General features: G+C 42.3%; 1 long non-coding RNA gene across 1 annotated transcript; it reads left to right on the forward strand.

The window, feature by feature from the left end:
* The first annotated feature begins 20,225 nt into the window (after positions 1–20,225).
* Positions 20,226–69,565, forward strand: LOC116988240. Its single transcript, XR_004415890.1, has 2 exons — positions 20,226–20,332; positions 69,201–69,565. It is a non-coding gene; the product is annotated as an uncharacterized LOC116988240 (long non-coding RNA).
* The last annotated feature ends 74,614 nt before the right edge of the window (positions 69,566–144,179 follow it).

Raw genomic sequence — 144,179 nt, forward strand, 5'->3', positions numbered from 1 at the left:
ACAGAGAATGCTTCTTTATTGGGACAAATTTGCTAATACAACACTTCCTCGGCTTCTGCACTCCTCCCCGCCAACCTGAGCCGCCATCCTCCAGATTCAGTCTCAAATGGTAGGAGAAGAAATGTACATAGATCAGTTCACAGATAGAAAATAACAAGCTCCAAACCTCAGGAGCTGGGTGATGGTAGCTAATGACAAGACGTGGCCCTTGAACTATATCTTGGCCACTTCAGTTCAATTTTGCTTGCATTTTAACTTCAGCAACTTCAAAACCTTACACCATAAAAGATGGGCTCTCTCAATTTTGCCCATTAGAGTGTCTTTAGATGGTCTATTCAGAAGGGATTACAGGTCTGTTGGTGTGAGAAAGCTTTGTTTAACAGACACATTACAAGATTGCACAAGGAATTTCAGTTCTGAACCATTTGTCTCACCTCCCCCTCTAACTCAAGTCAGTCTTTACAATGTCAGCAAATGCACACACTGTTAAAATATGGAAACAAGAGGTATCTGATTAGCTCCTCCTGAATTTACAGGGAATGATAATTCCCATCCATTGGTTTATCTGGTTTCTGATGCAGAAACTTATTTTTACACAGGTTGGATGGATCAGTCAGGATTTTATTGTTGGCCATTTTCCTTCATCCTTTGCTACCACAGTTTCTGATTCATGGACATTTCTCACTGGCTTTTATCCTCTTCCTACACTTTTATTTAATTACAACTACTTTAAAAAAAAATAAGTCAGATATCAAGCTCATTGTTGGGTTTAATATAAAGTTGGAACATTTGTTGGTGTGTTGTTCGGTGTCTATTGGAACCCAAGCTGAAGTCATAGAGTGTCATTGAATCATGCAGGCCACAAACAGGCCCTTCAGCCCACTGACCATCCAGTACCCATTTACACAATCCCATTTTATCCTCCTGACATCCCTATCAACTCCGCTCAGATTCAGCCATCTTTACACTGGGAGTAATTTGCTGGGGCTAATTATCCAACTAACCCACATCTCTTTGCTATATTGGAGGATTAATGTTAACATTATTAGGGTATTTACCATAACCAGGTGGAGTGGAAGAAAGTAGCACAGATGCTTTTTAGATAAACACATGTGGGAAAAGGGAATCATAGGTTAAGACAGCAGGTTGATAAGAAGAAATGAAGGAGGAGAATTGTGTGGACCACAATTACTGGCAGGCACTGACTGGGCTGAATGGCCTGTAACCATGTGGCAAATTCTCAATAATTCTGTGTGGGATGTCTCGGGTTCGACATGCTTTCCTTGATACATGGAGCGGTCTGGTGTTCCTTAAACCAGCCGAGTAATTGGATTGCTTTCAGATCTTCCTGACAAAATTAAATAATTTCAATAAAATAATCCAAATTGAATGTGACTTTCCAACTGTTTGGCACGTTGTTAATGGAAATGTCGACATCTGTATATGAATTTAATGATTCTTTAATTCCTTTGGGTTAAAGAGTCAACCCACAGAGAGTGCCAGAAGCCAGCTAATGAGGGATGGGTGATTTTAGATTTAAAATTCCTGATCCTTGAGGCTGAGGAGCAAGAGACCTTGGGTGGCAGCTGTAAGCCGACCTCTCGGTGCTATCGACTCCCAGAATTGCAAAGAATTCTGCTGAAAAATTTATTGGACTCAATTTGTTCTGAAGTTCTGCAGTCGTGAGACAGTTTACAGATTGCATACAGGAGCAAGTGTCCAAACCTAAATGTAGCTAATTGTTCTCCTGGAGGCCCTTTTGTTGAAACCTGACAGAGTTAAAAGTTTTCATTTGTTAATGTGTAGTGAAATTGTTAAATGGCAAAGTTCCTGATGTCTTTGTAAATCGGCTTCCGCTGAATGTGACAGGCGTGAAGTCGATGAGTGATTTTATCCCTCGATGCGCCTGAGAGTCAGGGAAGGTCTGTGTTAAATTTCAATTTCCTGTTTGATTTCAGCCCATTTGTAAAGTGCGAGACACAGGGTGTGAGTGCCTCTGACACTCTGCTAACTTCATCAGGAGCTCGGCACTGCTGAGAGATGGATGGGCAGCTAAGGCCACTGTCATAGTTAGATTAATGTCATAATCTAATAGCTTTGTTTGTGTTTGGTGTGATCTGTGGGACTCGGGGAGCTGGAAGAGCTGAGCGGCCAGTTATTGGAAAGCAAGAGTCAAGCCCTGAGGGGTGCAAGGACAATCACCGACTGCTGGACAATTCATGCCATGTGAAATGAACTAAAAGCCATCAGGAAATGCGAGCAGCCATTTCAGGTTACCATGCGGATAATATTTTGGACTGACAGATGAAGTCCAAACAGCTTTGACTTTGAATCTGAATGTCATGGGTTTGCGGTGTCAAATGATGTCACTAAATACTGGAACACAGTACATCTAGTGGGAAGCCATTAAATATAAAATCTATTGAATTCACGTTAACCGATGCGGGGCTGATTACAAGCAAGCTCCAGGTTTGATCGCTATTCTGGGCCGAGTTTGCTGATTTCAACTGATGCAGCAGTGGGAGCAATTTAGTTTGTTAAACGGCTTCATAGGCTAAAGAACCAGTTCCTGATCCTTCCTGGACACGTGCATGTGTGGATGACGGTGGGGACAAGAAAGTACAAGAAGACCAAAACACTCACCTCTCTAGGTGTTTGTCTGTGAAGCCGTACGTAAACTGTGGAGAGGTCACAGTGGTTTCTATGCTGGACTAGGGTAAGAATGGGAATTTGACCACAGTCACAAGATTAGAGCTCTTTCTGCAAATATAAACACAGGACGTGGATGTCTTATGTTACAGATCATATGTTTCTGGACACAGCAAATTCAAGTTACTACTCTTGGATTGTACAAACTAGGACATCCCAATTTCACACCGAATCTGTCGGGTGGTCCAAGTTAAAACGAATTGGTGGTTTGCCTTAATTCTATACATGGGCTTGTACCTCAAAGTTAGAGGGAGAAAATATTTTTAAAAAACACGACAAGGTCCGAAAATCTCCAAGTTTGTGGATGGCACAAAGCTGACTGGCAGTGTGAGCTGCGATGAGGATGCTATGAGGCTACAGGGTGACTTGGATAGGTTGGGTGAGTGGGCAGATGCATGGCAGATACAGTATAATGTGGATAAATGTGAGGGTATTCGCTTTGGTGGCGAGAACAGTAAAGCAGATAATTATCTGAAGGGTGTCAGATTAGGAAAGGGAGAGGTGCAACGAGACCTGGGTGTGCTTGTACATCAGTCACTGAAAGTAAGCATGCAGGTAGAGCAGGCAGTGAAGAAATCTAATGGCATGTTGGCCTTCATTGCGAGAGGATTTGAGTTTAGGAGCAAGGAGGTCCTACTGCAGGTTTACGGAACCCTGGTGAGACCAAACCTGGAGTATTGTGTGCAATGCTCTTCATTTGAGGAAGGACATTCTTGTTATTGGGGGAGTGCAGCGTAGGTTTCCCAGGTTAATTCCCTGGAAGGTGGGATTGACATACGATGAAAGAATGGGTCGACTGGGCTTGTATTCACTGGAATTTAGAAAGATGAGAGGTAATCTTATAGAAACATATACAATTCTTAAAGGATTGGACAGGCTAGATGCAGGAAAAATGTTTCTGATGTTGGGGGAGTCTAGAACCAGGGGTCACAGTTTAAGAATAAGGAATAGGCCATTTAGGACTGAGATGAGGAAACATTTTTTCACTGTTGTGAATCTATGGAATTCCCTGCCACGGAAGGCAGTGGAGACCAATTCACTGGATGTTTTCAAGAGAGAGTTAGGTTTAGCTCTTAGGGCTAAAGGAATCAAGGGATATGGGTAGAAAACAGGAACGGGGTACTGATGCTCAGCCATGATCATATTGAATGGAGGTGCTGGCTCGATGGGCGGAATGGCCTACTCCTGCACTTATTTTTCTATGTTTCTATCTTTTGTAAGTTTCTAATGCAGACTGTTAATGAATATGAGTTATGGTGGGTAATAACTGTGGAACAGGCTGTGGTGATTAATAACTGCAGGCAGGCTGTAGCAATTAATGATGAGGAGATTGACCATGGTACCTCATAAGCAGCAGGGTGGTTCTGGTTAAGGACCAGGTGACTAGTTGTGGTACGGAGTTGGTAAAGTATTTTAAGATGATGTGAAATGGTTTTGTGCGAGACATATTTGAAAGAATCTATTACTTGCAGTTTGATTATCTGTGGTGAGTCTGCTGAATGTGGTTGGGCAACTTTTGGCAATCGTTCATTTACCAGTGGATCTGGATCCGGGGCTCAGAACCCTGAACTCATTCTTTGAGCTTGAGAGATTGTTATTTCTCCTGAGCAGTGAGGCGAGCATTCTCTGCAATAATAATAATAATAATTAAATTACAACACAAAATGCTGGAGTAACTCAATGTATCAGGAAGCATTGCCTATCCATGTCACCTATACTGCAACCTATCCATGTTCTCCGGACATGCTGTCTGACCCGCTGAGTTGCTCCAGAGGTTTGTGCCTTTCCTTGGTAAACCTGCACCTACAGTTCCTTATTTCTACTCTATAATTATTAAATTGCCAGCACAACCTCTGCCACAGATTGAAATGACATTCATAGATATATACAGTAACTGACAGTAAACCTGTGTGGATAGAAATGGTATGGAGGGGGCAGACTGTCGCAGTATGGAACCATTAGATTGGGATAGGCTGTCCCAGTGTGGAATGAGTGGAGCGGAACAAGAGACAAACAATGGCTCAGTGTAAGCTTTAGTTGCTCTTCATATTGGCAGGTTTTGGTACTACTGTTGTGGATGTGGGTGTGGTATTTTTTTGACACCCTACGCTATAACACAGGCTTTCTGTTGCTAGGAATTGAATTCTAGATCTTCTACTCCAAGGTCTCCACACAGGCTGCCTGTTGTCCCTTGGGTCAGGGTACTGTGGAAGATGTGAGGTTCAAATAGAGGCCCAATGGAATTATACAACTTTCTTAAGCAGGGTTGTGTAGAGTTGCTGCCTTACAGCGCCAGAGACCCGGGTTCGATCCAGACTACGGGTGCTGTCTGTACAGAGTTTTTTCGTTCTCTCCGTGACCTCTATGGGTTTTCTACAGGATCTCCGATTTCCTCCCACACTCCAAAGACGTGCAGGTTTGTAGGTTAATTGGCTTGGTAAATTTGTAAATTGTCCCTAGTGTGTCTAGGATAGTGATGGTGTTCGGGGTTTGCTGGTCAGCGTGAACTCTGTTGTTTCTGCACTGTATCTTTAAACTAAAGGTGCTCGTTCAGCTTCTCAGCCTTTCAATGTCTCTGTCATCAGTTAAGAACCCCACAAAGATACCAGCTGTGAACTGTAGCCTATTATCTGTGATCAATACTTCACCGATGGCATATCTGGTAAATGGTCCTTCAAGGTTGAGATAAATGGATATTTTTTTAAGAAGTCTCTCTCCTAGAAGTTTGACAATCAATTGTTGTCACCAAATATGTTTATCCATCTTGCTGACAGAAAGCTGACCTGACTGTTGTTTCAGCCAATGTAATACACAGTGTGAATACTTCCTTCCACTTTCTCCATTCTTTAGGTGGGTAACTTGACTGGTTTAGTGGTTCAGTTGGCTTTATTTGTCCTATTGTGTCTGGTCCCTGCAAATTATCTGACACCACACAGTCACATGTTATCTCATATTTCCCTGTGTCACTGGGCCCATTCAGCCAATGCCAGTCACTAGAGAAAAATCCCATTAATCCCATTTCCCCCACTAATTTCCCTCTGACATCTCACACAAATGCATTAACACTCCCTGTTTCTCCCACAACCCCTCTACATTACTGGCAGCTTACAGTGCCAAGTATCTAACACCCAGCATATCTTTGGACTATAGGAGAAAACCTGAAAACCAAGTCAAAGTGAGAAATCCCACCCAGGCAGGTGGAGGTAGTAATCAAACCCAGGGTCAGTGGAGCTGTGAGGCAGGTGCACTATGTGCAGTGCCACTGTGCTGCCCACACAGAGTGCCAGCTTTTGGTTTGTTGATTTATGCATAGCTTAACATTTGATCGTTTCATCAATCGGAACTTCTAACTACTTGTCTGTATCTCTTCTAATCATTTTCTAAAGTACTGGAAATAGTTGGGGTAATTAATGCATCATCAAAGGTACTTTACCCAGAGCTGACAGGCATCCTTCCAGTTTCTTCCCCACAGCTCTCTTGTGGAACTGCCTGACTCAAACACTGTTGAAACACTAGAGGAATTGACACAAAAGAACCCTTAAAAGGGAGTCAGCATTAAAGGAACAATTATTGTCTATGGACCATTATTACAAATGACAAGAAGTCAGACATTATTAACTTCCCCTACTTGCAGCCAATGTATGACATTTCAAGAAGAAGACTTGGACTTTAACCCATCTCCCATACGAAGACTATAAAACTCTACTTTATGGTTATGAAGAAGATTATTGGAGCGACTCATTGTTATTTCGTTTCATAATGAGGAGAAGGGAATATCTGATCCAATAGATTATTAGAAGAGTTTTGAACTTTGGAAGGTGTGTTGCTGTGGAGGTTAGTTTGTGGACTGCCTTCTGCAATAACATTAGAGTCATAGAGTCATACAGTGTGAAAACAGGTCCTTCAGCCCAACTTGCCCACACTGACCAACATGTCCCATCTACACTAGCCCCATCTGCCTGTGTTTGGCCCATATCTCTCTAAACCTTACCTATCCATATACCTGTCTAATCGTTTCTTAAATGTTGCAATAGTCCCTGCCTCAACTACCTCATCTGGCAGCTCGTTCCATACACCCACCACCGTTAGCGTGAAAAATTTACCCCTCAGGTTCCTATTAAATCTTTCCTAAAGGCAAAGTAAAGGCAAAAATACTTGAATTGAGTAGGAGGCTATTCCATAGCTTAAAATTCAATCAAGGTGGGAATAATATTCCCCTGCCACTTCACCGCCAGTAGCAGTGTCCTATATGTTTATGGCAGTGATAACTTGTACCAAATTTAAACAGGCCTGAGAAGGAAAGAATAAAACTGAAGAAGGGTTTCGGCCCGAAAGGTTGCCTATTTCCTTCGCTTCATAGATGGGGCTGCACCCGCTGAGTTTCTCCAGCATTTTTGTCTACTTAAGAATAAAACTCCACAGGCTCATAATTTGGAGAACAACATTCGTTTTTCTCATGCCCAGTAATTGCAGCTGATTAGGCCTTTGGCCTTGAGTACACTTCCCTCAAGCCCCAAACTTCAGAGAGTAGGACATTCACAAAATGTAAGTTTGCTAGTGTCTAGTGGGCATTCACAGACCCCATAATGTAACTGGACAAATGCTTACCTGCATGCCCACAATCTCACTTTCCTTCTGCTGATTATTAAGCAGACCATTGCTCCTGTTCAGCTCCTTCCCCCATTCTCAGCCTTGCACTGTGTAACAGAGAGAGGCACTTTGCACTAGACTATTACAAATTGTCGTGCCAGCCATATATTATTCCAGATTTCCATATTTTCCAATGGCCCATTGAGTCTATGCTGACTCACAGAACAATCTCATTCATGTGCTAATTTTCCTGTAAACTATTCTCCTCACATTCCTATTGGCTTCCCCCAGATTCTACCACTCACCTACAAACCAGGGACAAGTTACAGTGGCCAATGAATCTACCAAAACTGACGAGGAAACCCACGTGGTCACAGGAAGAACATGCAAATCCACACAGAGGAGGTCAGCATTGAACCCTGGTCACTGGAGCTGTGAGGCTACAACCCTGCTAGATGTGACACTGTGACACCCACGCCAGCCATTCTTGTAGCTTCCTGGAGTGATTTTGTCAGTCGAGTTGAAGGTTGAGTTTCTAATATGCTAAAATTCTCACCAGCAGCCATCATTTACAGAAATGTATTTCCTACCAGACATATACTGGGAAGGAGTTGCAAAAACCACAGACAGAAGAAGGGCTGGGCAGAGAGAACACTTCACTATTGTCCAGGATGAGATTCAGTTCTATTAAGGGAGACGTTTTAATTTACTGGTTAGTGAAGACTAATTCCTGACACTTTGTGAATTGGCTCTAGTTTGACCTGGTCACAGTGAATCTTTTTCAGAGGAAAATCAAACAGAGGGAAAGCACCATAATGTAGGTTTGGATACATCAATCCAGAAGCTTAAAGGGTAAAAACATTGACTAAAACCTGAGAGACTTTCAGGCTATTCCTCCTCACATGCAGAAGGATTGGGAATACATTTGATTTTATCCAGAGCAGGGTGAAGTACACGGACAATTAGCAAGCAGATAAGTTGCTCTAATATGTTCACTTTTTAACCTTTGCCCAAGTGTGAACTCTCAATTTGCTCTGCAGCTTTGTGGCATGGATACATTTTCGATTTGAAAAATAGTTTAATATGAACTACTGGTTGGATAGTTACACTTAACACACATGAACCTTGCATAAATTCAGGGAAACGGAAGATTTTTCATTAGTACTTTCCGTTTAGCCTGATCCTGGTGAAGGGTCCCAACCTGAAACATCATCTGTTTATGTTCTCCAGAGATGCTGCCTGATCCGTTGAGTTACTCCAGCACTTTGTGTCCTTTTGTGTAAACCAGCATCAGCAGTTCCATGTTTCTATATTTTGTTCATATTTTGGAAATAGATACCAGCCTCAAAGTACTGATTCTGATTATTAAATTATTCCTTTTGAACAACGTATTATTTAATAATTATGTGTAGATAAATAAGATGTTCAATAAAATGTTCAATTTGTATTAAAATACAAACCAGTTGGCATTTATTTCCATGCATTGTGATTGTTACCCACTAGATGGGGGTATTGGAGCATAAATACACTGATGTACAGAGAGGTCAAAGCCTTGGGCTATGCCATGTGACGAATAGCCAACAGATCAGGTAAAATTAGAAAGCAGCTGAAGCTATTGGAAGAACAATAAACCTTGTGAAGTGTGACATAAAGTGGTGCAAAAAAGTCTAAATGCTAAACATTGCATCCTATTCATGTTTTCATAATGAAAGATAACTTTATAAACTTTCTCTATTGAAAGAATTGGTTCCCTTCAAAGGCTGGGGCAGAAAACAATCAGAGACTCTAATAGGCATTGCTCAGGGTGCGACATTTGTGATATGTTCCCAGGTATAGTAAATATCGGCTTTGCTTTATTTGTCTACATAGACTTCAGGTTGGTCAGAAGGTTACAATCTACTCAATAAGAGAGAATTGATAGTGATTAAAGATTTCCCCAAAGAGTATAGGAGTATAGGGCTGGGCATAGGGCTATGAATTGGCAATCTTCCATGTTTAATGGAGTGGAAACCAATATTTGAGGGAAGTCAAAGGTGCATTTGGAACTTGCTATCCTCCTTTTATCTCTTCATTGGGTGTAGAAAGTGCTCAAGTATATCTAGTTGTTGTATCTGTATATATTCCTTTTTAGCTCATGCATGTTGCTGGCAAGGACAACAATAATTGTCCCAACTACAATGACTAGAGAGGATAATGAGACTCTGGAATCTTTCACCATGGCGAAGGTTTTATTATTGGACGTATTTAAAGTGGAGGTGGATACATTTTTGAAAGACCAGGGAATCGAGGACTATGGGAAAACTGGCGGATTTAAAAAAAATCCCAAGGCTTTATATTTGTACATTAAAAATAAGAGGATAACCAGTGAAAAGGTAGGACAGCTCAAGGAGAAGGAAGGGAATTTATGCTTGGAGTCAGCGGGTGTAGACAAGGTACTGAATGCATACTTTGCATCTGCATTCACCATGGAGAACGATATGGAGGAAAGTGAAATTAATGTGAGGTATACTAACATGTTAGGGCAGTTTGCGTTTGAATGAAGTAGCCTTGGGTTTTCTTGCAAACCATTAAGGTGGATAAATCCCAAGAGCCTGATGGGACTTATCGCAGGTTATTGAGAGTGCTGCGGCTCTGAAGGGGATCTTTGCATCCTTCCTCACCACAGGCGAGATCCAGGAGACTGGAGATAGCCAATGTTGTTCTTTTGTTTAGGAAATTATAAGCCGATGAGTCTTACGGCAATTGTAGAGAAGCTATTGTAGAGGATTCTTCTGGATAGGATTTGGAAGGGAATGGGATACGTTGGAACAGTTAACATGGATTTATCTGTGGCAGGTCATATCTTACTTACATTGAGTACAATGGCAAGACCCTTAACAGGAGGAGGTGCCAACGATAATTCATGACGGTAGGGCAATGGATGTTGTTAACATAGAAATTATTAAAGCAATTGATAGAGTCCTTCACAGTAGGCTGATCCAGAGATACAGGGAAATAATAATAGACTTCAGAAAGAATAAAACGGACATGGTACCATTAACTATCAGAGGGGACTGTGTGGAGAGGGTGGCGGATTTCCGCTTCCTGGGAATCCATATTGAGGAGGGCCTGACGTGGAGCGTGAACACCTCTGCGCTGCTGAAAAAGGTCCAGCAGAGACTGCACTTCCTGAGGGTGCTCAGGAAGAATAACATCACTCAGAGACTGCTGCTGTCCTTTTATCGGTGCTCCATTGAGAGCATCCTAACATACTGTGTATGCGTATGGTACACCAGCTGCACAGCGGCTCAGAGGAAAGCGCTCCAGAGGGCCATTGACAACGCCCAGAGGATTGTCGGCTGCCCTCTCCTTACCTTGGAGGACTTACACAGTTCCCGCTGCATCAAAAAATCCCAGAGTATTATAAAGGACATTTCCCACCCCGGACACTCCCTGTTTGAACTGTTACCGTCAGGCAGACGGTACAGATCTACAAGGACAAGGACAAACAGACTTAAAAACAGTTTTTACCCCACTGCTATAAAGGCACTAAATGTAGCCGCCAAGGAACGCAGGGGCGATACATAATAAGAGACTGTGAAATCGACAGAAGGATGTAGGGCTGGGTGTTTATGCGTGCTATTTTCATGATATTTATTTTAGTTGTTTATCTTTTTAAAAATATTTTACCTTGTATGTATCGTTAGCTTTTAGAAATGTTTGAATGGTGCACTGACTGGCTGACATTTTACAATTTCGTTGTACATGGTTCATGTTACAATGACAATAAAGAAACTATTCTATTCTATTCTACATGGGATCCATGGTAACTTAGTAGTTTGGATTTAGAACTAGCTTACCCATAGAATACAGACGGTAGTGGTGGAAGGGTGTTATTCTGGCAGGAGGCCTGTGACCAGTGGTGTTCCACAGTGCTGGGACCTCTATAATTTGCGATTATATATAGATATCTTGGATGTAAAAGTAAATGAGCTCGTTATTAAAGCCCCTTTTGCACTTTCCCGAGTTACTCACAAATTCTCCCGAGTTTTCCCCTTGATTCAAACTTGGAGAATGTCCGTAGCGAGTCCGTAGGAGTCCGTAGATATTTTGTAGCAGCTCGTAATCCCAGCCGTAGGTACTCAGGCATCAGGTAAGTCGGGACGTTTTTTCAGCATGTTGAAAAATGTCCACAAGTAAAAAATACCACCGAGTACCTACGGCTGGCATCTCCGAGTTTGAATCAAGGGGAAAACTCAGGAGAATTTGTGAGTAACTTGGGAAAGTGGGACAGGGGCTTAAGTTTGCAGATGGCACCAAAATCGTTGGGGTTGCAGACAGTGAGGAACGCTGTCAAAGTTTACAGTTGGATATAGATCAGTTATATGAGCTCATATATCAGTTATATGTCTGTAGAAATGGCAGATGGAGTTTAATCCGAGCAGGTATTAGGTACTTTGGGAGATCAAATGTAAGGGGAAAGTGTACAGTTAATGGCAAGACCCTTAACAGCACTTGTGTGAGCACTTACAATAGTGATGTTTCAGATGCTTTTAGATAGGTTTATGGATATGCAGAAAATGGAAGGGTATGGACCACGTGCAGGCAGTAGATATTAGCTTCACATCATCATGTTCGGCACAGACATTGTGGACCAGAGGCCTGTTCTTGTACTGTACTGTTCTATGTTCCAAGGGGAGTTGAAGCCAGCAACAAATCAGCCACAATCATTACAAAGGTAGGGCGGGTCTTGGGGGGGAAAGACTCCAGCTGATCTTTTCTTGTATTCTTGGCTTCTTAAAAGGGTGGTGGTGAACTTCAGCTTTTGTGGTGAAGATACTCATTTCATTCTCTCAGATACGTTTCAGTGGGGAGTTTCAGAATTCGGATGCCTTGAAGATTTGTGGTTCAATGGTTCTTTATTTGTCACATGCGCAGCTGCACAATGACATCATTTTTCAAGAAGCAAGGCACTCGTCTGCATAGTGACCACCGAGTTACATGGATTTAAACATGTGTGAACAAACATTTCCCGATCAGAAATTGCAGGAAAAGCTTTAACTTGGACAGCGCAATACCCAAATGATGCAGAATCCTCTGCTCATTATATGAACCAGCCAATTTTCCATTGTCACAATATTAGTGAGAATAAAGGGAAGATGATCTAACAAGCTTACAGAAATTGTATCTAGGCCTGATGCTGGATGTTTTTGCCCATGAGTTGTAATGCTCAGCAAAAGAGAACTAAAGAAGTAAGGGTATCTCCAAACATGGAATGCTTTATCACAAGTAGCTCCAGAAGTGAAGACTAGAACATCCTTTAAAAGAGAAATCAAGCAAATATTTAAATAAGGCCATTGAAGAGTTTGAACGAAGGGCAGAGAAAAGGGATTACAACCAGATTACAACCAGCCAAAATGACACAGTACCACTGCTGAATGTCAATGGCCTTCAGTACAGCAGTCTCTGTGGATCAACTAAAAGAGAGCTGAAATTATAATAATAATAATATATTTTATTGTCATTGCACATAAGTGCAACGAGATTTGGTATGCAGCTTCCATCCGATGTCATAACATAAATAACTAATAAAATTTAGATTTAGATATCCCGAGAACATGGATTGTAAAAAGAACAGTAAAATAGTCAAAACAGTTCAACAGACTAAAGTGCAGATGTGTCTGTGCGACGTGACCATCCGAGGGAGACAGTCCAGGGGGGATGGGGGGCACTCAGCAGGATGGGAGAGAAGAAAGTATATATTCCCTGAGTTACCTGTTGTCCAATTCCAATCTGCCCTCCTGACATTAATAAACAGGATTGATGACATTGCTGTGCTCCAAAAACAGAAAAGCTTCTCTCATAATATGACGTCTAACTTTTTCCACAATTTAGCAAGGATCGTTCAAACCGATGTGTCGACCAACAGTGACAGCCTCCATTCAGTGTCAGAAATGGGTTTCTGTGAAATGGCATCAGAATAAGTTGATCTCTTTCTTCGTTCCAGTCACAGTGAAACAAATGACATGTGACAACGTGACTCTGCAGCTGGGAAATGAAGTGGTCATCTTTTCAGTGCATATTTCCGCATTTTAAGTACCAAATGTGTTCAAAAGTAATGGGGGTTATTATGGTAAGAGGTAAATTCTCTTATTGAACATTATACTGGTGAGGATCTCTGGACAGAAGTCTAAACTTGGGATGGACATTATTTGTGACAGCAGAACTAATCTCAATGTTGTTGCAGCTCTCTATGTAGACCGTGTTGGGCTGCATCTTCATTGTCCCGTTAACCAAGGTACAGTGAAAAGTTTTAACCAGTTAGCGGAAAGACTGTACATGATTACAATCAAACAGTCTACACTGTACTGATACAGGATAGAGGGAATAATGTTTTGTCTGCTGTTGGAGTATAGGTTTGACAAGTTGGACCGATTGTAATGAAATATTGCAGATCCATTTCTGGGACCAGCACGCAGAGGGTCACCTGTCCTGGGTCCAATCATGGGCTTGTGTGTGGGGTGTTTCTCCACATCTTAGTCTCATTTCCCTCCCTCAACTCCTCGATATAGCTGATTATTGGAAGTAATAAGGAGATTTCATTTATAAGTAACGCAAAACAGCACTTCTTACAGATAACAGCCAACTTGAGGGATCTTCTACTCAGGCAGCAGAGTCTCTGCAGGCTTCTATACTGAAACAGTGACGAATGACATCTGGGGAGCAGCAGCAGTGTGTCGCTGTTCAAGGTGGCATCTAAGTGAGAGGCTGCTGCAAATGAACTGCACCATCAGCTAGGACCCTCCACCCATCTACAGAGGATAAGGGGTGGGGGCATCTGCGCTACTGATACCAGTAACACAAAGGGGTTTTTCAGAGAGAAACTCGCTGGTGTGGCTGAGGCTACAGACTGCGCAGCTGACATTCGAAAGGGCGAGAGCATGGTGGGAGAGAGCCGAGGAACAGAAAGGGAAAGGAAGGGGGAAGGGTTTAAGAGGAATGGAGCAAGTGCTGGTGCTGAGATGGAGGGGTCTCATTAGCCCAGCAGCCCAGATCAGTGCCTCTGCAGATTGCAAGAGAAAATGAGGGGGATTTCAGAGATGGAGGGGCGTTATTTGTAGGGGCGAGAGAAGATTAAGGTGGTGAAGAAAAAATACAGTGATTTGGGGAAAGATGGTTGGAAAGGAGTTGAGCGAAGGTGGCAGGGATTACAAGAAGGAGAACATGGGTAAGGGCATCTGTTGTATATGTGTGCGTGCGTGCATATGTGTATGTCCAGCAATTGAGAGCATCTGTGAAGATCCTGCCTGAAATTTGGCTCTATATTATGTTTACTACATGAAGGCATGCAAGCCACGATCTTAAGGATCAGATCCACATCAAATCCAATCTCAACTCAGACCATTGTCAAACAAGGCCGTGTCACTGCCTAATTCATTTTCCGAACGATCTTCCACCATGTTACCTCCAACATGCTTTCTGCTGGATGGAGCTAACTGGACAAATCGGAAATAATTCAACCTTTAACCCCTCCATTAATAAGAAACAAGACACCAAACTTTGGTAATTGAGTTACAAGATGCAGATGATATTTGCATATACACCTAACAGCATTCATCCTCAGAAGCCCCTCCACCAATCTGCCCCAGCTATATACCTCTCATTGTAGTGATGTTTAGCATAGTCGACCCATTCTCTCAGTCAGGCATACACGGAGCAAGGGATTTGCTTTCATAAGAATTTTGTTTCATCTCTAAAAACTGTCTCAGAGGCCTTGTGTATGAGTAAATATGATGGAAGCCGTTCAAAGGATGTAGCTGCCAAATTTAATTTCACATTGTGCAACTGGTCTTGCCATGAACAGGAAACAGATTTAAAGTACATACTTCTTGACAAATTACAGTTTGACATAGCAAGGCCCATGTTGATACTGCATTATACTGCATGGAAACAAGGCCTTCGGCCCAACTTGCCCATGCCAACCAACACGCCCCATCTACATTAGTCCCACCTGCCTGCTTTTGGCCCATTTCCCTCTTAATCTATCCTATCCATATCCCTGTTTAAATGTTTCTTAACATAGCAATAGTACCTGCCTCAACTACCTCCTCCGGCAGCTCGTTCCATACACCCACCACCATTTGTGTAAAAAAGTTACCCCTCGGGTATTAAATCTTTCCCCCCCTCACCGTAAACCTATATCTCCTCTGGTTCTCGATTCCCTTACTCTGACCAAAAGACTGTGCATTTACCCGATCTATTCCTCTCATAATTTTGTACATCTCCATATGATCACCTCTCATCCTCCTGCACTCCAAGGAAAAAAGCCCTAGCCTGCTCAGCCTCTCACTATTGCTCAGTCCCTCAAGCCCTGGCAATATCTTGGTAAATCTTCTCTGAAGCCTTTCAAGCTTGACAACATCTTTCCTATAAATAATTCACCACTCCAGCCAAATCAATTTACTCCGTATTATTTCACGAGTTGATTGAATGCATTGGATGTAGCAAAAGCTATGGTTCCAGGTAAGGTCGTGACTGAAGTTTTGAACTCCAGACTCCAGCAAATTGTTCCAGTCACAATGCTGGCATTTACCGTTCAAAGTGGAAAAATGCTTCGAAGTCCAGTCCACAAAACTGAGAACAAATACAGTCTCTGTGGTTACTGGCTCATCAATCTACAGTCAATCATCAGTGTAGTGCTGGAAGATGCTGCTCACAGTCTAATCAAATAGTACTTATCAATATCCTGGACATCAGTGTACAGTTTGGATTTTGACAGCATCCCTTAGCTCCGGACATAGTGGTAGCATGTCGGACTGAATGCAGAGTTACGAGCAGAGTGACTGGCTTTGACAAAGCAACACTTGACTAATTAAGGCATCAATAAATCGCAGTGGAATTGAGGCCAGTGGGAATCAGAAAGAAAACTTTCCACTGGTTGGAGCCATATGTAACAGAAGGGAATGTGTTTGTGGTTGATGCAGGTCAGACATCTCAGCTATGCCTCTGTTACAGTTCCTCAGGGCAGCACACAGAGCCAAACCAACATCAGCTGATCACTAATGACGCTCCTTCCATCCCAAGTTCAAAAATGGGATGTTTGCTGATAATAATGCAGTCCATTCTCAACGTCACTGGCATCTTTGTGATATGTGGCCTCGCACAGTAGGACTAATACAGTATCCTTAATCGCAAGCAATAAATGGCACACAACATTTTGTAGGGCAATGACCATCTCCAAGAAGCCGATGTCTCACCACTTTTCCAGCTGCTGAGGGAAATAAGTGAGGCAAGTACAACAACAACATTTAAAAGACATTTGGACAGGAATATGGATGGGAAAGGTTTAGAGCAATATGAGCAAAAAATGGGAAAATGGATCGGGTTAGGATGGGGCATCTTGGTTGGCATGGACAAGATGGGCCAAAGGGCCTGTTTCCATGTGTAAGAAAGAACTGCAGATGCTGGTTTAAATCACAGGTAGACATAAAATGCTGGAGTAACTCAGCAGGTGAGGGCCTGTTCCCATGCTGTGATGCTTTAACATTCGATGGCATTATCATGTTTACCATCGTCAATATTGTGGAGAACACAGTTTAGCAGAAACTTTGCTCAGTGCTGATGTGTTGATTGAGAAGGCAATTACGAACAATTATTCAGTGCAGTATTATTTACCCACAAACTATTGGTTGTCCTGAAACTTTTTGAACTATCCTTCACCTCCAACTCTTCCATTGTTATCCTGGCTCCATTGGAAGCATCAACTCATCTCATATCATTACAGCAACTAACCACGCCGCTTATCAGCTGCAACTGGGAAACCTCATTAATGTTTCACAATTTCCACAGAGTCAGTGCAGGATCTAGAGACCGGAGGTGAATTATTTGAGGCACACACTAGGAAGCCTGTGGCAAGATTATAGAATGAGAATGAGAGCTGAATTAGAACAATGAGCTGGGGAAGCCACCTTCTCCTCTTGGAACTGAACCATCATTCTGACCCAGAAGAAGAGATTTTGTTAGAAAATACACTGTAGTCCCTCGATTATTGAAAGAAAACTATTTCAAAACAAATGTATTTTCCCAATGTGGAAAACCACAGATCAAATTGGAATTAGTGCTAGCATGAATTATATCCCGACTTATTCCACAATATTCCAACTGGAGACTGGAGTCACAATAAAATCCAAAGGTTGGATCCATGTGGCACAAGAGGAGAGTAGCCATGAAGTCACACTGGTTCCTGTGGACCACTCATATTGGCTATGTGGGGAACATGTTGACTTTGAATATGTGAGCATGGAGAGCCATGGTTCATAGAACACTAATCATGGTCCTGGTGCCATTGGTATGTATAAATATGTATAAATGTATTTGCCGAATTAACGACTCTGAAAATGAAATAATCTTGGTCTTATCAAACATAAGGTTTAGCACTACATGCTACCAATCTCTGCTGTGGAGACATTAGTACAGTTGTCTCGTTGTAGGACACTGATCTTTATTTTATTCTGGATCTTAAACCATGTATTGTGTTTTTGTATATCATTTATGGTGCTCATAAGTAATTTACTAAGCTTTTATATGTAATTTATTGTATTTTTATATGCAATGTATTCTATGTAATGTCATCTTTTATCTGGACCTTGAGTCTGTAATAAAGTTTTTTTTAAATTAGTATCGGGCGTAGGGACACAGGGCGGCACTGTGGCGCAGTTGGCGGTGCTGCTGCCTTACAGCGCCAGAAAACCAGGTCCGATCCTGACTTTAGACTTTAGATATACAGTGAGAAAACAGGCTCTTCGGCCCACCAAGTCCAAGCTGGCCAGCGACACTCTGTACACTAACTCTATCCTGCGCACTAGGGCCACTTTACGATTTACAGAAGCCAATTAACCTACAAACCTGTACGTCTTTGCACCCAGAGAACATGCATACGTTCACAGGGAGAACGTACGAACTCTGTACAGTCAGCACCCATAGTCAGGATCGAACCCGGTTCTCTGGCACTGTAATGCAGCAACTCTACCACTGCGTTAGTGTGCCGCCTTGTGACCTTTAGGTGCCGTCTGTGCGGCTTGCACATTCTCCCTGCAATTCCGTCAGTTTCCACCGGGTGCTCTGGTATCCTCCCACATTCCAAAATCGTGCAAGTTTTTTGGTTAATTGGCCTCTGTAAATTGTCCCCAGTGCATAGGGAATGGATGTGAATGTGGGATAACGGGGAAGTAGTGTAGGTTGGGTGATTGATGGTTAGGGTGGGCTTGGCGGGCTGAAGGGCCTGTTTCTACGTGTTGAGTGGTATTGCACAGATGTGACCATGAGGCATGGTGAACACTGATGTTGACCATGGAGGATCATCACACTGATAATGGACGCAGGGATCACTAATGTTGTCTTGTGGAACTCCAGTATTCTCTGTAAGGAGCACTTGTATTAACCGTTGTGTTGCATTAATGTTTTTCTTCAAGACAACGTAAACTTTGACCTCGGGGAGCATTGATATAGGCCATGGGATTGACAACAACTTTGGCGAAAGGGGAGTACCCATGATGTTGGCATGGAGTCACATTAAAGCTGGTCATGAGGACACACTAATGTTGGAGCAGGCTCACAATGATTTTTGCCAATGGGAAGTTCACCAGTTCATGTTCTCAGAGCGGAATTAGGCCATTCGGCCCATCAAGTCTACTCCGCCATTCAATCATGGATGATCTATCTTTTCCTCTCAACCCCATACTCATACCTTTTCCCCATAACCTCTGACACCAGTACTAATCAAGAACTCTCAATCTCCGTCTTAAATATATCCATTGCCGGTCTCCACAGCCTTCTGTGGCAATGAATTCCACGGATTCGCCACACTCTGGCTAAATACATTTCTCCTCATCTCCTTTCTAAAGGTACATCCTTTTATTCTGAGGCTATGGCCTCTGATCTTAGACGCTCCCACGAGTGGAAACATCCTCTCCACATCCATGCGATCCAGGCCTTTCGCTAGAGTCTTGGAGTCATAGAGCGTGGAAACAGGCCCATCGGCCCAACTTGCCAACATGTCACAGCAACACCAGTCCCACCTGCCTACGTTTGATAAGTTTCAATGAGGTCTCCCCTCATCCTTCTAAACTCCAGCGAGATCAGGCATTCTGTGTGGACAAATGTTCATCGTATGATACATGGATGTAGGCATTTGAGTAACGCTGACATTGTTTGTGGGGGCACAGTGGTACGGGGGGTGGGGGGGGGGGGGGGGATGCACTGATGTTGGAGTCGTACGGGCATCACATAAGGAAACAAATATCCCTGCTGTGTGGATAATGGTCACCGAAATACCCTGCAATGCTACCTGGAATTAAATGTGTGTCAGTATCGACTCATGAGGGGATAGAATGGAGATGGTAAAGAGGAATAAAATGGCAGCCCATGCCACATAACAAGCAGTGTGGACAAAGCCATAGCAATATTTTTGAATTTTTCATTGCCTATGCACAGTAATTGTTTCAATTTCATCTTCATACCCCCCACCCTATCTGAATACTCTTGCATCATGAGCGAGAGGCAGGATATTGCTACTGTGTCACAAACCACGGTTTTCCAGTTACTGGTCGGCGTGCATTAAACTGCTGTCGCTGCCCGCGGCCAGTCATTTCGTGAAAGCAGAGAAGTTATTCAACTGTAACTAAATAAGATTGTCAGAGCCCCAGTCCATCTCCGAGCGGTCTCAGCCATCAGTCAGGCAGAGAAAGAAACTGCTTTTAAATTGGAAAACCCCCCCCAAAAAAACTCTAATGATTATTTCCTAAAGATTACTTTAACGTTGCTTTTGGTGGTGGGAGTCCTTCTCGGGAATGGGCTGGGCTGGGCTGGGCTGGGGGAAGGGGGGGATTCTCTCTTACGCTGTGTGGAGAAGTAGTTCAAGGGAATCTGGCTCCTTTCCATATCCGGACCGGAATGAGATGGTGCTGTTAGCATGAAATGCTGTATGTAAGTGACTGTGTTTAATTAAACAAGATCACAGGCGCTCCGAAAGAGAGCTACGCATCAAAAACATCTGGTAGGTCCACGGGGCAGTACGGCCGAGTGTGGCTTTCCTCTAACATGCCCCGATTTGTAATATCCTGCACTAATTGTTCCCTCCTGCCGCCGCTCTGTGTTTATCCCGCTGATGGGAAGCAGTCAGGGCTTAGGAATATTTGCTGCAGGTTGCCTTCCGCGGTCACTGTAAACCTCGGGGATCCTGACGTTGTGCAACATGTCCCACTCTGACACCTTTCCTACACGCAAGGCAGGGGACGCGATCAGCGCTACAAGTTCTAGTGCCTGGTGCCCCCTGGAAATCCTCAGTATCCTTGGTACCAGCGCCTGGGCCAGAAGGCGTAGACCGCGCCTCTGGCTCATCTGATACTCTCACCTTAAACACAGGTCTCCCCTGAACTTTCTGAAAATCAACGTTACTGCAGATGCTGAAAATCTGGGATAAAAACAGAGCATGTGAGAAAGGAATAACAGAGTTAAGGTTTCAGACGTTAACTCTGCTTCTCTCTCCATAGATGCTGTCTGGCCTGTCGAGTATTTCAACCAGGAACTGCTTCCACTCAACAACCATCAGGGTATTGAACACCAACTAAACTATCTAACTAAACCATCTAACTTTTCTGTTGCCTTCAGTGGATTTTTTTTTAAGCCAGCATATAGCCTGTAGCAAATATTTGACTAAAGTGCCAGTGGTGTCAAGAGCCACGACTGTTTAAAAGTCGTATATAAAAAAAGTGAACAGTGCAATTCTTAAGCGGCCTTTTCATGGGGCGAGTTGACGCAAGATGTCACCAGAGTGAAGAGGTCGTGGTCCAGCACGAGTCTCGCACGATATAACGGCAGTAGATAAAGAGTTCCCACGGTACTCGGCATTTCTGCTATTTGTGCGAGTGAACTTGTCCGTTTCCCGAGCTTTCCCGTTAAATCTTGAATGAACATCGTGAACTACACGTGACACAAATGATGTAACTTTTTTTTTCACACACTATATATATCCTCCCTTGGTTGAATTGGCTCATTTGGAGACATATTTTACTGTGTATGTGGGAGACACAGATGGACTGAGCACAGTACCTCGGTCTTACTGTGTGTGGGAGAGGGGGAGAAAGAGACGTACACTCACAGAGGCAGAGTCTCTCAGCCTGTGTAAGAGGGAGGGAGAGAGAGAGAGAGGCACACACAAGGTGGATGTGAAACCTCACCTGCCTGTTTCAGTGACAGACACCCGCCGTCAGTAAATGAAGACACCCCCATCTGTCTCCCCCTCCTCTCCCTTGACTCCCCCACCTTTCTCTCCCAACTCCAGTCCCGTCCCGACCCCCTGGGAAACTGAATAGAGCAACAGTCAACTGCTGCCTGTGCGCTGATATGACAATAAAGGCTACTTTACTTTACTGAGTTAAAGAGTTCCCACGGTAGACTGTAAAACTGGGACCCTGGTTCTGGACTCCCCCAACACCGGAACCATTCTTCAGACAGCCTAATCGGAATTGAGTCTGAAGATGTGTCTCGTCCCGAAACATCAGCTTTTTTTCTCCAGAGATGCTGCTTGACTCGCTGAGTTACTCCAGCTTTTTGTGTCTGTCTTCGGTTTAAACCAGCATGTGCAGTTCACTCCTTACACGGGTCTCTGTACAACATTGATTGGTAGCGTTCCGGACCCCTGGACCCGAGGACTCCGACCTGTATCTCTCAAAGAAGTACATGTGAAAAATTTCTCACGGACCATAAAAATGCGTAACCTTTCAGTAAAGTCCCTTTTAAAGTCCCTTTTAAAGATTATAGTTATTTTCTTGAATCTCATTAACATAACTCATGAATAAGTTGATGTCCATATGCGGATGCAAATCTTTATTTTTATTTATATTTTAAATTCAATCCCACATAAGATATTTTTACCCACCGTTCCCTCTGTCCAGCTTCCGGGTTCACCGTTCGCAGGAGTTCCCACGGTACCCGCAAGAGTTATTACGGATATCGCACTGGCCACTACGTTCATATAATGTTGCAATACTCAACCACAAGTGTACAAGTCACTCTTGGAGAAATTCAAACTTTCTTGAATTTTCTCCCGAGTGACCAAGTTACACGATGACCTGCCGTTAGCGCTACGGTGGTCCACGGTGGTCCACGAATGCCGTACTGTTATCGCACGAGGTTCCCACGATGTTAAACTCCGGTTAACTCTTGCGTCAAGTCGCCCCGTGAAAAGGCCGCTTTACTTGCAGTAGCATAACATGGTATTTAAACACAGTACTCAATAGATGACTTAATTTAAAAAAACGGAATTCAATGTTAACCCCCCCCCCCAATATTAGTGCAAAACAAAACAAAAGCCCAAAGTCCCTAGTGCAACCAAGACAGTTTGTAGTTCGAAGTTTAGTTGGTGTTCAATACCCTGATGGTTGTTGGGTGGAAGCAGTTCCTGAACCTGTAGGACATGGTTTTCAGATTCCTGCACCTTCCTCTAAATGGCAGGAGTGAAGTGAGAACATGGCCAGGGTGGTGTGGGTCCTTGATGATGCTGGCTGCCATTTTGAGACAGGGCCTCCTATAGACCTGTTTGATGGTGGGGAGGTCAGTACCCATGATGGGCCACTTATACCACTTTTTGTAATCTGCTTCATTCCTGGGCTTTCGAGTTGCCAATCTAGGCTGTGATACAACCAGTCAATATGCTCTCTACCGTACACCTGTAGAAGTTCAAGAGAGTATTAGTTAACATACCCAATCACCTCAATCTTCTAAAGAAATAGAGGCATTGATGGGTTTTCCATACAATTGCATTAGTGCGCTGGGTCCAGGACTCATTTTCAAAGATGTACATACACAGCCAGGAACTTGAAGTTGTTGACTCTATCCACCACTGACACATAGGAATAAAAGCAGGTTTGACCTTTATATATGAGGCCCAGCGATAAACAGCAGTATCCATGGAAACGAAGAAGGGTCCTGGACCTGTCATGTTAACTCTGTTTCTCTTACTGTAGATGCTACCTGGCCTGTTGAATGTTTCCGCAATTTTATCTTTTTGTTTCAGTTGTCCAGCATCTGCAGTTTTTGTTTAATAGTTCTGGCTTCCAAAAACAGGCAACCTTCACTAGTGAAGCAAAAAAATCATCTGCAAACCACTTGAAGTAAAATGGATTACTTTACCAAGGAGAGTGAAGTAACTAAATTCAGCCAAATGCCACTGAATTATTGATTTCAATGTTACAAATAAGACTTCAAAGAACAGGAATTAACTGCATTGGCTTTGTCATTGTGTTCTATATCCACACTAGCTCCATTTTGTTTCTACTTGCTGAGTTTGGGAAAATTCAGGCCTGTGTTTACTAGTAGCTGGGAGGAGGCAACAGGTTAAATATTTGGCAATTGTTTTTAGATTACGTTGGCACCTCCTGTTTATCTTGCCTTGGTGCACTTCTCCTTTGCCTGAGACGAACGGGTAATGTTCCTCTTGTTCACAAAACAAAAGGTTGCAGATGCTGGAAATGAGAAATAAAATCAGAAACTGCTAGAAATGCCAGTTGGCATCTGAGGAAAAGGAAACAGTATCAATATTGCAAGTCAGTGTCCTTTCATTTGAACTGAAAATTGTTTGAGGTTGCAGACAAGGTGAAAGGGTGGAGAGAGCAATGCGAATGCATGTGCTATAGGGAGATCGCAAAGGATTGAAGAAGATAAGAAATGGGAAATGGTTGGAGCCCTTTGACACTTCAAGCTGCTCCACCATTCATCAAGAACATGGCTGATCTACCTCAGTACCATTCTCCTGCACGTTCCCCATGTTCACGGATTTCCTTGATGTCCAGAACTCTATCAATCACCGATATGAATTATCTCAATGACCGTGCCACCACAATCTATCAGGGAAGGAATTATGAAGATTTGTCATCCTCTGATTGATGAAATAACTCCCTCTCAATCCTCAACAGCCTCTTCCTTACTCTGTGACTAGCTGGGAGCCCTGGTTCTAGACTCTTCAGACTCTATGCACTCAACCATTCATGCACTGAGAGAGGGGGCAACATTCTGAGATGGCCTCCTCATCCTCTCACACCCAGCACCACCACTATTTGTGCCTTTTAAGTCTCTACAGATCTCTCAACTATCACAGAAATTTCCCCACGATCCATCCACCCTACCCATTCTCTGCAACTAAAAATGTGTCTCTTTTCTAAATTTTCTTAGTATTGATGAAAGTTCTTGGAGCACTAACGTTCACTCTATTTCTCTCTCCACAGATGCTCCCTCTCTTGCTGATTTTTTTAATTCCCAGCATTGTCTGTTTTTATTTGAGACATTCCTTCTATTACTTGTGTAAGAAGGAACTGCAGATGCTGGTTTAAACCAAGGATATACACAAAGAGCTGGAGTATCTCAGCGGGACAGGCAGCATCTCTGGAGAGAAGGAATGGGTGATGTTTTGGGTCGAGACCTTTCTTCAGACTGAAAGATAGAGTCTGTTAATCTGAAGAAGGGTCTCGGCTCGAAACGTCACCCATTCCTTCTCTCCAGAGATGCTGCCTATCCTGCTGAGTTATTCCAGCTTTTTGTGTCTACAGTATCTTCCTTCTATTACATGCTTGGAGTTGTATATATTTAATAAGGATCGCAGCTCCAAGAAGTCCATTGAAAATGGTGTAGGCGACATTTCGGGACAGAGCCCTTCTTCAGACTGAAAGATAGAGAAGGCCAGAACAAAACAAGGCTGGCAACAGATGACTTAAAGAATGGTGGAGTCCATAATGGCCCATTGTTGGCTGGGGAAGATATGTCGTTAGCAGAGTTTTCCTGAGTTTTTCCCTCCACATTGGCCTGATTGGGAAGCTTTTATTTCCCACTTTCCAGAGATTAGGGGTGGTCAAACTTGGGAAGGGTGGGTTGAAGAATCTAGAGGGTGGGTGACGTGGTGCATTTAACACCATGACACAGGAGACTGCAGATGCCGGAATCTGCAGCAAAAAAAAACAATGCGCTGGAGGATTTTAACCCAGAATATCGATAATGACTTTCCTCTCCACAGACGCTGCTCGGCCCACTGAGTTCCTCCAACAGATTGTTTGTTACTCCTGTAACATGAATCGAGGTTGCATGTGGTGGGTAGGTTTGATGTTGTTGCTTTTTTATGTACATTGATGAGCTAATGTCAGAGTCCCATCACTGATACTGATCCCTTGAGTATCAGTCCAGGTGACAAAAAGAAAGAACTTGCATTGAGCTGCTGCCTTATGCCGCTGTCCCACTTAGGAAACCTGAACGGAAACCTCTGAAGACTTTGCGCCCCACCCAAGGTTTCCGTGCGGTTCCCGGAGGTTGCAGGTGGTTGCCGGAGGTTGCAGGTAGTGGAAGCAGGTAGGGAGACTGACAAAAACCTCCGGGAACCGCACGGAAACCTTGGGTGGGGCGCAAAGTCTCCAGAGGTTTCCGTTCAGGTTTCCTAAGTGGGACAGGGGCATTACAGAGCCAGAGACCTGGATTTGATCCTGACTACGGGTGCTGCCAGTATGGAGTTTGTATGTTCTCCCTGTGACCACGTGTGTTTTCTTCGGGTGTTCGGGTTTCCTCCCACACTCCAAAGACATACAGGCTTGTAGGTTAATTCAGTAAAATGTAAATTGTCCCTAGTGTGTGTAGGTTAGCGTACAGGGCGATCGCTGGCCGGCGCAGACTCGGTGAGACTGTATCTCTAAAGTCTAAAGAGTTAGCATTGCATGACCTCAGGGCGTCCCGAAGTACTTTGAAGTTTTTTGGAGCAGCAGTCTTTCCAATAATATAGCAAACACATTCTTCTGAGAAACAAATACCACAGAGTCAGAGAGCAGGTGATATATTTAGAATGTTGGTGTCCCCAGGCCATTCTCCAATGAGTGGACTAAGACTCCGTTTGTTTCTGGTATTGCAGCTCACCCTGAAACTTCTCTTTGATTTAAAGCACCAGGGCTGAGCGAGTGAGCGAGTGCTGGCTGCAGCTGCCCAGGGCAGGGCACTGTTTGTCTTGGTTTGCTCCAGTGACACTTCAGCTGGCAGATCAGCGAACATGGCAGACAAGAGTGATGGACAATCTATATCCAAGGCTATCTTTCCTTCCATCTCTAAAGGACGTTGCAGAGAACTGAATAATGCGATTAGAGAAACGATCTTGAAAACACAAGCCTATTTAGGCTTGCAGCTTCAGTACATAAGGAAGCAAAATGGAGAAAGATGTAACGTGCTGCACATTTTTTGACATTTATGAATCATAATTTCCTTGTTAGGCAAAAATAGCAGTAGAATGTTTATGTTTCCCCTTATTTAACATCCTGCATTCAAAATTGCATTCTGAGAAGTCATATTTCAAATCTGCAATTTCATTAGCACATTGTTAATTACAAGGGAAACAGGCATTTTCTTCTTGTTTCCGAAGAGAAGAATATCATTCTTTCACAACTTCAACACAATCTACATTTGCAAATCTTAAAATTATAAACTCTAGCAGCTCGGCAGTAATGATTGACATGACAGAGGCGCAGCACTTGATCCAAGTGTTTACACATGCGCACATTTATGAAATGAGCAAGGCAGGAAAATGTTCTGATCAATGCATTAGTACATATGCTCCTAATGCCCATTGGAAGTGTGTGGAATAGACAGCATATGATCTGCAATGCTGATCTTCCATCGGCATAGTCTAGTGGGAGCCCTGCGCATCAGCTGACAGCCTCTCTTAACCTTGGGTCAGTCAACACAGGTTACACAGCTGGAAGGCTCTGCCAGCTGAGCTATTGAAAATAATCATCAACTGACAGTAAATTAATTGTTGTTCGATATCTGTCGGGTGTCACTGTGATTCTAGAAGAGTGTGTTGCTATCGTAATTTCTTGAAAGTTTCTAAAGTCCACAAGGCTATGGAGCGCTGTGCCTGCTGTTGAGGCTCTTTGACGTTGTCAAGCCTCTCCAAGGCACTGTTATTCCCAAGCGCCTGGACAGCAGTGGAGGTACAACGAACTGCAGATGTTGATCTATAAAAAAAGATACAAAGTACTGGAGTAAGTCAGCGGGTCAGGCAGCATCTGTAGATCATGGAGAGGTGAACATAGATAACTTACAACCCAATGACATGAAAAGTGAATTTTCCAATTTCAGGTAACTCACCAGTTAACAACCCACCTCCCTTCACCCCCGCTCTTCCCTGGCCCCACCTGGATTCACGCTCATTTCCCTCCCATCCTCCTCCCCCTGCCCCCTTCCACCTATATTCTTCCCTCTAGCTTCACAATTCACAACCGTTTTACCTTTATCGCAATTTTTTTGTCTCTCCATCTCTGGCCTTTGCTCAAATATCTACCTATCAAAAAGACCCATTCACTTGTATCCAGCCTCTCTTGTCAGGCTTTTTGTTGCCCCCACCTCTCTTCCAGCTCTCCCCCCTCCCCCCACCACCACAATCAATGTGAAGAAGGATCCTGGCATGAAACGGCACCTATCCATGTTCTCCAGAGATGCTGCCTGACCATAGTTCTTTAATAGCTCTTCTTGCTACCACTGTTGGGCAGGAGGTACAGAAGCCTAAAGCACCGCACCTCCAGGTTGAGGAACAGCTACTTTCCTACAACCATCAGGTTCTTGCACCAACCTAACAACCCTAATCCTACCTTAGCAATGGAACACTCTGGACCACTTCTTGCACTATCATGGACTTATTTTCGAATTGAGTTTGCACGAATGTCTTGTTCTTGGTTTTGCGCAGTCTTTTTCTATTCATTGCCTTGTATTATTTATGTTTTTGTGTCTTGTCTGAGTCTATGTGCGGATAATGCTGCTCCAAGCAAGATATTAATTATACCTGTACCTCACTGTACATGTGCATTTGACAATAAACTTGACATGACGACCAACTCTTCAGCATGCACAAAGCGTAAGCACAATGCCAGTCCTCCATTCACCATCAATCTCATATTGGACCTTGCATCTGTAGCTGACAATTATGGGCCGTGGATGTAGGATGAAAGCCAACAGAAAATAAACATTCCAAACCTAATTTTGAAATCAAAACATGGCAGATAGTTCTATCAACAACTAGAGAGCAGTCCTGAGCTACTATCCACTTCATTGGTGACCCTCGGACTATCTTTAATTGGATTTTACTGGACTTTATCTTGCACTAAACATTATTCCCTTTATCATGTACCTGTAGACTGTGGATGGCTCGATTGTAATCATGTATAGTCTTTCCGCTGACTGGTCAGCTTGCATCAAAAGCTTTTCACTGTACTTTGGTAGACATGACAATCAACTAAACTAAACGAATCTAAACTAAACTAAACTTTGTGAAGGTAGACAAAAATGCTGGAGAAACTCAGCGGGTGAGGCAGCATCTATGGAGTGAAGGAAATCAGTGATGTTTCAGGTCGAGACCCTTCTTTAGACATGGGGGTGGGGGGGGGGGGCGGGAAGAAGAAAGGAAGAAGCAGAGACAGTGGGCTGTGGGAAAGCTGGGAAGGGGAGGGGAAAGAAGGAGAAAGCAGGTACTAGCTGAAATTGGAGAAGTCAATGTTCATACTGCTGGGGTGTAAACTACCCAAGCGAAATATGAGGTGCTGCTCCTCCAATTTGCGGTGGGCCTCACTCTGGCCATGGAGGAGGCCCAGGACAGAAAGGTCGGATTCGGAATGGGAGGGGGAGTTGAAGTGCTGAATGGCATCTGACTGTCCTTTCGCGATCCATGCCTCCTCTTTGCTTTCAGTTACATTTGTGCATTCCTGATGGAAGGCTGCTGATATTCAGTGGGGTGACTACAAGTAGTCTTGGGGCAGACCTCTCAGACGGTAGCTTCATGCTAGTGTAATGATGTCCCAGATTGTATGGTTAACATGCACCAGTAATGACATAATGAGAAGACATCATAGGTGTGATGTGTTTTCATCCTGAGTGAAGGATCACAAATGATGAGAGATCTAATACTGTGCTTTCCCTCCATTGGTTCTCAATTACAGGGTGTATTCCTCTCTCAGCCCATTGCTGGCTTATTCAGGGTTGGTTGGCAAATGAAATTAAAATGTTTTCCCGTCTTCCCTGAGCCAAACAGGAAGGCCAATCTTTGTTGAGAAATTATCTCGATGGATGGTGGCACAAATTTCTCAGTAATCATGATTTCTGAGAAATCCAAATTCCCATTGGCCTCGGGTGGTGAGTTAGTGATCGATTTCGTTGCGCTATGTTTCCCTCCATGGTTGAACAGCAGTTCACTGTTAGGAGTCATGTTTGAAGCTTTTGCTGAGGTGCCAGTGGATGCCCTGTGAAAACAGCCAAGTTAGAGGGAATTCCCCACAAAGCAGAGGGAAGAAATAAAGGAGAGGATAAAGAGTCTACCGATAATTTATTTAAAATAATAAGGGAAGGGCTTAGAGCTTCCAATCAGAGAAACTGATCCTGAGCCAATAACAGATCAAGTCCTTGATGGATGGCATGCAAGTTCCTGTGTGGCTTAGAACAGCCAACGCAGGGGCTAACAATAATAACAAATAATAATAACTCCAGTATGCATATCCAGTGTCTTTTCTGAATGAGAACTGTTGTACATATCAACTTTGGCTCACCTCAATTTGGTGCCTATTTTTAATTCTGTAAATGACCTCCAGATTAATTGTGTTTTTATTGTTTATTGTTGAATATGATAATCCTACAGAGTTTCATTTAAAAACTTATTTTCATTAGGAGAAGGTTGGAATGTTTTGTATGACACCCAGTACTTGAAGCCATTGTTGCACTTGTGCACTCTCTCCCCATCTCTTTTATGGCACACAGATGTAATAAGGCCACATTGTCTTGGAGCCAATTCCAACAAGACTATCGAATGGCTGGCTCTGTTTTAAAGGTTGAGGGTGAGTGACACATGGAATGTCTTGGTTCATGTATGTTGGAGTTATGTTGGCGTAGCTTGAGGCAATGTCCGAAACTCCCACTGTTCTATTGTGTTACAGAGTCACTGATCCATTCACAAGGTGTCTATTTCCCCATATAGAGCACAGTTTCACACAGCACCACAGCAATCACTAACTGCTGATTTACTGTCATCATGCAGACTAGTTCTGTGGGGCTGCAGGGTCATAATCTTTAGCTGGCTGCTATCACTATACAATACCACAACTCTGAATTTCCAAAATGTCCATGGTGACATAATTATGGACATTATTTTTGGCTCATTTGAAATAAAACATATGTGTAACCGTGCAAAGGAGCAGAAATAACATTATATCATTTGTTTAATTCTGCTACAACTGACTGATGCGCTGCGTATGGGACTGATGTACTACAATGCTGATGACTATATTCTGCTCTCTGTATCTCCCCCTTTGCTCTGTCTATTGGACTTGAGACTGAACTGATTGTGCCTATGTATGGTAAATCTGATCTGTTTGGATAGCAATGCAAACAAAGCTTTTAACTGTATTTCGGTAAATGTGACAATGATAAAGCTAAACCGAAACCTATTATAATGGGAGCCAGGATTAAAGGGACGGAGCTCAGTGAACATGAAACGTACAAGCCAATTATTTCCCCATCCAGAATGAATAAGCGAGTTCGGTATTCCGACTGAGCATGCCCAGGTCATAGATCACTCACGATACACATTCTTGGCAGCTGTGCTGTTGCGTGTGTGCAGGCCTGTGTTTCTTCTGTGGTCGGGGTCGGGTCTACGGCGCTGCGGGCACTGTTGCGTTGCTGCTGGGCCGTCCCCATCCCCTCCCAGGTGTTCCGTCCCTGTCTGGGGGTGGCCGGAGGTGTCCGGGGTGGCGCTAGGCTGGCGGGGCGCCGGCCCGGGGTGGTGGCGGCCCCGGGGCTTGCAGCCGGAGCGGGGGCGCTGACCCGTTCCCCGGCGGGCACCGTTGGCTGCGCCTCTCACCTTGTCCAGTGGCTGTTGACTGACCCCCTCGGTGCCGGCAGGGGCCAAGCGTCGGTCATTGGCGGGGATGCACAAGGGATGCTGCAGTGGCTCGGCGGGTCAGGCAACATCTCTGGTGATGGGTCTTGACCCAAAACGTCACCCATTCCTTTTCTCCGTGGATTCTGCCTGTCCCGCTGAGTTACTGCAGCGTTTTGTGTGTGTCCCTGTTGATGGCTGGTGCTCGGCTCTTGCCGGGGGGGGGGGGGGGGGGTTGGCCAGCGGCCGCTGGGTGGGGCGGGGGGGTGCGGCTGGCGGTCCCAGGCCTGTCAGGGAGTGGGTTCTGCGGGAGTTGTAGCGGGGCTGGGCTGGAGTTGGCGCTTCTTCTCCACCCTGGCTGTGGGCCTGGGGCTGCCGCTGCTCCGGGCTGGTGTCCCATCGGTCCGGGGCAGTCGGTTAGTCCGGCGGGCAGGCGGAGTTGAGCTGCGGTTGACGTTTCTTCTCCATGCTGGCTGTGGGCCTGGGGTCACCGCTGCTCCGGGCCGGTGTCCCGTCAGTCCGGGTTCGCCCCGGATGTCTCCGGACGGCCTCCGGGCGGGGATGGGACAATTGGGGGGGGGGGGGGGGGGGGGATGAGGAGAGTCCAGTGATGGTTCAGCAGCGCTTGCGGTGCCGGGGGCCCGGGTTCGATCCTGGCTGCAGATGAGGTGCGGGTCTATGTCCACGCAGCAGCACAGCTGCTGAGAACGTCTCTCCCGCCGGTCCAGTCTCTCCCTCTGTCTCCCACTCGCATCTGCCCCCTCTCTCTCACAGTTACACTATGCTCTCCTGCTACCTGGCACCCATGTTCCTCAGAATAAATATATTTTTACACCTAAATTATGAATAAAGATAAGAATTTATACATAGTTTATACAGCCAGCGCTTCATTCACTTTTTCTTTGGCGCAAATGATCTTTGACAAATCCCATGACTCCTTGCGTTTTTCGGAATACCGAACTTGCTTATTGCAGGGGTGGTGGTGGAGGCCGATATGATAGTGGCATTTAAGAAGCTTTTAGATAAGCTCATGGATCTGCATGGAATGAAAGATTATGCTTGAAAGGCATGAGGAGGAGATTAGTTTAATTTGGCATCATGTTCGGCACGGACATTGTGGACTGCAGGCTCTGTTCCTGTGCTGTACTGTTCCATGTTATATCCATGTTCTATGAATGGCCAAAGGGGGGGGGGGAAAGGTGACAGGTATGGGCAGACAACAGTCTCCTCTTTCTGATAAGGTTAGAATCCAAATGAATGATTTATTTGAGCGATCACAGAACTGTTACTTCCACTTATAGTATTGTATTGGGGAAGGTGGTCTAGAATATGTTCAGTATGCATTGAACAACCATTGTCAAATGGCTGACGCAGTGCACAGGATTGTCAGACCTTTTCTTTTCGGGATCAAAATTGGCCAGGGATGTACCTGACATTAAGTTAATGAGTCTTGGCACTGTCAGACTCTCAGGATACATGTTATTGTGCAATATTTATGGCAAGAGACAGGAAATCAGGTCTGTTATACATGAACTACAACCTGTAAATCACAGGGAAGCTATGGTCTCGAAAACAGATGAGGGTGACAACAAATTTAAGTGACAGACATCTAAAACTTGGGGTCATGTTTGCGGGTTTAGTGGAGGCGTGCCAGAAAGTGGCACCCAGTCTGTATGTAGCCTCCTCAGTATAGAATAGGGGAGGCTATCTATTAAACATATGTTTTTGAAGATAGAAAGAGTTTGTTGATGTTTTCAGAGGTAGACATGTTAGTTGTGCAATATTTTATGCACATTAGTTGCAGAATGCACAAAGTGTCCCATAAGGTCTAAGGAATAGGAGTAGAATTAGGCCATTCGGCCCATCAAGTCTACGCCATTCAATCATGGCTGATCTATCTCTCCCTCTTAACCCCATTTTCCTGCCTTCTCCCCATAACCTGTACTAATCAAGAATCTATCAATCTGCCTTAAAAATATCCACAGCCTTCTGCAGCAATGAATTCCACAGATTCACCACCCTCTGACTAAAGAATTTTCTCCTCATCTTCTTCCTAAGCGATCAAGTAGGTTATGTAAGTGGGCAAAAAGATGACAGATGGAGTAGCGTGCAGGGAATGCATGGGATGAAGTGAAACGTAGAGTATTCACTACATGGTGTGAGGCTATTAAATGCTGGTGTTACATGAGATCTGGGTATTCTGATACAAGAAATACTGAACTATAACATGCAGTAATTAAAAAAGCAAATAAATACTGACCTTATTGCAAGGGGAGATAGAATACAGGGTATGGAGGTCTTGCTGGAACTATGAAGGGCTTTAGATGGACCACATATGGAGTTTTGTTCATCTTGTGTAAGGATGGATGTACAGGTCAAAAGCCAGTGCAGTTATATTTAATGGATTGAGTCTTGGGATGCATGAGGTTTACAATGAGGTAAGAATGAATAAATTGGGCCTGTGTTCTGGGTTTTAAAAGAATGAGAGCTGATTGAAACAAGTGAGACCTTGGCAGAGAAGATATGGTCAGGATGTTTCCCCTTGTTGATGAATCGTGCACTAAAGGGCAAAGGGTCAGGCTAAGGATTTGACCACTTAAGATCTATATGAGGAAGAAATTCTGCCATCAGAGGGTTGCGAATCTTTGGAAACCTCCATCCAGATAGCTATAGAAGGTTGTAAGAATAAGGGGTAAACCATTTAGGACTGTGATGAGGAAAAACTTTTTCAACCAGAGAGTTGTGAATCTGTGGAATTCTCTTCCACAGAAGGCAGTGGAGGCCAATTCACTGGAGATGTTCAATAGAGAGTTAGATTTAGCTCTTAGGGCTCAGGGAATCAAGGGATAATTGCAAAAAGCCGGAACGGGTACTGATTTTGGATGATCAGCCATGATCATATTGAATGGCTCGAAAGGCTGAATGGCCAACTCCTACGCCTAGTTTCTATGTTTCTATATGTCAATAATCACACTCCAGCCAGAGATAGGTAGACTTTTGGACAACTGGGGAATTTGGAGATACAATGATTGGATAGAACAACAGAGTTTTGGGCCTGTCCCACTTACGCACCTTTTTAGGCGAAGACTATGTAGTCGCCACATGGTCGCCACATGTTTGTGGGTGGTTGCCGGGGAGACGGGTGGTTGCCGGGGAGACGGGTGGTTGCCGGGGAGACGGGTGGTTGCCAGAGAGACGGGTGGTTGCCAGGGAGACGGGTGGTTGCCAGGGAGACGGGTGGTTGCCAGAGAGACGGGTGGTTGCCGGGGAGACGGGTGGTTGCCAGAGAGACGGGTGGTTGCCAGGGAGACGGGTGGTTGCCAGGGAGACGGGTGGTTGCCAGAGAGATGGGTGGTTGCCAGGGAGAGTTCCTGCATTCTGGGAACTAGTCGCGGCCTCATTATGGTCACCGCAAATTTTTCAATGTTGAAAAATTACCGGGGACCAGAATGAAGCGGCCATGGAGAGTAGCGAGAATTCTCATGCCATAGGTGGGTCGCCATGAGGTCCTTGTGGGTTGCCAGGAGGTCGAAGGTTCTCGTAGGTTGTAGCCGGTGCTGACCGGTGAATTGGCTCATTGGGAAAAAAAAGGTAAGAAGTAGTTTTCAGAACCAAGGATAACCGACCGGTCATGTTAAATGTCCACCGAGCTTCACACCCGTTACCTCTGGCTTCTTAAAAGTTGTCTCCATTCCTTCTCCCCCCTCTCCCCCCCTCTCCCTCCCCTCTCCCCCCCTCTCACCCCCCCCCCCCTCCCCCCCCCTTACCCCCCCCCCTTCCCCCCCCCTTCCCCCCCCTCCCCCCCCCCTTCTCCCCCCTCTCCCCCCCCTCTCCCCCCCCCTCCCTCCCCTCTCCCCCCCTCTCACCCCCCCCTTCCCCCCCCCCTTCCCCCCCCCTTCCCCCCCTCCCCCCCCTTCCCCCCCCTTCCCCCCCTTCCCCCTCCCTTCCCCCCCCCCCCTTCTCCCCCCCCCTTCCCCCCCCCTCTCTTTTAAAGGACTTACCGTACACTGTGCTTTATTACCGTTTTAATTACAGCGCCAACCTTCCTGTTCATCGCGGTGTGTGTATGTATCACCTTGGCTTTGCACCGTGTGAATTTCACTCAGACAGCGCTCCCCCTGCTTACCTTGTCCCGGCAGTCGCCTGAAAAATCGCCTAAGTGGAACAGGCCCATTAAGGTCAAAAATCAGATTATTGAATGGTAAAGCAGGCTTGAGAGATTATTTAGCTAATTGCTGCTCTTGTTTCTCATCGAGTCATACAGCATGGAAACAGACCCTATGGTCCAACTTGCCCACACTGGCCAATATGTCCAATCCACACTAGTCCCACCTGCCTGCATTTGGCCCATATCCCACTAAACCTGTCCTATCCATATGTTTCCTTTTGTTTTTAAATCATGGTTTTACCTGGAAAGAGTGATCAAGTTGGGACGACAGATGGCACAATGGGCTAAGTGTTCGGCTGGCAACCGGAAGGTAGCCGGTTCGAATCCCGCTTGGAGTGCATACTGTCGTTGTGTCCTTGGGCAAGACACTTCACCCACCTTTGCCTGTGTGTGAATGTGTGTGAATGTGTGTGAGTGATTGGTGGTGGTCGGAGGGGCCGTAGGCGCAGATTGGCAGCCACGCTTCCGTCAGTCTGCCCCAGGGCAGCTGTGGCTACAGAAGTAGCTTAACACCACCGAGTGTGACTGAGGAGTGAATGAATAATGCGATGTAAAGCGCCTTGAGTATTAGAAAGGCGCTATATAAATCCCATCCATTATTATTAAGTCACATAGTGGGAAAGGAGAGGTGGAGAGAGGTATTGAGTGATTAGTGAGCTGTGCAAAGTTCCTCCACTAAGTTTGTGAACTCAGCAGGTTTAAGTCTCCTGTCACTTTAAACCTCTGCCCTCTGCACTCTGACCTCCTACAACACTCCAACAATTGGTTGAGGATCAGCATGGTATTTTTGATTATGCATATTGCAGCATCTGGAAGTAACACTGGGATGTCAGGACTTTCATATGAAGAAAGACTGGATAGACTCGGCTTGTACTCGCTAGCATTTAGAAGATTGAGGGGGGATCTTATAGAAACTTACAAAATTCTTAAGGGGTTGGATAGGCTAGATGCAGGAAGATTGTTCCCGATGTTAGGGAAGTCCAGAACAAGGGGTCACAGTTTAAGGATAAGGGGGAAATCCTTTAGGACCGAGATGAGAAAAACATTTTTCACACAGAGAGTGGTCAATCTCTGGAATTCTCTGCCACAGAAGGTAGTTGAGGCCAATTCATTGGCTATATTTAAGAGGGAATTAGATGTGGTCCTTGTGGCTGAAGGGATCAGGGGGTATGGAGAGACGGCAGGTACAGGATACTGAGTTGGATGATCAGCCATGATCATATTGAATGGCGGTGCAGGCTCGAAGGGCCGGATGGCCTACTCCTGCACCTATTTTCTATGTTTCTATGTAACACTGAGTTAAACACTTTCAGGAAATGATTCTCCTTTTGCCTCTTACACATTTACTGGAGCTATCATGCTTGTGTTGTTTATCTCGTTATCTCCCTCTAACATTGAGCTGTTTCATTTGAAGTCTCCTACATTTCACGCCATGACAAAATCCATCTCATTCCCATTCCCCTTCCTTGACAATGAAAAACCTTATGCCTTACTTTTCCCAGTTTTGAAAAAATGTCATCAACCGCAAACATTATCCCTTTCTCTCTCTGCAAAAAATGTCTGACATCCTGTATCTTTCCTGCACTTTCTAAGTTTACCTTAAATTTTCAGTATCTGTTGTATTTTAATTTTCTAATTTGGTTTTGTTTTGTTTCCCTAGTTATGCATATCTTGTGCATAATCTCACGATTTACTTATAGTCCAACCCCTGCATTCATGTCTATCTATTAAGTTATATTTGGATTCTGCGTTGCCGATTAACAGTGATGCTTTCACTCATATATTTCAATGTGCTTGGAAATCTGGGAATTCCCTTTCCCAAATACATTCCATGCAACCCCAATAACGCCAAGGCATGCATATTAATCAGTGTAGCTTCTTTCCTTTTGATGGTGTGATACCAGCTGGTAACTTCACTAATCCCATGTTGAATGCCTGCGAGGAATTCACATTCAAAATCCAGCAACTAATTTCAAAGTTTGCTGGCCCTCTGAATGAAGAAGTGCCTTTAGCATTTAACTTACTTCTCTGCTTAGCCAACTTATAATAATAATAATAATAAATTTTATATTTAATGGGGGCCTTTCATACAAAATCTCAAGGACACCTTACATAGTAATCGGAATAAAAACATATAATCGGAGTAAAACAAGCAATTAAAGACATCACAATGACACAAATTAAAAACAGAATTCAATCCAAAAACAGAAAATCAAAAACACAGTGTGAAGATACACAATAATAGACACAAAAATGCTGAAGCAACTCAGCAGGACAGGCAGCATCTCTGGAGAGAAGGAATGGGTGATGTTTCAGGTCGAGACCCTTCTTCAGACAAATTATACTTTTGTTGTGGGTATGGTAATACAGTGACTGTTGCTGGATGGTATCCAGTGGGTGCTGGGCCATCGATCTGGAGGCATGAATCAAAATCCATTAAAACAGCTGGGGAATATAAATCCAAATCATTAAAGAAATCTGGAATAAATAACTAGCAATAGTAAGGACCAAGCTACTGGTCTGTCAGGAAATCTGCCCTCCTGACCTATTCTGGCCTTTGTGTGACTCCTCTTTCACAGAAATTATTTCCTCTTAACTGGCCCCTCAGTTTGGGATTGGTTAGGGATGGACAATAAATATCAGCCTTGTCAACAATTCCACATCCTATTAATGAATAAATACTTTCCTTTAAGCTGCTTGTGCCTTCTGCTTCTCTCTGACCTAGCTAACCTAAATAGTCTACGTACATGGATCAGATCCCAGTTCATTGTTTCCAAACTTTAATAAGATCACTCGGACTGTCTCAGAATTTTTGTTGTTTCCAAGGACCTACAAATTGCACATCGTCTGGTGACCTTCTCTGAACCTCTCAAGGCCCTTTACCTCACCCACCATGTGAGGGGACGAAACTTAGGCTCTATCATCACAATGAAACATAACCAAGTCTTTTTACAAGGACATTTTACTGCATTTTTTAAATGTATTGCACCATTTCAACAATACTTCCTATTGTATTTGTTCTTCCTATAGCCTCATGGTATTGGTCATGAACCTTTGGAATTATCTAGTCTAGGTGTCTAAGTATTTGTCATTATCAATAGTATACAGTTCAGATCCTTGCCTAGTATGCCAAGATTTACTTATGCACAATACTACATTTATTCATAATAAATGTCATTTGCCAGTTTTAGATCCATTGCATCATTTTGTCTGCACCTGATTTTAAACTTTTTATGCTTAAGGTTACAGCGGCATCAACAATTTCTTTCACAAAACCATTCATTCAGAATATCTTTATTCAAAATATAAATGTATAATAGTTGTGAAGAGCAACAACTCCAATACCATTTTCCGAAGGATTATGGCCATTGATAACATGAAGAATGCAACTTTTGCCTATGAACACCACAGGATGTCATCTTATTTAATAGCCTCTGGTATGTTACCCTGTCAAAAACATTACCATCCACAGAGCGAGTTATATCCAAAAGCCTAGTAATATTTCCCCAAAATCTGACTACTTTGAATATTGACCTAGGTCTCCCTCCAGACCTAAGGGGCAATTCCAGATCCTAGGGAAGTGTTCAGACTGAACAAGAGTTTGTTGACCAAGAATCCTGTCTCTCTGGTTATCCTCTGATAAATATATTCTATGTTGAGATCTCATGTTCTCATCAAGTCACCATAGATATTTATTTTACAAGTTACTAATTTGGAGCCAAATTTATATTACATTATTGCTATCTCATCAAACGTCTGTCATATCTTGGAAGTTCATATCAATCTAACGAGGAATCCTTCAACAGCTTTCAATTGTGGTCTTTGTTCCTAGTTTCCCTGCAATTATCAAACATCTACTTCTCCAATGACCTTCCGAGTATTAAAATATAAATGTGGTTGTGTTTGGATCTGGTTAATTCATGACAGAATGAGTATTATAAATGGTTCTGTCACGTTTTTAATATGCCAGCCAAGTTCCTGACAGCATGATGGGGTTTACTGTACTATTTATATTGGGACTCTGTTGAGATTCAATCCACCAGTGGCTTTTATAACTCAAACAAGCTTAGAAAACCAACTGCAGATCCGGATTTAAAATATTTTTGGAGCGCTTTTGGGGTGGCACAGTGGCACAGCCACTGCTACACAGCACCGGAGACCCAGGATCGATCCTGACCTCGAGTGCTGTCTGTGTGGAGTTTGCATGTTCTCTCTGTGACCTGCATGGGTTTCCTTCGGATGCTCCGATTTCCTCCCACATTCCAAAGACGTGCAGGTTTGTAGGTTAATTTCCATCGTTTAAACCATCAATTATAGACAAATCATTTATACAATGGGAAAGAATGGGAATCAAAACGCTTGGAGATCTGTATGAATTGGGAACATTACTATCATTTCAACAACTACAACTGAAATATAATTTGAAAAATAATCAATATTTTAAATATCTTCAAATTCGTGATTATCTGAAAAAATACACAAAAGACTATCATAATATGCCTACAGACTTACTGGATGAAGCAATGAAGACAAAGGCGGAATCAGAGAATCTAATATCGTACTTATATAACATCATCTTAAACATAGAAATACCCACAACTGATGGAATTAGAAGAGACTGGGAACAAGAATTAGCTATAAAAATTTCAAAAGAGAGCTGGGATAATCACTTACTACAGGTGCATAAATGTTCGATCAACGTACGACATACTCTCATACAATTCAAAACATTACATAGACTATATTATTCAAAAACTAAAATAAATAAACTCTTCCCTAATGTCTCGCCCATCTGTGATAAATGTCTGTGTCAAGAAGCTACCATAGCGCATTCTTTTGTTTTTTGTACAAAAATACAAAAATTCTGGAATGAAATATTTAACATCTTTACAAAATTAATTAAAATAAAACTGGTACCAAAACCAGAATGGATTATTTTTGGAATATCGTGTTTCAGAAGAATTTACTCAATTACGGGCTAATAATGGGGAAAAAGCTAATACTTAAATTCTGGAAAAATGCGCCTACACCAACAATAAAAATGTGGATATCAAATATGTTTGAAACACTACATCTGGAAGAGATGAGATTCCTCTTAGCAGGCAAAGCAGACCACTTCCAAAAGACGTGGTCTACGTTTTTGGAACTATTACAAGCATAAGGTGCAATAGTAATTTTAAAAACAAATAAATAAATAAATAAATAAAAGGTGCCAGGATCTGGCAACGGGGGGTAAAAAAAACCAAAAACAACAAAAACAGACTTGGTTGGTAGTCCCCTTTCTGCGGAGTTTAATGTTATAATAGAGCGATTGTTTCTCCTTTCTTTTTCCTTCTTTTCTAGGGTCTACTTTCTTTCTTTACTTCCTTCTCTAACTTCTTTACTAAGGGGCTTTCTTTTCTCAACACTCTCCTGCACCTTCACGACTCTTGCGCACTTTCTTTACTTCTATCTTTTTCTTAAAGCTCAAAAAATGAAGCGGTACAAAAAATGTATTAAGACATATGTGTTGTGTAGTATTGTAACTTACCGTACTTCTAATTTAAAAAAAAAAAAAAAAAAGGTTTGTAGGTTAATTGGCCTTTGTAAATTGCCCCTAGAGTGTAAGTGTATAATAGATGTGAAGTTGGGATAACATTAAATTAATGTGAATGGGTGATTGATGGTCTATGTGGAGTCCGTGGGCTGTAGGGCCTGTTTCCATGCTGTATCTCTAAAACTAAAAAAAAATGCTCAGAATAGTAATCCATGGAATTTTCTCAAAGAATATTGATTGGAATATAGAAATAGATAATATATAGGTCTGTGAAAAGTGGGAGGGGTTGGAGATGGGGATCGTAGGAATATGGATTTGGGTTGGGGTAGTTGAATGGTGACCTGGTCAACAACATTAGTTCTGGACTGGCATAACAAAGTAAATGCAGCCGTGATGATGGATTTGCCTCCTTTGCCCTTTGTACCAGTGATTCTCAAATTAAACAAATGTTTAGATTTCACACAATGGTTTGGAAGAACAATTCTCTCTGCAAAGCAGTGACCTTTACTTTTCATCGTCACTTGTTTGGAGGTGTGGGGTCGACTGGAAGAACCAAAACAAAATAGGTTTATCAAAAAAGATGATTTCATTTATTGGGTAGCCAAAACCTTTGTTCTCCTTGCCAATATATAGAGGAAGTGGCCACTGCCTACATTTAAAATGTCTAATCATGGGTTGAACCAACACTGAGTGATTCTAAAAATAAAACACAGTTATGACAAGACTACCAGGAGCTGTTGGTTCAGTTGAGATGAAAATGTTTCATGAGGCAGCACCTGGGAGAAAAGTAGCGACAGTGACAAATTTCCTGCCCTGAACAATCGATAATCCAGGCTGGTTATCCTCCATAAACTGCTCTGTACACCGGGCTGGGCACGTTTTCTATAATTACCTTGTCAAAAGGCTGCAGCACCATTGTTGACTGCTGTATCAGTCAGCCTAGGGATGACTGACACTTGGTTTACATGGGGGCTGCTCTGACTGACAACTGTTTTAGGTGCTGCCATGGGCTGTTTCCAACTCCCACAGCCATCTCAGTCAGTCCCGCACAGAGCTTGTCACTGCAGGTAAACCGCACAGCCATCAACGTGCGGAGTGATAGTTTGCCCGCAGTCACTGGCTTCAGAAATGGACACGTTTGGTCAACAAACTTTTTAATGTTAGAAAAGTGGCAAAGTCAAACTATACTGGATTGCATTTCATTTACAGAACAATCACATGGATAACAAATAAAAAAACATAGCCTGCAGTATCCTTGGCCTTAATAAGTGTAGAGTTAACTTTCTCTTTATCAGTTATCCCAATGCAGTTGTAAGCACTTGAAAACCTACAGTAGGAATGTGATCTTCCTCCTCCAATTTTGTATTGCTGGAAGAAACTAAAGACTCCCCCACCCCCCCTCCCCCCGCCCCAAATCCATTTGACATATCAATGATGTGCCTGCATTTCAATTGATTCCAAATACTTGAAAACTGATGGTACACAAATAAGCTGGAGAAACTCAGCGGGTGCAGCAGCATCTATGGAGCGAAGGAAATAGGCAACGTTTCGGGCCGAAACCCTTGGTTTCGGCCCGAAACGTTGCCTATTTCCTTCGCTCCATAGATGCTGCTGCACCCGCTGAGTTTCTCCAGCTTTTTTGTGTACCTTTGATTTTCCAGCATCTGCAGTTCTTCTTAAACACTTGCAAACTGATTATAGCTTCCCTGCCACTAGATGTCAAGAGCGCATTAATATATTGGAGAGTCTTTCTAAAACAGGGACATCTAATGGTGGCACAGGGGCACTAGCCTGAACTCAGCTGACTCATTTCTGATTCACTTTCATATTTTCATTGATTTTAACTACCTTTGGCAGGATATTAGTCCCTTGAGATGGTTCATATCCCCGGATGTATGCCTTTGAATCTATATATTATATATCTACATAAAGAAACTAGGTGACTGTAGTGATTTACAACCTGCTACATATTTTTGTGTTAACAGTGCAGTAAAGTGGGAAGCACAAGTCATGTTCAAACTCCAGTTTACACAGCTGTGCAAGGTTATTTTTGCTTGCTGCAGAGGCTCCTCCTGCAGAGTAAGCAGTAAAGAGAGAAGCTTTAAGGAACATTTCCGGCCCTTCTCACGTGAGGTCACATTCTGCAGCTTTCCACACCTGCAAGGACAAACAGGTGACCTCTGCTCACTGCCTCTGCTGAAACAGCCCTCCAACCTTCTGCAGGAATGTGTGAGGAGTCTTAGTCCTTATTTTAACTTGTGCTAACGGGATCTTTCTTGCACTCTTGTTTATTGGAGTACTGTATGATGCCCCTTATTCAGTTATCTAAAATAATTATCTGTTTTTCCATCAGTAAACGTAAGTAGGACTGTCGATGCGATTTGTAAATGTTTCAGATTTAATGATGAGTAACAAGTAATTTTCTACTAACCTTCAGGATAAAATATATTGTTTCTTTTGATGTAAAAATGCACCTGTGGACAGTGCGTTATATTGTCAGTAGTATTTTATTCCAGGAACATATCCCAAGGCTCACTCACGCCTGTTGATAATGTTGGATTTTACATGTTCTAATTCACAAAACCAACAGCATTTGGCGGAGTTTAACAATTTCAAAATATTTAATTTTAATTGAAATTAAACACTTTTAACTGGATGAATAAAATGCCATTTCCGAAGAGAACATTGATGCAGCCCTGTAACCATTGTCAGTTTTATACACAGAGTTATTTCTAAAATATCGTGCGGTGAAATATTTGACTGATTTAACAACTAAGGATCTTAGTTGGAACCTTTTTTTAACCAGAATATATGGGCGATGAGTTCATCTCACAGATTTGTTGATTGGGTGTTGCTATTATGGGAAGTTGAATATTGTACTGCGTAAAACTGGCAAGAATACACAGATATGCTGTCCATGACTAAGCTGACTACTGGGGCAACAAACTGCTCTGATTGCTTACATCACAGTAAGACAATTGCATTTAGTTAGTGTGGGGCATTGCCAATGTATGTTATAAATTACTCCCGTTCTCATGTGCATGCCTTCTACTTAAAATGGCAAAATAATCACAGTAGCCTGAGATAGAAACAAAGTGCAGGAGTAACTCAGCAGGTTAGGCAGCATCTCTGGAGAAAAGGGATCGGTGACGTTTCGGGTCAGGATCCATCTTCAGACTGGCACCCATCCTTTTTCTCCAGGGATGCTGCCTAACCCGCTGAGTTACTTCAGCACTTTGTGTCTAAGTTCGGTCTAAACCAGGATCGGCAGTTCATTTGTATACAATCACAGGAGCATGATGGATATTGGCAGCATGTTTATCTCTTCATTATTCATGTTCCACAGGAAAATCCGGTAAGATGATCAAAGTTTCCTGCAGATGGTGATTGCATTGTGTTGCTATATTGGTGTTAGGAAATTTTACTGTTCATTCAGCCTCACATGACAAGTCAGGGGTATGACTTTTATATAGAGTCAGAGAGCACAGGTCAGAGAGGTCCTTCGGCCCAATTCGTCCATGCCATATAAAATGCCCCATCTAAGCTAGTTCCATTTGACCACATTTGGCCCATATCCCTCAAAATCTTCCCTATCATGGTGCCCGTCCAACCTCCACTGGCAGTTCATTCTGTATACTCACCGACCTATGAATGAAAAAGTAGCCCCCATATTCCTATTGAATCTTTCCCCTCTCATTATACATCTCCCATTACGCTGAAAGTATATTCGTGACTAGAACGACATCAATCTATTAGAAAGTGATTCAGACCTTCCACAAAGTGCTTGAAAGAAGTTGGTTATAATGTGTTTAGTTTAATTTAGTTCTGTCGTGGGATTCAGTAGATCCTACAGACTAGGATCACACAGACTAGGGACAATTCCACAAACTAGGGCCACTTTATATTTATATAGCCAATTAACCTACAAACCTGTACGACTTTGGAGTGTGGGAGGAAACAGAAGATCTCGGAGAAAGCCCACGTGATCAAGGGGAGAATGTACAAACTCCGTACAGACAGCACCCCAGGTCAAGATCGAACCTGGGTCTCTGGCGCTGTAAGCACTTTAAGGCAGTAACTCTACCACTGCACCACCGTGCCGCCCTACGTGTTCTATGTGTTCAATTTGTTGAATTTGACGTATACTTCAAGAAGCTTGCACACATAGACAGAAATTTCCAGTGAGAACATTAATTGAGGCCGCAGTAAACAGGTTTAGAAAGACTTTATGCTTCTAAAGAATCAGCAGCAAGATGGTCACCTTTTCCTGTCCATTCCACGATTCCTCCTAAACCAATATCACCAAAAGCAACTTGTTTAATTGTTGTTCATTACAGCATCTCCCCGTGTGGACAGAGCTGTTGTGTTACCAAACATTTGTAGTAATCAAAAAATATGGCGTTTGTGAAACATATTTCTGAGAAAAGTGGTAAAACACGACATAAAGATGTTATTTTGTTCCTCAAAAGGAAATGAATCTTATTAAGTTCTCCCAGACTTACTACTGTTAGTTACCCAACAATCGTTCAAAGTTCCGTCAGGTGCAATGACGAAACAATCTAATTTCCTTTTAAATACACAGAAGCATGTTGGATTTTAAAACATGAACTGACTCAATCAAAATTGGTCTCGAGGGGATTTAACCTTCCCTCCGTCAGTATTTAATTCAGAAATTGGTCCGTTGGGTAAATTACCATGCTGAGAAAATGTCAGTGAAACAACTGGCTCATAAGGGGAGTAATCTTTAACTGCTAATCACGATGCTTCAGAATAAAGCTAATCTAAAGTGTCAGACTACTGTTGTTCTGGGACGTGGAAGCCAGTGACCCAAGGTCAAATGTTTCTGCTGGATTCATTTAAGTCATCCTTAATTCTTTCGGCACTAAAACATCTTTATGCTGCTTTACAAAAAAAAATCAAGTAACATAATTTATCTTTCAGTTTATATGTCACTGGAAAAGATGTTGTACGAAGGATCAGCGAAGAGGGGAGCATCAACGACTGAGTATTACAGACTTACTTAGTAAGACTTATTATTACTTAGTAATAATTACTGAGTAATACTTAGTATTACAATATAAAAGAAACAGATTGCTAATTTATTTTTCATTTTAATGTCCAAAGAGTTTTGCAGTGGACAAATTAGTTCTTAAAATGTTATTACAATTAAATAACAACACATTGGCAGTATGGGTACAGTATTAAGAATAACTGTTGTGGCTGGACACAACTACTCTGCTTTTACTCTGTAGTCCTTCGTTTCCTGTATTTCCTAACATGACCCGTATCTCTCTTGCTGCTTCATTGTAACCAGCAGCTGCTGCAACACATGGTCTTTTCTTTCAGCGAGCAGACTACAGTGGTCTGACGACTAATATCACGATTTGTCAAAGATCACCCTCTATTCTCTGATATATGCACAAAATAGCACGGCCAAGTGTCACTTCTGTTCATTTCAGTCAGTAGTTTCCAGTCAATCTTTGTCACTTGAGTTCTCCATCATTTGTATTCTATTGTTTCGTAGCCCTTGCTGCGAGCACTGGCAGATAAGAATGCACAATGGAGGTCAGCGGCGTTCGAGAATACTGCAAATGAGATGGCCCCCACTCCTCACAGGTTACTGTCTTACTGACTTCGATGCTGGCGACCCCTGCTCTCTGTAACAAACTGACTGACACCCTCCTCTTTGCAAAGGCTCAGGTGCAGAATGATCTGTGTGTACTCCAAAGGTTAATCACAGCCAAGACTGACAGCTGCAGTCTCTCACTTGGGGCTCCGTCTGCGTAAGATTATTCTTAATAATGGATATGAATGAGTCTATACAGCCCTCCAGGGCCGCGGAAAGGCTCCCACTGTACGGAATGCAAGCGACTTGCCATTTCTCAAATTTGCACACTTCACCTCAATTTGTTTATTCCCACATTTATATAGCTCTTCGGAACATATAACTGTCCATTTAGCATGTAACTATTGCCAGATGAAAAGTTTCTAAACAGATTCTGTTGTGAATATTTTGTGTTTGTGTTGTCTACTACAAAGTACAGCAGTTTGTCCTTAAGGAAATAGGTTTGTACAGGGTGTCGACCCGAAACGTCACCTATTCCTTTTCTTCAGAAGGTCTGAAGAAGGGTCTCAACCGGAAATGTCACCTATTCCTTTTTTTCCAGAGATGATGCCTGTCCCGCTGAGTTACTCCAGTATTATGTGTCTATCTATGGTGTAAGCGGTGCATCTGAAGTTCCTTCCTACACATATACAGAAATAAGTTGGTTTGCTGTTTGTGCCAGTATCTATTCCCTGTTATTTTGTTGTACATTTGTGCTATAGGAAGTGCGGCATTTAGCCAAAGAGTCAAGTCAAGTCAAGAGAGTTTATTGTCATGTGTCCAAGATTGGACAATGACATTCTTTCTTGGCTGCAGCACAACAGAATATTGTTTAGAATACAGAACAGTTCAGTGTGTCTATATAGCATAGACCATATATATATATACACATAAATAAACAGATAAAGTGCAATAGGCTGTTATAGTTCAGAGTTTGTTTAGATAGATAGATATGCCATTTATTGTCACTATACATGTACAATGAGATTAAAAGCAGCTCGTACTCAGTGCATACATATAATTTAGTACAAAAAACAGAAAACAAAACAAGGGGGGGGGGTTAGGTGCACAATTCTGCGGCGCTATATGCATATCTATAAAGGCAAAAAGGTGAAGGATGAATAGGTAGTATTCTTAGGCAGATGTTTAAAAGTTATATTAAATTATTAAAAATTATTAAAAAATATTAAAAATTACAGTTACAATACACATTACACTTCCAAATTTCAGTACGTGGATAGAATAGATGGAAGTCCGGGTGTTGGGCTGTGAAGTCAGTGCATGTGTGAGTTAAGAGTAGTTATGACTTTCGGAAAACAACTGTTCCTGAGTCTATTTGTCCTAGTTTTGATGCACCTATAGCGCTTTCCAGAGGGCAGCAGGTCGAACAGTCCAAACGCAGGATGGGAGCTGTCCTTGATGATATTCTTTGCCCTGCTAAGGCAGCGGGAGGTGTAAATATCCATCAGGGAGGGGAGAGGGCAACCAATGAATCTTCTGTGCTGTCCTAGTTACCCTCTGAAGCCTCTCCCTGTCTGCCATGGTGCAGCTGCCGTACCATGCTGTAATGCAGTATGTCAGCAGGCTCTCGATGGACGAGCGGTAGAAGGTCAGCAGCAGGTTAGAGTCCAGGTTGTGCTTCCTGAGAACCCTCAGGAAGTGCAGCCGCTGCTGAGCCTTCTTGATGACCGCTGTCGTGTTGTCTGTCCAGGAGATGTCAGCAGAGATAAGGACGCCGAGAAACCGGAAGGTGTTGACCCTCTCCACACACTCGCCGTTGATATGTAGGGGGACTAAGTCGGTGCTGTGCCTCCTGAAGTCGACAATGAGCTCTTTTGTTTTCCTGGTGTTCAGAGCCAGATTGTTTTCTGAGCACCAGGTTGTCAACTTCAGGACTTCCTCTCTGTAGGCTGCCTCGTCTCCCTTTGAAATAAGTCCGACTACAGTAGTGTCGTCAGCAAATTTGACGATGCGGTTGTTGTTGTGGGCTGGACTACAGTCGTAGGTGTAGAGACAGTATAGGAGGGGGCTTAGCACACAGCCCTGTGGGGAGCCGGTACTCAACCTGCGAGTGGAGGAGAGGTGGGGGCCGAGTCTCACAGTCTGGGGCCGGTTGGTGAGGAAATCTTTTCCTCACCATCGTTTGATGGCGAGTTTAATAGTCTGATGGCAGTGGGGAAGAAATTGTTCCTGAACCTGGATGTACCAGATTTCAGGCTCCTGTACCTTCTACCTGATGGCAGTGGAGAGATGAGTGTGTGGCCAGGATGGTGTGTGTCCTCGATGATGTTGGCAGCCTTTTTTGAGGCAGCGACTGCAATAGATCCATTCGATGGTGGGGAGGTCAGAGTCGATGATAGACTGGGCAGTGGTCACAATTTTCTGCATTCTTTGCCGAACCAAGCCACAATGCAACAGTCAGCATGCTCCCTACTGTGCACCTGTAGAAGTTAGAGAGAGTCCTCTTTGACATATCGACTCTCCGTAATCTTCTCAGGAAGTAGAGGCTCTGATGTCTGATGTCTGATCTATGGGATACTGAGTTGGATGATCAGCCATGATCATATTGAATGGCGGTGCAGGCTTGAAGGGCCGAATGGCCTACTCCTGCACCTAATTTCTATGTTTCTAAAATTTCTATGTGCTTTCTTTATAATTGCATCAGTTTGCTGGGACCAGAAAAGATCTTTGGAAATATGCACGCCCAGGAATTTGAAGTTCTTGACCCTTTCCACCATGATATAAACGGGATTGTGGGTCCCTATCCTACCCCTTTCAAAGTCCACAATCAGTTCCTTGGTTTTACTGGTGTTGAGAGCCAGTGCTGGCACCATTTGGTCAATCGGTCGATCTCACTTCTATCTTCTGACTCGTCGCCATCAGTGATTTGTCCCACAACAGTGGTGTAGTCGGCGAACTTGATGATGGAGTTCGCACTATGTCTGGCTACACAGTCATGAGTATAGAGTGAGTATAGCAGGGGGCTGAGCACGCACCCATGAGGTGCTCCCATGCTGATTGTTATCGAGGATGACACATTTCCACCAACACAGACAGACTGTGATCTGCGGAAGAGGAAGTCGAGGATCCAATTTCAGAGGGTGATTTTTAAGGTATTAATACTAATGGGCAATACAGTGGCACATCTAGTAGAGCTTTTGTCTCACAGCTCCAGCGACCTGGGTTTAATCATGACCTCTAATGTTGCTAGTGAGAAGTTTGCACATTCTCCCTGTGACTGAAGGAAACACAAGGTGCTGGAGTAACTTAGCAGGTCAGGCAGCATCTCTGGAGAACAACGATATGTGGCATTTCGGGTCCGTACCCTCCTTCAGTCTGAAGAAATGCCTCGACCCAACAGATCCTTGTTCTCCAGAGATGCTGCCTGAGCTGCTGAGTTACTCCAGCATTTGGAGTCTTCTTTTGTAAACCAGCATCTGCAGTTCCTCGTTTGGACTTTACCCTGTGACTGTGTGGATTTCCTTCAGGTGTTAGGTTTCCTGTCGCTCCCAAAAACATGCAATTGTCCCACTGTGAATTACTCCTGGTGTGCTGATGAATGGTAGACTCTGGGAGCGAGTCGGTGGGAATGTGGGGAGAATGAAATGGTTTAAGATAAGTTTATTGTGAAAATGGAAAACAGACTGCATATGCCAGAATCTGAATTAAAAGCAGAAATTCTGCAAGGATTCAGCCAGTCAAGAAACATCTCTGGAAAGAGAAATCTATCAGAGGAAAAGTTGCTGACAGGAAACATTGACTGGTTTCTCCTTTCACTGATCCCGCATTACTGGCTGAGTTCTTACACCATTGCTGTTTGTGTTGTTATTTGGTGGACAGTGGGCCAAAGCGCTATTTTTGTGCTCATTCCCTCTGCGACATTTTCCCTATTTTTACGGAACTGAGATAAAATAGCGTTTTGCTGGGTCTAAAGACTACTAAGTATGACATTAAACTCACTTCAGTGTATAAAGGAAGTCATATTGCCCTTTAACTGACTGGTTTATATGGTGAACAGTTTAATGCCAACGGTACTTACAGTAAAGGTTGGAAATTGTTCATCATTTTCTCAACCGTTTGAGTTGCTCCAGTCTAATGAAACAGATGTGCAGTAGAACCTGCAACTTTATGTCTTTATCTCAAGTACATCAAAATGTCAGAATATTTCTCAATTCTTTCGCTGATTCACATGCGGTTTGACTTCCGATTATGCAGCTTTACATCGGCAGACTAAAAATAAAGCCAAGTGTGACAAAATAGCTTTTTAATTTCTTGTGCAGTTGAATCCACAAACTAAAATGTTGCAGATTAATGTTTCATTGACATATTTCAGCAGGGCAGCCTAAAGAAACGTGGCAGTTTCGCACAAAAAACAATCTACAGGAGCTGGCAACTGGTGTCTTGTGTATCCTTTTTAAAATGAGACTTGATTGCCTTCTTAAATCTGCTCCTCAGTTCCCGAAACTCCACCAGGGATACACTTGATCCCACCTGTCTCCGGCCTCCATCTTTTTCCTGACCAGAGCCTCAATTTCTCTCATCATCTTATGCCCCTGTCCCACTTAGGAAACCTGAAAGGAAACCTCCCGGAGGTCTTTGTCAGTCTCCCTACCTGCTTCCACTACCTGCAACCTCCGGGAACCACACGGTAACCTTGGGTGGGGCGCAAAGTCTCCAGAGGTTTCCGTTCAGGTTTCCTAAGTGGGACAGGGGCATAAGTGGGACAGGGGCATAAGCTTCCTTTCTCCCATTAACTTCATTCTTTCTCTCCATAATCTTTAATGTTCAAGAAACAATCTGATATCCTTTCAAACAAAAGTACAACGTTGTCATACGCTTCCTTTGCAGATCTTATTTAGTTCCGTGCAACTATTTTAAATATATGCCCTCTTGTTACAGTCTTGTTAACCAACGAAGCCATTTACAATTGTTATTATTTTAAGTTCTCTCAAAAACTAACATTATCTTGTAGAATTCAAATGGATCATCCTGTAACCTTTCAGCAAAAAACTCTCTACCTGTTTAATAATATTGATTCTTCATCCCTGATAAGATATTTTGCATTGATTTAGTTATTCTTCTTAAATAACACACAATATTCTAACAGTAAAGGCAAAACACTGCTGATGCTGGAAATACAATAGAAAATGCAGGCAATAGACATCAGGTCAGACATCATCTGAGTAGAAAGAAGGAAAGTTAACATTTCAGGTCAAACTTTTCACCAGTTCACATGATATAGGAGTAGAATTAGGCCATTCGGCCCATCGAGTCTATTTTGTCATTCAATCATGCCTGATCTCTTCCTCCGAATCCCATTTTCCTGCCTTATCCCCATAACCCTGACACCCATTCTAATCAAGAATGTGTCCATCGCTCCTTAAAAACGGCCACAGATTTGGCCTCCACAGTCCTCTGTGGCAATGGGTTCCACAGATTAACTACCCTGACTAAAGAAGGTAGATGATCAGAACTTGCCATGTGTTGGCCAGTGAGTGAAATCTTTCCATTGTCCTCTTGGTCCTGATGCAAGATCTCAACCCAAAATGCAGATGTACACCATTTGCTTCAGCAGATGCTGCTTGACCCACCAAGTTCTTCCAATCTTCCCTTTTGCGTTCCTTGTTCCCGCATCTGAGGTCTCTTTTGGTCTTCTTGCCATTTACTGCTCTGCCATGAGGCGGCATTTTAGATTTTAGAAATTAACCTCCAGGATCCCAGACTGGTCTCCCTTCTAAGGATTGGTGAGGTTTCCTAAATAGTAGGAATAGTTGAAGAAGGGCCTCGACCTGAAACGTCGCCTACTCCTTCTCTCCATAGATGCTGCCTCACCCGCTGAGTTCCTCCAGCATCTTTGTCTACCTTTCCTAAATAGTAGTTCTTTTTAACAACTAGATTAACTGATCTATAATTGCTGAATTCATCCTTGTCTCCCTTTATATTACATTTAGCTTATGGTGCTGATGAAAGGTCATTGACTTGAAACATTAACACTGTTTCACTCTCCACAATGTCCAACTACAGTTTCACATCTTATTCAACAGCAACATTACTTTCTTGCTTTAGTAACTTTGACTCTAGATTTAAAACCAGGAATTACATTTGCCTTTTTTAACGTTGTTTTGCACAGTCATCATAAGTGATTTTTACTCCTCGAATGCAACATTTCACAGGTCTCTGCATCGAACCCAGGTCTCCGGCGCTGCAAGCGCTGTAAGGCAGCAACTTGCGGTGGTCAAGGTGGCGCAGTGGTAGAGTTGCTGCCTTACAATGAATGCAGTGCCAGAGACTCGGGTTCGATCCCGACTACGGGTGCTGTCTGTATGGAGTTTGTACGTTCTCCCCGTGACCTTCGTGGGTATTCTCCGAGATCTTCGGTTTCCTCCCACATTCCAAAGACCTACGGGTTTGTAGGTAAATTGGCTTGGTAAATGTAAAAATTGTCCCTAGTGGGTATAGGATAGTATTAATGTGCGGGGATCGCTGGTTGACATGGAGCCGGTGGGCCGAAAGGGCCTGTTTCCGTGCTGTATAACTAAACCAAACTAAACTAAATCTAATTCCAATGTAATTTAATGACAAATTTTTCCAGTACTACTGGTTGTGTACCTTTTCCAAAACAGAAAACTAGTGTCCCGCAAATTTCCCGGTATATCTATTGAAAGGGTAAGGAAAGAGATGATCATGTCTGTGTTACTGTGGAACGGTGTCTCATGTTTGTTGCTCCAGATTTTACAGGTTAAAGCCTCCCTCAGTAGGTGTTCCCTGACTCTAACAATTGTCAGATGTTAACCATCAGCCGACAAAGGGTTTAGTCCTACAGCCGATGTTACACCAAAACTATGCCAATAAACAAGCACCCATCTACATTAATCCACACTAATTCCACTTTATTCTCCACACGTTTCTGTCGGCTTCCCATATTCCATCACTCCCCTACACACTAGGCACGATTTACAGTGACCCAATGACTTGTCACACAACTGCATCTTGAGATATGGGAGGAAACCCATGCAATCACAGAGGAACATGTATAATTCTACACAAATAGAACCAGCCAGGATTGAACCTTGATCACTAGGGTTCTGTGACAGTAGCTCTTCTAGCTGTGCTACTCTGCCTCGATGTATCTTCATTGCCACCACCAAGGTGGTGAATCTGTGGAATTCTTTGCCACAGAAGGCAGTGGAGACAACGTCAGTGGATATATTTAAGGCAGAGATCGATAGATTCTTGATTAGTACGGGTGTCAGAGGTTATGGGGAGAAGGCAGGAGAATGGGGCTAGGAGAGGGAGATAGATGGTGGAGTAGATGATGGGTCAAATGGCCTAATTCTACTCCTATCACTTATGACCTTATGATGATTGTATTTTGGTCCTTTTTTGGGGCCGTGTCTTTAAGTAGCAATCATTAAAGTTCCAAAATTCACCTAATTTAGTGAAAACCAGAGGCAAAATTCTTACTCACCACTACAAGTTGACCTTCTTCATACTTAACAGTTCTCTCCTACCACTGATATGTACCACTGATATATAATCTGTGGTTATATAATGGTTGGGGCACCAGAATCATAATCCAACGATTGTGTATTAAATCCATTGTGAGAATGATGAAATTAAGATCTGCAAATACGTTCACTTCTGAGCTGTAGTGAGAAATGCAGCTGGAACTATTAGATTGTTGTGAAAGCTGAACTAGTTCAATGCCTCTCCTGTGTGTGCAAATGCAGTCATTCCTTGAAGGACTAATTTCCCAGGACTACCAGGTCTGGACTATAAATGCAGCCTCACCTACACCCTCAAATAACAGAGCAATAATGTGGTCAGGAAACTGAGCCGTCTTTATATTCTGACTGTTGAAGAAATCTCATATATATCTCATTTAATACTGAATGTAATGTCACATGCACTCATGTGATGAGATGCATTGTGCAAACATAACACAGTATTGCAGGTCTCGACTGCAATTAGTTTGTAATTCCAGCTCATACCAAATTGCAGATTATTTAAATGGGTTTACAGAATGATAGAATATTATTCATTGTATATAAATCAAAATGTTTGTCTGCATTCGGGTTTCATCAATGATGTCAGAAGTGATTGCCGTCTCTGTTATTTTGAGCATTGTGTAACAGTAACTGTGACAGGGAGTTATTTACTTGGGGAGTGCTTCAAAGTCTCTCGGCTTCACTTATTTTCTGTCAGAATCACTTTTGTGTTGTTAAGTTTATTTAAATCATACTTCTTAGGCAAAAAGTTCAATTCAGCAACCATGCCCATTCAACTCATTACTTGAATTATGTTGCCGGATATTGACTGTTTGCAGATGTAAGGTTGATGTCCCTCGGTCTGTGTCAAAATCTCTAGCTGTCTCCCCATCAATTACTTTGCAGCCAGAAGCCACACAGGCTGTCGGGCTGTGGCTGTGAATTATGTTCCACACCCCAGCGGTCCCTGCCCTGCCTGCGTTCCCAGCGTAGGGAGAGAAGCTGGGCTTGTTTTGGTGAAGCTGTTTTGATTACACTCAGCGCTGGGTGGCAGTTTGCCTTTTGCAGACAAATGCCTATTGTTCATCACCGATAGAAATTCTCATTCCGTGCGAGTGCACAGGCTAAGTGACTCTGCATCTGAAACTGAATCTATCTATTGTCTCTGTGGTATTAAGTGTTTGGGAGGTGGATAATGTTGTCTGACAGGGTTGTTTCTGAGGTGATTAACCTTACTCTCCGAGTCACAGGTAAATGCCTATGGGCATCACCCTTCCACCTGAGATTCTGGCACTCTGCCTGTGCAGCTACAAAACCCTCAGTGCCCCCCCTCCTTCACTTACACCAACAACAAAGCACTCTGGATATTTTACTACTCAAGTCCACTCTTCCAAAGGAACTGTCACAATGGTGGAGCTGGTAGAGCTGTTGCCTCACACTGCCAGAGATCCAGGTCCGATCCTAACCTCGGGTGCTATCTATGTGGGGTTTGCACGTTCTCCCTATGACCGCATGGGTTTCCTCCCAATGCTCTGATTTCCTCCTACATCCCAAAGATATGCTGGTTTTGTAGGTTAATTGGCCTCTGTAAATTGACCCTAGTGTACAGTGAGTGAAAGTTGGATAACATAGAACTAATGTGAGCAGTTGGTTGATGGTGTGACAAGGCCTTGAAAGCTCAACTGGGCTAGGAACAATTTAGCTGTGTTCAAACTTGCCAAAATGGTCTGCAAGGTTTTACTGTTTTGGTGCTTAAACAAACCCCTCCCAAACATCTAATTGGGGGCAAATGTATGACAGTCTTACCTTAAATTCAATATGGCAGAGTCTTCCTTTACAATCCTTGGGTACATCCAGCCCCACTGGTAATGCAAATGCACTCAATGGTGAGAGCTGTAGGGGTTGCTGGTCATACAATGTAACAAAGATCATGATGCAACTAAATTCATGATTCAAAATAAAAGGACGTTCCTTTAGAAAGGAGATAAGGAGGAATTAATTTAGTAGGGTAGTAAATCTATGGAAATCATTGCCACGGATGGCTGTGGGGGCCATATCATTGGATATTTTTAAGGCACAGATTGACAGATTCCTGATTAGGCAGGCACGTGCCATCATGGTAGGCAAGGTAGGCACTGCCTATCCTGACTAAAATTATAAAATGGTAATTATTAAATATAAATAGTAAAGGCATGGGAGAATTATGCCTATCTGAGAGATCGATCTCTTAGATAGGCATAATTCTCCGTGCCTTTCATGCGCAGTACTTGCAACACGCGAACGTCTGTGCAGCTGACGTGCCATCGGCGCTGCTTCAAGCCATCAATTTCAAGGGGAGCTGAAGGCAGCTGAAATTCTGCCTTTGCAGTACTGCGATGCGCAGCGCAAGTTTCTTGGCGGGTTTTTCAAATATGGATTGTCACCCATGACTATCATCACGACCTACTACGACCTACCTACGACCTGCTATGACCTACCTACGTCCTCGTGACGACCATGCTGCGAGTATGAGTCATGGGCAAACTAGGCAGAGGTCGTGAATTAGGTCGTGAAAGTGGGACAGGCCCTTAAGGATGACAGGACAGGCTTCTCCCCTAAAGGGACTTAGTGAATTAGATGCACTTGTGTGACGAGCATCTGCAGTTCCTCGTTTCTATAGGTAGAAATCACCATGAACGTGCCAAGAGTTTGGTTATGTACATGCTCACTGACTGCACTAAAACAGGCCACTGTATGGCAAGTAATTTGGTGGCCATCATTGCCAAGAATGCCTCTGTGTTTTTTTCAGTTTCAAATGGCAAAATGAATTTAATTTCCACAACTGGCGGTGGGATTTGGATTGATATCTCTGGTGTGATTCTGATGTGGTAACTGCTCCACCACAACTAACTATACTTAAGTCATAACACATGGCTGGAGGAAATCACCTCCCTGATATTTATATCTTTTTGGAGACCCTTGGACTATCTTTGATCGGAATTTACTGGACTTTATCTTGCACTAAATGTCATTCACATCATTCCCTTTATCATGTATCTATTCACTGTGGATCAATACACTTGATTCTAATCGTGTATTGTCCTTCCGATGACTGGTTAGCATGCAACAGAAGCTTTTCACTGTATCTCACTACACATGAGAATAAACTAAACAAATACCATATCTGTTATGTACTGCGAGTCATCAGAGAAAAATATTTAGCCTAATTCCCATCACTGATCCATTCTTATGTTCAGCCTTTAACAGGAACTCAATTGGGAGGACGATCTAGCAAGCTCTCATCCCAACACCATCTTCCATTTGGAAATGAAATATTATCTGAAGACGGAGTCGTAAGTCCAGGTAAAATTTTGCGGTGACCATCTAGACAGAAAAGACCATGTTTCAATGTTTAAAGTTGACGTGTTCAGTATTCCTTTTAACATTAAACACCCCTGTTCCTATAAGACAAAGCAAATGTCCATATTATCTCATGCATCCTCTTTGTGATATGTTACACTGTATATGCTTCCCATCGGTAGGTTTGATGCCCTTTCCCAGCACTTGGAAGCTGCACTGATTTATAGAATTAACTGGTCCGATATTGAGAGTATTTTCACATTCCTTTTCCTCATGATGATGGTGATTATCTGAACAAGCAAACATTAAAACTGGTCCTGTATTGAGTGTGCATTGTAGTAGCCTGTTTGAGTGCAGTCAGTAAACATGTAGATAAGCAAATTCTTGGCAAGTTAATGGTGATTTCCACATCTGCCCTCAATTTCTGGCAATTTAATGGTTATATTGTTCCCTTTCTTTCTGGCATTGTAATGGTGATCTCTTTGGCAGATCCTTGGGATTGAGGATGATTTACTTCCATTCCAGTTTTCTGGTTCTGAGGTAACTAGGAAAGCTAAAGACTCCGCTACAGATTTTGTTTCAGGAGTGCGGCCTGCCCACTGGAGCCAACTGTATGTGATTAGTGACTCAGGGCTGAAGATGTTGCTCTTTTTAAAAAAATACAATGAGCATTTATTCAAATACGCACAAATATAGAGTAACAAATTCCCATGGCCACTTTGTGCTCCCTCTCCAGGGACACCCGAGCACGAATGGAAGAGGGGCAGGAAGTCGACTCGGGCAGAATCCTCGACTGCCCGCTGCCTGGACCTGCGAGTGGCCATCTTGGCCAGGCCCAGGAGTAAACTGACAGGGAGACCCCACCCTCCTCCATCCCGACCCTCCACCCTCCGTACTGGAGGGGATGTTGCTCTGTTAGGGGGCATTGGATTGCTTATCATTCCAGTGAATGCGCATATTTTAGTTTAGTTTAGTTTAGAGATACCGTGCGGAAACAGGCCCTTCGGCCCACCGAGTCTGCGCCAATCAGAGATCCCTGTACACTAGCACAAGCTACAAGGGACAAATAGCAATTTTTGTATCGAAGCCGATTAACCTACAAACCTGTACATCTTTGGAGTGTGTGATGAAACCGGTGCACTCCAGGAAACCCCACGTGGTCACGTGGAGAACGTACAAACCATGTACAGACAGCAACTGTAGTCAGGATTGAACCAGGGTCTCTGGCGCTGTAAGGCAGGAACTTTACCACTGCGCCACCATGCCGTCCTTTGGAACTTTGGCAACTTTACAGCAAATGCTTCAAGTGATGAGTGGCTATCTATTTGACTGAATGCTTCTTCTTTCCTGCCACATTGCAAATTGAAAAGCTTATGTACACGGTTTGAACTTTGATTCAAATGAGTACAACCAAACGTACATCTCACAGGATTGGGTTGCAAAACCTTCCAAAATCCTCTCTCAGTGCCATCAGTGGAAAACAGAAATGTTCAAATGTCAGAGATGAGAGAGCGACCTTTAATATTAACATCTTTTCAAGTGTTGGTGATAAGTTTACAAGAAAGACTGTAGCTTAAAATTCTTGTAAAGTAATGCTTTCTGCTCCACAGCTGCCAGGCCAAATAAAAATGTTTTGGAAAATGAACCCTTCAATAAACTTTAATCTTCCTTGCTTGTCCATGTGCCTGGGGCACGGTGTTATACGCTTGAAGATAATGAGTGAGCTGAAGGACAGAGTAGTTAATAAAAACACGGTTAAAAAGGTAAACCTTTTATGGAAATGTATCTCTGGCTTTAATTGATCATAAGTCAATTTAAATGATAGCTGAAGTGTTTTATTTATTGAGATTTATTTTTTGCATTCTGTCCCAATTTATTATTTATGAAAGAGCTTAACGTGTCAGGAATAAGGGATTTCTTAATGGCAGCTGAAGCAGTCGGTACAAATCCCAGTGATTCAGGTGTACACTATTTCTCGATGAACCAGTTCTTTGCCTGTCAAAACTGAACTGTTCAGACTGTGTTTGAAATCAGACTCCATTGATGTCTCAGTGGGAAATGGGCAGCTCAAATTTCCTAACAAGGTGTTTTCAAAGGGAAGAGCCATGGAGATGTGGTTCATGGTAAACGCACTGCGGGGCATTGCTCTTTCACCCATGTGAGTCTCACACCAATTGCACAGTCATGTAAGCATCACCTGTGATCTGATCCCCCGTGGAATGAATGCACTCCAGGGGCACCATATTACCTTCTGTGAAATAGTGTAATTGAATAACTGCATGTGCCTGATCAGGGCTGGAATGACAATGAAAACTGCAACCGGATTATTCATTCATGTTTCACTCTGTTCTCATCTAACGGCCAATTCCAGAAATGTTACTTAACATTAAAAAGCATAACCGAGACAGCAAATGGCAGCATGAATAAAGAGTGAGCATTTTTTAATGTGTAGGGGAAATCTCCGAAAGAGAAACTGGAAAGGCATGAGAGAGGGAAAGGAAAAGAACAAGGCAGCTCACCTCCAGCATTTACACATGAAGAGGTTCAAGACTGCTCCTGCAGCTACATTGTCTCCAGGACAACAGAGGTGGGCGACTGACTCGGAGTCATGCTCCTTCCATTTCATTTCAGTATTATTTTTGAAATCTGCTTTGGTTTTCTTCGACTCTTCACTTCACAATGCAGTACTTGCCAGTCCCATGTGAGAGAGCCTGGAGCGCTGTCATGTTTTCATGGGACGCCCATTTCCATGCCAGAGAGCTAGAGGCTCTATTTTGTTTTCCATGCTCTGCCCAATACAATGTTTTTCTCTTCGGATGCCTCGGGCTCGCAGTTACTGTGTCTTTCTGCAGTGCTTCCATGTGGGGGGTTTTCCCCACTTTAGATTACAATGAATTAAAAAAAACTATAATAAAACATTTTCACGTTATATTATGTATAACCTGTTACTATTTAGTATACAGGTGGGATACATGGTGAATCTTATGCACAACACTCGCTTGAAACTATTACATTTTATTGTAAGGGTGACACAGTGGCTGTCAATATCTGCAGGAAAGAAGGGGAGAAAATAGGGGGCAAAATACATCAGAAATGGAAAGCTTCTTGTTGTGTTAATATTGCTTTGGTTGACATAAGATGCCCATTGTACTCTTACATCTGCATTCCTGACCATGTTTAGAGCAAGCCTTCTGCAATGGAGTTTGCTTATATCCCTCACATGATGTAGTCTACAAAGTTATGATTCATAACTCCAACATTCATATATTCACATGTGATATATGTGCATTCAACATCAGATGAATCACGGGTCAAAATCTCATGATCAGGATAAATAAAGACAACCACTCATCCTTGTCATTTCATGATCTGGACTCGTACACCTCACAAAATACTTTACTTGGAGGAGTAAAATAGTAAGATTAAACGAGAACTTACCAGTTTGAAGTTTGATCTGTATTTTATGAGGAGTTAAGATGAGGGATTACGTGAAGAACCCGCTCAGCACGCATGCGCGGCATACTTCAAAGCAGCGGTGTGGAATCACAGATAGACACAGTTAATGAAGTAAACATAGTAAAGACAAGGAGACATCAGTTTATGAATTCGACCCATATTATTGAGGGTGGGAGCGGAGGGCACATAATCCCTCATCATAACTCCTCATAAAATACAGATCAAACTTCAAACTGGTAAGTTCTCGTTTAATCTTACTATTTTACTTCGGAGTCACGTGAGTGATTCCGTGAAGATTTCAAAGCTCTGTGATTTCAAACCGTGTAACAGTTATTACTACATCACTGCCGAAGCCTTTGAGGGAGGAAGTGTGTTATCGTAATCAACCAATGAATCTGTTTGTAGAAAAACACAATAGTATTTTTTAACAATAACAACAAAGAAATTAAATTGCTCCCCTGGGCTTAAATTAAATATTTGCAGTCTGTAAAATCTTTCCTGCAACTAAAACAGGTTTTGCCAACGGCTTATTATAAAATTTTCTGAACGGTCTTTCCCCCCACCATTCTGCTGTAGCCAGGATGTGGTCTATAGGCACGTCCATTCTTTTAGCCTTCGACGTGGATGCTGCCCTGGTGGAATGAAATTTGTATATGTTAGTTTTTATCCCAGCAGCTTTTAGCAACTGCTTGAGCCATCTCGAAATGGTTTGGCTCGTCACCCGACCATAAGGTTTTTTATGACTGACCCACAAGGCTTTTCATCTCCCTCGAATATTTTGGTTGTGTCTATGTAGGATAGTAGGGTCATGGCACATAACCGTGTTTCTGGCGGGTAAGCCCGGAATTCCACGACTGGATTAGGTGTTCCTGGTACTGCTCTGTTTGATCATTCCCTGGATAACGACAGAGATCTGGTCTGGAGCTGTGAGCATGGTGCCCAGTCGCAATAGGTGTAGTGACTGGACCCTCTGTGCAGATACAAGTGCCATCAACATGAGTGTTTTGAGCATAGATTGTTCCAGGTTGAGGGATCTGGCTGGTGGCCATCCCCTGAGGTATGTCAGGACCACACTGACATCCCATGTATGGGTGTACCTTGGTCTAGGGGGTTAGAGTTGTAAATACCCTTGATTAGTTTGACCACCAGCGAGTGGGACCCCATGGCCTGTTGTCCTGGAGCTGGTTTTAAATAGACAGGCAGGGCACTTCTAGCTGTGTTGATGGCTCTGTAGCTGAGTCCTTCATCATGGTGAAGGTTCGCCAGGAATTCCAGTACGTTGGTAACTGTAGCGGTTGAGTAGGTGGTCCCTGTATCCAAGCAGTACTTCTCCCATTTTTTGATGCTGGACAAGTGCTGTTTTTTAGTGGATGTTCGGAGGGATGCTGACATGGTGTCGACGGTTTGTTCTGATAATCCCAGTCCCAGAAGTGGTTTGTGCAGAATCTGCAACCCAGGAGTTTGATTTTTTCATGGCACGGGTGGCTTGTGCCCGACACTGGGTGTTAATAACTCTGGGTCACTGGGGAATACCATCGGAGTTTCAACAACCATGTCATGGCATATTGGGAACCATGGCTGCGGAGGCCAGTCGGGTACTATCAAAATACCTGAAGCAGAGTCCATTTGTATTGTGCGTAGTCCCCGACTGATGAGGCAGAAGGGAGGAAATGCATAGAAGAAGAATTTCCCCAATCCAGCGCGAACGCAACTACCGCTGCTGCCTCAGGTCTGGTTCCCAAGCGACATACATAGGTACCTGGTGATTTAGCCTGGATGCAAACAAATCGATATCTGGCGTGCCACAACTTGTCGCATGATACCGATTTTATGCCGTCCATATGGTTAATGTAGGCCACCACCGTAGTATTTATCTATTTGTAACCGTACATGCAAGTGATGCATATTTGTGCATATGCTTTAAACCATAAAAGTCACCCATCTCTAGATAATTAATGCCCAGTGTAAGTGGTAATGATGACTCCGGGTTAGTCCATCTATTACCTGTGCTAGATATAGAGTTAGTTGCTCCCCAGCCTTGAGCACTGGCATCTGTTTGGATAACTAACATAGGGTTAGTGATGACAATAGGGCTGTAAACTAGGCCAAACGTTTTTTGCCCACCACTGTAGTTCTGATATTGCTTCAGTGGGTAACTTCATGACACGATCATAATGACCTGTATGTTGTTTTTGGTGCAAAGGTCCGAATTATGTAACCGGAAAATGCTGCTACCATTTTTCCAATTACTCTGTTACTTGTTGAGTAGTTGGTAGTTTGTTGACCATTAAATTGTTGCATGATTGTGCCAATTCAACTATTTTGTCTCTTGGCAATGTTACAGTCACGTAGACTGAATTAATTGTGAAGCCCAAGTGGTCCATGATTGTGGATGCTTAAACTTAGATTTATCTGGATGTAAGGCAATCCCAGGGTTTCGAATAACTGTTTTGTAGCTGACACAGCTAACATAATCAATTCCATGGTCTCGCCTACCATTTAAGACATCGCTTTAAACTGCTATAGCTGCCCCATCCAGGTAAATTTCAGGTATCTGCGATGATCCTTGTGAATGGTACTAAATAGTAAACATCTTTAAGATCAATGCTTGCCATGAAGTATCCTTTGGAATGTAGTTGTTTGGCAGTAACAACTGTTTCCATTTTGAAATGTATATACTTAACAAACATATTTAGTGAAATTAAGTCAATGATGATGCGACATCCACCAACTTGTTTGGGTTTAGTGAATATATTGCAAGGGTTCAGGTTTTCCCATGATACCCTTTGTAATTAGTCTCACCAGTTCAGCTTGTCCCTCTCGTTTCTTTAACGGAGAGGGGAAAATACCCTCTGGGGTGAATGTTGACCTGGTGGCAATTTTTCTAGTATGAATTGTATTTGTATCCACTAATGTCATTGAGTATATACTGATCACTCGTGATAGACTCCCGTGTGTTAGTATTACTCTATATGCTGGTAGGAACCAGACCCACCTACCTCCATGGTTATGGGTATTCTTCTGTTTCCTGCCGGTCCAACGAGTGTTGCACGTCGTCTGACGTGGCGGTGACGTTGGGGGGTGGCACATTTTCCATGGGGTCCGCTCTGGGCTCTGGTCTAAAGAAGACTTTTGGTGATAGAATGCGGACCCCTAGCTTTCATCAGTCCCATATGTAGACGTCGACTGATGAACGCGATGGGGTGCTGCTGCTTATTGTTTTTGGTTTTGCTCGTCCCGGGGCCTGCCCTCATGAGACCGAAAGCTTGTTAAGGCCTCTCCATATCCTTCATATGCTTTGTGAGGTTTTTGCCAGAGAGCAGTGGGTCTGGCTCAGTGGCTGGGGTTTTGCACAACCCCGCAAATTTAGGATTTTATGGCAGGTCTTATGATTTGTTTACGAAGGTTGTGGTCATCTCCATATTGGTCCACGGAATGAGCAGACGATGTGATGGCTGACGTCAGGAGCCTGAGGATCGCTGCAGTTTTAGCTCCTGGTTCCGAATGTTTGCCCCAACGTGCCCCCACTTTTGGCTGTTTACAGCCGGCACTTTAAGGGACTCACAGTTCTCTGGAGCTGTATACCTCATTGACCACCTCTCCTGTAGGGCCTTGAACGGCCTCCTGCACGTGGGGTTGCCACGTAGCGGTCCACCACACCTAGCAGCTCTTCCTGTTCCTGCACCCCTTGCATACTCCCGAGATCTCCAGCCCAGTCCTGGTCACCAAAGCTACCCTCGGGTAAGGAGGAATCAATGGACAGTGCAGAAGGCACCGTGGAGGGAGTGCCTGAACTCCCCCCTGCGAGAGCGCCCCTCACGAAGCGCGTCTCGCTGGAGCTCCTGCTCCAGGAGCCGCTCCAGCGGCTCTGGCGGCTGTCTCTCCCCCGGGCGGGTGGAGAGACGTCCCCGTCCGACAAGTCGGAAGCCACCGGCCGGACGCCTCTTCCGTGGCTTTACTTTCAGCCCGCTGCGCAGGCGCTAGCGGGTTGGGCTCGGACGCGGTGTCGGGGAATAGCGGAGGCCGGGTAAGCGGTCCTACCGCCTTGTTGCTGCCCCCCCCCCCCCCCCCCCCCACTCTTCCGAGGCTTGGGGAGCAGGTTTGTTCTAGAGCCTTTCTTCTCTGCCTGAAAGCAGAAGGCTCCTCCTGTGAAAGAAAAACCCGACCTCAGAGCTTACCTGACGGCCGTTTCTTTCACCCCGTTGCGGGAGCGCCTGACTCCCCCGGAGTCCAAGGGGGGGCCGCTTGCGTCTGGACTGGCACCGGCGCAGCACCCTGTCTGTGGACCGCAGCGTGTGCGGTCCTGGTGGCGTCTCTCCCCCTTCCGTGAACGGAACACTCCTTGCCCGGAGTCCAACGGGGGCCGCTTGCGTCTGCTGCTTTGCTCCACCTGGAGCAACAAACAGACGCGAGTCGCTGGTTAAACTGAAGGTAAGTACTTACCTAAAGCTTCCTCTTTCAGGCTTGTAGCGGGAGTGCCTGACTCCCGCCTGCCGCTGTTGCCTACGTAATGAAACGTAATGCCGCGCATGCGTGCTGAGCGGGTTCTTCACGGAATCACTCACGTGACTCCGAAGTAAAATGTTATTCAGCTTCTGTTGTTTACAAATTAATGTACTGTACACAAGAATGATTACTGAGATTGAATAAAGCTTGCTTATATTCACTGGAGATAGAATAACAATTGTTATTATAACATTCAAGTTTCGGGTGGTGATTGACAAGCATTGCTTGGAGGAATCTGTCGGAAGAATCATTGAATCAGCCTGAAGAAGGGTCCTGACCCGAAATGTTGCCCATTACTGTTCTCCAGAGTTGCTGCCTGACCCACTGAGTCACTCCAGGTCTTTGTGTCCTTTTTTTGTAACTTATGGGATGTTATCCCAAATTGGCAAGAAATTCAGGACATAGGCTTATGGCTGGGATAAAGATATGTTTCATCACTTAGAGGGATGAACATCTTTGAAATTCTCAACGCCCAGGGAACTATAGCTGCTCATGACCAAGAGTTTATTGAAAAATGAGATCAATGGATTTTTGAATGAATGGAATCAGGTAGACCTGCTGCCTCACAGTACCACATACCTTGATTCAATCCTGATCTCAGATGCTGTCTGTGCGGAGTTTGCATGTTCTCTCTGTGACTGTGTGAGTTTCCACTGGGGGGCTCTTGTTTCCTCCCACATCCCATAGGCGTGCAGGTTTGCTTAGGTTTGTTTAGTTTAGAAGTGCAATGTGAAAACAGGCCCTTCGGTCCACCCATTCCACGCCGACAAACGATCACCCGTACACTAATTCTACGTTATCGCAGTTTCGCTTACTGCGAGCAATTTACAGAAGCTAATTAACCTACAAACCTTTGGAATGTGGGAGGCAACCAGAGAAAACCCACGCAATCACAGGGAGAAAATACAAACACAATACAGACAGCACCCATAGTCAGGGTTGAACTCGGATCTCCGGTGCTGTAAGGCAGTAACTCTACTGCTGTGCCACTGAGCCGACCTTTATGTAGCTTATTTGGCCTCTGTATATTGCCCTTAGTGTAGGGAATGGATTTGGAAGTGGGATAACATAGAAGTAGTGTGAATGGGTGGTCAGCGTGGACTCAGCATTCCACCGGACCTGATTCCACCCTGTACCTTTCATCAAGCAAAAGGAGACAATAAAATAGCAAGAGTAAATGGAAGAAGAATAGTATATCCAAGGTTTGATCAACTGGTGGAGCAAACCTATAGCCAACCAGTAAAAACTGGTGGAGCAAAGGTTGTGGTGGCATAGCGGTAGAGTTGCTGCCTTACAACTCCAGAGACCCCGGTTCGATCCTGACTATGGGGGTTTGTCGATATGACGTTTATATGTGATAGGTGGTTGGTGGGACTAGGTTGGCCGAAGGGCCTGGTTCCATGCTGTATCTCTCAATCAAAATCTGTGGGTTATGCTGGGCTTCACTGATTCAAGGGGTCTGATGATCGACCAGCTTGCTTAATGTTTTGCACTGAGATGATTTACAAGTCTCTCCCAATTGAGAGAATGCCAACATGGATTCTAATTGCCCATCCATGAATTTGAGCTGGGGGCAAAAGGAGTCAATGCCTTCTCATTGGGTTTGAGGCAACTGTTTGTTGCATACAATATACTATAGGTGCAATACTGCGCAGTGGCACAATGGTAGAGTTGCTTCCTCACAGCATCAGAAGCCCAGGTTCGATCCTGACTTTGCGTGCTTGACTGTACAGAGTTTGCACATCTCCCTGTGATCATGTGGGTTTTCTCCAGGTGCTCCAGTTTCCTCCCACACTCCAAAGACGTACTGGTTTGTAAATTAATTGTCTTTGGTATAATTGTAAATTGTCCCAAACACAGACACAAAAAGCTGGAGTAACTCAGCGGGTCTGGCAGCATCTCTGGAGAAAAGGAATAGGTGATGTTTCTGGACGAGACCCTTCCTCAGACTCAGTAAATTGTTCCTCATGTGCAGGATGGTGTTAGTGTATGGGGTGATCACTGGTCAGAGTGGACTTGATAGGCCGAAGGGTCTGTTTCTGAGCTTTAAAGTCTATAGGTGCATTTGACAGAGTGAACTGGAGTCTCGACTTCATCCTCAAAGAGGTTAAATATAGCCTCTACACACTGGAGTGTTTTAATACACTTTAAAAGAGTGGAAGAAAATGTGAAAATCTGACATTTCATCCATGAAAGGTTCTCCCTAATGGAAGTTTACAAAAGAAGTACTGTTCCAACTTCACTGATGTAAGCACTGACATATCACGGCTCCTCGGTTCTCTTTAAGCAGTATTCACGTGAGACCATTTAGAGGAACAAGAAGCATAGTTCTTGTCAGCTGACTCTGTGGCTGGCATTCCCCAGAAAATTTAGATTTTCACAGCTAGTCCTTCATCTATTCATAGTCTCAATGGATGCCTCTTGGCACCTGAATAATGATTTGCAAACACAAGGCTGGCTTTCATTTGGTTATTGTGATAACAGAATGATACTTGCATTTTCAAACATTAAGAGAATAGCAGCTGTGGCTGAAGTGAGTTTTGCTATTCAGAATGTACGTGCCTTTTCTTGCAGCTGCAATCCACCCAGGCCATTGAAGGATGTGAACGCTGGATGTGTAACACCCCGAGACAGACGTTGTACTAGTACTGGTCCACTTCTGTTCCACACACCACTGACAATAACAGGACCAAGCTGCCACCGATGATTTGCCTTGGACTGGCATCACTCTTCAGGCAGTGAGGCAATGTGCATGGTCTTGTAGATAAACATTAAAGTCAGAAAGTGCAATGTTACACTGATGACTCAGTTCTGCTTGGCAGTAGCGATCGCATTAGAGAAACAAAGCAAACACACTTACTAAATCGGTCAAATCAACCAAGCCATGCAGGCAGATAGGATTATTTTAAATTGGTATCTTGTTCAGCATAGACATCATGGACTGAATGGCCTGTTCCTGTGCTGTACTGATTTATGTTCTTTTCTAAGCCGGATAGCTACTAATTAACTTCTGTTTGGCTGGTAGCAGGAGGGTGAGACAAATTGAATTTATTGCCTTCTGAGCAGGTCCAAATAAAGTTCAAAATCTGTTGTGATGCAATGTACAGTTGAATAGCCTGCTCAGATTTCAGGCATTTTGAAACCAGTGGAGTTGCTGGGATTCTGAGATAAAGAGAGTTTCAGCCCTTGGTAGAGGTTGTCCCTTCCCCTTGAGTCCATCAGCCTTTCGGTCAAACTCTTTCCTCAGTTCCATGGCAGTCTACTTATGCAAAGTTGACATTTTATGTGAAGACATTATATTTATTTGGCACGGTGACACAGTGGTAGTGTTGCTGCTTTACAGTGCCAAACAACTGGGTTCAATCCCGACTATGGGTGCTGTCTGTACAGAGTTTGTACGTTCTCCACGTGACCGCATGGGTTTCTCCGAGATCTTCGGTTTCCTCCCACACTTCAAAGACGTACAGGTTTGTAGGTTGATTGGTTTAGTGTATGTGTAAATTGCCCTTGGTGTGCAGGATAGTGTCAATGTGCAGGGATCGCTGGTTCGTGCAGACTTGGTGGGCCGAAGGGCCTGTTTCCACGTTGTATTTCTAAACTAAACTTTAAACTAAACATATGCTGTGTGTATTGACATTGCTTGTGCATCAATAACTCTGTTGTCATTTTCACGGCAGGACATCTAACAGCATTATGCATTTGATCCATGGCCAACCATATCTTAAGCCTTCATTCATCCAGGTTCCAGTTCAAAGTCTGGATCCTCCAGTTTCCTTTTCCTCTTTGCCACATTCCATGAAAATTCCTCATTTACGCACTCTGCACACTGTTGAGTCCTAGCATCATTGTGCCTGTATCACTGACTGTAATGTTTCTTTCCACAGACATGAGATTCTCTTTGTAAGATCAGAAAATGGTTGAAGAGGGAGGACCTTTTATCTCGGCAAAATGCAATCGCAGTAAGGGAAAGAGGATCAATTGGAAACGCTCCAAGCGTTGGGTTGCTCGGTGGCATGGCCAACACACCATGAAGAGCTTTGCTACTTGCGTTCACTGTCGCCAAAGGACTGGTACATGAGAAAGGCTGACGTCAAGGAGAGGCCAATAAGTGGAACTATACACCAATATCTCTGTGACAGCCCTCTGGAATGAGGAAACAAGAGCAAGATTGATGCCAGCTCTTCCTCATGTTCTCATGTGCTTTGGGATTGACTCATGATCTCCAAACAAATTAAATCATTTCCATTCAGCGGCTTGAAACTATTAGTGTTCTCACCTCACACTGGGCTGACTGGGTTGGTTTCTTTCAGAGCAATGGCTGACACAAGTGGCATGTTCTTATTATCAGGCACAGTAGTGTCTGATTATCCCAATGTGCAAAATGTTATAAGAGATTAAACAAACAAAAATAGAATATAATGTGGTGTGGGGTCTATGGGAGTGTAGGGGTGGAGGGGAGAGTTATTGGATCAAGAGATATGAGCAAGGAACATGCAACCATTCAGTGTCAAGAATGAAACTCTGCCAAAAAGATGCCAAAAGTTACGAATTTAAGCGGAAGTAATTGTTATGACAAAGGGGTGATTGAAACTTAAGTTTGTTTGAAGGCCAAAGGTGGGATTAAAATATTTTCTGTGGGCTGCAACAGTCACACCTGGGTGTGGACATAGCTTGAGTTAAATTTCATTCCTGTCAAGCTGCAATTTTTGAGACAATCAAATGCAAACATTATACTCCATTTAGTACAGAGAGTTAAGACTCACCCAGAAAGAAATATGAATGACTCATAAATTATTAAAATGTTGTAGTCTTCAACGTGCATTGTCTATTCTCGGATCAGAAGGCAATAAATTCTTCAAGAGCTAATCAATGAAGTTGGGTGGGTGACAACGGTAAGAGTTGGCGCTGGGACAATGCTTGCCAATGTCCTTCTGGCACCAACCCCATTTGCCCTATGATTTTCGGCAGATTTTAGGGTTAGGCAACTGTATCCCATGAACGTAACCAAGTAATTTCAAATTGAACAATTATGTAGATCTATAATGCAAAATCAGTCCATTCCAATCCATTCATTGAAATTGGATACATGTTTGCAATAGTAAGTGGTTTAGTGAATTCTGCGCAGGATAGTAATGGATATTAAGGAGATGTAGAAAGGCCAGACTGGAGAGTTGGGGGTGGATTACTTTGGAAGAGAGGAGGTTATAAAGAGATGTACTTATAATCATGAAGGCTGTGGAGAGAAAGGGTAGGGGGAGACTGTTTCTATTCGCAGAAATTAGGAGATAAAAAATAAATTGGCAAAAACAACCAAAAGTGACTAATGAAATAAGTTATTTTACACAGATTGCACTGCTAATGCAAGGAATTGAGACAGATTCAAATGTAGCATTCAAAAGGGAGCTGAGTAACTATCTGAAGAGAAGTAATTTGTAGACCAGGGAAGGAGTGGAGCTGGATTGGGGGTTTGGAGGGAATTGTCTACTATGAATGCTCTTAATACAGTATAATGGAAGACATAAGGAGCTCCAGATGCTGTAACATTAAGCAAAATACAAAGTGCTGGAGATACACAGCACCTGTGGAAAGAATGGACAGGTGCCATTTCATGTCAGGATTCTTCTTCAGGCTCTGAAGAAGGATTCCAACCCGAAACATCATCTGTCCATTCCCCCCCACAGATGCTGCCTGACCCCCTGAGTTCCGTCAGCACTTTGTATTTTACGTAGAACTAGTATTGACTTGGCATGAGACAGATTGTGAGGGGTTGCCAGTCTACTTTCAGAATTGGTCATTTATCTGGCCAAAATGTATATTGAAAATAGACGTGAATCTTAAAGCAGGCTGGAACATGTATTTTTAAGATGCTTGACATCTCTATTCAAGAAAAAAATCGCCCTTCTTTTTATTCCCACTTGTAAAAGATTTCCTGGTTAGCTGACTAGATTTCAGTCACAACTGCTGTGTAACCAAGTCCAGTGACTGCAACTGCTACACCTAAAAACCTTCCTCTGTCTCCTCTCCTCTATTCTGTTGAATAAGGGTCAATCATTGGCTTCAGCTGCCATTTAGCCATGTGTGAGGAACTGATACGCACCCATCCAGTGCAGCAAATTATTGAGACTAGTTTTAGCTGATCTGCTAATATTGTTATACATAATATCATTTTTACAGCTTTGACATCTGTATTTGCAATTTGTGCAACTCATTATGTAATTAATGACGCCTTGGATACATGTTTCAAATCTTAGGCTATCGTGAAGTGCGATGCAAAATCAAATGGACTGCTCATTTTCCCTGGTGCTAAATTTACCTCGGTGTCAGTAGGTTAGTCTAGGTAGATGCAAGCCAAGTACATTTTTTGACCTGGACTCCAAGGGACTATCAAAAATGTGCACTGTGATTTTTGTTACTTTGCTGTCATGCATGAGCAATGTAGAAGACAGAATCTTCTTCAGTTCATGATACTCGTGGCAGCTGGATAGAAGGGGAGAAAGGTTTGTGTGTTCACCAGTCATTGAATAAATGATGGCGACTCACCAGCAGAAGCAGAACTTTGAATGGGGAAGAAGGTCTGCCTGTCCCTAGAAGAAGTGCAGAAAATTGCAGCTGAAGCCATCTTGACTTTAGTCTGTGGCAGCAGTGGGAGTGACTGGGGGCAAGTGCTGGCTTTGTCTCTCAGTGTTTCGTCAGCTGCCGGCCTGTTGTTTAACATCATGTTTGAGCTGACACCTGCCTACAGTAAACCCCTGCTCAACCCCAAGCCGCACCATCTCTAACGTCTGAAGCAAGTGATAACCACCAGCTCCCAAACGTATTCACATGCACTTTAAATAGTCACTTCTACCACTGTTCTTCAATGGTTATAGTCCCTCTGTGTTTAAAGGTTCACCGTTAAACACTTCCACCAATTACCAGGCTACATGAGAGGGCTTTCATGTTGCTACCTGCAATGCTGAGCAATCGTGAAATAAGATTAATGAATTCCTAAAACATCGTTTCTGAGACATTTTAATGAAACCCTCGACTCAGATGTTACAATATACTGATCTTTTCAAATCCACTGATAAAAAGATCTAGCAATATTGCTACTCCTCTCCCCAAGACATACAGGAATTCATAATAAGAAGTTGAATAGTAAAAACAGTGCCAATGTTAAGTTTTCTACACCGGGTTTTAAAGATTTTTCATGGAATTGGCATGGGGCAAGGGAAGCAGGGGTGGGATCAGCAGGTGCTCTTATTTCCTTAAAATGTCAGAAAAATATATATAGAAACATAAAAAAACTTAGAAAATTAGGTGCAGGAATAGGTCAGTCGGCCCTTTGAACCAGCACCAATATGATCATGGCTGATCATCTAAAATCAGTACCCCGTTCCTGTTTTTTCCCATATCCTTTGATTCCTTTAGCCCTAAGAGCAAAATCTAACTCTCTCTTGAAAACATCCAGTGAATTGGCCTCCACTGCCTTCTGTGGCAGAGAATTCCACAGATTCACAACTCTCATTTCAGTCCTAAATGGCCGACCCTCTATTCTTAAACTGTGACCCCTGGTTCTGGACTCCCCCAACATCAGGAACATTTTTCCTGCATCTAGCCTGTCCAATCTTTTAAGAATTTTATATGTTTCTATAAGATTTCCTCTCATCCTTCAAATTTCCAGTGAATATAAGACCAGTCGACCCATTCTTTCATCATATGTCAGTCCAGCCATTCCGGGAAATTAACCTGGTGAACCTACGCTGCACTCCCTCAATAGCAATAATGTCCTTCCTCAAATTAGGAGACCAAAATTGTACACAATACTCCAGGTGTGGTGTCACCAGGGCCCTGTACAACTGCTGTAGGACCTCCTTGCTCCTAAATTCAAATCCTCTCGCAATGAAGGCCAACATGTCATTAGCTTTCTTCACTGCCTGCAGCACCGGCAGGCTTATTTTCAGTGACTGAAGTACAAGCACACCCAGGTCTTGTTGCACCTTCTTCTTTTCCTAATCTGATGCCATTCAGATAATAATCTGCCTCCCTGTTCTTGCCACCAAAGTGGATAAACTCACATTTCTCCACATTATACTGCATCTGCCATGAATCAGCCCACTTATCCAACCTATCCAAGTCACTCTGCAGCCTCATAGCATCCTCATTGCAGCTCACACTGCCACCCAGCTTTGTGTCATCCTCAAACTTGGAGATGTCACATTTAATTCCCTTGTCTAAATCGTTAATATATATGTTGTAAAAAACTGGGGTCCCAGCACCGATTCTTGCGGCACCCCACTAGTCACTGCCTGCCATTCTGAAAAGGACCCGTTAATTCCTATTCTTTGCTTCCTGTCTGCCAGCCAATTCTCTATCCATGTCAATACCCTACCCCCAAAACCATGTGCTCTAATTTAGCACACTAATCTCTTGTAGGGGACTTTGTCAAAGGCTTTTTGAAAGTCCAGATACACCACATCCACTAGCTCACCCTTATCCATTCTACTTGTTATATCCTCAAAAAATTCCAGAAGATTAGTCAAGCATGATTTCCCCTTCATGAATCCATGCTGACAGTGATCCTGTCACTGCTTTCCAAATGCAGTGCTATAACATATTTAACAATCGACTCAAGCACCTTCCCCATTACCGAAGTAAGTCTTTAAGAAAGAACTGCAGATGCTGGAAAATCGAAGGTAGACAAAAGTGCAGGAGAAACTCAGCGGGTGCAGCACCATCTATGGAGCGAAGGAAATAGGGAACGCTTCGGGCCAAAACCCTTCTTCAGACCCAGTCTAGCATCTGAGGGTCATTGCAATTATACTCATTTTTTGGGCTTAAAATATATGATTTGAAAATTTCAGAAAGCGATACACAGTAATTGACATTCTTAAAACAGCAGAAGCTAGAAATCAGAAATGAAAACAAAAGATGGCGGAAACACTCAGCAGATCAGGCAGCATCTGTGGAAAGAGAAACTTTAAGTTAACTTACCAAGTCAAAGGCCCTTCACCAGAACTCTGGGATCCCAGACCTGAAACATTAACTCTGTATTTGTTTCCATCGGTGCTGACTGACTGTCAAATGTTTCTAGTATTTTCTCATAGAGTCATCGAGTGATACAGCAGGGAAACAGGCCCTTCATCCCAAATTGCCCACACTGGCCAACATGTACCAGCTACACTAGTTCCACCTGCCCGTAATTCTCCTTGGGCAGGTGGAACTAGTGTAGCTCCACCTACATCAACCGACTCCAACTGGTCCAGAACGCAGCCGCCCGACTCATCACCCACACCAAATCCTGGCATCACATCACTCCAGTCCTCAAACAACTTCACTGGCTTCCCATCTCCCACCGGATCACTTACAAAATCCTGGTCCTCACCTACAAAGCCCTCCACCATCTGGCCCCCACATATCTCACTGACCTCCTCTCCTCCTACCAACCCTCACGGTCCCTCAGATCCACATCAGCCAGTCTCCTCTCCATCCACAAGTCCAACCTCCGCAGTTTTGGGGACAGAGCCTTCTCCAGGGCAGCTCCCAGGCTCTGGAACTCCCTCCCCCAACTGATCCGCAATTCCGTGTCCCTCACCATCTTCCAGTCCCGCCTCAAGACCCATCTCTTCACCTCTGCCTATCCTTAGCCCCACGTCCCCTCCCTTTTCATCTGTGCATGAATTGCCTCATATTGTGTTTTGAATTGAATTCTGTCTTTAATTTGTGTACTAGTCATGTCTCTACTATTTATTTCATTCCCCTTACATGTTTTTCCTCTACCTGCTAAATGTTTGTAAGATTCTAAAATTTACGAGACTCTTGAAAGGCGCCCATAAATAAAATTTATTATTATTATTATTATCTATGTACCTGTCTAAATGTTTTCTGAAATTGGGATAGTCCCTGCCTCAACTACCTCCTCTGGCAGCTTGTTCCATATACCCACCACCCTCTCACCCAATCTCAACCACGTCTTTCTGAAAGGCCTATAAATGGCGATCAGTCTTCCTTCATTATGAATAAAAGCAATAGGAGATGTGACGGCCCTTAAGAACAAACCCATAGACTCTCCGTGGATTGCACAGTGTCGACAGTGAGTGATGAGAGTGATTGACCAGTGAGGGTCAGCTCTGGTCCAGCAATTGTACTCATATACTTGAGTGTGAAGCCTTTGGTTTCAAGCTTTGATCTAAATACCAGAGCACAAAACGTGGGCTGACATCTCAGTGTTGTGCCTCACTGCAGAGAGGTGTGCTTTTGGGTGTATCATTGTTCAAATGCAATGCTAAATTAAAGTTGCATCCAACCTCTCGCAATGAAACGTGCCTGGTCAATATCTCAATATTGTTTGAGGGATGAAAGTTGTCTAAGTTTCCTACATTACTGAAACATAGTTGTCTGCAAAGCACTATGAAACAATCTGAGGTTATGACAGCATTTGTAAATCACATAATTTATTTTTAACATGCAGGAAAAGAAAAAAAAAATACTAAAACCATTAAAAATATTGCCGAGTATATCTTTCTCTGTCTTTCTTCAACTTCAGTGTGGTCTGATCAGGATAGACACAAAATGCTGGAGTAACTCAGCAGGCCAAGCAGCATCTCTGGAGAGAAGGAATGGGTGACGTTTCGGGTCGAGAACCTTCTTCAGACTGATGTAATATAGGCCCACTGGTCTTATCGGGGTCTGTTTTCAAATCAATAACAATTTTCGACCTATATGTGGGCTACCAATGTGCTTCATTTCATGTGTCTGCGAGAAAGATGGTGCGGAAAGGCTATTGAGTGACGTATTGGTCGGTGTGTCAGTAAGTGGTACCTGCTGCTCAATGTCATCCCCCCACGTTTCTCTGGTAGAGATCCAGATGCCAAATTTACTGACCAAGAAGATAAACACAAACCATGCGGCAAGTGGAGAGGTGTAGGAAAGATAATGTGGATGAAAAATAGACACACAGTGCTAGAGTAACTAAGCGGGTTAGGCAGTATCTCTGGAGAATATGGATAGGTGACGCTTCTGGTCAGGAGCCTTCTTCAGACTGAAGGAGGGCCCTGACAGTTATTTTGCAACATTGGAGTCAAGATTTTGAGAAGAAAAGATGGAAACATTATTTGAGGTAAAGCCCATATGATTAATTTGTTTACCTGAAAAATACAATATAAATCTCAACAGTTATTTCAAAATGATGGTGGCAGAATCGATGGTGTCTCTCCAGTGTTTTAAATGGCTGTTGCAGACAAGTTATGATACAGTGCGGAGGGGAAGAATCACTGCTGACCAATTTTAAAAACACTGTTTTCCTCAAGTAGCCTAAGGTTGTGCTGACACACTTAAGGTGAGTTGAAACTCATCATCAATATTTGCCTGTTCAAGAAGGAACTGCAGATGCTGGAAAATCGAAGGTAGACAGAAATGCTGGAGAAACTCAGCGGGTGTGGCAACATCTATGGAGCGAAGGAAATAGGCAACGTTTCGGGCCAAAACCCTTCTTCAGACTGATGCAGGGTGGGGGGTGGGAAGAAGAAAGGAAGAGGAGGAGCCAGAGGGCTGAGGGAAAGCTGAGAAGGGGAGGAGACAGCAAGGGCTACCGGAAATTGGAGGTCAATGTTCAAGCCGCTGGGGTGCAGACTGCTCAAGCAGAATATGAGGTGCTGCTCCTCCCGAAACGTTGCCTATTTCCTTCGCTTCATAGATGCTGCCACACCCGATCAATATTTGCCTTCAGTGAGAGCTGGTTCCTGAAATGTTGAAAGTGATCCACATTTCCCACAGTCTCATCATGGATTGTTGCAGGATAGTGTTGTAATCAGAGGTTGGTTGTGTTATGGATATTAAATGTATAGGTCATTTTCTCACGTTCTTTAGAGAACAAGCTGATGAGATCTTGCAGCTTCACATTTGAATGTACCCATAAACAGTGGCTCGGACTGCAGCTTAGTGAAGTTTTCATGACCTTGGAACTGAAGTGGAAGCAACATAGGTTAAAGAGTGTGTAGAAAGGAACTGCAGATGCTGGTACATACAAAAGAAAGACACAAAGTGCTGGAGTAACTCAGCGGGTCAGGCAGCATCTCTGGAGAAAAAGGATTGGTGACGTTTTGGGTTGGGACCCTTCTTCAGTCTGTCTATAGTGTAAAGAGTCTCTAATTTTTCCTGTTGATTACCACTATGAAAAGACGTAGGGCACGAGATACTGCATTGTTAAGGGCTTGGACTCGCTAGAGGCAGGAAACATGTTCCCGATGTTGGGGGAGTCCAGAACCAGGGGCCACAGTTTAAGAATAAGGAGTAAGCCATTTAGAACGGAGACGAGGAAACACTTTGTCTCACAGAGAGTGGTGGATCTGTGGAATTCTCTGCCTCAGAGGGAGAGAACTCAGAGGGAGGCAGGTTCTCTGGATGCTCTCAAGAGAGAGCTAGATAGGGCTCTTAAAAATAGCGGAGTCAGGGGATATGGGGAGAAGGCAGGAACGGGGTACTGAATGGGAATGATCAGCCATGATCACATTGAATGGCGGTGCTGACTCGAAGGGCCAAATGGCCTACTCCTGTACCTATTGTCTATTGTCTATTGTCTATTGTGATGAGAAAGATGGAGAAAAATCTGGGGATGAAGATTCAGCAAGGATTTGCAACGAGTTTGCTTCTGTTGAGGACCCATTTCTTAAGATCACGCGACAGATGGAGACTAATTTAAGTTGGCAGCGAACTTTGAGAAAGACATCATAAGGTCATGTCATGAGGTCAAAAAGCCAGGTTGGTGCTGTTATCTGCCCTCTCTTGGGGTTGCCGGACTTCAAGATCACATCTTCAGTGCCTCTGGTGGATGGAATGCGCACTGCAACTCAGGCAGCAGACCCCTGCCCATGGGAGGAAACGGCTGAGGGGTAACTGGTGATGGATTCCTCTGTGGCAGACAGCAGGGAGGTCCTTCGACAAACACCACCAATGGATTATTCTCCTTTTTTGAAGTTAGTCAAGTTTACAACAATCTGGCAAGTCCTCCTCTTCTCAACCATGGGTGTTGAGGAAGTGAATTTGTGAGACCACTCTTTCCCCGAATGAAGAATATATGTTATAATCTTTGGAATTCAGTTCTATATTAGTTACTCATTCACTTTGCAAACGAGCGATTAAATAAATGCTGTTTGGAGATTTTGACATACCTCGTTGTTATGAATTCATGGGGTCATAATCCTAAAGCTAGTGCACTGGCTTAACACTGCTGTGGTGGATCACTGAGCAGCTCGATGCAATTGACTTTCACCACAGAAAGAGTTAACGAAGGGTTTCTTGCACAGTGTGTTCCAAGCAAGTCAGGGCCGGTTAGATCTCTCTCAGCAGGACTGTTTAGGAAATGCTATTAACAACTAATCATTTCACAAACTCTGAGAACCTGCCTTACAGTCAGACAAATAGCAATCAGTCAGGCTAATTTATAATGAAATAATTTATGCTAAAGACCTTCCTGAGTGTTAATGGCCGCTGGATATACCAGTATGATTAACATTAATGTGACAATAATCCCTGAGAGTTCTAGATGGCCTTTCAAAACTCTTGAGAAATGCTTCCACCTTCAAAACAACAACAACATCAAAATAAGCCTGGAGGCGGAAAACATCCTGATTTGGCCCTTCAGCTGGGAAGCATTTAGCTTTTCTTGGCATTTATGAAACCTTCAGTGTATTTTACTTCTGTGGTTGGCAGCAACCACATCTACAGCTCATGGGTCACAGGGTCTGAGTTTATTCCTGCTAAGTGTTGCAACAGAAGTCCTCATTGAAAATAACAACCAATTTCCTATTTGATGGAAATGGATGCAAGGCTGAACTGGAGTTGCGGTCATCTAATTTGGAGAAGTTTGGACGGTGAGCAGAGGAGTTCAATAACGTGGAGAAAAAACAACGCAACAGAGGGAACTAACCCCATCAGATTAAGTGACTACAACGGCGATAGAATGATCTGAGACAGAATTGTTGTCACCTACAACTTTGATGGAAATTTCGATAAAAATAACCTGTAGAATTCGAAACGTACAAGAATGCAGATGTTAGAAATCAGAAATACAAGCAGAAATTACTTAAAGTAGGGTTAGGTTTAGTTCTATTACAGTCACTTGTACCAAGGTACAGTGATGGGCCGGTCCCACTTAGGTGATTTTTCAGCAGACTGCCGGTGACTGTCAAGTTGCCGGCAGTCGCCTTAAAAACCGGCAACTGGAACGGCAACTGTCAGAGTGGAACACACACACACAAACACATCGCTTCCTTCACCAGCCCGTTATGCAGGCGGGGGACAGGGCCAGCGGGGGGAGGGCTGTCTAAAATATTTACACTGTGCAAAGCCAAGGTGATACAGACACACACTGCGATGAACAGGAAGGGTGGCGCTGTAAAAGCACAGTGTACGGTAAGTCCTTTAAAAGAGGGGGGGAGGGGGGAGGGGAGAGAAGGGGGGAGAATGAGGGAGAAGGAGTGGAGATAACTTTTAAGAAGCCAGAGATAGACGGTTGTGAAGCTCGACGGACATTTAACATTACTGGTTGGTTATCCTTGGTTCTGAAAACTACTGCTTACCTTTTTTTTTCCCCAATGAGCCAATGAAATTCACCGGTCAGCACCGGCTACAACCTACGAGAACCTCCGAGAACCTTCGACCTCCTGGCAAACCATTAGGACCACCTGACGACCCACCTACGGCACGAGAGTTCTCGCTACTTTCCATGGCGGCTTCATTCTAGTCGCCGCTGATTTTTCAACATGTTGAAAAATTTGTGGTGACCATAATGAGGCTGCGACTAGTTCCCAGAATGCGGGAAATCCTTGCGACCATGAAGGCGACTCCCCGGCAACTATCTGCGAACATGTGGCGACTGCATAGTCTCCTGCAGTCGCCTAAAAAGTCGCCTAAGTGGGACAGGCCCATAAGACGTTTTGTTTCTGAAGAAGGGTCTCGACCCGAAACGTCACCCATTCCTTCTCTCCAGAGATGCTGCCTGTCCTGCGGAGTAACTCCAGCTTTATGCGTCTATAAGACGTTTTGTTTTGCATGCTATACAATCAGATTAGATAATACCATACATAAATAATTAGTCAAACTCCAGTACAGTAGATAGACTCACAGGTCAGGCTTTATCTGTAAAGAGAGAAACAGTTAATGTCTTTGTTGATGTTTCATCAGAAAAGATCTGATGGAAATGTATTAATGTGAAACAAAAACTGTTTTGCTTTTCACCGATGCAGCTTGATCCATTGCGTATTTCTGTTATGCAATTTACTGAGCTGGTTGGTTCTAACCCTTGCTGAAGAGTGGAATTATCCAAGACAATGACAGATGAATCACCTAGATCTGTACAATAGAGTTACAAAAATGTGACTGCAAGTAGGAGGATTATCAGTGGTTATTGATTAAATTGGAACATTTAATGGGGTTAGGAAATGGTCATTTGGACTGGATTATTGAGCATAAAACATCAATTTAGAGCTGAGAAAGGGCAGCGGGGAAATTATATAATCTATAAACAATCTGCTGGAGAAACTCGAAAGGTCAAGCAGCACTTTGGATGGAAAGAAATGGTTGGTGTTTTGGGTCCAGACCCTGAGCAGGACACACCCCAGATTACACCCCAGCGGTATGAACATCAACTTCTCTAACTTCAAACAGCCCTTGCTTTCCCTCTCACTCCATCCCCTCCCCCTTCCCAGTTCTCCCACCAGTCTTACTGTCTCCGACTACATTCTATCTCTGTCCCACCCTGACATCATTCTGAAGAAGGGTTCCGACCCGAAACATCACCCATTCCTCTCCAGAGATGCTGCCTGTCCCTCTGAGTAACTCCAGCATTTTGTGTCTACCTTTGATTAAACCAGCATCTGCAGTTCTTTCCTACACAAATTATGTAGCCTTAATCTGTTGAAACAGTTTAACTTTGTCTTGAAGACTTCCAGTTGCTCGGAGATAACCCACATGGAGTTGTGCACAGTCCATTATGCCTGATGAATGTGTTGAATTATCTGAAGAGGTGGCTAAAGCAATGGACAGCTGAATGTTTATGGATGTGAATGTACGAAGTTCAGCACCTCGGTGCTGAAGGCAACTTTTTGATCTGTTTAGGAAATTGTTTGAGCAACTGGGACCTGAGAGTCGGGATAGTGGCCATGTTGTAAAAATAGTAAAAATAGGAGAATCTCTAAAGAAATGTCTGTCCTCAGCTCATGGCCTCACCTTTTAGCAAAAGGCCAGGTGGGATGTAACCCATAATTATAAAAATAGGAAGCCCACTCAAACAACCAAGTAACAAATGGGTCAAAATGCTGGCAAGAGCAATAAAGTGCATCATGGACAAAAGTGACCTTTTTAATAAACTTGGAAACCTCAACTATGGTGGTAAATCAATCCTTGAGTGCAAACCTAAATAAAAGGGCAGTAGTTTCGGCTGTAGTTATATAACTCAAGAAATACATTAAAATTTTAATTAAAGATTAGCATGAGATTCTGCATGCATGCTGTATGACTTCATTTTCAATTCTGTGTCATTACATGCAAAAACAGGTACAGGTATTCTGAAAATTGAACTTGTGCACAACCTATGAATATCAACTATAATAATCCCACCAATTTTATCCAAAATGATAAGAGCTTATTTTATATTATTCAGCTGCATTTTGACCAACAGACTGACTATGTTCTGTCACACTAGCCCAATGATATTATCATCTAGGTAGATGGCAGCCATTTCTAAGATTAGACCAATAGCAATACAGGTACTATCATAACTCTGCATCTCCCAAGTATTTCTGCCTCAAATCTAATCCATTAATTAACTTTATTTCCTCTGTGCTGTCATGATTATCTCTCAATAGTAGAAAAATGAATAATTCCTTGCATTTTCAGCCCTCCTATCCTTGTTTCCCTCCTGACCTTGTTCCCAGAGGTTCATAGAACAGTACACATGTTGCTTTCTAACAAGCATGACAACAGCTAGCTTTGACCAGTTTTTGGGTGACATTTAATTGGGCTGCCAGAAATAGAATTATTTATGACATGTTGAGGCCTGATTAATGGTCTTATGATCAAGGGATCCAACATCCAACATTGGAAGAAATTCAAATACAGTGATAGCAAATTATTGCAGGTTTTGAGGAGTTGCATTGGCTTTATCCCAGATCTATTCCCTTGCATTAACCATATAACCATATAACAATTACAGCACGGAAACAGGCCATCTCGGCCCTACAAGTCCGTGCCGAAAAATTATTTTCCCTTAGTCCCACCTGCCTGCACTTATACCATAACCCTCCATTCCCTTCTCATATATATGCCTATCCAATTTATTTTTAAATGATACCAACGAACCTGCCTCCACCACTTCCACTGGAAGCTCATTCCACACCGCTACCACTCTCTGAGTAAAAAAGTTCCCCCTCATGTTACCCCCAAACTTCTGTCCCTTAATTCTGAAGTCATGTCCTCTTGTTTGAATCTTCCCTATTCTCAAAAAGAAAAGCTTGTCCACATCAACTCTGTCTATCCCTCTCATCATTTTAAAGACCTCTATCAAGTCCCCCCTTAACCTTCTGCGCTCCAGAGAATAAAGACCTAACTTATTCAACCTTTCTCTGTAACTTAATTGTTGAAACCCATGCAACATTCTAGTAAACCTCCTCTGTACTCTCTCTATTTTGTTGACATCCTTCCTATAATTGGGCGACCAAAATTGTACACCATACTCCAGATTTGGTCTCACCAATGCCTTGTACAATTTTAACATTACATCCCAGCTTCTATACTCAATGCTCTGATTTATAAAGGCTAGCATACCAAAAGCTTTCTTTACCACCCTATCTATATGAGATTCCACCTTCAAGGAACTATGCACGGTTATTCCCAGATCCCTCTGTTCAACTGCATTCTTCAATTCCTTACCATTTACCATGTACGTCCTATTTTGATTTGTCCTGCCAAGGTGTAGCACCTCACATTTATCAGCATTAAACTCCATCTGCCATCTTTCAGCCCATTCTTCCAAATGGCCTAAATCACTCTGTAGACTTTGGAAATCCTCTTCATTATCCACAACACCCCCTATCTTGGTATCATCTGCATACTTACTAATCCAATTTACCACACCTTCATCCAGATCATTGATGTACATGACAAACAACAAAGGACCCAACACAGATCCCTGAGGCACCCCACTAGTCACCTGCCTCCAACCCGACAAACAGCCATCCACCATTACCCTCTGGCGTCTCCCATTCAGCCACTGTTGAATCCATCTTGCTACTCCTGCATTTATACCCAACAGTTGAACCTTCTTAACCAACCTTCCATGAGGAACCTTGTCAAAGGCCTTACTAAAGTCCATATAGACAACATCCACTGCTTTACCCTCGTCAATTTCCCTAGTAACCTCTTCAAAAAATTCAAGAAGATTAGTCAAACATGACCTTCCAGGCACAAATCCATGTTGACTGTTCCTAATCAGACCCTGTTTATCCAGATGCTTATATATATTATCTCTAAGTATCTTTTCCATTAATTTGCCCACCACTGAAGTCAAACTAACAGGTCTATAATTGCTAGGTTTACTCTTAGAACCCTTTTTAAACAATGGAACAACATGCGCAGTACGCCAATCCTCGGGGACTATTCCCGTTTCTAATGACATTTGAAATATTTCTGTCATAGCCCCGGCTATTTCTACACTAACTTCCCTCAATGTCCTAGGGAATATCCTGTCCGTACCTGGAGACTTATCCACTTTTATAATTTTCAAAAGTGTCAGTACTTCTTTTACTTTGAAACTCATAGTATCCATAGCTACTCTACTGGTTTCCCTTACCTCACATAATTTAATATCCTTCTCCTTGGTGAATACCGAAGAAAATAAATTGTTCAATATCTCCCCCATCTCTTTTGGCTCTGCAGATAGCTGTCCACTCTGTCTCTCCAATGGACCAATTTTTATCCCTCGTTATCCTTTTGCTATTAATATAGCTGTAGAAACCCTTTGGATTTACTTTCACCTTACTTGCCAAAGCAACCTCATGTCTTCTTTTAGCTTTTCTAATTTCTTTCTTAAGATTCTTTTTACATTCCTTATACTCCTCAAGCACCTCATTTACTTCATGCTGCCTATAATTATTGTAGATCTCCCTCTTTTTCCGAACAAGATGCATTCTTTAGGGAGATGTCACTCTCTGCATTACCTCATTGGGACAACTAAAGAAAACAAGTTGGGAAGATTGATCAAGGGTCAAGAGTGTTTTATTGCCTTATGTCCCAGATAGAATAATGAAAGTCTTACTTGCAGCAGCACAACAGAATGTGTACACATAGTAGCCTGTAAACAATATAATAAACAAGGAAAAAAAGTTCAGTTTGTGCATATATGCACATACTCACACACACATATATATATATATAAATATATAAATATATATATACAAACACACACCGCACACATACATACACATATAAATCATGATGATTGCCGATGCCATGTCACTATCTATTGATTGATGACAAAAAAAAGACAGCTGCTAATATTGTTGCTGTTCAGTCCCAAACTATGGGTGAGAATGTGATATTACTTGATGGTGCTCTGATGTTCTTCCCTGGCTGAACACTCAAGGAACTTGATTAACGTAAGTTTGTCTGAAGGGCAGCCTTGTAATTCAAAGCTGCCCGAGAGGTGTGTGCTCCACCATCTCTGCTACTGACTCTCTTTTCCTCCCACAGTGGAAGTAGTACAGTGGTTTACGTCTCACTTTCGTAATTCTGTTGCATTGAATAAGAAGTAGAAAAATAGCAAGGTTATGTAAGGTGCTCTCTTTAAAATTGTGTCAGATCACAAGATAGGAAAGAATATATATTCTGTGAAAAATACAAAGTATTGGAGTAACTCAACGGGTCAGGCAGCATCTGTGGAGAGAATGGATAGGTGACGTTTTAAACTTGTTGTAGTAGGGAGGAGAAAACTAGAAACGTAAGGTGGGGGTGAGACAAAGCCTGGCAAGTGTTAGAAAGAACTGCAGATGCTGGTTTAAATCAAAGGTAAGCACAAAATGCTGGAGTAACTCAGCGGGTGAGGCAGCATCTCTGGAGAGAAGGAATGGGCGACTTTTCGGGCAAGTGTTAGGTGGATATGGGTCATGGCAGATTTGATTAGTAGATGGATGGAGTGAGTAACAAAGGCTAGAGGTGAAACCGAGACAAAGGGGTGTCAGATATCGAGAGATGGGGAGTGAAATGTAAAGCCAGATGGAGGAATATAGGTTGAATGGAACAGGGAGGAAGGGGAAGAGGGGGATAAAGGGGAATGAGAGATTTGGGGATGGGAAGGAGAGGAAAGGAGCAGGGTGACAGGGACAGGAAAGTAGAAGAAATGGGTGAAGGGACACAGGAAAGAGAGAGGAGGTAACCTTTTTACCCCACTAATCTGCCAATGAAATCCCCCATCACTTGTATTCACCTATCACTTACAGGCTCTATCCCACCCCTACCTCTCTTTTCCAGCTTTCTTCCCCCTACTACAATCAGTCTGAAGAAGGTTCCTGGCCCAAAACTCGGCCTATCCATTCCCTTCACAGATGCTGCCTAACCTGGTGAGTTACTCCTGCACTTTGTGTTTTGCTCAAGATTCCACTGCAGTTCCTTGTGTCTCCATAAATTCTTTGGACCCTAAGGCTCTCACATTTTATGTTGGAAATCATGCACAGAATATCCATTCCAATTAGAGTTGTACCAACTAATTATTTTGGTAATTAAATACTCTGTCAATTATCCCAATAATTTATTTGGTACTTGGCTCTATTAAACGCTATAAAGCTGACAGTTTCTTTGTTAAATGGGGATTTGATAGCAACACCTCAGCATCATGCTGACTGAGGAACAGCTTGTTCAGATTAGATTTTCAAATGTAACATATGTCCACTCGCTACTCAATAAACTGAAGATCACAAATCTATTTGCTGCAGGTTTTATTGCATTGATCTTTAGCAGAGTACTGATCCTAACAGCTGGAAGAGATGTAGGTGATTATTCTACCATGATCTTGCAGCATGTTGGCTCAGCGGTAGAGTTGTAAAAGCGCCAGAGACCCAGGTTCAATCCTGACTACGGGTGCTGTCTGTTTGGAGTTTATACTTTCTTCCCGTGATCTGCGTGGGTTTTCTCCGGGTGCTCTGGTTTCCTCCTACACTCCAAACACAAGCAGGCTTGCAGGTTAATTGACTTGGTATAATTGTAAAGTGTTCCTAGCGTGTGTAGGAAAGTGTTATCATAGGGGATCGCTGGTCGGCACGGATTCTGTGGGCCAAAGGGTCTATTTCCGTGCTGTATCTCTAAACTAAACCAAACTAAGATTTGCAGCTTGATAATACATGTGTCATTGCCAATGTACAGGATTGGGCACCAACATCTACCAAAACCAAATGGGCACCTATATCTGACGCAGTTTCTGAACTACGGGCCAGGAAGACCTGAGTAATGCTTAAAATCCCAGCTCACTTCCAGTGTGGAGAGCTAGCTGAGAGGAAAGCTAAGGTGGTGGATTCTGTAACTTGCCTATTATGTGTAAAGAGTGGGTGCAAAAGTGGAACAACACAGAACTAGTGTGAATAGGTGATCATTGGTTAGCATGAACCCGAAGGGCTGAAGGGCCTATTTCCCATAATGTGTCACTAAACAAAACTAAACTGAACTGGTTGGGGATTTCAGAACATTCAAAAATCTTTCAGATATTGTTACCCGATGTGGCATCCTGTACATTGGTAAGACCACGCTTAGACTTTGGCAACCATTTCACCGAACACTAGCCAATGGACTACGGGATCTACCAGTTGCTAACCATTTTAACTCCTCTTCCCATTCCCACACAGTCCTTCCCGTCCTGGGCCTCCTCCATTGCCAGAATGAGGTTGAACGCAAACTGGAGGAACAATGCCTTATATATGCTTGGGTAGTTACAGCCCAATGGTATGAACATTCAATTCTCCAATTTTAGGTAACTACAAAACCTTCTCCATCCCCCCCCCCCCCCCCCACCCCACCTGAGCCCTCTCCTCAGTGTTGCACTTGGACTTGACTTGCACCTACTTATTCTTCCCCCATCCCCTTCCACCTACATTCCATCCTCTAGCTTCACAATTCACTACTCCTCAATCCTCCTCAACTGAGGGATTAATGGGTCTACTCCTGTTTTCTTATGTTGTTAATCCTTTAAGGTTTGCACTGAAAAGTTATGCACAATTTAATGTATTCAATCTACTTTTCAAATTAAAGAAAGTTAAAAAGTACTATTTATAGAAAGGCTTACTAGAATTTATAATATTGTCCCGAATTTATAATTCGTAACAAGATCGAGTGAATTTTGAGTGAATCAGTTACTGATTCATTATCAGCACCGCTTGAGTTTGTTAAGTGGTATAGGTAAATGGAACCACTTGACAAACTAAAGGGGTACTGTTTTTATTCTGCATGCGGCCAGTAAGTCATGGACTATCCTTGGTTATAGAATGATATCGAGATCAAGAAATGTCATGACTTCTTCACTGTGCCTTGTGTCATTGTGTTGCATCTCAATAATCAAAAGGAGAATAGATGTTAGTGGTTTTACAGAACATCCATTCAACTCAAATTAATTAATTGGCTGAAACCTCAGTGATTTTCATTGTATCATTCGTTCAGTTCATCCACATTCCAAAATAAACCGGATATTGAGAGATTCTTGATTAGTACAGGTTTCAGGGGTTATGGGGAGAAGGCAGGAGAATGGGGTTGAGAGGGAAAGATAGATCAGCCATGATTGAATGGCGGAGTAGACTTGATGGGCCGAATGGCCTAATTCTGCTCCTTGAATGCATGAACATGAATAAACCTGTCCAACAATGAGGCAGTCTCTTACTTTGACGCGGGGGGCACAAGGAGGGAGAGGACCATCCAGATAGTGGTTAAAACCAATGGCAAAAATGGAAGGATGCAGGTTTGATTTCCAGTACCTTAATTCCCTGAACCATTGAATCAATAGGGATGGGTTTGTATGGGATAATATTTAGGGCACTCCATTTGTTCATGGTAGTGCCTCCTGACAGTGCAAAGCAAAAGGTTAGACTTCTGCCCAGAATTATTGATGTAGGTATTGACTGACCATCTTGCATGGTGTCAGGTAGCACATACTGTATTATCATACCAAGCACGCTGGTGCATTGTGCCATCACATCCACATGCTGCCACATCCTATCCTGCTACAATATTACATATGCAATCATATGTTGTCATGCGTCACATCACACATTCTGTTACATTCGCTTCTCTTCCCCTCCCTGGAAAAATTTAGATGTGAAATTGGAGTCTGACTTTCTCCTTGGTTTTAGATAAACATTTTGAAGCAAGCATCCAAAGTTTATTTATTTTAGTTTTTTGATTTCACTGCATTAATCGTGCAAGATGGGTGATGTTCCAACTGGATAAAACAGATCTTTATCCAAGTGGAAGGTACACAAAAATGCTGGAGAAACTCAGCGGGTGCAGCAGCACCTATGGAGCGAAGGAAATAGGCAACGTTTCGGGCCGAAACGTTGCCTATTTCCTTCGCTCCATAGGTGCTGCTGCACCCGCTAAGTTTCTCCAGCATTTTTGTGTACCTTCACTCTCAATTGTGTCCATATCCAGTTGTCTGAGGAAGCAGTTCAGATTCAACCGCATTGGTGAGTCTGGTGTCACATAGACATCTGCAGTTCCTTCTTAAACTCTTTATCCAAGTGAATAGCTTTCAGAAGACCTTTCAATGTATATCTGTGCTTGTTGGGATTGTGACTCGGTTTATCTTTCAATATAAACAAGTTTGGTTTAGTTCAGTTTAGTTTATTATCACATGTAACCAGGTACAGTGAAAAGATTTTTGTTGCGAACTATCTAGTCAGCGGAAAGACTATACATGATTACAAACAAGTCGCCCGCAGAGCCCAGCTGCTTATTTTCAGAATGTTACGTTTTTTTAAAAAGTTTTAATGCACAGTACAAAGGCTATATTCATTTGGGGGAAAATTGACTACAGAGAGTGCACATATTGTATACTGGATGGGGATTGGGAGAGTGGAGAGGAACACAATACAAACTGATGATACATCCCTGTACACTGTGGGAGTTCTGGCCTTGTGAATATATGGGAATGTAACTTATCCCCATTGGGACAAGGAGAGTGTTTGCCGACAGGCGCAGAAAGGTGTGAAATAGAGTAAAGAAACAAAATGGGAACGTTAACTAAAAAGTAAATTCTCAACAGAATTCTTTTCACTCGTTTTGCACATATAGAAAGGGATCACAGTCATTCTTAAAATAATCTAAACATTCTTTCCATCTGACCTTGCAATAGGAGAGGTTCCAACAGAAGGTAGACACAAAATGCTGGAGTAACTCAGCGGGACAGGCAGCGACTCTGAATAGACGGAACGAGTGACGTTTCAGGTCGAGACCCTTCTTCAGACCCGTCACCGAAATGTCACCGATTCCTTTTATCCAGAGATGCTGCCTTTCCTGCTGATTTATTCCAACATGTTATGTCTATCTTCAGTTTAAACCAGCACCTGCAGTTCCTTCCTACACATACCAGTAGAAGGTGATCTACTAAGTGGGAAGATTTAGAGGAAGCAGGCAGGGTACAGTTCCTTCTCACAGTGATCACTTTCCATTTGATTTACACTGGGGAAAGGAACCACCGAGCAAAGATTGTGATACCCTGATATATTGTTATTTTCCAAACAGGTTTGGAATTAATTGGAATATACTCACATTGTACATATTGATGTGGTACGATGCTGCCACTTTTGCCCTGGAGAGAGAATGGCATAGTGAAAAAATAATAAGTACTTTATTAAATAAACATTCAATTTCTCAATTTGACTTACAGATTAGATTGGAGGCTGTTAGATTCCCTTAAGGAATTTTATTTGCTTTTCTTTATTAAAATTTCGATTTGCTAATAACCTTTTTATCAGACTTCCTCAGGAACTGGAGCTAATTATACATTGGCTAAACCCCCCCCCCCCCTCAGGATATTCAGAAGTTCACAGGTCACTATTCCTAAAGGTCACTCGCTGTTTGCTGAAAGGTTCCTCCAAAGTTTTTGCCTGGAGATTGTTGGGAATATCGAAACAGTTTTCGGGTGAAATATTTTGTCAGAAATATGGGAGAGAAAGTGAATGTGGTTTGAAACATAGCTGGAGCATAAGCATCAGCAGATCATACCCATGTAAATTAAACAGTTATTATAAAACTTTCTTTGGCCCTTCGTGTTAACTGAAAGCTTTTATTGGAGTGTTAAAATGTGACTTGAGTAAACTGATATCGGTCATTCCTCTGTGTGTAACCGTACATTGAACTAGAATATCAAATTAATGTTAATTTTAATTTATCAAAAGGAAAAGTACTTGTTACAGGATATGTTAGTGTCTTAAATCTTTAATAAGCTATAAATGTCTTAGTTCATGCTTAACAATAAGGAATTCCACCTTTTCAGCGGGCTGCAATTCTTGACGTATTCAAAAATTAAATCAAAGCGTAAAATTACTTTGTATTTAATAGAGTGACTGTTGGTATTAACTTTCATGGCCCAGTAATGTAATGGTTGGAATACTTCCTTTACACTACTCCATTTCTTTATAAAGTCATATCTCTATTAATCTATAGTGGGAATAACCACAAAAAAAGCCCAGAATCTAAATCTGCCCAAAATATTGCCCAAAAAACATTTATGTTAAAATATTCTAACTCTTTAAAGCTTTTTATAACAGTGGCTGTTTTTTTTGTGTCAGTGTAATTGTTGTGTAGCAAAATAATGTGTTGCAGCATGAAGATCTGGCCTATTAGTGTCAGAGTGCTGAATTAACACAGTAACCTGTTCCCAATAACTAAGCAACTGATTCCAGGTGATTTTAGACCCAAGCATAAAATTCCAATTTAGTCTATTCCTCTCACCTGCTGCAAACTACAAACCCAGCTTTTACATCACGCTTCGATTCACAAGCTTCCTGTTTTGTTTTCAACCAAATGTAACCATTCTACAGCTAGTTTCAAGGCAGTGAGACATGCTGCAGTTGTCCTTGTTGTTGCCTCTGTTTATGAGTAAATATTTCCCATAAAAATCCTGATGGTAAATTGCTTGGAAAGTGGACCCATGCACAAATCATTATTTAACCGCATACTCATTCAATTACCTGAAAAATTCTACATCAATAAGAAATATGGTAAAAGAATTACATATTCTGTAATGGCTGCACCAGCCTAATAAATATACTGCAGGCTGGCTATAATTTAATGGAGCTGCTTATTGTGATGTCTGAAATTATAATCAATAGTGAAACAACTCCATTGTAAGGCAAGTATGTTAGGCACTTGTGATACCTCAAGTATACTGTATATTTGAGATAATTCTTTTTACCCTGTCACTTCCGGTGATCTCATTTCCTAATACATTTACATCAGCAGCTGTCAGTACTTAAAAAAAAAAGTTATTAACACCATGAGTCTGGGCGTTTCAAATAAAGTCAAAGGGAAAAAACAACTTGCCTGGAGAGGCATGTTTTATCTGACTAATGTCTTGTTTTTCTCGGTGCTTCTGACACAAATAGCATTTGTAATTTTAATCCATTCAAATTGCACTGGTCACTATTTCTACTTATATTTTGCGTATATTGTCATTATGTACGATGGACAATTTAGAAAATACTTTTAATATTTCCGTACCTCAGAGAGACACATCATTTTCAACTAATTTCAGTCCTTTCTTATGTGGAATCTAAATCCAATCTGCCTCTGAACTTTTGAAAAAATGGAAGAAAAAAGAGCCATACCATATTTTTTGAACAATATATGCAAATTGCATGTTAATCGTTAATCCCTAGCATTATTTGATGCTTCTGAAAACATAGACTTTAGAGTTAAAAACAAGTCAGCCTAAAGTCTGGACTCCATCTGGAGATGATAACATGATTGAAACAGTGTGTATCAGGTCTTTATAGATCCTTAAGATAATGTAATGTAATTACTTGTTCTCACAGCAGAGGGAGTAATGTCTTGGTGAAAGCATTGATACAAGCTTATACATTCGCAGCCTTGATCTGGACGATGAATACATTCAAGTATCTGCTGTTGAAAGAAGAGACCGATAAGTGTCCTAATGAATAGCATTAGATCTCAGCAGTTTTCTTGGTCCATTCCTATAGACTGCTCGTAGGAACAATGCACGATGCCTCATACTTCAAAAGATCCCAACATATTAATTTGCCTCCTTTCAGGTTCATCTTCACTTCCATTTATATTGTTTGCTATATCATCTACCAAGAGCACAGGAGGCTGAGGGATGACCTTATAGAGGTGTATAAAATCATGAGTGGAATAGATAGGAGGAATGCATGCCGTCTTTTACACAGAGTAGGGGAATCAAGAACTAGAGGACATAAGTGTAAGGTGAGAGGGGAAAGATTGAATGGCAGGGCCCAGGGTGTGTTGTGGAGCAGAGGGATCTATGAGTGCAGGTACATAGTTTCTTGAAAGTGGCGTCATTTAGAGGTGTACAACATCATGAGGGGGAATAGATAGGGGGAATGAATGCACAGTCCCCAGAGAATACCCAGAGTAGGGGAATCAAGAAACAGGGGACATAGGTTCAAGGTGAGAGGGGAAAGATTTAATTGGAGCCTGAGGGGCAATTTTTTCACACAGAAGTTGGTGGGTATATGAAATGAGCTGCCAGAGGAAGTAGTGGAGGCAGGTACGAAAAAAATAACATTTAAAAGACATGGATAGGAAAGTTTTAGCGGGACATGGACCAAACGCGGGCAGCTGCGACTAGAGTAGATGGAGCATCTTCGTTGGCATGGGCAGGTTGGGCCGAAGGGCCTGTTCCTTGATGTATGGTTCTATGAAACTAAGAAAGGGTCAGATCAGTAGCTTAGTCAGGAGCTGCCATATTGTCCACACCAAAGGTTAACTATTATACCCGTGCCGACTAATGCTTTTGTAAGTATTCTGGGAACGTTATGTACAAAAACCAGTGTCCTTATTTTCAGTCATTGTAGGTGATATAGTGGGCTCCAGAATTATATATTACACCTGCATTCTGGTTTATGCCTAATTTATTCTATCTCTTTCATACTGTAGATTTTAGAAAAACAGTAACATTTCTGTAGACACCTGAGTTGTTCAGTAGCGATGCTATTTCTAACCAGGCCACGGGAAATCTTGGGAAATGTCTGCATTTGTTACATTTATAAAAGGGACCAAGGCTGCTGATATTTCTGGGATCAGACTTCACCATTTATTCCCTCAGACTACAGGAGGAAAGGTTCTTGCTGCAAAGAGGGGAGGTTTGTCCTGATTCCTTATTGTGGATAAATGGGGATTAAATTATTAATTTGCACAATTAAAAACACATTGTTTGGTCCTTTAGAGTGTTATCTGCAAAATGAGGTCACATTGTGAGGTGTGGCTGTCATTGGGCATGGTGACCAAGAACCTGACAACATCTTCTCTTTCAAATTCATCTCCCATCCCGGACTCTGTCTCAGTCCCTAAAGACTCCCTGTCCTTGGCCTCAATCTCCTACCTACCTGATATTTTCCTTTGCGCTTTCTATAATGGTACGTCAAATAAGATGTGTGACAGCTATTTTTATAGTTCACCACCAAAGCAGTGATTGTTGCGCGGAACAATTGAACTTTAGCTATGCAGATGGTTATCTAGGCTGTGTTTCAGGTATTTGTGAGCCCTGACTAAGATGCGTAGGTTTAGATTGGACCTGAGGAACATTCTATTCACCCAGAGTGCTGCCTGAGAGGGTGGTGGAGACAGATGTTCTCACCACATTTAAGAAGCATCTGGACAAGCTCTTGAATCACAAAGACTCAAAAGGCCATGAACCAAGTACTGTTAAATGAGATTGGCAGAAATAGGACTTCATGATCGCTATTGGACGTGGTGGGCTAAGGCCCTATTTCCCTGCTGTGTGACTCTATGTCTTGTAACGTTTTTTTTTGGAATTGCAGCAGTCCAAATCTGACATTGTTATTACAAGTACAATATAAATGGGATATGTCAAGGGCCGAATGGCCTCCTCCTGCACCTATTTTCTATGTTTCTATGTTTCTATATTGAACGAGCTGCCAGAGGAGGTTGTTGAGACAGATACTATCAGAACATTTAAAAAACATGTGGGCAGGTACATGGAGAGGATAGGTTTAGAAAGATATGGGCCAAATGCAGGCAGGTGGGACGAGTGTAGATGGGGCATGTTCGTTGGCATGGGCAAGTTAGGCCGGATGGCCTGTTTCCATGCTGTATGATCTTTTATTCTGTGACTCTATGACTCTAAAAGGGGCATGAATATAACGTAAAATAATCCTTCCAAGCCAACCCTCACATTCAAGGATGATAAAAAAAAAAGCAAAACAGAAATTATTAAAAATGCTCAGCATGTCAGACAGCATCTTTGAAGAAAGAAACTGAGTTCATCTTTCAGGCTCCTTCAGGTCAACAACGAACTTCAATTAGAAAGTCATCAGGCTGAATATATTTATTATTGTAGCGGGTGTGTGAGAGAGCCCGGAATGAAGGCGAGGAGCCAGGCAAATTCTGGAGAGGCTTTAATGCCTCTCCGCTTCAGTGAGGGACTGAAGACTGGTCTCTCGCCAAAAATCCCTGCTCTTATCTTCGTAGCTGGGAGTCGTCCCTGGACCTGTCCATCAAGTGCCGAGGGGGATGAACCAGGGAGTGGCCTACTCCCCAGGAACTGCCACATTATTTTAATTTATTTTAATGCTGTCACTGTAATTTTCTACAATTCCAATTATCATCAATGTATCATCAAATGGTATTTAAAATGTATGAAGAAAAACCTGCAATCTGTTCGCATGTTTCACCACAACTGTAACATAGTTATTCTCCTCTCTTGCTGCTCAGCAATGCTAAGCTGCATTTATGTGGTGTCTTCCATGATCGCAAGGCTTTCCAAAGAAATTTACTGTCAGTGAAGAACTTTTGAAATGAAGCCACCCTTTGTAAAGACAACAACCGATCAGTACACTGTAACTTAAGGTGATAAGGTCATATGTGATAGGAGCAGAATTAGGCCATTTGGCCCAACAAGTCTACTCCGTCATTCAATCTTAGACGATCTATCTTTCCCTCCTAACCTCATTCTCCTGCCTTCTCCCCCTGACACCCATTAACTTGCCAAAATCAGAATGTGCAAATTCCACACAAACAGCACCGGAGCTCAGGATCAAACCTGGGTCTCTGGTACTGTGAGTGAGCAGCTTTACCATCTACCCCACCATGCCATCCTAATTTATCCTCTAAAAGACAGCATCTTCAACAATATGGTAGTCTCTCAACACTGCCTTGAAGAGTCAGCCTTGATCTTTGGCTCAAACATTCTGGAATGGGATCTGAACTAATAACCTGACAATAAACCCCAACCTTAATTATACCGGACTGGTGTCTCTCTAGTGTTGAGAGTTTTAACTGTGCTGCATGCTCTGTAACCTTCTCACTAGATCGGAGAGAATAAAATAATTTGGTAAACCATGTTTTTTAGTATAGAGGAAATAGGTTTACATTTACCTGGGGAATCATCAATTGGCAACTGATTTGTTGTCATTCCTGGTTTATAATTGCTTGCATCCACAGCTTCACATTCAGGAAATCCACATGTGGAGAAAATAAAGGTAGGAAGGAATAGAATTTCACCTGCATCTCTTGAAGTGCCAGATTCATGTCCTTTTCGTAATAAGATTATTGGATGTTACAGAAAAATCCTGTGATAAAACCATCCAGATGTATGTTGGCTAATAAAGAATCATCTCAAATCTTTTCGTTAAACAACTTACATAAATGTGTACTCAAACGAGCGGAGTGGCCTGTAGCTAATATTCTTTTTCCATTTATCAATTAAGTAATTTGAGAATTAAGTTGTTATCATGTCTTCATCAAAAGCTTCTGCATATCCATGTAGTAATAACTGAGAAATTAAAGTAATTTTAGGACGTCAAAATCAATAGAAGCATGGTCTGGTCCTTGAGATTTACCCCATGGCATATATTGTGGATATGGTGAATTCCATTTAGCTTAAATTTTAATCAAATAACCTAATTGAGTATTTGTTTTATCAGATAAACAAAACTGTGCCAAATTTGCATTTAAATGGTTGCATTCTGCCTCAAACATTTTACTGTAAAATTTAAGAATTTATTTGACATCGTAATTGCTCTTAGAAGCATTTGCTTTCTTGAAGCTAATCTGTTACTTATAAAAGTAGCTGATGAAGAAGCGCAGTGCATTGCATGGGAAGACAAATGCGACTTTTCAAATATTCTTACTTTTCTCTTCTGGAGAACTTTGTGAAATGTTGACCGTGACTGAACTGCATTGGTCCAAAGGAGCGTCCTTGTTTGCTCTATTCCATAACCCCATGAGTTCACTGGGAGGATGACATTTACCCGTGGTAGATTTCCCATTCCATTGCAAATCAGTGCAGGGGCGAAAGAAATTGTGAAGGAAAGAGAAATGCTAGCAGAAAGAGAAGTTTAAAAATAAAGTTCATAGGTTCATAAGATTATAAATTCATAGGTGATAGGAGAAGAATTAGGCCATTCAGCCCGAATCTACTCGCCATTCACTCATGGCTGATCTATCTTTCACTCTCAATCCCAGTCTCCTGCCTTCTCATGAAAGGAACTAGGGATTAAAATAAATAGAAAGAAAAGGCCGTGAGCATGCATGGCATAGTTTCAGAACATAGTTCATGACTGTAACTGTATAATCATTACTTGATATTTAACATACATCCCAAGAGAAGCCAAGCATTTCAATAAGGGAAGTCATCTTTTGTTTTTGCCAAGGATGATACGTTTTTACCTCCAGGATCACGCGTTGTATCCGATACTTTGATCTCAGAAAAACAAGGGCAACATGCGCACTATGGTGCTGCCTGGAGTCACCACTGCACTCTTCTCAGCAATGAGGGGGATCTGATGTGAAAATTTTAAATTTGGTTGCATCATACCAATGACATGATACAACGAGATTATTTATAAAGGAGAGATTAATACTCTCAAATATTTAATTACATAGATTAGACCATTTTAAATAAAAGCATATGAAATGTTGGAAATACTGAAGTCAAGCAGTATTGGTGGTGAGGGAAATAGAGTTCATGTTTACACAGGGCATTTTGCTACCTCGTCTCGACCCAAAAGGCCAGCAATTCCTTCTCACCTAGAGATGCTGACTAAGATGGCACAATGGGCTAAGTGTTCGGCTGGCAATCTGAAGGTGGCCGGTTCGAATCCTGCTTGGAGTGTGTACTATCGTTGTGTCCTTGGGCAAGACACTTCACCTACCTTTGCCTGGGACTAGAGACGGAAATTAGCTACTGATTGGCTACAATCTCGCATATTTACATGCAAATGTTCATTAATATGCACTGTCCCTATAAACAAATTATTATTATTAAGATGCTCTAACATTTTGCTGAATAGCTGAGATGCTCCACCCACTAAGTTCCTCCAACATTTTTTGTTTGGTCTAACTTTTTTGTTTGATGCTCTCCATGGTTCTAAGAAGATCTCAGCTTTAAGTCTCAAACGGATTAGGCCCAGACCATTGTTATTTGTTGGTTTCATGGGTTGAGGAAAACCATTGTACAGGGCCTGAATCTCTCTCGGTATTCACAGATTCTGTTCTTGCTCTCCTCTGGACCTCTTCACCTTGTTGCTTTGAGTTCTGATTCATAAACCTTGATTCTTTCCCTACAACTGCTGCCTGGCCTGCTGACAATTTACAGGATGTATCTGATAGTTTTCCCAGCCAGCGGATCAGACCGATGGAAAGTTTGTGACTTCTCCACTGTTGACCTCTGATCCACGGGACCACTGTTGACCCGATTAGTACGGATGTCAGAGGTTATGGGGAGAAGACAGATGAAGGGGGTTAGGAGGGAGAGATATATCAGCCATGATTGAATGGCAGAGTAGACTTGATGGGCCAAATGGTCTAAGTCTGCTCCTACCACTTATGATCTTATGATCCTGCAGCTGATCTATAAGCGGCTGTTGGAGAGTGGGTGTCTGACCCTCACAGCTGGATAACATGTAACCTATCGCGGGGATCATTTACATGCCTGGCTCAGATCAGCGTTGCCCTGTAGTTGTGAAAGGGTGACCATTTATCTCTAGAGGCATGAGGATACCCCACCCAAGACATTAGTTTCAGTTTTTAGTTTTAGAGAGTCAGTGTGGAAACAGGCCCTTCGGCCCACCGAGTCTGTGCTGACCAGCGATCGCCACACACTTTCACCATTCTACACATTCTGGAGACAATTTACAATTTTATCAAGACAAATTAACCTACAAACCTGTACGTCTTTGAAGTGTGGGAGGAAACCGGAGATCAGTGTAGAAAACCCACGCAGGTCACAGGGAGAACGTACAAACTCCGTATAGACAGCACCCGTGGTCAGGATCGCACCCGGGACTGGCGCTGTAAGGCGGCAACTCTAGCACTGCGCCATCTTGCCGCCCATATTTCACCATGTTTTTTCTTTTGGTTATTAATGCACTATGCTTGATTGATTGAAAGATACTGTATGGAAACAGCCCTTTCAACCCTCCAAGTCAACGTCAACCATTCACAGTAGTTTTATGTTATCCTATCTTTGCATCACTCCCTACAGACTAGGGGCAATTTACACAGACCAATTTACCTACAATCCTGAAGATAGAAACAAAAATGCTGGAGTAACTCAGCGGGACAGGCACCATCTCTTGATAGAAGGAAAGGGTGACGTTTCCGGTCGAGACCTTCAGAGTGAGAGTCAGGGGAGAGGGAGATACAGTGACAAGGAAGAATAAGGTGTGAAAACAAGACATCAAAGGGGATGAAGCTCAAGGAAAATGTAAAATAGATCATTGTTAGCTTGGAGAAGATGACAAATTATACAGAGATAACATTTAATCAGAGGGACAGTCAGACTGGATGGATAACTAGGAAGGGGGAGGGATGGAGAGAGAGGGAAAGCAAGGGTTACTTGAGGTTGGAGAAATCAATATTCGTACCGCTAGGTTGTAAGCTGCCCAAGCGAAATATGAGGTGCTGTTCCTCAAAATTGCACCAGCCTCACTCTGACTGTGGAGGAGGCCCAGGACAGAACGGACAGTGTGGGAATGGGAGGGGGAGTTAAAATGTTTAGCAATCAGGAGATCAGGTAGGTTTTGGCAGACTGAGCAGAGGTGTTCAATAAAACGATTGCCTAGCCTGCGCTTGGTCTATCGGCGTAAATCCGCATCTGCAGTTCCATCCTACAATCCCTACTTGTCCTTAGGATGTGGAAGGAAACTGGAGCACTCAAAGAAAACCAATGTGGTCACGGAGAACGTGCAAACTCCACACAGAAAGCACCTGAGGCACCAGAAAACCCTGGCCTCTGGTGCTTTGAGGCAGCAGCTCTACCGGCTGAGCCTCTGGCTTGCTCTTCTATAAACAAGAGAATACTCCACAGATTGGCTGAATAGTTCAGCTTACAGGCCACCATTTTATTTGTTTGTGGTTCTGACCCTGCTCATTGACATTCTGTGTTTTAATTATTTTGAATTTTATTATTTTTCAACGTAACCCTTTCCTAATAATCAATAGATCTTATCATGGGTGCAAATACGTTTCCCTTTCTTATCCAAATATATAGCGTCTGCATTGTAGACTGTTGAATGTGACTTAATGAAGTGAATTGGGGTCATTTTCTACTCACTCATGCGTCGGGACAAACTTGTCTGTATTTTGGTAAAGGTTGGTGCCCAACTCAGGAAATGGCATGGAATACTGAAATATTCCGAATGATACATTGCATAAATGCTAGGTACACAAAAATGCTGGAGAAACTCAGCGGGTGCAGCAGCATCTATGGAGCGAAGAAAATAGACAACGTTTCGGGCCGAAACCCTTCTTCAGACATAAATGCTGTTGGGGTAATTCAATAGATAGTCATTCTGTCACTTGCCAACGCTGTTTCTGAGCTTATTATTGCATTTGGGAAAAGTGGGGTGTTCCCACATCCTGCATTGGTTACTTGTTTCTTTACAAACACAATATTAAGTCAAATTTTTTTCTGTACAAGGTAAAAGCATGTTGCCGTTTAAGCTTAATGCCCAGCCAGAAGTGATGAAATCATCCACAGAGCAAATAAAGACAATATGCATCCATGCCATAACAATTTTAGTGGCACAGGCACTGGGTGGTCTGTTAGACATGTGTTTTCTGAATATATGTTTCAAACTTAATTATTGCTATTTGCTGTTGGGGCTGGCATCAGGAGGTGAGCAGAGATCACTGGCTCCATTGTCAAGCATCTGAGACATTTAAGCTTCACATTCTGGAGTCAACATCACCACCAGATGGCCCTCAGCTTTTACAATTAAATCAACCTATCTTCTTTTGACCAGATTCTTTTGGAGATATTCCGTTGCTTCCACTCAGGATTTAAAACAAAAAATGTAATATTATTTTTAACATCAGTTTAAATATTTAAAAAATAAATAAAATTAAAGATTTTTGTAATTTCTGTAACATTTTCACGTGAATTTGAAACACCCCGAGGTAATTTCCAGATCTCTCACTCCTCCCAGTCCATGGTTCCTTCAGAGATCTAATCTTAATGTTTTTGTAAATATATCTGCTTTTTTATCCTCAGTAATGAAATCCCCCACTAATAAATGAAAACTGGTCGCATTTAGATCCCAGAAGACACAGAGGGGAGATCACTTTAGCTTCCTGTGCTGAGGGCCCCTGCTGAGGGTTTTTTTCTTGTCCCAAAACTAAGATTGTGGGAAGTATGATCATAAAATTGAGCTTTTTGTGTGTATTGATAACTCGTGTTGGAATTACAGCACGTAGAAGGATTCTATCATAAATAAATTCACATTCATCAATAGCCAAAAGAACGCCCTCCAATCCATTCCAGATATGCATCCCATTCGCTGCCATAATCATCACTATTGTTGAAAGGAATTTGCATATGTGGTGACCATACATTTGCCATCATTAGAGCAAAGCCCTTCCCATTCGACATTCAGCAAAGTGCTGTGGAGCAGAGGGAGGGAGAGTGTGAGTAAAAAGTAGACAAGAAAGAGGACGAGGATTGAGAAAGAAAATGTAGATATCTGTACTGAGCTTTTAGCAGTCAAATTGGTCTTCTCTGCGAAGATAAAACACTACCCCAGTCACTGATATTCTCTCGTTCATCTTCCCCTTGTCGCTGACTATAATAGTGTCCAACTGGCAACAAAAATAAAAGTCAACACTAAATAAAGACTAAATATGTCTTATTGCTATTTGCTGTTGGGGCTGGCATCAGGAGGTGAGCAGAGATCACTGGCTCCTTGTCAAGCATCTGAGACATTTAAGCTTCACATTCTGGAGTCAACATCACCACCAGATGGCCCTCAGCTTTTACAATTAAATCAACCTATCTTCTTTTGACCAGATTCTTTTGGAGTCAAAATCAAATGTGTAAGTTACAATGTGCAAAATTATATGTAATTCTCAGCGAATCATCTTAGTGCCTGTCTTCTGTCTGCTTTTGCCTGTCCTAGTGCCTTAAAACATGTTGTTACTCCAGTGTCTGCATCATGGCTATGGTTCTTCTTCTTGTTTGTATGACTGCAGAAATCAAATTTCGTTTGAACCTCTGGGTTCAAATGACAACAAATAAATTGTATTGGATTGTATTGTATTGGAAGGGTGATGTGTTTATACCAAAGATAGGCACAAAATGGTGGAGTAGCTCAGCGGGTGGGACCTTTTTGGCTGCTTGGAACAAGAAAGGCATTAAGGTGTGGAGAAAGCTAAAGTAAAAGTCAATGTGGGATGAGAGCGAGGTAGAATGTGAAAAGGAATGAGAATGGGTTGCTAACCTCTCACACTGCTGATCATGGCCTCATCTTTGGCAAGCAACATCTCCATGAATGGGTGGTGCACTGTCTCCTGGCCCAGCTGGTTCAACTCTGCCACCATCCTTTTTACATCATTTTGTCCTGCAAAAGGGAGGTGAGTGCAGACTTCTCAGGCTGATGGAGCAGAGTAAAGATGTGAGAGCTAAAATATATAGATGTGAGGGGCCAGTGAGACACGTGGAGTTTGGAGGGGTAGATGAGTGAGTGCTATAGATGCAGTGCAGTGTCAAAGACTGACAGTGCAGTTAATGGGATGTGGCGTTTGAGAAGTCACATCCCCTGTTAAGGTAACTAAAAAGGCAATACGGGGAGAAAAGATGAAGTATGAAGGTAAGCTAGCCAAGAATATAAAGGAGGATAGTAAAAGCTTCTTTAAGTATGTGAAGAGGAAAAAAATTAGTTAAGACAAATGTGCGTCCCTTGAAGACAGAAACAGGTGAATTTATTAAGGGGAACAGGGCAAAGGCAGATAAGTTGAACAGGTACTTTGGTTCTGTCTTCACAAAGGAAGACACAAACAATCTCCCAGATGTACTAGGGGACATAGGAACTAGAGTGATGAAGGAAATGAATTCACATTTGTCAGGAAATGGTGTTGGGTAGACTGATGGGACTGAAGTCTGATAAATCCCCACGGCCTGATGGTCTGCATCCCAGGGTACACAAGGAGATGGCTCTCGGAATCATGGATGCATTGGTGATCATTTCCCAATGTTCTATAGATTCTGGATCAGTTCCTGTGGATTGGAGGGTAGCTAATGTTATCCCATTTGATAAGAAAGGAGGGGGAGAGAAAGCAGGGAATTATAGACCAGTTAGCCTGGCATCTATAGTGGGTTAGATGCTGGATTTGATTATTAAAGATGGAACATTTAAACTTAGAGCATTTGGATTGCCGTAACGGGATCGGTCCAAGTCAGCATGGATTTACGAAGGGGAATTCATGCTTGACATATCTTCTAGAATTTTTTGAAGATGTTATAAGTAAAATGGACAAGGGAGAGCCAGGGAATGTAGTGTACCTGGACTTTCAGAAAGCCTTTGATAAGGTCCCACTCAGGAGATTAGTGGGCAAAATTAGAGCACATGGTATTGGTGGTAGGGTATTGACCTGGATAGAAAATTGGTTGGCAGACAGAAAACAAAGAGTAGGGATTAACGGGTCCCTTTCAGAATGGCAGGCAGTGACCAGTGGGGTGCCGCAAGGCTCTGTGCTGGGACCGGAGCTATCTACGATATATATTAATGATTTAGATGAAGGAATTAAAAGTTAAATTAACATTAGCAAATTGGCAGATGACAGAAAGCTGGGTGACATTGTGAACTGTGAAGAGGATGCTTTGAGGATGCAGGGTGACTTGGACAGGTTGGGCGAGTGGGCAGATGCATGGCAGATACAGTATAATGTGGATAAATGTGAGGTTATCCACTTTGGTGGCAAGAACAGGAAGGCAGATTATTATCTGAATGGTATCAGGTTAGGAAAAGGGGAAGTAGAATAAGATCTGGAGTATTGTGTGCAGTTTTGGTCTCCTAATTTGAGGAAGGACATTCTTGCTTTTGAGGGAGTAAAGCGTAGGTTCGCGAGGTTAATTCCCTGGATGGCGGGACTGTCAAATAATGAAAGAATGGGTCAACTGGGCTTGTATACACTGGAATTTAGAAGGATGAGAGGGAATCTTATAGAAACATATAAAATTATTAAGGGATTGGACACGCTAGATGCAGGAAACATGTTCTCGATGTTGGGGGAGTCCAGAACCAGGGGCCACAATCTAAGAATAAAGGGGAGGCCATTTAGAACTAAGATGAGGAAAAACTTTTTCACACAGAGAGTTGTGAATTTGTGGAATTCTCTGCCTCAGAAGACAGTTGAGGCTGTTCACTGGATGCATTCAAAAGAGAGTTAGATAGAGCTCATAGGGCTAGTGGAATCAAGGGATATGGGGTGAAGGCAGGAACAATGTACTGATTGTGGATGATCAGCCATGATCACATTGAATGGCGGTGCTGGCTCGAAGGGCCAAAAGGCCTACTCCTGCACCTATTGTCTATGTATCTATAAGTCATTCAGCTTACCATAGCAATATGTGCGGCATGGCCTCTTTGGCTGCTTGGCACAGAGTTGTGGAGCAGTGATGGAGGGTGCTACAGCTTCACTTGGCCAGGCACACCCTGCAACGTCAACAGAACAACTTGATACATCTTGGACTTTGAACATCGCACCAAAATCTGCTGATTTTGTATATCATCTCAGCGGACTATTTCTATACACTTTGTACTTATCTGGGATTGTGCTTATGTATAGCGAGAATTTACTGAACTGTATGTAAGAAAAGTATTTCCCTGTACCTCGGTGCGTATGATGATAAAGATCCATTGAACCATTGAAATTTGTTGCAGTAACACTGGCTCCAGGATTTTGGGACTTGACTCCTGGAATTGGCTTGAAGAGCCAGCTTCTCTTGATGCCTTTTGAGTGGTCATGCAGAAAGAGAATACCTCACCTCCACTCCTACATCTAAGTCTACAGTGACTTTAGATTTTGGAGATGCAGCGCGGAAACAGGTCCTCCAACCCACTGAGTCCACTCTGACCAGCGATCCCCCCCATACACTTACACGATCCTACACACTCGGGATAATTTACAATTGTTACCAAAACCAATTATCCTACAAACTTGTACATCTTAGTAGCATGGGAGGAAACCAAAGCACCTGGAGAAAACCCACGTGGTCACAAGAAGAACATCCAAACTCCATAGTCAGGAGCGAACCTAGGTCTCTGGCGCTGTAGGGCAGCAACTCTATCGCTGCGACACTGTAGCCTCTGGGCACTGTGGAGCCTGCTTGAATGTCTCCTGGTCTATCTTCATCGGTGGAATTTCTGCCAACATCTGTCACAGCCTCAGTACATATTACCTTTAAGAATTACCGGCTGTTTTTAAATAGCTTTAGTCAAGTCAAGTCACTTTAATTTCTATAGCACATTTAAAAAACAACTCTCGTTGACCAAAGTGCTTTACATTGGTGGAGGTACTAACGTTATACAACGTTAATCTAACATTCATAGATTAAGTACATACATAAATACATACATATAGCCCTCCCTCAGAGGACATCAAGAAAGGCTTGAGAGTAAAGATGAGTTTTAAGTCTCGACTTAAAAGAGTCGATGGAGGGGGCAGTTCTGATGGGAAGAGGGACGCTGTTCCACGGTCTAGGAGCTGCAACCGCAAAGGCGCGGTCGTCCCTGAGCTTATGCCTAGACCGCGGGATGGTCAGTAACCCCAGGTCGGCCGATCAGAGGGACCTGGAGGTGGTGTGGTGGGTAAGCAGACTTTTGATGTAGGTGGGGACAAGCCCGTTAAGGGCTTTGTAAACATAACGAAGGATCTTGAAATTTATTCGGAACCGCACAGGGGAGAGGCAAGAATCGGGGTGATGTGGTCCCTTTTTCTGGTGCCCGTCAGGAGTCCCGCTGCGGCGTTTTAGCGCTTTAAGCAGTACTAACCACTCACTGGGCTGTTACTCAGGTGATAAGCCAGGCCTAATTGCTGGCTGCACGCTGGACCGAGCAGGCAGCATGAAATTGGTATGGTGCGTGCATTAGAATCATTGGACACTGGTTAATTATGCATTGCAATCTCCTTGCCATTTTTTCTTCGTCTATCCAATCTAGCCCCCTCGTGTGTTTAATGTAACTATTTTCTGCGTGAGAGGATGAGTACACCAGATGGTTATAAAACCTCAAACCTGGAAACCAGCTTCTTGGCATAAAATCCCAGTACTTTAACAACGAGTCATGCAAATTCTTCACATATCTTCTGAATGTGTTCCTTTAGAGTTCATTATGTGCCTTGTAATATCTTTTACAGATGGATTTCTAAACATAGAAACAAAATATTGTATTATAGATATGCTGTAACTACCAGTGTCTACATGTCATGCAGTTTTGTGTGTTGAGAGGTGTTGATCATTGACCTATCTTGGTCCTACCTTGCTGGTTGGCTCAGCCGATGCTCGGTGACAGCAACAGGGCATCCGACATTTCAGCAAAGTAAACAGTTGTTTGCTAATAATACATAAATCTTAGAAAATGAAGCAAGAAACAACTGCAAAGGAGGGTATAGTTGAATGAAAGCAGGTAGATATGGAAATAATGAGATGGAAAGTGAATGGATGGATAGAGGGAAAATAGACACAGAAGTGAAAGAATTTTTAACAATAAATCAAAGCTGATATCTTGTCTACAATCTGAGGTGCAATGAGTCAGCTGAAGGTTTGAGACACGTCATTTAAATTGTTCACCACCAGAGAGACAGACTTAACTTTACTTGATGAAAGTTTTATCATTAAAAGCATTACTTTGCTTTTATTCTACTAATTACAAGACAGTGAAAGCTTTAAGGTCAATTAATGTGGACGTCTTGGAAGCTGTTAATGGGAAAGCAGAGAGACAAGAATTGAAAGCACAAAGCAAAAGGTGGAGCATATTAAGTGGCTGGTAGGTTGTGGACTCTCCCTTTCTCTCTTCTGAACTTGGTAGTTTGGCAAATATTACCCTTATTTCTTTCAACAAGTTCTGGCCCCACAAATTGGAAGAAATATTATTAACTTTCAAATGTTCGGCAGGCTTTATACTGTGTTTGGGAGAAAGCATTCATTACAACATCATTTCTTGGAGAACTTGTTTAGGTTACTGTTATGTTCTTCTTGCTAGTCCAGGTCTTTTGTCAGTTCTAATAACCTGATGCATTAACTTTGGCCCACCATTCTCAGACGTTGCCTGACACAAAGGGCATTTCCACTATTTCCTGATCGCTTCTCATTATTCCAAAATTTGCAATATCTTATTTCTTAATTCATCAACAAGATCTTGTGGTTGAATTGGGATTAGGTCTAGCTAGTCCCAAAATCCTATGATTTTCACAGACTGACAGATGGAGCATCAATTAGCACAATGAATTATCATAACCAATGTTAATAGTCTTTTGGAAATTAAACAGAAAATTTAAAAAAAAAAGATGTATTTGTAAAATTACATTTGTGCATCTAAACACACTGTTGTTTCCAGTTGGAATTCAAGTGCAGATTGTTTTGCCGAGCTTTGAATCTGAAATGTTTTCAATGGGAAAATAAAATAATACAAATAAATAATTAAACTTTGATCATCAAATCTGAAATGTTAGGTAAGAATCGAGCATTGACTGCAGAATATGTCCAGAAGAATTGGCCTTTCTACAGATCTTTTTACTCATAAATATCTTTAAAAGTGTCTTGTTAATGTCTTAACTTTCAGGTGTGGATACCTTTGCAAAGTGTTCTTCATTGTGCACTGTCTCCAATGTGCTAAAACCTTGAAAAACACTGAGTTTGCTGTTAAGCAAGAGTAATGGAGAGATATATTATTGTCTAACAAACTAATGCGCTACAATGCTGAGAACTATATTCTGCACTCAATATCTTCCCCTAAGCACTATCTATTGCACTTGAGTTTGAACGGTAACTGTGATCTGGTCAGATAGCGTGCAATAGAAAACGTTTCACTGTACATTCTTCTACGTACATGTGGCAATAATAAACTGAAGTCTAAATACAACTCAAAAACAAGCTCCTTGTCATATCAAGTCTGCAACAAACATCAAGCTTCCATTTTTACATTCATTCTCCATTAACCTATTTTATTTTCCCACTCATCCCCATCAATTTGTATACATTGGCTATGCAAGCAAAGAATTTCACTGTGCCTAGTCACATGCGACAATAAAGTATTCCTATTCCTAATTTCCCCCATCCCCCAAATCCCTGCCCACTCCAGGTTCTGCTATTCCTCTATTACTGTATTTTTTTGTTAATTGTTCCTGGAGTGAAGATATCACTCTCAATGGTGTTTAAGAAGGAACTGCAGATGCTGGAAAATCGAAGGTGTCCATATCCAGTTATCTGAGGAAGCAGTTCAGATTCAACCACATTGGTGAGTCTGGTGTCACATAGATTCCAGAAAAGGGTAAGAGTGGTAAATTATCCTCCACTGAAGAACATGCCTGAACCAAATGGGCTTTTACAACAACCCAGTTGATTTATAGTCTGCTTCGCTGAGACAAGCTTTTTTTAAATTCCAAATTAATTTAATTGCTTGATTTTAAATTCCAACATGCCTATGATGGGATTTGATCCAAAACGTTGGCTGCCGGTCCATGAACTTAACCATCTCTTAACCATTCCCACAACTATTTCACGTGAGAATTTCTATGTTCGGGTTTCATATGAAATAATTGCATTAGGACCGTAGAATGACCATTCTGTCATGCTGGTAGAATTAGGAGAGATTCCAGTCTTTGAATGAAAGGACATAAATATCTTTCACCGCATGCTAGTGACTTCAAACTACTGAATGATTATCACACTTTAAAAATACATTCTCAATAAAATAACAGTATTTTTCACACTGGGAATATAGTCAATACCTCAAGCATCACATGGACTCTCTTAGGTTAAAAGCAGAGAATGAGGCCATTATTTAACACACAAAATCTCAGATACGCAGATGAATTGACGTCCCAATAGCTTCTGTTGTGACACAGTGATAGTTTTTCTTTCATCTGAAATCAATCACTTCATTTATCCAGACACATTTCTGTGTGTTGACCAGAGACTATGTGGCGCTTGTGTTTATTGCCTTAAAATTATCCATTGTTCGTGTTAATAAGAAATCCAGGAAATCTTTTCTTTATGTGGTTGATTTGCCAATGTGGTTTTAAAGAGTTGCTGGGGCCACTTACTGGTGTTTAACTCGTCACTGCAAAGCCAAATCAGAATTCCCACCGTCTTTCAGTGGGGTAACGTTTCAATGCTACAAAAGATGAAGCAGGATGAAGAAAGCAGCACAACCAGTTGCTATATCGCAACATTGTGCCTTGTCGTGGCAAGATCCATGCCATTGTGGCAGTATACAAACTCTTTACCCGCAACACAATGGACTATACAGGCAACGGTAATGATAGCAGAATCAAAACTCAACCATATAACAGCACGCAAATAGATATCAATGAAGACTGACAAATGGCAGCTGGTACTGAGGGTGACGGGAGGAATGTGGTGACGTTGGCATGGAGGTGGTGCCCACTTATTTTTCCGGTCAAAGTGTAGCTTGGAAAAGAAGGAAGAAGCAGTGGAACAAGAAAACATTAGCGGAACCAAGAAACTCTATAACTCCACAAAGCTGGAGGTAAACATAGAAACATAGAAAATAGGTGCAGCAGTAGGCCATTTGGCCCTTCGAGCCTGCACCACCATAGTAGCGGTAGTCGCTCTTATGGGACTGTGGAGACAGTTCCAGGACACACAAACCCAAGTGTCCATCGTTAGAACAAAATGGATAGATTTCCGGTTCAGTAGAGAACCGGCTACAGGCTTAGAACCAAGGCATAGAGGAGATTAAAATATATCTAGCCTGATCAGATTCCCAAATGCAACATTAGGTTGTGGAATTAATACTTCCAATACCATTTCAAACTAAGCAAGAATGAGTCAAGTGAAGAACACAATGAAAAAATCACTGTCTTTGCTGACCATTGTTTTTTTGTTGTTGACAGAATCGCAGGTCAGAGCTGAGAGAATGAATGTAAGCGAGAGGAGATTTTTACTTCCTCAGTCTGGACTGTGGCATGAAAATAAAAAGGTTGGTATGATGGAAAAGAATAGAATGATATTGGCAGTTCCACAAGCTTTCCTAATAATGCCTCAGCCACAGGATAAAAGCTATTATGACAATCAAGTGAAAATCACATTTGTGCTTGGTGGCCTACTCGGAAACATTTTTATCCTCAAGAATAAGAGAGATCTCCAGACATTTCTTCCAGACATAAACACAATTGAGTTCAACAACCAATAGCAAGACCTTTGGATTATTGGACTTGGGTCTACTAATATCATTCCCCCAAAGAGGACTGTTTAGTACATCAGGGACATTAGGGTGAGGTTTAATAGAATACAGTGTGGTTATATGACATCTATTTCAAAGTGGGAATAATTTATCCAAATGTCATTCAGAAAACAGACCAATGTCAATAGGTGCACATGGCACAATTATAATTAAGAGGGGGAATTGTGATGGTAGTGTACTAAAGAAGAAAAGGGGTGTTAGAGAGAGAGGAGAACAGATGGCTAGAATTTATAATGGTTTAGTCTGGATTTTCAGTATCTACAGCGGATTTGCAGGGAGTTTACAAAGACAGGTTTCACTTTTTTTTTAATTAAGGGAGAACTATTTAAATTCGTAAGTTGTTGACAAGGCTCCTTTGAAGTGTTTCCAAAACATTGGCATAAATAGCATTGAAATAAATCATCATTTCATTGCTCATGGGTCTCTGAGGCAATTTGATTCTTGACCTTTCTTCTACATTTCTCACTAGTCAAATATTTCCACAATATTTTACAAAAAAAGACAAATTAATTTGATTCATAATTTTTTTTCCTCATAATACAATGTAAGAAAGATGAAGATAATAGAGCCTACAACTTGCTCCATCATTCAATAAGGTAATGGCTAATCCTATACCTCAAATTCACTTTGCTTTAGACACCTTGATTTCCTAAAATATCAGCTTTTACCTTGAGCACCCCTCCTGGCTGGAAAATTACAGATTCATTACAGCCTGAGTAACATTTCTCCTCTTTTCAGTCTTAAATGCCGATCCAACTGTCCGTGTAATTACCCCGATAATCCTTCATAAGTGTTTTGTACAAGTCACTGAAATCATTACTCATCTCTCTGAACTCCAACAAATATTAACCAATGTTACAATATCTCTTCATACTGCAGTGCAGATTGATGAACTGATTGGCCTGACTCCATCGATTTAGAGTGGAATTTAAACATCAGAAATTGATTAGATGTACATAAAAACTGATAAAGTATGCATTTATTTAAGATTCTCTAGGTTCCTAGCACACAACTTGAAAATCCCAAGGGATAGGGTTGCATGATTTGCCAAAGCAAAGCCTAGTTAAAAATATATTGACAAGAAAACTTCAAATAAAAGTGAAATGTTTGTGTGTGAATTATTATTTGGTATACTTGATTTCAAATAACTCTATATTGTCTGACAAAATTACTATTTTCCATTTGTAAATAGTTAACCACTTTGGTTCTTTCCGACTAAAAAAGCAGATTTAGGTTAAATAATGTCAAACGTACCAAGGTACAGTGAAAAGATTTTTGCATGGTACCCAAATAGATCAGGTACACCATATATAGATACAATCACTCCAAACTCAGGTACAATGGATGGTCCTATCTTATGGAAGGACCTTTCAGAAGCCTGATAATGGAGGGACTAAGTTGTTCCTGAGTGAAGTGCTGCACGATTTCAAGCTTTTGTACCTTCTGCCGAATGGAAGCAGGGAGAAGGAGGAATGACTTATGTTGGCTGCTTTTCTGAGGCAGCGTGACATGTAAATGGAGTCAATGTTGGGAAGTTTTGTCTGTGTGATGGACTCAGCTACGTCAACAACTCTGCTATTTCTTGCAGTCTTGGGCCAAAACTATTCCCAAGCTGTGATGCAACTCAACAGTATGACATCTATGGTGCATCTGTAGAAGTTTGTAAGAGTCACAAGACATGCCAAATGTCCTCAATCTCCTCAGGAAGTAGCAGCATTGTTGTGCTTTCTCCGTTGTTCTATCAAAGTGGTTGGTTCACAATAGATAATTGGTAATATTAACGACCAAGGAACTTGAAGCATTCAACTTGAGAATAACTTGATGAATTTTGGTTTATTGAGTTATCAAATTCTAAATATTGAAATGAGAAACTTCAAATAGAATCATCTAGAAATTGACTGGTGCCACTAACGATGAACTAGAAGACTCTACCGGCCATAGTCTTCAATGTGGAAATTTAGTATTAACGAAAGCCCAAGTCTTTTTTGCTTCACATGCTATGTGAGTGCAGAGTGCGCAAAGTGAAACAGGTAAGTCTGATGCTGACAATGGTTCGGGTGGAGAAGGTCATTGAATTGGAAAGAAAGACTGAATAGACCGAACAGACTGAACAGTCAGCACTGGGGTGGGAGTGCAGGCCTAGAAAGGGGATTTGGAGGAAAGTTGATGAGTTGAGAGTGGGGGGGGAGCATTGGAATGGGTGCATCTGGGTGCATTAATATTGTTGGTGGTAGTTGGAGGAGAGGGAGAGAGTACTGAATACTTGTGGACCCAAAGGAGAATAAATAAGTGAAATCCACTTGCATTGACATCCTTGAATTTCCCTGGGACCAACTCCGTTTGGTGTGAAGGTGGATGGGAGGAACCTTTTAAATTGCACTGGTCCAGAGTAAAGCAGAAGCGCGAACGTCTAGTTGAGTCATGAGTGCCCTACATGACCTACTTTCCACTGACAATGTTCAACTGTTAGACTGGGAATTACTCTTTACATTTACATTTCATGCGCTAAACATAAGCATTATTTCTGGTTTCACATAATTCAGCTTGAAAACCAGAACTATCATATCGTACATTGGGAAACATTTACATTCCTGCACGTAACACTGCAAAGTTATGCAACCAGATCTCCTTGACCTCTTTGTTTCTTTGTTCTATTTGTCTCATTCTCTTTCTCTATTTCTCTGATTATTGCTAAGACTGAACATAAATTTTCCAAAACAAAAGTACAGAAATGAATGCAAAACATTTGGCAACAAAAATGTAAGTTGGAGATGGCACAGTGGTGCAGCGGTAGAGTTGCTGCCTTACAGCAGCAGGGACCAGGCTTTGATCTTGACTATGGGTGCTGACTGCATGGAGTTTGGACATTCTCTCTGTGACCTGTGTGGGTTTTCCCGGGGAGCTCTGGTTTCTTCACACACTCTAAAGACACACAGGTTTGTAGGTTAATTGACTTGGTGATATTGTAAATTGTCCCTCATATCAGGATAGTGTTAATGTGCAGGGATCGCTGGTGTCCGCGGACACGCTGAGCTGATGGGCCTATTTCCGCGTTGTGTCTCTCAACTAAACTAAACTTATTATGCTGAGATTTTAGCATTTCATATCACACACATCAAATTATACAAGGAGCTGTGATTGAGTTTAAGACATGTAATAAATTCCGAACACAGGCATGGTCTGAACATGGCTGTGCTAACTTGTTCTCAGAAATTTGTTCTTTATCAGACATTGTATCAGTTAGAGTTGAACTTTTCATAGATCATGAGTATAACCTTCTGACTCCACTTATTTATGACCATGAAAGGCTCAGTCTATAGGGAGAACTTTATTTCCTGTGACCTAAAATTTATATCTATCCATGTACTGTAAAACAGCAGCGGTGTGCCACAGCATTAAAAATGATATTTCTGCCATAATAATTCAAGGTTTGCAAGCTTGTCTGTTTTGAAAGGATTGCAAGTTTGTCTGTTTTGAAAGGCTTTGTCAAACTATATCATTCAGGCTAAGATTAGTTGCTCCATTTGTTTTCAAGATTAAAAAATAAATAATTAGACACCTTGATTCTTTGTCTAATTCTTGATTTATGCAATATTTTAAACAGTATTCATGTCATAGGAGCAGAACTAGGCCATTCAGCCCATCGAGTCTAATACGCAATTCAATCATGACTGATCTATCTTTCCCTATCAATTCCATTCTCCTGTCTTCTCCCTTGACACCCTTACTAATCAAGAATCTATCAATCTCTGCCTTAAAAATATCTATTGATGGCCCCCACAGCCATCTGCGCCAATGAATTCCACAGATTCACCACCCTCAGGAATGTCATTTTATTCTGATTCTGTGCCATCTGGTCCTAGACCTTCCCACTTCATTAACTTCATAACTACATATTAGCTATATTACAACCACCAGTTATGTAGCAGGGCATCCCTTTTATTTTTCAGTTTAGTTTAGTTTCGAGATAATAATAATAATAATAATGTTTTGTTTATAGGGACAGAGCATATTAATGAACATTTGCATGTAAATATGCGAGATTGTAGCTAATCAGTAGCTAATTTCCGTCTCTAGTCCCAGGCAAAGGTAGGTGAAGTGTCTTGCCCAAGGACACAACGACAGTACACACTCCAAGCAGGATTCGAACCGGCCACCTTCAAGTTGCCAGCCGAACACTTAGCCCATTGTGCCATCTGTCGTACAGGGTGGAAACAGACCCTTCGGCTCCCCGGTCCGCACTGACCAATGATCCCAGCACTAACACCATTCTATACACACTAGGGCCAATTTACACTTATACAAAGCCAATTAACCTACAAACCTGTATGCCTTTGGAGTTGTGGGAGTAAACTGAAAATCTAGGAGAAAACCCATGCGGTCACGGGGAGAATGTACTAATCCCGTACAGACAGCACTCATAGTCGGTATCAAACCCGGGTCTCTGACATTGCAAGCGCTATATGGCAGCAACTACTGCTGCGCAATTGTTGGCTATCATGGATGCATTTCTCACCATGCATGCCCTGAAATTTCACAGTGAAAAAAGAAGGGAGCACAATGAATTATGTTGAAAACAATGGCAAAATGAAAACAATCAAACAAAATCTGAAATAATCTGGGAGGGATGTTATTTTCAAGGTTAAACAATACAATACACTCTTGAGCAGCAGTTAACAAAGCAAACTGAATCTATAATGTCATTATATGATGCATAATGCCACATCATTGAGCTTGGGACTGAAGTTATCACACTAATGCCAAATAAAGGTCCACTGAGGTTGTACCTTGATGATTGCATTTACTTCAGTTCACCAAACTGCAAGAGAAACTTCTGATTTACAGGAGTTGTGCTGAAAAGTGATGTAGCCTGATTGATGTATTTGAGCATAAGAGTTTTACTTGATAATTCTTCTCCATATGTCAACCAGAGTCTCAACCATAAAGCATTCAGGATGGCAACAGCACAAATAAATGGGTTTGAGTTTTCCACCATCCTAGTTTACAACCATTTGTCATTCTTCCTCTCCTACTAATTCAGAGTGAAAACATCGCTGGGTTGAAATAACAATTCACAAGCCATTTCACAGTTGTTTGGTTTGCATTTTGTATCACCAGTGGTTTTGTCTCTGATTCCAGTGGTTTTGCCTCCAATGGAATCGTACATTACTTTAGCAACACAAGTGATCATGAGAAATGGAAACATAAATAGTAAGATTAAACGAGAATTTACCAGTTCGAAGTTTGATCGTCATTTTATGAGGAGTAACGTTGAGGGATTACGTGAAGAACCCGCCAGGACGCATGCGTGTCATTCTTCAAAACAGCGGTGTGAAATCACAGATAACAGTAATGACTGAACATAGTAAGATTAGAGAAGAGGATACCAGTTGAACTTTATGATCAAGGGTGGGAGCGGAGGGCACGTAATCCCTCAATGTTACTCCTCATAAAATGACGATCAAACTTCGAACTGGTAAGTTCTCGTTTAATCTTACTATTTTACTTCGGAGTCACGTGAGTGACTACGTGAAGATTTCAAAGCTCTGTGATTTCATGCCGTGGAAACGAGTCCATGCATCACATCTGCCTTAATTGACTAAGGGAGGAATTGTGTTAACATATTTAAACATGAATCCGACATTGAAAACCCATGATAAATTTATTAACAACAAATTATAGCCCCTATTTCATGGGGTGAAATCATAATACAGAACTTAAAATTGTTTCTGCAAAAGTTCCAGGTTTAACCACTGGTTTATAGTAGAATTGTTGGAACGTTTTTTCCCTAGACCATCCTGCTGTCTCCAGGATTTGATCCATCGGTACGTCCAATTCCATAGCTGCCGATGTAGCTGCAGCCCTGGTGGAATGAGATTTGAATATGTTAGTATCCACCCCAGCTGTTGTTAAAACCTGTTTCAGCCATCTGGAAATAGTTTGAACCGACACCTTTTTGTGGGGTTGTTTGTGGCTGATTAGTAGTGCCATCTCATTGCCTCTGATATTTTTGGTGTTCTCTATGTATAACAATAAATGTCTAATTATACAGAGACGATCATCTGTAGGGTAAGCCCTAAATTCTATTTTGAGGCCTGATGATCCCGGTCTGTTCTGTTTGACTAATTCGTGAATATGAAAAATTATATTTCTTGTTGAAGAAGTCATATCGTCCAGCCTTAACCTATATAAAAACTGTACCCTTTGTGCTGAGACCAAAGCCATCAGCATTACTGTTTTATGCGTCAGTTTTTGCAGGGACAGAGCTGTTGCTGGAGACCAGTTCCTTAGCAACGTTAGGACAATACTCACATCCCATATATGAGAGTATCTGGTTCTTGGGGGATTGGTATTAAAAATTCCCCTCATAAGTTTGGTTACCAGGGGGTGAGTCCCAACAGAATGACGCTCTGATCCTCGCCACAGATATGCTGAAAGGGCACTTCTGGCGCAGTTAATGGCACTATAACTGAGCCCCTCATCATAATGGAGGCCTGCCAGGAATTCCAGAACAGACGTTATGTTCATCGTGCTGTAAGTGATGTTGTTTTTGAAACAATATATCTCCCATTTCCTGATGTATACCAGATATTGTTTTTTGGTGGACTGCCTGTGGGCCGCTGAGATAATGTTCAATGTTCGGTCCATCAGTCCCAGTTCCAGTAGAGGTTTATTTAGACTCTACAAATGAATAAGTTTGTCGTATTATGACATGGATGGCTATCCCCCGTTACAGGATGAACCAACAAATCTGGTCTTTTCAGGACGGTGATACATGGTTCTAAGACCATGTCAATAATCACAGGGAACCATGGTTGAGTAGGCCAATCGGGCACTACCAAAATACCAGACGCCGAGTCTTGTTGTATTTTGCGTAATACCCGACTGATGAGGTAGAAAGGAGGGAATGCATAGAAAAACAATTTCCCCCAATGCAGCGAAAAGGCATCTATCGCTGATGCCCCAGAGTCTGGTTCTCAAGAAACATAGTTTGGTAACTGGTGATTGAGTCTAGATGCAAATAGATCGATATCTGGTGTTCCGTACCGTGCTACAATATCAGTAAATACTTTTTGATCCAACATCCATTCGATGTTTTCATTGAATTTGCGTGACCTGGAGTCTGCCACTGAATTGAGGTTACCTGGTAGGTAAGTAGCTGATATCCAAATATTTTTCTGAATACACCATTGCCAAATTGTATTAGCCAGATTGTCACATGATGTCGATTTGATTCCACCCATATGGTTAATATATGCCACCACGGTGGTATTGTCAATCTGTAGTCTAACATGCTGGTGATGCATTCCAGAACAGTATGATTTTAAGCCATAGAATGCACCCAACATTTCCAGGTAGTTTATGCCAAGTGTCTGAAGTAATGATGCCTCCTGTGCATTCCATCTACCTCCACAGCTAGAGATGGAGTTGGTAGCACCCCAACCAAGCGCACTGGCATCAGTTTGTAGCACCACTGAGGGGTTGCTGACAATGATAGGGCTGGAACAATACCGAATGTTATCCCTCCACCATTTTAATTCCATAATTGCTTTGATTGGTAGCTTCATTGGTCTGTCGAAATGACCAGCATTAATTTTGAGTGCTTGTATTTTTGCCCTTTGTAAATTTTGGTAATACAAAGGTCCAAATTGTGTGGCTGGAAAAGCAGCCACTATTTTGCCAATTACCCTTGCTACCAATCTAATAGATGGTTCGCTGATGTCAATGAGGTTGTTGCAGGCCTCAGTTAAGACTGTAGCCTTGTCCTTTGGTAAACTCACCGACATGTGAACTGAGTCAATTGTGAACCCCAAATAATCCATTATGGTGGAAGGCGTTAGTTTAGATTTAACTGGATGAATGATAAACCCCAGTTTCTCAAACAATTGTTTGGTGGCTGATACAGCTAGTTTAGCTAATTCCAAAGTTTTGCCCACAATTAATATATCATCCAGGTAGGCCATGACCATATGTTTTTGTTTCCGAAGAAACGCTAGGGCTGGTTTCAAAATTTTGGTAAACAGCCTGGGGGCTGATGTTAAACCATTAGGTAGAGCTCTATACTGCCACTGCTGCCCCATCCAGTTGAACTTTAAATAACGTCTGTGATCAGTCCGTATAGGCACTGAATAGTAAGCATCTTTTAGGTCGATGCTAGCCATGAAATAGCCCGTGGAAATCAATTGTTTGGCAGTAACAAAGGTTTCCATTTTGAAATGAATATATTGCACAAATGTATTCAATTTGGTCAAATCTATGATGATGCGACAACCACCATCTTTTTTGTTTTTGGTAAAGATATTAGACACAAATTCCAGAGAATCGTGTTGGTTTTTTTCAATAACCCCCTTAGCGTGCAGCCTCACCATTCAGCATGTGCTTCCAATTTTTCTTTTCGTGAAAGTACGAACGTTCGGTTCGGTACATGCTGAACTGGGGGGCTATTTTTGTGCACAAATTCAATGGTATATCCCTGGATACTGTTTAGGATATAAGTGTCTGTTGTTAATGCACTCCATGCCTCCCAAAAGAAGTGTAATCTCCCACCGATATGTGTATTATCCACACTTCCTATAATCTGTAAGGGACCAGACCCACCTACCTCCATGGTTACCAGTGGAAAGTTTACTTCTTCCTGTGTAGTCTTCGAGGAGGTTGAGGCGCCGGTGTCTGGGTTTGGGTTTGTGGTTTGCGCATTTTCCATGAAGGCCGGTCTGGGCCATGGCCTAAAAAAGACCGCTGTCCTGTATGTCCGGCCTTTGAGCTTTCACCAGCTTCTGATTGTCTTGCTCTGCTGGTGGGTGCATAAGGGTGCTGTCTTTGAGTGTAGGAGGTCCTTCCTGTTGTCGCCTTTATAAGCCCCAGGGTTTTTGCCTCCTCATCGAGCTCCTTAACCTGTTTGGACAGGTTGCCCCCAAATAATAATATTGGTGGCTTTGTGTCTCCAGGTTTGCACAGGCCTGCGAACTTTGGATTAAAGGCAGGTCGGATGGCATTCTTTCTGATACTATTGATCTCATACTGCGTATTGCAGAAGAGTGCCAGGGCATCCTGTTGTTCTTGCGACATTTCTTTCTCATCCACTGTGCGAGCGAATGCTGTGATCCCTGCTCCGACGTCTTTCCAAATACAATTGTTCACCACTGGAACATTCAGGGATACACAATTCCCTGGTGCCAAATATTTGGCAGTGGTGTCCATCACAGTCTGTTCCTGTAGTTGCTTGAATGATAGGAAATCAATGCTGGATGCTAGTTTTTGTTCTAGATTTTTTCCAGTCTGATCTGGCTGTATGTAATTGGACACCATGTCCAGTAGGTTTTCTCCTTCCTGCACCCCCTGCACACTTGTTGTTTGTTCAGCAAACCCCCCTTCAGGGTCAGCCCAGAATTGACCCCCAGTACTCCCCTCTGGCGAGTGAGATGCACTGTGCAGCCCTACGTAAGGTGCTGCTGTGGGTGTTTTGTATAACCGATGGTGACTAGACTCCATCTCCCGGAGTCTGTCACGTTGGAGCATCTGCTCCATAAGCCGCTCCATTCGGCTCCAGCGCTCACGGTCGCTGGCCGCTCGCGGCATCTCCTCAAAGTCGGACTCATCAGAGTCAACGGCTCTGTTAGTTTTCCGTTTTGCCTTCCCGCCCGGCCGCGGTGTTGTTCTGGCCGGCGCGGGGGCAAAGTCGGGCACAGCTGATCCCACTACTGGTGATTCTAGTGCCATCAGCCGCTGCTGGCTGCCCGCAACTCCGCGGTCCTCCCCAGCCAGCTTTGTCGCAGCTCTAGTCGACTTTTTGGTTTTATCCATTGTTTTCCCACCTGTGAAACAGTACGGGAAATAACAACGACTGCAGAGTAACTCACTTACCTGTCGGTCTCGGCTTATAAACTTGCCGCTACGGGGGAACGTCGTTCCACCCCGCCTGTCGTTTCGCAATGCGTGTAGCGATATGACACGCATGCGTCCTGGCGGGTTCTTCACGTAGTCACTCACGTGACTCCGAAGTAAAATAGGCCATGTGGCCCACTTCAGCTTAATATACCAGTGAGTAAGAATATTCCATCCATGATGTAGAAATAAAGAACTGCAGATGCTGATTTTTACCAAAGTTAGACACAAAGTGCTGGAGTAACTCAGCGGGTCAGGCAGCATCTCTGGAGAAAAAGGATGGTTGATGTTTCGGGTCAGGACTCTTTCTTCAGACGGGTCCCGATCCGAATCGTCACCCATCCTAATCCATTGATGCTGCCTGGCCTGTTGAGTTACTCCAGTATTTTGTGTCTATCTTTATTGATGCAGTCATTCTTTGCACTGGGTGAGAAAGATATTTATTATGGAACAGAAAATTACTACTCGTTTCATAGTTCTGAATGGAATTATAATTTTGCCTGACCCACCCGAAACATCACCCATCCTTTTTCTACAGAGATGCTGCCTGGTCCGCTGAGTTACTCCAGCACCTTGTGTCTATCTTTTACCATTCATGAAGTCCTTCTTGCCATATCCCCACATCTCTAGATTTTAGCAGGTGCCACATCTTCTTGGTTTGTCGGTTGCCACATATGTTTCAGCAACGAAAGGGTTACTGAGCTAAAGAAACAAAAACAGGCTGCAAAGAATTCCCAGACAATCCTCCGAAAGTAAGGGGGGAAAACAAAAAAAATTAAAATGATGTCTAGTTGTACCGGCTCAGACATTGCCCTGACTGGCAGGCTCCCTGGAGAGAGGTCTGTGAATTTTACTAATGAACATCATGTTGTCTGTGAGGCTGGGGGGGGGGGGGGCTGCTCTCAGGGCAGCGAGACCCCCACCTACGAGGAAGTGCTCATTTGCAGGCGGAATTGTCAGGAAGAAAACGCAAATGGGAATGAGAGAGAAGTTTCGTTCTGAGATCCTGGAACATATTTTTTGAATTAGGGAAGCATTAGGGAAGAGGATGTTGGCAGTTCCTGTGTAAAGATAATAACGTCTGTTATTAGTGGGGAACTTACTCATGCAGGGAAAGAAAAATGGTTTTTTTTTTTACCAGAGTTTGGGAATCTAAGGGAGAGGGAAGAATACAGGGATACCCACTCCCTCGCAACACCCTCCTTTCACCTTTGGGAATTGGGTTCGAGCATAGCCCAAGGGACTGGGTGTTACAGTGAGCAACAATTTTGATCACTATCCTCGAGGTCTAGACTCGAATCCTCAGAACTAAGTTCCATTCTCTTATGGATCAGCGTGATATACAGCATGTGGCTTATTTCATTTTTATTGCCCCGCATTCAGTAGGTGTACAACCGTGGCCTGGCATAGTGCATTGTGGTAATAACCCTTTCAGCGTATTGTCAGGCAAAATTATAATTCCATTCAGAACTAGTAAGCGAGCAGTAATTTTCTGTTCCATAATAAATATCTTTCTCACACAGTGCAAAGAATGGTTACATCAATATGGGATCAAGGGGGCAGGTTTTAACGATGCTTCACACAATAGGGCTTTTACACTCATAGGTAAACAAGCATGCCTCCTCCATTGAAACCATACACAGTAATGTACATTAAACAATTGTTGGCTTCATTGAATAGGATTATTATTTTGTTTAAATAAAACCCTCCTTGCCGTATCCAAATACCCTTTCTGGTGCTTTCCCCACTCCCTGACTCTGCTCTGCTTTCCCAAGTCTCAAGATTCTATCCAGCCCTCGTTACATCTGTTCTCCGTGCCCATGCTGCAGAACTCCCTCCATTATCCGACAAACAAAATCATGCTGAACCAACTCATTGCCTTTGTTGTTTGTGCTAGATTGAGCCATCGCTCAGTTTTTTACAGCTGTTGCACTCATTTTATAGATTGGTCAGACTAGCTGCACTTTTTGGTGATTTACAACCATTCCTTCAACAAGCCATCTGAAAAACCGAGAGGATTTGGAGCGTCAAATCCCTACGTATGATGAATCTTTATTGCCAGGGAGGTTGACTGGCACATTTACTTTCCATGGTACCAGCACCTTTCAGTGGAGCAATGTTTGGTCTTTTACGTTTCTCAATCATTCACAATATGATCGATGCTTGGCCAAGAGGGTTCCTCAGAAGTTAATTCCACCCAATTCGTCTACCCCTTCTTGCAATCGCAAACGAGGATTAAATTGGTCCCTTTTGCCATTCCAGTGTTTTAATTATATCGTGGATGATAGTGTTAATATTTGTGTGAATACTTTTCCAAGTGTCAATATTACTCAAGTGAAGTTGCAGATGTTAGTACTGGTATGGATGGTCATTATTCTAAGAAGCCAATTACTTTTTTATTCTGGGCAAAACATTTATGGAAAGCAATTTTAAAGTTATTTGGCATGAGAAATGTTAACCAGTGAATGCCCTAATGCTTGTTTTATTAATTTATATTGATGCTTTCTCTTTTCAAAGTAATGGATCAATAAATGTTGATGATTTGTTATAAGCGCAGTTCCACATGGTCAACAAACATCGATAAGAATTGCTGAAGAATATGGGTGGAATTTTCTCTTCACGGTTGTTTGGCACAATGGAAACATTATGGGAGTACTGTTCACTTTGAGCAAAAGAATAATAAAATATTCCTGAGCACTATGAATATTTGAGGTCCCTACACATCCATAAGACCAAAAGACCATAAGACAAAGGAGCAAAATTAGGCCGTTCAGCCCATCGAGTCTGCTCCACCATTGAATCATGGCTGATCTACTTTTCCTTTTCAACACCATTCTCCTGCCTCCTCCCCATAATCTTTAACAAAGAAACATAGAAACATAGAAAATAGGTGCAGGAGTAGGCCATTCGGCCCTTCGAGCCTGCACCGCCATTCAATATGATCATGGCTGATCATCCAACTCAGTATCCTGTACCTGCCTTCTCTCCATACCTCCTGATGCCTTTAGCCAAAAGGGCCACATCTAACTCCCTCTTAAATATAGCCAATGAACTGGCCTCAACTACCTTCTGTGGCAGAGAATTCCAGAGATTCACCACACTCTGTGTGAAAAATGTTTTTCTCATCTCGGTCCTAAAAGATTTCCCCCTTATCCTTAAACTGTGACCCCTTGTTCTGGACTTCCCCAACATCAGGAACAATCTTCCTGCATCTAGCCTGTCCAACCCCTTGAGAATTATGTACGTTTCTATAAGATCCCCCCTCAATCTTCTAAACATTCTTACTAATCAAGAACCTATCAATCTTTGCTTTAAAAAATACCCAATGACTGCCCTGAGCTACCATCTACCCCATTCGAGACCCTTGGACTATCTTTAATCAGGCCTTTCTGGACTATATTTTGCACTAAATTACCTTTGTCCTGTATCTGTACATTCTGGGCAGTTTGATTGTAATTATGTATCATTTTCCTGCTGACTGGAGAGCACGCAACAAAAAAGCTTTTCACTGTACCTCGGTACACGTGATAATAAGCCAAACCTGACTAAACTAAACTAAACAAATCATGAATTGATTGACCCACAAAGCTTTATGTGGATTAGTGGTTCTGGAACATTCTGGATGGCTGTTTGTCAGGTTGGAGGCCAGTGACTAGTGGGGTGCCACAGGGATCTGTGTTGGGTCCACTGTTGTTTGTCATGTACATCAATGATCTGGATGATGGTGTGGTAAATTGGATTAGTAAATATGCAGATGATACTAAGATAGGTGGGGTTGTGGATAATGAAGTAGATTTTCAAAGTCTACAGAGAGATTTATGCCAGTTGGAAGAGTGGGCTGAAAGATGGAAGATGGAGTTTAATGCTGATAAGTGTGAGGTGCTACATCTTGGCAGGACAAATCAAAATAGGACGTACATGGTAAATGGTAGGGAATTGAAGAATGCAGGTGAACAGAGGGATCTGGGAATAACTGTGCACAGTTCCCTGAAAGTGGAATCTCATGTAGATAGGGTGGTAAAGAAAGCTTTTGGTGTGCTGGCCTTTATAAATCAGAGCATTGAGTATAGAAGTTGGGATGTAATGTTAAAATTGTACAAGGCATTGGCGAGGCCAATTCTGGAGTATGGTGTACAATTTTGGTCGCCTAATTATAGGAAGCATGTCAACAAAATAGAGAGAGTACAGAGGAGATTTACTGGAATGTTGCCTGGGTTTCAGCAACTAAGTTACAGAGAAAGGTTGAACAAGTTAGGTCTTTATTCTTTGGAGTGCAGAAGGTTAAGGGGGGACTTGATAGAGGTATTTAAAATGATTAGAGGGATAGACAGAGTTGACGTGGATAAGCTTTTCCCACTGAGAGTAGGGAAGATTCAAACAAGAGGACATGACTTGAGAATTAAGGGACAGAAGTTTAGGGGTAACATGAGGGGGAACTTCTTTACTCAGAGAGTGGTAGCTGTGTGGAATGAGCTTCCAGTGGAGGTGATGGAGGCAGGTTCGATTTTATCATTTAAAAATAAATTGGATAGTTATATGGACGGGAAAGGAATGGAGGATTATGGTCTGATTGCAGGTAGATGGGACTAGGGGAGAATAAGTGTTCGGCGCGGACTAGAAGGGCTGAGATGGCCTGTTTCCGTGCTGTAATTGTTATATGGTTATATGGTTATATGGTTATACCAATGTACCCAATGAATATATTGGAGACTTTTATCATAAATAACCTGCTAAATAGACCTGACAGGTACAAATGACAACTTGCTTTACCTAAAGAGGATAAATTAACCAGCCAGTTACTCTGCACTCACTCTGACAATGGAGGAGGCCAAGGACAGAATGGTCGGTACGAGAATGGGAATGGGTCGATGTGTTGGCAACCGGAAAATTCTGATCTCTACAGAACCATCTGAAGTCTAAAGAAGGGTCCTGACCCAAGACATAATCTGTCCATTCCCCAGATACAGCCTGACCTGCAGAGATCCTTTGTCACTTTGTGTATTGCTCAAGATTGCAGCATCTGCAGCTTCTTGTGTCTTTATTTTTTATACATGATTTTACACCTGTAGGTTATTTTGGCTAAATGTCACACTACCATGCATTGTGAGGTGGCCTGTAATTCATTTGGGCATGGTGGGCAAGTACTGCATTAAAAAATCTCTAGGAGACACTGGGAGCTTCAGAAAATGTGCTTAACGTTTTATTAAAGCCCAACAGCAACAGCAACAACCGTGTGTGCTTATATCACACATTTTGAACTATTGGATGAGCACTGACTCAGTTACATACCGAAACACCACATATTGTAGCAAACCAAGTCAAATTGTACAAAAAACAACCCTTGAGTTAATTCAGAAAATTCCAAAGTCCGAAATTAGTTTATTTAGTTAATTGAAAAAAAGACCAATATTGATATATAACTTAGTTCATTGTATTGCATCTATTTTGTAAGGTTTGGTTTTGGATGAGTTGGGTTGAGTTGGGTTTGGTTTAGTTTATTGTCACATGTACCAAGGAACAATGAAAAGCTTTAAAGGTACACAAAATTGCTGGAGGAACTCAGCGGGTGCAGCAGCATCTATGGAGCGAAGGAAATAGGCGACGTTTCGGGCCGAAACCCTTCTTCAGACTGTCAATGAAAAGCTTTAGTTCCATGCCATTCAGTCAAGGAAAAGACTATACATAATTACAATAAAGCCAACCACAGTGTACAGATAAAGGATAAAGGGTACAGCATTTAGATAAAGATAAACAAGATAAGATTACACAATAACGTCTGATAATAATGCTATGCAGTATATATATAAGATAATTCAATGTATACCTTTCAAGTTAACATAGACTATTCTGTAATATTATTTGGATTGTTATAAAGAGGAGTATTATTGCTGGTACTGTTGATAGAGTTATTGTTATATGACTACTAATTAGAAACATAGACAATAGAAAAATAAGCCATTCGGCCCTTCGAGCCAGCACCGTCATTCAATATGATCATGGCTGATCATCTAAAATCAGTACCCCGTTCCTGCTTTTGCCCCATATCCCTTGATTCCTTTAGCCCAAAGAGCTAAATCTAACTCCCTCTTGAAAACATCCAGTGAATTGGCCTCCACTGCCTTCTGTGGCAGAGAATTCTACAGATTCACAACTCTATGGGTGAAAATGTTTTTCCTCACCTCAGACCTAATAACAATTGTATTGTTATTATTTTGTGTGGGATTTTGGTTAATTCTGTCTCGTCCCACTTTATTTCGACCAGCAATTGTTGTATTGGGGACTTACTTTGTATAGTGCAGGAAGTGCCCTGGAGAACAAGTGGAGACTGCATGTTACCTGCTACTGCGATTGCCTGTGATTAAAGAAAAGGAAAGAACCCAAATCTAGCTCGATTATTTCCCACAGCCCAGAGTGACTGGAGTAGTCAAAGCCCCTCACAATAACAACAACAGTACAATTAGTAGTCATACAACAATAACTATAGCAACAATAACAATATTAATACTTCTCCATATAACAATCCAAAAAATACTACAGAATTGTCTATGTTAAGTTGAAAGGTATCCATTGTATAATCGTGTATATATATATATTGTATCATATTATTACAAACCTTACAAAAATAAAATGCAATAAAATAAGCTAAGATTACAGCATCTTTCAGGATATTTGAAAAAGCTTGGAAAAAAGGAGCACTGTAGAACGTCAGTTTCTTTTGAAGAAACACATCAGTCAATTTATATGTAGCAAGTACCTACAGAATGCTATGTGCCAGTGGCTACAGGTCAGGCTTTTGTAATGGTGATTGGGGCATCTGCATCAGCCAGGATCCTTGAAGTAATATCTCAGGTGTTCTTCGTGATTGTACTCTGGTATCATTTTCATCCACCTCAAAGCGTGGGTGTGTTCTTCCTTTGACTTCTCATTTGAAAGACAGAACTTCCAGGAGTGGAGAACGTCCTCATTTCATCAGAAATGCCAGCCTGGACTTTTGTATTCTGAAACAAGACTTGAACCAACAACCTGTGACTTCATGCTCATCAATAATGAAGTGCCAATCCTCATCATCCCAATGAACTACTTTAAGACTGACTAACGGAAAGGAAAATATTAATCTGATAATGCATTTAGTTTAAGTCATGGCTGTCTGGCTGATTATAAAACATATGTATGATAAATCATTTTCATTTGATCTTTATAGTCTGGATTTTGCAAAATTGATAGTAGAGCAGTTGGAAATATATGCACCACCTATTTTGCAATCCCAATTTTCCAAGGAATGTTTTGGAGATAAAAAAGTTTTTATGTAAATAGGTTTCTGCAAAAATCTTGGACAATGCCCAGACTCCAGATCATGCCTTTTCATACTAAGTGTATGAACAGTTACTTTTTGATTGTTTATTTATAATTCAACTATTTTTCAGTTGCATTTAATGTTTAGCAGTAACTATTCTCGTGTTTTAACATTGGTGCCTCGTGTAATTTGTTTCTCTTCAGGGCAATCGCTGGTGGAAATGGATCAATTAACACATGACCCCAAAAGCACCTTGCAGTCACCCCATCCTTTCACTGTTGTGTTAACCTTTGTGGCCACAGGGTTCCCAATAGTTTAGAGGTCTTGCCTCTGTGCTGTGTTTGTGGAGTGGACCACAAGCAGTGGGTCAATCTCAGGCTGTGCCAACTGCCTGCCCATATGGTCTTCTTGAAAATGTTAACATTAATTAAATTAAACCCAAACCATTGACCTATTAATGACGAATATAGTCACAAAAAGATGGATTAACTCTGCGGATCAGGCAGCATCTCTACAGAAATGGAATAGGTGACGTTTCGGATAGAGACCCCTCTTCAGACAGCTAGACCTGTTAATGACATTTGTGTAGGAAGGAACTGCAGATGCTGGTTTAAACCAAAGATAGACACAAAATGCTAGGCCGAGACCTTTCTTCAGAAGGGTCTCGCCCAGAAGCGTCACCCATATTAATGACATTTGGTGGACATATTCAAAAAGGATCACACTTGATGCCTCATGTGATGATACGCACACTGCAATTAGTTTCAGCCCATTGGCTGGTCACCTACGGCCTATGGCCCAATATCTCAGATGTTTGCTCCAATCAATAGCCAACCTTCATAGAAAGTTGCTCCTACTGTAGGTTCCCTTGAAGGGAACTCTGAGCTGTCCGATTCTCTGCAGATACACGCACACTGACAGCTTTTCCTGCATTAGTGGCAGTCACAGTTATATCAAGACTTCTTGGCTACAAACAGGAACTATCATCCCGAGCTGCCAAACTGCATTTGATACTTATTTGAGTTCTGTCTCTAACTGCTCTAATTTCACATTTTTACACTCCTTTGTTTGTGGTCACTTTCGCCAACTTCCCTCTTTAACTTACAAACTAATAACTTTATCATCAGCTGATCTCCACAGCTCCATGATCTCCACAACTCCATGATCTCCACAGCTCCATGATCTCCACAGCTCCATGATCTCCACAGCTCCATGATCTCCACAGCTCCATGATCTCCACAGCTCCATGATCTCCACAGCTCCATGATCTCCACAGCTCCATGATCTCCACAGCTCCATGATCTCCACAGCTCCATGGTCTCCATAGCTTCATCTCTAAACTTCGTCCAACCATCCGTTAATCAAACCCTTTCACCTGTATCCACCTATCACTTGCCTGACTTTGCCATGTCTTGTCTCTTCCAGCTCCTCCCCCCACCCCCCCGAAGAAGTCAAGTCAAGTCAAGTCAAGTTTATTTGACTTGGTCCTGACCCAAAAACATTATCTATCCATGTTCTCCAGAGATGCTGCCTGACCCCCTGAGTTCCAGCACTAAGTGTCTTTTACTGTAAACCAACATCTGCAGTTGCTTGCATCTGTGCGATACCACTCAGAAATACAGAAAGCAGACACTGCAAAAGCTGGAATCATGAGCAAAAAGCATTGCTGGAGGAACTCAGTGGGTCAGGCAGCATCTGTGGAGGGAATGGACAGATGACGTTCTGGGTTGGGACCCTTTTTCAGATTTCAGCCGTTTGTTTACACTGTCTGAAAAAAGGTCCTGACCCGAAACCTCATCTGTCCATCCTCTGACCTGTCTGTCCTGCTGAGTTCCTCCAAACCGTTTATTTTGCACAAGGAAACAGATACGTTTTCTTTTTCCGCAGTCACCATGACAAAATGACTCAGGGTCTTGTGAGGGTGAAGGCTGATTGCCCGACAGATAGCAAATCCAATGGGGCCTCATACGTACATGTAGGGTCACATGTACATGTAAAACAAACATTAAGTACATTGAGAAGGAGAGTGTATCGATATAATACACGTCTATTTAAAGCGTTCTGATTTAAATTCTTGTGCATTTGAAACCACAGGAATGCAGTTCAATGACTTCATTGTTTGGACTGCTGCATATTTGAGGTACTAAGTGATGGTCTGATCAACTGCAGTGCTGCAGAGAAAGGGAGGCATCATAGAGGATGAGGATGAGACTTGCCATCTGTCAATCTATGACCTGGATGGATCAATGTTGGCAATGTGACCAGACGCAGGTAAGTTGAAGAAACTGGGTCACTATTGTACAGAGTGTGAGAGTGGAGTTGTGTGTATAACAATAAAAAACTTCCGAGCATCAGCTAAGCCAGTCGCTCCAGCCACAACTGACATGTACACACAGTGCTGGAGAAACTCAGCGGTCAGCTGGAATGGATTCCATTCCCTGTGTAGATGCTGCCTGACCTGCTGAGTTCTTTGTGTTTTGCTCAAGATTCCAGCATTTGCAGTTCCTTGTGCAGTCTAACACGTCGAGCAGGTCCATTCAATAATTTGGAGCCACAATTTGGAGCACTGCAGACGCTGATTCACGGAAAACCCTGACCCAAAACACCGACTATCCATGTTCTCCAGAGTTGCTTCCTGACTTGCTGAGTTACTCCAGCACTTTGTGTCTTTCTTTGAATAACTTGGTCTGCACGGTACTGGGTGAGCAAGGTGAGAACCTTACATGTACTTCAACTTGAGCATCTTTAATGTCTGTTTAACGAAGGAGTGCGATAAATAAGGAGATGTTCTCCACATTGTTCTTAAAGGTCTCCAAGTGTCCGTTTGCTGTGGAATCTGGAATTTGATTGAATTATTCTCGGTCCACAAAAGACTGAGGAGGCCAAGTCAATGGATATTTTAAAGGTGGAGACTAATAGATTCTTGATTAGTACAGATGTCAGGGGTTATAGGGAGAAGGCAGGAGAATGGGGTTGAGAAGGAAAGATAGACAAGCCAAGATTGAATGGCAAAGTACACTTTATGGGCTGAATGGCCTAATTCTGCTCCGACAACTTATCAACTTTTATTATATCTTTTTTGGGTTCCTTTTCAGACCTTGCTTTAAAACACATACACGGCAAACATATTATATGCCATACAATTGCAAGATTTGATCAATATATAACATTACATCTGCCTTTGTTGTGAATCCTGGCAATGATGCTTTAAAACTAAATCCCAAACACACTTTAATGTTAAAAAGCTAACTTCACACCTGGCTGCAGGCTGCTGCTAACAGCTCTTCTGGGTACAGTTTGCTATTTATGACCTTAACCCTTTGACTCTATAAAAACGCTTTCCTGTTGTGCAGTAAACCATTCTTTTAACTTCTAAGGGCAGCCTTATCATTATTATGAAAGATTATTTTCTGGTGACTGCAAATGAACATTTTGCTTTCATGCCCAGGAATTAGAGCCAAATTAGACCAAGGCTCCATCCACCAACAACTGACAAAATCCATTAGGTATCTGTAGTCTAAGGACAGTTGAGGTAATATGGGAAAAAAATTCCTGGCCACTTTCAGCATCAATGCCATACGTGGAACACTGTAGGAACTTTGCTTGGAGAGAAAATTTGATCTACTTGGATTCATGGGAGGTGGTCTCGGAGGGGAGTATGCAGAGCATCCTGGACAATACAGCCCATCCCCTCCATGACACACTGGTCAACCTGAGGAGTACCTTCAGCAACAGACTGGTTCCACCAAGACGCAGGGCGGAACGCCACAAGAGATCCTTCTTCCCTGTGGCTAACAAACTTTACGACTCCTCTCCCTTCTGTCGTGGGGTACACTGAGACTGACTCCCCCACCCCACCCCCCCACCCCCCCCCCCCCCAATCTTTGCACATCCCTCAAGCCTTTCCACTCGTCACTTTAATTTCATGTTTCATGTATCTTGTGTTTTTATGTCTGTGGCAGATCAATTTCCCTTCTGGGATGAATAAAGTTCTATCATATTGTATCGTAATGTATTGTATCCACTTTTAAAATGATTTACCGAGTCTTCCCTTGCTTGCGATCCGTCAATGCTTGCTCTTCTTGCCTTGTATGCTGATAGCTACAGTAAGAGCTAGTGGCAGTCTCAGATTCCCTGCACTTGCTTTGATTCCGCAGTGCCCTCATGATTGGCCTATTCAGATACAAACACTTTGTCTGTATCAATCAGGAGGCAGGATGTTGCTTTAGTTACTTCAGACATACAGTATGGAAACAGGCCCTTCGGCCCACTGAGTCCGTACATTAGCACTATCCCACACACTAGGGACAATTTACAATCTAGCAGAAGCCAATTAACCTACAAACCTGTAGGTCTTTGCAGGAAACAGGAGCATCTGGAGAAAACCCACACGGTGACAGGGAGAATGTACCATCTCTCGTATAGGACCCACCCGTAGCTAGGATCGAAGCTGTAAGGTTCTGGAGCTGTAAGGCTGCAATTCTATCACTGTGGCACTGTGTGGCCCTGTGTTGAAGTTGTTGGAAAGATGGGAAGGAGCTTTGGAGATATTGGGCAATGGAATGGAAAGCCGCAAGAACTATATCAGATCTGTCTTTAAACATGGGTAACAACGCCAGTCTCTGGTCACCAGCAGCAAGAATAAAATGTGTTTGTTGTGAATTGCCCTCAGAAATGCTCTTGATTGTAAATCTGTCCGCGGCAAAAGAAAAAAACCCAGAAAATGTTGGAAAGTCTCGGCACGTCAGGTCATGTCAGTGGGAAGAAAAAATAGTCAACCTTTCAGGTTGGTGACCCTTCATCAGAACGGAAAAGGACACAGAAAGCTTGCAAATCTGCAGGTAGGGTGGGGCAGTGGGTGCCTCTGGTGAATTGAAACTGGAGCTAGCAAGGGGATAAGCTGTAAGCACGATTCTCTGGCCAGAGAGTGAGTGGGAGCAGTTGGAGATTGAGAATATAGACAAAATAACATTGACAAGAGGAAGCCAATTTGCCTACAAACCTGTATATCTTTGGAGGGTGGGCGGAAACTGGAGCTCCCACATAAAACACAGGTAGGTTTTGAAGAGTCTCTCTCTCTGCTTGGTGCTGGTGCTGCAAGGTGGCAACTCTACTGCTGTGCCACCTTGCCGCCCATGTTGAAACGTGGACATTTTAATGTGCACTTTTTGCAATCAAACTGTACAATATTCCATGCAATTTTAAATTCAGTTGTGTGCTATCAATTTTTTTTTAAAGTGCCTATCACAATTTTAAAAATGGCTGACAAGTATAGTGTAGCAACTTGATGCATGCAGGGATCGGCATTTGAAAACCTGTTCAATAACTCAAACAAAATGTCTGAGCAGAGAATATGTTAATACGATGACTAACTAGCCCTCAGGAATATAGAATTCCTGCAGTCTTGCTGAATATTACATGGTTAGCACTTTTTACACTATTGACTGAATATCATTAACCTTCTGCAATGCTGAAGTAGTTTTCTTTTCTCTTTACTCTTATTTCTCTTCTATTTTCTGCCTCTCAGCAATATTACCCAGACAAAAAAACAGACCCAATAGTTACTTGTACATTGATGACAATGGTACTGCCTCACCACCTTCTCCCTAAACCATCACTAACAACTGTTCTACTTCCCCTCACACTACAACAAGCTAACACTTGCATGCACACAATGTGTGCACACACCCAGGTCCAAGAGTGCGAGAGAATTATTTATCTCTCGGAGATGTCAAGTTTCCATGGAAGAATAAATCTGAAGATCAGCTCTTACCAGCCGACCATGGATGTGGTCCCGACTAGGAACTAAATATATTCAAAAAAGGGGCTTCTGCTCTTTGCCCGCACACACGCACAAATCCGCATGCACACACACATGCACAGAGTCTCTGAATTGTCAGATTCCTTGGTTGGATTTCTAGAGTGGTGCGATTTAATCCAGAAAAAAATCACAGTCGTATTTCAAGGACAGACACAAAGTGCTGGAGTAACTCAGCGGGGTCAGGCTGCATCTCAGGAGACAAAGGATGAGTGACATTTTGGGTCGGGACCCTTCTTCAAACTTTCTCTCCTGGGCCTCCTCCACTGTCAGTCCACAGTGGTCTCCTCCTGATAGAGTTGCTGCCTGACCCGCTGAGTTACTCCAGCATTTTGTGTCTATCTTCGGTATTAACCAGCTTCTGCAGTTCCTTCCTACACAATTATATTCCACACTGGCTAAAACTATATGCAATCTCATTTCCATACAAGCTCCCCTAAGAAAAAAAAGAACCGTGAATACTACTCCTAAGAGTAAATGAGTTTTCCAGTGATTAATTTGTTACTCAGACATCTCAGGTAGGAAACCCTTCTTCCTCCATTCTGTGCAGAATTTATCCTGCTTGATGACTCCGGTAGTTGAAGGGCTGTACCACATGTCTTGATTGTTCCTGAAGGAGCAGAGGTAGAAACCAAGCAATGCATTGTACCTCTTCTCCAGGCCCTCCAGTGGAAACTGTCAGGAGATCTTGTGTCTCCAGAGAGAAATAGTGCAAGCCAGACAATGCAAATCAGGCTATCAAGTACAATACTAACAGAAGGTCCAGTATAAATATGTCATTTATTGTTTCCAAAGGAGTAGGTCTTGTACTACTGGATCTGTTCTATAGAGGGTAACATGAAATAAGAGAGAATTGTTTACCACTCAGAGATAGAGGGGGGTCACAATTCCATGGAAGGATGAATCTGGAGACCAGTTCTTTCCAGTCATGGATGTGGCCCTGACTAGGGACTATATATTCGAATATGGGACTTCTACTCTTTTGATTTTGCTGATAATGGTGGATGGGTTTTCCCATGGCACCCATCTGTTCTTCCACTTTTGCCAGTTTGGGAATATAACTGATCATTAAGCACAGTTAAAGTTGGTCTTTTAAATGTAAAATATCTTCTCTGTTCCTTAGCAACATTGGATAAGGCTAGAGTGCTGATGACTATGGCCAGACATTGGAAGCATTATTGTAAGCATCACTGCTTAAAGCCATTTATCCTGATGCTGGTCTAGTTTGACTGCACAAATGATAATATTATATCTGGATTACTGCCACATCTGCCACACCCTGGTTCCTGCATTCCAATCAACAATAGGAATTGTTACATCCCGGAATTTACATCAAGGGGTGTTTAGAAAGCCATAAACCCATTTGGATTAAAGGATTTACTAGCTTCAAAGGATCTGCAGGGTTGACATTTGTGATAGAGGGCCACCCACTTGGCCTAAGTAGAATATGGATCAAAGGAAGTAGAGGGCAAAGAAGCGGCAGTAATATTAGGGTGGTGCTGTGGTGCACATGGTAGAGCTGTTGCCTCACTGCTGGCTTCGATCCTGACCTCGTGTGCTATCTATGTGGAGTTTGCATGTTCTTCCAATGACTGCGTGAGTTTCCTCCGGGTGCTCCGTTTCCACCTACATCCCAAAGACATGTGGGTTTGTAGGTTACTTGGTCTTTGTAATACTGTGTAATGTGAAGGGAATGATTGAGGAAGTGGGATAACATAGAACTGGTGTGAATGGGTGATTAATGGTTGGCTTGGACTCGGTGGGGCAAGGGGGCTGTTTCTATGCTGTATCTCTAAGCTAAACTAAAATAAACTAAGTGGATATCCAAGGAATTATTCTGCACACAAGTGAGCAGGAAATTAAACATAGTTTTTGATTTGTGTTCATGTGAATAACCTTGAATGTATGTACCAGTGGGCAGGGGTGCATCTCCCCCAGAGACATACATGTTGGGGTGTTACATTGAATAAACTGGAGGCAGTCAGAGAGAGATGAACCTCTTAATGGCCTGCTGTCTGGTCTAGTGAAGAGGATTGACATCTGGAGCTGATCAAGGGATATCCAGCTTTTTATAAAACTCATCCACGATACCTCTGTTGGAATTTAAAATTCAGGACCACTGTACTCCAAAATTATATACCTATGTAGACTTCGGTGGCAGATTGTGCTAAAGACTATCCCTTCTCCAAAACACAAAGCTGAGACTCCAATGAAATTTGGAATGAATTGGATAAAGTCGTTTAGTCTATGGTCACACAAAAAAATTTTAATCGATGATCAAAATTCTATTATCACTCTGTAAATATAAAAGGCTGAAGGGGGAGTTAATGCAGTAAGAAAGCAGGACCAGTACTACAGTACATGCTTGGCTGGAATGATAATGGATATCAATGAAAAAGATGAATGAATGACATGGGGAAGTCCCAGCAGAGCAATATCTACAGTCTGCCAGCAGTTCAGCATGCATGCTGTGTGTATCTTTGTGTATCAGACCTATCTTTCTACTTTGAGGCAGTGACATCCTTGTAGTTCTGTGATCCAGAATGTTATGATGAGTTATGACTGCAGTGTAGCAAGATAGAATGAGATGAGGACTGATTGAAATGGTAGAAGATGACAGAAATGGTTTATTTTTCATTTTAATTTCAATTTTTACTATGTTGGTGCCACACCAAATCATCCGGAATACAGTTTTCACCTGACAGTGAGCCAATGTTGAGCTGCCTTCAGTGCCACAATTCTTTGCTTCTTCTCCTAAATTTAGAACCTAGTCAAATACAATAAGAAATATTCTGCTTCTTTATTCCACCTGCCAAAGTGGAGTATTTGGTACCATAAAAGGATCATCCGAAATGTGGAGAATGTATATAAATATATATATAAATCCTATATTTCTCAATGATGTATATCTTTGTTGAAAACAATAAAAAGGCATCCTTTAATTTCACTAATTACACAGTTATCTCCATTTGTGCATCTATCATCAGACATCTCTAATCTAACCTTTATTTAACCCAAGTTCTTGGCCCCAACTCTTCCATGCTGACAAAGCTACTTACCTGAGCTAGATCTTTTTGACTGGGTTTGTAAACGCCTTAATTTAAGCTAAAGACACCGATCTTGAACCAATGTTGCTCCCTCTCAAACTTATTTTACTTGGTTAAACAACATTATCCTTAAAGGGTGAATTCCTGAACACATTGTATGAACTCAACCTCAAGACAATCGCTGCCAACTTAATTCTTCCAATCAGGATGAAGATTAAACTTGCCTGGGCACTGATTCCAGCCCAATTCAAGTGAATCCCACCTCAACGGAACATCTCCTTCTTTCCCTAGTACTGGTTTCTTACTTTAAAATGATGCCCCCTACTTTTAGATTGCCCTACCCAGTGGTAAAAAACTGTGACTGGATATCTCATGTGTGCCTGTCTTTATTTTACACATCTCTGTAAGGTCACCCCTCAGTTTTGTGCGCTACTGAGAAAAAGGCCCTGCCTATCCAATCTCTCCTTGTATCTCAAGTCAACCCCAATCCTGGTAGAATTTTAGGAATAATGTCTGCATCCTTTCCGGGTTAATAACATTTTTTCTACAGCTAGGTGACCAGAACTGCACACAATATCCCAAATGCACTCTTGCCAATGTCTTATAGAGCTGTAACATGATGTCCAGCTCTTGTAGTCATTGCCCTGACCAGCGAAGGCATGTGTGTCAAACACCTTCTGCACCCTCCCTTTTTTGCCTGTGTTGATCTGCCCTACTAGTTGGAAGTAAGATGGAAAGGACTGGTAAGGCATACCAGCACGAAAGTGGTCAAAGCATTCAGTACAAATGGGTAAAACTGGCTATATGGCTATATGACGGCATAGGTAAGACATTTCAATTTCCTTCAACCCTTCTGTTATCCACACAGACTGCACGAATCAAGTGCCCGTTGGATAAGTGCAAATTCTGAAGCTTTTCTATTCCTGCCCTCTGATCATCATAATTACTTTACAAACAATCACACCCTCCTGTCCATGCTCACTCAGCCAATCTACAGTATTGCAGCTACATGATGTGACTATCCTCTGAAACAAAGTAGTTGGTCCCTATATTCCATTGTAGTAGCTGAAGCTCAGACTCCAGCTCAACAAAGCAGCGTAAGGTGTAGATACTCATTGAAGATGCATCTGTTGTGGATAACAGTAGCTTCCACCAGCTCCCTCAAACTGTAGCTGTTACTTGGCCCTACCATGTCCATTGGAATTTAATTTATCCTATTAGTTATTTAGTCTAGGTAATAATCTGATTTTAAGAGACCAAGTGGTGTTGTGCTTTATGCTCTGGACTGAAATTAAGGCTGAATCCCTTTAAAAAGAGAAAAAAATCTATGATATTCAACAGCCATTTAACTTCTCTAATGTAAATTTTCCCAAGTATTCCAATCTCTTAATTTGGATTACTGTCACTGCTTGTGCCTCTTGTCAATGCATTTATGGTTTTAATACCAAAGTAGCACTTCATTCCCCTTGCTTCACCTTGCCATTATGCTTTGTCAAATTCTGACCTATGCAGTCAATGAAATGCACATACTCTACAACGTGAGCCAGTTAACGTCAGTGACTAATATAAACAAGAGAGGGTCAAGAAACCAGAGATGAAATAAATTATCAACATACCGCTTCTCATCCTAATGATGAATGGAACATTACCCTAACTCCCCACATGTTTTGCTCTTCGAATTGAAACATTAAATAGTCACTGTTCTAGTCACCCATAATCACTGCATTGACATTGGTATCTTTGGAAAAATAGATAGCGCAGAGCATCAATTATGGTGGGATTGTAACATTGCAATATAAGAATTACACTGCTTGTAAGGCAAGACATTCACAAGGGGATCAAAGATGACAGCAAGTACTTGCATACAGAACAACTATGAATTAGAGTTATAGACTATAGAGTCACAGAGCACAGAAACAGGCCCTTCAGCCAAATTTGCCCATGCCGACCAAGTTATCCATCTACATTTGGCTAGATTTGACCGGTCCCTCTAAATCTTTCCTATCCACGTACCTGTCCAAGTATCTTTTAAATGTTGTTATAGTACTCACTTCAACTACATCCTCGGGCAGCTTGTTCCATATACCCACCACTCCCTGTGTGAAAAAGTTGCCCCTCAGGTTATTATTAATTTCTTTCCTCTAACTTGTGTTCTCTGGTTGTTGATTTTCCTACCCTGGGTAAAAGACTCTGTGCATTTACACTGAAGAAGAGTCCCAATTCATAACGTCATACATCCTTTTTCACTGGAAGTGCTGCTTGACCTGCTGAGTTACTCCAGCACTTTGTTCTATCTTTGCTATAAACCAGCATCTGCAGTTCTCTGTCTCTCCCGTTGTCTTCACATGTTTTGACAGGCAAATTGCACTCAACCTCAACATCCCAGAGTCCAGTGGTGAGATCGAGACTTGGCCTTTAGCATTGAAAATCAAGAAAATATATTAAAATTAAATTATTTATATTATTTCTGATACACTTGCATAACTCAGAAACCCCAGAATTAATTTAAACTAATTATAAACAACACGTGACCTTCCTCATTACCTTCTAATTCATTGCCTGAGTTGGCATAATTTAGGATGGCAACTGTTCTGAATCAGTGTCTCAGACTTCCATACGCAAAACTCCAGGTCGTACTTAAGTTCAACTGACTGCATGACAGCATAGCCAGTGTGTTCCATACCTTCACGCAATAGACTAAAACAATAGGTTGTGTTTCTTTAGCACTTTTCATGATCGAAGAACTTTCCAAAGTACACCAGTCAATGAAGTGTCATGCAGTGGGAAGCACAGCAGATTGTATGTGCACAGCAGATCTATTGCATAGACCATACAGTCAGAAATTGTAGCATGCCACACATGTGCATTTGCAAATGAAATTGAGAATGAAATTTCAGATAGTACGTGATTAGGATGTGGAACCCCCTTGGGGCACAACTGTCGGGTTGCATGATCCTTTATTTACTTTATCAACTTAATTTCATTTAATTTTATTGATGCAACTTTGCAGAAAAGGGCAAACAAAGGGGATAGGTGTAAGAAACCCTTCTTACGCTTCTTACCTATTGAAATGTCACTGCATCTAGGACAGGGAGAAGCAAAACATCACATATAATGGACTCGACGGCAGTCATTGTTCTACTAATACAATTCAACCCAAAATCTGTTTAAAATTAAGGCAAATAAAAATTATACCCTTGTTTCACTTGAATACAGCACAATGACGTATAACCACAGTGTTAGAATTCAGCAAAACATCAATACACTTGATCTATGCAGATCCCTGATGTGACTGGATTAAGATCGTTAATAATTGAATCTAAAGGGTATACTGAAGCCTGACTTTTAATGACCCTTACCTTTCCGAGCACTTCCAGAACTTGTTTATTTAAATGAGTTCATCAAAATCACAGAGATGGTGTGATATTCATGTATTGAGCAATATAACTGGATAATTCTGCTGTGTCTTTCTGCCTTTCTCCTCTTAAAGTGTATATATATATAATACAGATGAAAAGTTAATGAATTTCCTCTTTATCCTTTGATGAGCTGCACAAGCTCGGAGAAGCTCCTATTCCTCCCGCTGCCTTCCCACTGTGATTTGTATATGGCAGATATGTTTTCCTAGTTGCACCCACAATTTTCACTGGACAGCATTAATTCCTTAATGGTCATATTCTTTATCTTAATGTGGTTAAATAGCTTCAACGCAATTGTATGAGTAATTTATACAAATAAAATTAACCTTTACGTAAAGTTATTTACTTGACTGTAATTTAGAAGGCAAAGAAAGAATAATGATTTTCCTTGTCCCATGATGCACAATCTATGAACTCTGATATTTTTGCTGAGTGCAAGGTCAGACTATTAACTACGCTCATTATTGACTTTGGTACACTTCCTTTGAACTATACCAAGTACAGAAATAGTCTAAAAACAGCTATTGGGGCAGATAAAGTTCCTAACATGTTTAGTATATGAGACACATGATAATGAAGAAGTCACATGTGGGTCCAGTGACTATTTTTTCTATAAACCTGAGTATGAAGTGTGACCTGTTAGGAATCTAGCAGCATTAGTGATGCCTAAAGATGAATACATTTGCTGCAGTTGTAAATACTTGTACAATTGTTGATTTACAGAGTATTATCTATGAATCTTACTTTGCGCAAGAGGCTGATATCATTATTGTCCTGGTGCTCTCTATGTTACTGAAGGGCAAATATGAGGCTCCATTCTGACATTTTCCAAAATGTTCCAAAGTTTTGATCCAAATGGGCATTAAAACTCCACAGAATTTGCAAGTGACCGTTACATGTATCTTACCAACGGCACACATTTCTAAAGTTGAAACATTTATTTCTGTTCTGTTTTTCAGATCCTGTAATCTTTATTCCAATTTCTGTCACGTTCCTTTTTCTGTGTATTACACTCTGTTTCTCTTTGCTCTTTCTCAGGCTTCCTTCCTCAACTTGTATTGTTAGATATTTTCTCCCTCACGAGAGCCACCCCATAAATAACATGTTATTGAGCAATTTTTGCTTATGACTTTTCTATCATTCTTTGCTCCTCTCTCTTTTACAAATGACCTATTTGTATTTCACTCCCTAGCATATGTTTGCCCCATTTGTCATCAGTAGAAAGGTGCTGTCAACATTTGTGTTCACACTGTCACGGTGGCGCAGCGGTAGAGTTGCTGCCTTACAGCAAAATGCAGCACCGGAGACCCGGGTTCGATCCCGACTATGGGTGGTGTCTGTACGAAGTTTGTATGTTCTCCCCGTGACCTGCGTGTATTTTCTCCAGGATCTTCTGTTTCCTCCCACATTCTAAAGACATACAGGTTTGCAGGCTAATTGGCGTGATAAATGTAAAAAATGTCCAGTATAAAATTGTCCAACTTCCAGTATAGTCCCTGGTGAACTCTTCGGAAGGTACAGGATACAAGTACAAGGTACTTATTAGCATCTATCTGTGAATGAACTGCCAGAAGAGGTAGATGAGGCAGGGATTACAACTGCATTGAAAAGACACTTGCTCAAATACATGGATCGGAAAGGTTTAGAGGGATATGGACCAAACACAGGCTAATTGTACCAGCTTAGATAGGGCATCTTAGTTGACATGGACAAGTTGGGCCAAAGGGCCTGCTTCTGTAATGTATAGCTCTAAGACTGACTGATGTCCTAATGCAGATGATCTCCTTGGTACAAAATGGATTGAGCAATGATCACCTACATCAACATTTAAGTGGATGCTAGCTGCAAACGTATTTGGAACTATAACCTTTGCCAAAAACAAAAACAAGAAACATTACACCTCCCTGTCATTTTCTCAGCTCAAGTCTTGAAGAGAAACTGTATTGTTAGTGGTATTATCCTTTGGTCAAAGCCTAATGGAACTAAGACATGAAGTAAGGACTTTGTACAATAGTAAACATATCAGCCAAAGACTTGCGTTAATATTACTGTATATTATGTTAACATTTAGTCATTAAATTCAATCTGGTTGCAATAAAACCAAGAGTATTTGATGTCAGCAATATATAATATGTTAGAAGTCAGTCATTAAATCTCGCTTTATTGCAACAAAGCCAAGAAGACGAAGTTCACAATAGTGCAAAGGGAATGCTGTTGGAAACATTCAACCGGTCTGACAGCATTTGTGGAGAGAGAAACAGAATTAATATTTCGTCAATGGCCTTGTATCGGAAAAGAATCTCACAATAAGCAGGAGATGAGTTTTGAGAGAACTTTTGTCCGAAGAAATATCTCAACCTGAAATGTCACCCAAACTTCTCTCCAGAGATGCTGCCTGTCCCGCTGTGTTACTCCAGCTTTTAGTGTCTATCTTTAGTATTTACAATACAACTTTGCTGTCTTGGTTACTGGCAATCTCGTTCATGAAGATCACACACACATTTTAGTGATAAGTGTCTAAGATCCCTCAATTCAAAGTTTATAGAGTATATTAGTTAAGTTCATACGTTCATAAGTCATAGTACAGGTGCACAACCTTTTATCCGAAATTCCAAATAACGAAAAGCTCCGAATAGCGGACATTTTTTCGGTCCTTGAAGAAAGGTCACACAGTCAGTACACCTCTCCTACACTTGTCTCCCGCACTAAGATCATCTCGCAGAGAATGATCCCAGCCTAACCCTCCCTATTCTCTCCTATTCTGCAAGAAAAAACTACATTGAAGACTCAAACTCGCGATCGAGTAACTGCCGGGATCGAGGCGCAAACTCGCGACCTTGCGGATATGAGCCGAGCACTCTACCACTGAGCCAGCTGTTAAAATTTATGCTAAAAATCTTCCATTCCGAAAGCCGAAAAATTCCGAATTACGAAAAGTGTCTGGTCCCAAGGCTTTCGGATAAAAGGTTGTGCACCTGTAGTAGAATTCGACCCATCAAGTCTACTCTGCCATTCAATCAGAGCTGATCTAGCTTTCCCTCTCAATCCCATTCTCCTGCCTTCTCCACATAACCCCAGCACCTGTACTAATCAAGAACCTGTCAATCTCTGCTTCAAACATATCCATTGACTTAGCCTCCACAGCCTTTTGGTGCAATGAATTCCACAGATTCATCACCCTCCAACTAAAGAAATACCTCCTCATCTCTTATTTAAAGGTAAGTCCTTATTCTGAGGCTATTCTTAAGCAGCATGTAACGACTATTGTGTAAATTAGGAACAATTTGCAACAAATGAGATAGAACAAAAGTGGGCAGATTACAAAGTATATCCTTAAAAATTACACAATTATGAAAATAATGGATAAAAAACAGGATTAGATTTTAAAAAGATGGAGCTGTATTCAATTGGTGTGCGGAAGGAGGAGGATGGATTTGTTTTGTCAGTCTTTAGTGGCTATGGTGAGTATTGTGTTCAACCACTAGTACCACAAGGTCAGCAGCAATACACCAAGCAATTGGACTGAAACCTTTCTATTTAGTTAATGATCAGCTGGTCCTCTTTGGTTTATTTATTAAAGGCATTTGTAGCGGATTTTCCAGTTAACTTTGAAGGCTTGTTTACAATAGGTTCCTTCCTGCCCTGGGGCTGCCGAAAGATGCAACGCAGTACAGGAGAGCAAATGGATACAACACAAATTAGAATGATGTATTATGAAGCTTTGTTGTAATTTTTCTTTACTTCCGCTGACAACAAAGTTAATCTTTGGTCACTTATAGTTAAATGTGAGCCGGATTCAGTGACTGGTTCAATTAAATATGTGCAAAATAAACTGCTGGATACATTTGTAAATGTAAAAGGCAAGGTGCATTTAACAGATAGATTCATTTCTAACAACCCTTATTTTTGAACACTTCGTTATTGATTGAAGCTTCAATTATGTATGTGACCACGCAATTACAATGTTTAATAACTCTGTGTTTGAACTGAGCTACCTGTAGCAAGAATGTTCAAACATGAAATGGTTTAAATTCTTCATTTACATCCAGGTAAGCTAGACTCTGGGTAAACTGTAAACAATACATCAATACTGTTGGATGGTAACATCACTTTAATCGACAAAAAGTATACCATCATTAGTATGAAAAATATTCTGATTAGGCAGCAAAGGATTAATTAATTAGTTGTGTAATTCCGTGGTATATGCTGGATGACTGTATTAGATTAGGAAGATAATAAAACAGAAGTCAATCTGTTTAGAGATATTTTTCAATGAAATGTGAATTTGTTTTAAATATCCAGCTGAACTGCACTGGGGCATTCAGTACACAAATCCCATTATATAATACATGCAGATTTATCTCATTTTATTTTTTTCATTTATTAATACTTGCAAAATTATTGCATATGTTTACTAGACGTAGATCTGAATTGTTCTGCAGAGTGAATGGTCTAGTTTGATCTGGG

Source organism: Amblyraja radiata, chromosome 27 (genome assembly GCF_010909765.2).
Source record: "Amblyraja radiata isolate CabotCenter1 chromosome 27, sAmbRad1.1.pri, whole genome shotgun sequence".
In the NCBI taxonomy this organism is placed as follows: domain Eukaryota; kingdom Metazoa; phylum Chordata; class Chondrichthyes; order Rajiformes; family Rajidae; genus Amblyraja; species Amblyraja radiata.